This window comes from Nematostella vectensis, chromosome 8 (assembly GCF_932526225.1).
Source record: "Nematostella vectensis chromosome 8, jaNemVect1.1, whole genome shotgun sequence".
NCBI classification, from domain to species: domain Eukaryota; kingdom Metazoa; phylum Cnidaria; class Anthozoa; order Actiniaria; family Edwardsiidae; genus Nematostella; species Nematostella vectensis.
In genome coordinates this window covers 9,971,978-10,076,131 of record NC_064041.1, presented here as the reverse complement: position 1 = coordinate 10,076,131, position 104,154 = coordinate 9,971,978, and the positions used below count along the sequence as shown (strand labels likewise).

The window sequence follows — 104,154 nt, the reverse complement described above, 5'->3', positions numbered from 1 at the left end:
ACTATAATACACATCCTCTCTATCCTTTCTTTTTTTTGGAAAGTCAAATTTGTATTCATAACAGATCATAAATAAAAAGTATAATTTTTTTAGTTAAATGGAAATAGAAATTCAAAAAGACACAAATATCCAAATCGAGGTTGCCTTTCATGTAAGTATACTTTTACATGGATATTTCTTACAATTTTTTACCAGATCAGGACAGTGAGTGGGGGGGGGGGGGGGGGGGGGGGGGCGGGTTGTTTCAGTGAAACGGCCTGGGAGGCGCGAATCGCCCCTCCGGGCCTCCCAGCCCCGTCTCTATATATCAGGCAGATAATGCTTCACGTACATAAACAATCGGCAAAAGCTAATGTAGGCCAAATCGATTTCACGTACATAAGCTTTTGGCGATTGCTAATGTAGGTAAAATCGATTTCACGCATATAAGCTTTTGGCAATTGCTAATGTAGGCCAAATCGATTTCACGTACATGAATGATTAATTAGGGCTGTAGGCCGGGCGCGTTTCGGTACATGAATAATTAATTAGGGCTGCGTACATGAATGATTAATTAGGGCTGCGTACATGAATAATTAATTAGGGCAGTCGTAGGCCGGGCGCGTTTCGCGTACACGACTTTTTGGGGCAAATAGCTATGGCGTCGGGGAGGGCCGCGAAAACGAGGAGGGCTGCCGACCTACGGAGCGCGGAATGACCGTTTTTCGGCCGTAAATTCGAAGCCGCTGGCGTGGCGTTTAAACCTGAGCTTAACTCGAACACCTCGCTCCCGAACTCCTCGCGAATTTTTTCGCAGCCTCTTTTTCGCCTTTTCGCGTGCCTTTAGGGAGGGCCCTTTCCCGCTTTTTTTATCACGCGGTGCGGGGCCGTGTCGGGCTCTGATAGCGGCCTTGAGCGCGTTGTATCTCTCTTGTTCCTGAAGTATCAGCCGAAACTCTTCGTCTGAGATACGCCCGCCTTGCAGAGCCTTAGAGACCAGCTCGCTGATCGAGTTTTTCTTACTCTCCGCTAAAACCATCGTGTCTTCGTGTTTAGCCACCTTGCTCGTAAGACCCCTTGAGACCACCCCCGCGCCCGCGCCCACGACACCGAGCAGCCCAGCGACCCTGCCAGCGGAGCGCCGATCAGAACACCTATCCCACTCAAAGAGACTCCCAGCCCGGCGCTGGAAAGCGCCCCTACAGCGATGCCGGATGCCACAGACACAGCATGGGTAACGGCAAAGGCGTGCTTATACTTCTTCCGCACCAGTCGATAATGCGTTATCTCCTTGTCTAGAGCCGCCCGAGGGGGGGGACTGGGGGGTTTCAGTGAAACGGCCTGGGAGGCCCGGATCGCCCCTCCGGGCCTCCCAGCCCCCTCTATATGTCAGGCAGGTAATGTTTCGCGTACATAAACAATCGGCAAAAGCTAATGAAGGCCAAATCGATTTCACGTACATAAACAATCGGCAAAAGCTAATGTAGGTAAAATAGATTTCGCGTACACGAATAATCAATTAGGGCCGCAGGTGTTTCGCGTGCATGAATAATAATTAGGGCTGCAGGTGTTTCGCGTTCATGAATAATTAGGGTGTAGGCCGGGCGCGTGCAAGCCCAAGGACTTGCGCGTACACGACTTTTTGGGGCAAATGGCGGTGGGCCGCGAAAACGAGGAGGGCCGCCAACCTACGGAGGGTGGAATAACCATTTTTCGGCCGTGAGTTCAAAGCCGCCGGCGTGGCATTTAAACCTGAGTTCTACTCGAACACCTTGCTCCCGAACTCTTCGCGGATTTTTCGCAGTCTCTTTTTCATCCTTTCGCGTGCCACCAGGGAGGGCCCTTTCCCGCTTTTTTTTATCATGCGGTGCGAGGCCCTGTCGAGCTCTGATAGCGGCCTTGAGCGCGTTGTATCTCTCTTGTTCCTGAAGTATCAGCCGAAACTCTTCGTCTGAGATACGCCCGTCTTGCAGAGCCTTAGAGACCAGCTCGCTGATCGAGTTTTTCTTACTCTCCGTTAGAACCATCGTGTCTTCGTGTTTAGCCACCTTGGTCGTAAGACCCATAGAGACCACTCCCGCGCCCGCGCCCACGACACCGACCAGCCCAGCGACCCCTGCCAGCGGAGCGCCGATCAGAACCCCTATCCCACTCAAAGAGACCCCAAGCCCGGCGCCGGAAAGCGCCCCTGCAGCGATGCCGGATGCCACAGACACAGCATGGGTAACGGCAAAGGCGCGCTTATACTTCTTCCGCACCTGTCGATAATGCGTTATCTCATTGTCTAGAACCGCCTGAGTGTCACGTATTACCTGGAGTCGGAAACTTTGCGCGTCGCCGCCGGTCATTGCCGGAGCGGTAGGCGTTTGCAGGGGGTGGGCACTGGGGAGCGGGGGATATATGGATATGCCACCGCTGCTAACGTCGCTGTTCGTCATGCCTGCTATGTCGGGCCTAGGTTAGGTCTAATACGAGGCGAACATGCCTGCCCTTAAAGTGATCCCGTCTACCGCGGTCATCCCTGACCCATATTCGGATACTCGAGACAAACTCAGAGGAAGACGCTGCGACACAAATGGGGGTGTCGGTCCCATAGACGACTTTCTCGTGCGGCCTCCCGCGGGTTTCTAGGCAAGCGAGAACGTTTGAAGGCTCGTCTAAGGCGAGGCACTGCGAGCGGTCTACGATGTCGCAGAAGATGTAGATGGCCTCTATTTTCGACAAAGTCACCTCAATTGGGGGATCCCCCACGGGCAGTACGAGGCCCCGCCCCGCCATCTGACCGTCTTTAGACTCTAGGCCAAATAGTGCGCAAAGCTCGGCGTTTAGGAACGCAATGCCTGTGGACACGAGCACGATCTTCCCAGTGAGGGGATCCAGCTTCGCGGTCAGAATCTGGCTTTTAGCGTGGTTGATCGTTTCCATGGTGGACTCGGCCGTGTGGTGCCCGTCTGGCAGAGTAGCGATGGGCGGGAGGGAGTCTGTAGTCGTTATCTGCTGCTCCCGCTCGAGATTATACCAGCTGTTAAACAGCGAGCACTGCCGGAGCGCCACAAAGCGCGGGCGCCTTATCGGCTGCCCGAAGAAGAGCGTCAGTTCACCTCCGGTGAACTCAGCGTGTAGGACCACCATTTTGTTGAACATAGCCCGCCTTCGTGTTTAATAGGGCTGAGCATGGATTGGGAAGGCTGGCAGATGCTGAACGAGGTCCCCCGAAGGAAGGAGGAGGAGACGAAGAAGGCGGCAGTTGCGGCGGGAGCCTCTATAGCCGAACATATCAAACACGCTATAGCCGAACAAGCCAAAAAAACGGTTTCCCTAGGTTTCCCTAGGTCTCTGACCCTCGCGCAAAAGCTGCTCTACGCCGTACCCGCGACCCCCGTGGAGAGCACGGCCTCAGACATCACCCCACTACTCACGCAGCTGGAGATACACGTGGCTGAGGACAAATCATTCACGACTAGGGTCCGAGACATATTCAAAGAGACAGTAGTCACGCACAAGTCCGCCAAGGAGTCTCGCCGGTGGCTATCGGAGCCTTCCTATGGGTACTGGCCACAGCAACTCAACTTTGCGGTCTGGTGCGCAACCGCCGGATGTGGGGTGTCCCTAACTGACCCCACTTTCGCCACGCTCCCCTCTGTCATCAGGGGATTTCTAAGGTTTCACGTCTACTTTACCACCCGGAGGATACTCTACGAGCTCGGCGTCCCCCTGCCTGGCGACAACCCGTTCACGCACAAAGGTTACCCCTACAAGAAGGCCGCTTTCGAGCGTCTATGCATAGAGTTCGGTTTGCCGCGTAAGTCGGACTTCCGATGAAAAGGCGGGCGGAACCATGGGCTAGACGATGTGTTTGTGTTCTACCCGGGGGAGGGGTGTCGCAACGTGCACGTGATCCGTGGCTACGACACGGCGGCGGACGAGTACCCGAGCCACCTCAATCTGTTTAGCGACGAAGGTGGGACGTACAATAGTGGGAAGCAGGTGGGTTACATACCCAACGACGACCACGGGGGCGTGCAATATAGCTGGTTTGCGCCTCCCAAAGGCGAGGGGCTGACGAAAGCAGGGCTAGGGAGACTCGACCGCTCGGTCGAGGCGTTCGTCTACACAGTGCTTGGCGCGCAAGTAAACGTCCGTTCCTCTATCTCAGGGGCCGGTGGGCCGGCCATGGAGGCGCAGGCGGAGTTCACGGAGCTGCTCGAAGACGCGATCATAGAAAACGACATCGCTCAAAGCGTGCAAAGGTACCAGTTAGCCGTGCAGGAGGCCAAGGTGAGACTGAGTCTTGCGGTTGCACCAGGAGTGTGGCTGATGCCGAGCGATCTGGTGATAAACACGCAAAGGGTCGTGGGCTACAACAATAAGCTGCAGAAAGCCACGGACTCCATGAAGCTCGGCGCAAACGCGAACAACACCGAGACAAAGCCAGTTGGTGCTCATAACATGGCCGGTGGGCATCCTAGGGTGCAACACGCGACTGACCACGCGCCGCCCCGGCGGCAAAGCACCCCTGCGAAAGTGCACGCGGAGGGCGCGGCCCCTACCCTGTCGGGCGAGAAAAGTGACCACACCGCCCTCAAGGTGGGGTTGTCGGTGCTCGTGATGGCCGCGGCGTGTTACTTGTTCCGATGACTGCTTTGCATTCGACGAGCCAAGAACGCGGCTACGGCTAGAATGAGCAGCCACGCATTTTCGCCAAGGAATTTCACCGCTTCCCCTGCAGCCTTAAACACGAAGTTCGCGATGCTGCCTACTAGCCCGGGGAGAAGTTCGCCCAGCTTTTTACCGATGGCCTTAAGCTCGTTACCGACCCCTCTGGCCACGGAGGAGAGCGACTTGCCGAGCGACGTCACAATGGCCGCTACGGCCAACCCGATAGCGGTGACGGTAAAGCCGTTTTTTTTGAAGATGGCTTTGATGCGCTCTTTTAGCGGCTTTTGGTTCTCGAGCTCTCGGTTTTCGCGTTCTAGTTCGTCAATCTCGGACAGCCTCTCCTCGTTGCGCTCACGGGCCTCTTGGCGGCTACTCTCTGACGAGTTAGGGTCGTCGATGGTCTCCCTGTCTGTGGCTACCACCCCTTGCAGCTCTAGGATCCGTTCTGTGTTCTCCTGGATGACCGCGTCTACCTCTGCCGCGGACCCCATCGCCAGCTTGAAGCCTCTCAGATTTGTAACGTCCTGTCGGACGCCCCCGTCCTCGTTGAACAACTGTCTTGGTTTAGACCAACCTCCTTTGTCGAGGTTGCGAACCCGTATTAGCGTCTTCCCCCTCCGGTCTGACTGGAACCGTAGCAGATTCTCGTTAAGGTTTAGGTATTCCTCCCTGAGGAACTGGAGACCGAGTCTTGTCGCTGCACCCTCTGTGATGAACGAGGTTTCAGCGCTTGCCGTTCCGGCGGTTTGCGTTGCGCTTCGAGTAACCGTCCTATGCGCAGCATGCGTACGCGACGACGTGCTCGTCATTGGGATCGACTCCCCATCGTCGGGGTCGAACGGGATAAGGGGCGTCGTCTCGTCGTCCCCCACCCCGCGATCGGCGGATGCACCGGGCAATGTATCGTCAATGTCGACGTCAACATCACCCATGATGCGTGCGCATAACTCGTGCTATGCTATGTTAGACATGTCTAACAGCCCGCACCATAGCCACGCGACTTCTTACTTTATGTGCATACGCCTATACGATGTCAGTCAGCGATAAACTCGACCCCCACGAACACCCAGAATTCCCCTGGGGTTGAAAGCAGAGAGAACTGTTCACCGGGTCACTCTCAACCCGTCGACGGCCTCCCCAGGCGAGACGCTATATGTGGCGGTCCCAAAGCTATCAGAGGGCGTCACGCTCGTGCCTGGCTCCTTGAGGGTCGGTCTCGATCTCTCCGTCTAAGGCCATGCGAATAATACAGTCGTGAACAACGTCGGCCGAAATCTCGTGAGCCGCCTGAAAATCACGTTTGCAGGAGAAACGCTCCAGGACACCGACCGCTATGACGCCTTCAAGACGTATGAGGAGCTTTACCTGTCCAAGGTCGAGAGAGAGGACCGCCTGGAGCAGGGCATACAGTCAGAAAACATGCGCAAGCTTCGCTCCAAGGCTGGCGATAAAGCGACCAGTAACGCCAAGGAGAACGCTCTAAGCGCCGCCCACGGGGCGAGGTACACCATCCCGCTAGACCATTCTCTGCTGACGGACCACGGCGTGCTGTACCCAAGGGCGCTCCCCGAGGCGCTGCTCTTCGAGATCTTGTTCGCAGCGCCTGACCAGGTAGTAGTCGGAACCGATACCACCAAATTATCCTATGGCATCAAAAATCTAGAGCTGGAGTACGAAAGCCTGAGGGACGACAACCTCGCCCGGTCTGCAGCCGCCGCCTACCACAACGGCACAACGTTCTTCTACGAGCAAGTGAACCTTCACAAGACCTTCGTGATTAGCAAAGGGACGGACAGCATAATCAACGAGAGTGTCAACCTGCCGCGAAGGTCTATGAGTGGTCTGCTGCTCCACTTTGTGGAGCCATACACGGCAGGGACTCGCGACTCTGAGAAGTTCGTGTACCCCGACATCAAGAGCGTTCGCGTTACAATCGACGGCATGCCAAACAAAGTCTTCAACCAGGGCCTGCGCCCCATGGATTTCTGGAAGGAGGCAAAAAGGCGGTTCGTCCGCCCCTCCCCGGGGGGGGCACAGCAGAGCGCCCGCCGCCCCGGCAATCGGCCCCGAGTCGTTCAATGGCGATAACAAGTTTGCTCTTTGATTCGACCTCCGAACGACGGACGACAGCGCCATGCATGGGGGTGGTCTCCGATTGGTCAATACCCGCGACGGTGTGCACCTCGAGATAAAACGCACGGCAGGCGGCTTGGGTAGCGTAAACTGTCACGTGTTTGTGGTGGCCGACGCCCAAATGAACCTTCTGAACGGACAGCTAGAGTCCATACAATACTGAGCACATACGCCGGAGCGGTATGGACCCGAAGAACGTCCCATTTAACGCTCTCATCGTGGGCCCGACGTCATGCGGGAAGACCCAATTCGTAGTGGACCGACTGCGCGGCCCTTTCCGGGGCAAGTTTGACTACATCGTACTCATGTGCCCTACCTTTGTCTACAACAAAACATACGACGGCTTTGGCGAGGGCGACAATCGTCTGTTTGTCATAGCACCTGAGGCGGGTCAGATCGACGTACTGCTGAGGTTTGTCTCCACTCTCTTCGAAGACACTAATACGCTAATCATACTCGACGACTGTTTGGCCTCGAAAGACGTAAAGAGGCGCTCTGACCAGCTCGTCAACTTGGCATTCAGCGCGCGCCACGTGGGTATTAGCGTGTGGGTGATCACGCAGCAGCTCACCAGCATCACGAAGCCGTTCCGCGACTACATCGCGGCCCTGGTGGTCTTCTATACCCCGAGCAAGGCGGACATGAAAGCTATGCTGCATGACTACTGCGCGGAGCTCTCAGAAGAGAAGATGAAAGAGTACATGAAGGCCCTCAAGACGAAAAAGTTCTCGAAGTTAGAGTTTTGCTTGCGTCACCCTTATACCATCGCCCTAGTTGAACGGTAACCACCGCCCTAGGGCATAACGTATATGCACCTTAGCCACGGCATGATGAGCGACGAATACTTTGAGAGTCTTCTTGAGGGGGACGCCGCAGGCCTCCCGGCCGTCGAGTCGTTGGACTGTTCGACTCAACCTGCCGGGGCGGCAACCGGAGGTGAGCAAACTGAGATAGCAGACGCGAGAGAGGAACTCGCGATTCTCGTAGCCTCGGGGAAGTCGTGAAAAATGGTAGGCAAGGCCCTGACTCACGACGACGTCAAACGCATGAGCGCCGAGGAGGTGAGGAAGTACCAGAGGCGATACGAGACCGCTCTAGCCAACCGGACTACAGACGCCCTGGCAGACATCTTTCTGAAGCTTACGACCAAGCTGGTAGGCATGGCGCTGCCGATAGACAGTGTGGTCGATCTTCACAATGACCTAGTGTCCGACTACATCGTCAACAACGAGCTCCGCATATTGTGCGGAAGCCTGGCTCTACGACGCGGTCGTTTGATGGCTTTAGCCGCCGGGGCGTTACACATAGCGCGTCACGTGGACTGTCGTGCCGACACCGGAACAGCAAGCGCCGACGCGCGGAGCCAACACGAGGTAGCAGCCGCGGACAGTGTCGAGCCCGCCATCCCAGAGTAGACGCTCATTTGAAAGCTCGCCACTTCTCCTACCACTTGGTGCCAAGTACTTGGTTCCAAGTAGTTGACACCGCGTGTTCGCACGTCGACGCAGATGGAGGAACCTCAAGGGAGTACTAGTGCCCAGCCTGACGAACAACTTGCTCAAGAACTTGCCCAAGAACCTGGCAAACGGCATCAAGAACCTGCACGTGCGCCTGTGGCTGCCGTCCCGGCAGCGGCGCGCGACGCGCGAATCACGAGCCCCGAACCGCCCGCGACCCGACCTCACCCTGGACTAGTCGAAGCCGGAAGGCGCTTGGCAAAGTGGAACCGAATCAACAGAGCGAAGAAAGAGTCGCTTCGTGTCGCCTCTGCGCAGCAGCTGCCGGTGGCCCCGGGGCCAAGCGAGCCGCAGCCGGGTCGGCGCTTGCGCGCCGACGATGCCGCCTCCGGAACGGCAAGCGCTGGCATGCCTTCGGCACACACACCTGCCCCGGAGAGCAACTCTGCCTGGTCGGCCAGCTCGGTCATCGGGCTCGCTGGTCTTCTAGTGTCATTGATCGGCCTCTACACACCTAGGCGGGAGCTAGCTGCCGCGTTCACGCGCACACCAGCTGGTGGCCCCGGGGCCGAGCGAGCTACCGATCCGCACGCAGCGGCCGACGGCGGGACTCCGCCCGCAAGGCCGCCGCTGGCGGCCGCACAGCAGACCAAGGAGCGCGCTCCGATGACAGCGCTTCGCGCTCCCGGGTCTCGGCTGTTATCCATGGAGTAAGCAGACATTTATACACGAGGGCCCCACCCATATCCGCACTATGTCGACGACGCAGCAGAGCAAGATTACAAAGACCATTACCGACGCCGCAGTCATAACCGGCCTCGTCGCCGGTATTGGCTGGGTTGGGCGTAAGGTCTTACGCGAGGACTTCACCAAAGATCCCTCCGCGAACGCCATGAACTACGCAAAAATGACTGCCGCCGTCGCAGTTGCTGTCGCTTTGAAGGGTTACCTTGAGAACCAGAAGATCCTGCCCATGTAGTAGCGTGGGCCGTGTGTTAGACTCGTGCGCGCCTTGCGCATACACACAGCGCGTGGAGTGTGCTTCGCATAGACATGGGCTCTATCGCGATTTTGGTTGGCGGCGCCGTCCTAAACGCGACTGCATTCGTTGGTGGCAACTACCTCGCAAAGTTCCTGTAGAACGATGAGAGCCCCGCCTTAGCCGAGAAGGAGAGGCACGACAAGGCCCTAGAGAAATACCAACAAGACTATGGACGCTACCAACAGCGGCGACAAAAAATCCTCGATTGGCAAGCTCAAAGTCGCGAGAGAGGGTCCCTCGCAAAGCAGAACTTCACCGACACCGACTACGCGCTCAAACTCTACAACCAGACCTCCATGGAGTCGATGCGGGCCCCCGAGCTGTCCGACTACTACGTCCCCAGAAAAACTTGGGGAGTTGGCGTACATAGGCGCCGGCGCTCTCGCCATCGGCTACGCAGCTAGCCGCTTGCTGTGATGCAGCTGCCGTCGAAACGCGTATACGTACGTATGCGTCTAGGCGGCCTTTTTTCATGCTGCGCGTATACGTGTACGTATACGTACGCCGAAGGCTAAGCAGACGACATCCGCCTGTTGGAGACTGATTCCCCCGTCCCGATACGCACGTAATGGCCCGCCGGAACGGCAAGCGAATGTCCGACGAAGAGCTCGATGCGTTCCTTCGTCCTATATACTACGCCAGAGGTGGTTTCCAGGGAGTGACCGCCCTGCATGCCAAACTTCCCAAGGGCTCAGCCTCCATAGATCGAGCGCGCAGGTGGGTAAGCTCGCAGCCCGTCGGGGGCTACACACAGACGCCCCCTCCTCCGACTACCTACGCCCACTTCTCGGAGCAGATACCAAACCGTATCCACCAGTCGGACCTGCTATTCTTACCAACCGACCGCAAGTACAAGTATGTACAAGTAAGTACAAGTATGCCCTGACTGTCGTTGACGTTGCTTCACAATATAAAGCCGCCCGCCCATTGAGGACTAAGAGCGCGGCCGTCGTCTCCCGCGAACTCGCTGGCATCTACGAAGAGGGACCTCTCACATGGCCTAAAGTCCTCATGGTTGATGACGGCACGGAGTTCAAGGGTGCTACCACGAAGCTCCTAACAGACCACGGGGTGAAGGTCCGACGGGCTGAGCCTGGGCACCACAGGAGCCAAGCTTTCGCCGAGTCTTTCCATCGCTGGCTAGCGCAGCGCCTATTTCGTGCGCAGTACTCGAAGGAGCTTGCTTCCGGCAAGACAAACCGCGAGTGGGTTACTGCTCTGCCAATCGTCTTCTCGGACATAAACGCAACGAAGACTCGAATGACTGGCCTTGCGCCTGAGGACGCCATAAAGCTGAGGCGCGTGCCTCTCAAAGCCGAAAAACCCCCCTTAGAGGCCCCCTTGGAGGTCGGGACGGAGGTGTAAATCGCCGTAAACGAGGAAGACCTTCAGGACAAGGGCCGACGGCGGGAGACGGACCCGTGGTGGACAAGCAAGGCGTACCCAATACTAAAGAGGGTCATGGAGCCCGGACAGCCAGTGTTGTATTACACGGCGTACTCTAAGCACGGCTTCACGCGATCGCAGTTGCGTAGCGCGACGCCAGCGCCACCCTAGCGTGATCAGCGCTTGTGCCTTCTATTGCAGCTGAGGCACGTGAGTCTGTCATTCCACTTGTAGTGACCCTGACTGTCGTCCCGCCGGTCGATACTGAAGCATTGGGGATGACTCTTGGTGTACCCCTGAAGCAGAAGCTGAGTGCCACAGAGCGTGCACTTCTTTTCCGCTTCAGCAATCATGCCGAGTACGTGCTCTACCGTCAGAACGTGGTGCGGCCCCGTGTACTTCGTGCGACCCTTTTGCCTGTCGTCTATAGCGTATCGCTTGATTCGCGCTATAATGAGCTCTTCACTGGGCGTAGCCTGCAGTCCTGTGGGAACCAAAGCACCTGGGGTGTCATCGGGGGGGATCACGCGGACTATCTGGTGGGCGAGCCGCACGCGGGAGATGCCGGTGTACACAGCATTCGTGATCCAGCCCTCTAAGCTGTGGTCTATGATAAACAGACGTCTTGGGTTCTGGATGGTCTTGCCCTGCACCCGGTGGACTGTCCCCCAGCCCGCGTATTTCCACTCGAGGGGAAGCCCGTTAAGGACCACGCCGAGAGGGACCTCGACTACCGTGCCTTTGTACGCGTCGACCTTCTCGCCCCTTTTGTCTGGCACGGGCACCGGCCCTCCTTGCTTGCAATAACGATGCGCGACGCTAGGATCGGGGTCAAAGCGGATGGTTGCTGGCAGTCGGGGGTAGTTTTTCCTGTGTTGCTCTACCAATCGCTGCTGGACAAGGGCCCCCATCTTGTTGGTCGAGCACACCCACATATCGCTTGGGTGGGCCTGCTCGATCGCCGCGTCGAACGCCACCCCATCCCACTCCTCTCGAAACACCTCAAGCTGTTGGGAGTCTGGCTGACACCAAATCCGGCCCTTTATGTCGTGGAGCCTGGAGGAGGGGGCGGCAGAGCCGCAGTCGCATGTACTGTACGGCTTTCCGCAGTCTTCACACAGGCAGCGGTAGTCGGACCCGAACCAGCGGATGTTCCCTTGTGCCCACTCCTTGAGCATATCGTGAGGCCCCTCTTTATCTCCCCAGGGCGGGACCTGCCCATAGTCGCCACAACACACTACCTGACACGGCCGCGTGGCGAGATACCCTAGGATGGCGCGTAGCACTTTAGTCTGCACCTTACAGCACTCGTCAATGATGATTACTTCTGTAAGACGGTCGAGTTTGTGCCCCAGCTCGGAAGGTCTCCACTCCTCTATCGGCTTCTCCGCTGGTATGCAGAGGTTGTGGTGGTAGGTTTGAGCCTTCACCGCGAGGCGCGGGTTGTTGCGATGGTCGTGGGCGAGGTCGTTCTCGGGGGTGAGCACAACAGCGTTACGGCCACGGAACATGCTCACCGCCCACTCGGTCTTCCCCGATCCTTCCTGGCCGGCTAGATACATCCTCGCAGAGGTTGCGGCCACCAGATCGCACGGCAGACCCGGCGCAGTGCTTGGCTCCCTAGCCAAGCACCCCGACCTCTTCGGACCCCAAGCCGCCTCGGGCCGCCACTCGTACCCAGGCCTCTTGTGGCGCCACTCTCCATACCTCGGATTTCGCTCCACGAGCCTCACACCACTGGGCACCGCCTTTGCGTATATGGCATCTGTGCACACTCGGAGGACGTCTTCGCGAAGGATCCGCCTCAACATGCGTCGCAACGCTATGTTTGTGTACGCCAAGACGAAGGCCCTGATGTGGTACCATTGTGAGCGCCAGACTCCGTCTTTGTATTGGATCAGATGAGCCCCGTCGGCATGCTCGGAGTTAAGTAAGTGGTCGGTGCCCGCAAGGAGGTTTGTCAGATACGCGGCTTCCTCACGGTCGCGGACTACGATAGAGGACTCGTCGCCATGGCGAGCGCACTTGCCTACGAAACGGACAGCGAGATCTCGACCCTGCGAGTCTTCACCGCCGGGGCCGGAGTGGGGGAACTTGATGGAGTCCTTTTTTCCGACGCTATACAACACCTCCCTCGCCGCGGCCATGGCGAGGTCACCCAAGTCTAGCAGGTCCTTGAGCTCTGGCGTGGTGATCCAGCCCTCGTTTTGTTCCAAGTGCTGCCCTACCCTCCCGGAAGTGTAGGGGTGACAGGCCTCAGAGAACCCCCACTCGGTCAACTGAATGGCCCCGGTCAGTTGAAGAACCTCGCTCAATGACCGTCCCGCAACATCCGCGATACGATACACGTTCGTACTTCCCCGAGTCCCACAGGACGTTGCCCAGGGCGTCCACGGCTACCAGCTTTATCCCGATCTTCTTTTCCATCTCAAAGAGGTCTTCTTTGGTGCACCTCGTGCACCAAAGAAGACCTCGAGGATCTTGCCTCGTGTCTTGGTTAGACCAAGGGAGCGCGAGGTGCCGCGATTCCTCAAGAAGTCGGCAACATAGCTCACAACACAGTTAACGAAAGCGTCACTCCCATCTCGCTCAAACATTGGCCCAGGCTCACCATTTCGCTCAGGTAGAGGGCGAAGCTCGTATCTCACGTAGACGAGGTACTCTCGTCCTTTCTCCCAAATACCCGCATCGATGCCTTCCAGGGCACCGACTGCGATTTGGCCCCCTCTTTTGACTAACGACCCACCGATCTTGTGCTCCGAGCGCCCTTCCTCCTCTGTGATTGGCGCCAATGGCTCTGCGGGGGCCTTACCAACGACCGTAAAGAGTCTGTAACGCCGGTCGGGGTCTACCATCTCGAGCACCAGCGGAAGCACTGCGTTCGCCCGCAGAGACTCTCGCTTGTGCGAGACCCACCACACCGAGCCGTCGTCATTAATATCAGGCCCCCGCACAACCGGCTTTAGAGCAACGACACCTGTTCCACCAAGATCTCGTATCTCCTGGTAAACACCGGCGCTTATGTCTTGGCCCCGTAGAGTGGCATCCACGCTTGAGAACCGAAGATGGGCGCCGCCGACGAAGAGAGAATAGTACTCCTCGGGGTCTAAGCCCTCCGGGTCCTCTTGCCGCCGTTCCAGCAGCAGAGGGTCGTCTTCCTCCGTCCACACCTTCTCCGGTACGAGCGGCTTAAGCAGCCTGTGTTTGACATCGTCGGGGATGTCCTCGTCCAGGATGTTCTGGACCAGCCCTGCCAGTACGGCGGGCGCCTCTTTGTCACGCATGCTATCGAAAATCTCCTCTATATAAGCGTCCATGTTTGGGTATACCCTGTGCCACCCAATCTCCGACTGCCCGTATCACAACCGTTGGGACGAGTGTTCGGGTATGACCCGTGCCACCCAGTCTCTAATTTCCCGTACCGCAGCCGGCGGGACGAGCGTTTGGGTGTGCCTTGTGCCACCCAGCCCCTAATCGTCCGTACCTCGGGCCGCGGTGTCGGACAGGACGTTTGGGTATGCCTTGTGCCACCCAGTATCCATTGCCTGTGCCGCGGGCTGCGATGTCAGACAGGACGAGTGCGAACCATTTCCGAGCGCGCCTCTCGACGCCACGCATCCTCTGTCCTACACGATTCGCTCCGCAGGGGCGGCACAACCGCGTCTCCGACCGAGTCCCTATGCCGCAGATCCTGCACGGCACGGGGAGGGGGATGCCCTTACGGAGCCTTTGAAGTTGCACCTTGCAGTAGGTGTCCATGCACCTTCGGCCGCACGTGTTTGCGTGACCGACCTTTATCCACCCGCAATAATCCTTTCCGCACCTCATCCTTCGAACGCTCGGTATACCACAGGACAGACGGATGTCTAATTGCAAGTCCTTGGGGGCCCTAATTAATTATTCATGTACGCAGCCCTAATTAATTATTCATGCACGCGAAACGCCCACCGGCCTGCAGCCCTAATTAATTATCCATGCACGCGAAACGCCCACCGGGCTGCAGCCCTAATTAATTATTCATGTACGCGAAACGCGCCCGGCGTACATGAATAATTGCCAAAAGCATATGTACGTGAAATCGATTTGGCCTACATGGACGATTGCCCTAATTATCTATGTACGCGAAACCGATTTGGCCTACACCCTAATTATTCATGTACGCGAAACGCGCCCGGCCTACAGCCCTAATTAATTATTCGTGTACGCGAAACGCGCCCGCCCTACGATTGCCCTAATTAATCATTCATGCACGCAGCCCTAATTAATTATTCATGTACGCGAAACGCGCCCGGCCTACAGCCCTAATTAATCATTCATGTACGTGAAATCTATTTGGCCTACATTAGCAATTGCCAAAAGCTTATGTACGTGAAATCGATTTTGCCTACATTAGCAATCGCCAAAAGCGTACGTGAAATATATGAAATGGAGTGGGCCTACGGTTGAACAATTGGGAACCACGGCAAAGTTGACTGAGAATTACGCTTGCTCTGACTTTGAAAGCTAATAACTTAACAAAAGCGTACGTGAAATCGATTTGGCCTACATTAGCTTTTGCCGATTGTTTATGTACGTAAAGCATTATCTGCCTGATATATAGAGACGGGGCTGGGAGGCCCGGAGGGGCGATTCGCGCCTCCCAGGCCGTTTCACTGAAACCCCCCGGTACCCCCCGTGAGTCCAGGACAGGTCATGGCACAGGTAGCCCAGGCAATGGTTTTGAAGCTTGTTCGTAGCTTGGAATCGGCTGTTATTCTTAGAGGTAAAACGAGCGGATTGAAGTCGCGATTTTTTGTAAAACATTGCCAATAAAATTGCCTTAAAACTTAGAACATGCCTTGTTGTTGTCATATTTATGGGTAATATACGATTTTGGGGGGTTTTTGTAACGGAATATATGACTTCTCTCCCCCTACTAAGAAAAGAAACAAGGTTGGAGGCGCCATTTTCGGTAGCACTCAAATACCGTCGAAATTCGCGAGGAAAATACAACAAACGAAATATTTTTATCCCGCAGACCTATGCCAGGGTACACTTACATTCGATATGTGGCAAAACATCAGAGCTAAATCATTTTCCCTGGCCTCTAGCCATTTTTTAAAACGAGTAAGCAGCGATTTGAATCCTTGACCTGGCCGTTGGACAATTAGATACGCTCGGCTGAACACGGGAGCGAAGCAAACAACTTATAGCGCGAGGCTGTCACCGGCGCATCCGATACGGATTTCATAATTTTTCGTGGTCTAAAATTCAGAGCTATCAGTTTTCGAAGCAAGGTAAGTAATCTGTTATCTCTTATTTTTGTTTAATTTATATAACAGATTACTATACGCCGATGACAGCCTTTCCACCTCGCAGGCTAATAATAGTTTGCTTCGCTCCTTGTTCAGCCGAGCGTACCTAATTGTCCAACGGCGCCGGTCAAGAATTCAAATCGCATATGACGACGTTTTCCCTTTTCTCGGCCGCCATTTTGGATTCCTTGAGACAAAGTCAGTTTTTCCGCCCTGTAATCTGATTGGCTAATCCGCGCGTCTAAAAATAGCTTGATCCTAGGAAACGCCGTGACACTTATATAGTACCAGAATATGGGGAAGTTGATTGCCCTGCTTATGAGCCCCTGATTTAGGATAGCTAAGAATTGCTACGATTTTTCATCTTTGAATTTGTTTCAAACAAGTTTCGTTAATTTTACCCGCGCAAGAAAATAGCGTCATATCAAACGAGCGCCCGCTCTTTCTGAATTTTATTCTTAATCACACTTTTTGGGCGATTTTTGTTGTAGAAAACAAATCCCAAGCAATTCTCTGTAATTCCCTTGTGTACAAAACACTGTTTCCAACAGTCGATCTGCGGCTCTGCTTTTTCGATGTTTATTTTTAAGTTTGCGCTGCAAAATTTGCATTTAGCCGCAGACCAATCAATATGTAGAACGCAGTGGCCGATCCCAGGGCCATTTCGGGCCGACCCAAAAATGACAGGAAAGGGAGAGGACCCTGGGAACTAGGTAGAAAAGCCTCTCAAAAAATAAAGTGCGTTTTCTGGCTTGATTGAATAGTGATTTATCTTAACCCTTTCACTCCTGGGTACTTTTGAGCAAAATTGTAAGAAAAACAGACTGAAAACAGAAACCTCCCCCCTATCTCAAATCCAACACTATCAGTTAAAAGCTACCGCTGACCCAAGACGGTATGCCTCGAAGTTTCCAACAATGCACTGCAGTGCCTTTTCTTTCTAGCGACGGCACTGCTACAGCCTGTTGCTTACAACAGTTTTGCTTGTAATTTGCTTAAAAATTACAGCTTTTTCACATCTGGAGAGTGCCTTAGGAAACCATAAAGTCTATTTGGGCATAACTAATGCTGTGCTTATGGATGTTTGCACGCTGCGGTTGATTCAATGGGATAATTCCTTGTCTACGCTTCACCAAGTAAGAAAGAAATTTTTTTAGTGAATGGCCTTATACTCTCCAATGTTGGCCATCTTTGCTACCCAACCTTATTCAAAAATTGTTTTCAGGCTTATTCTGGGTTCCTTGGACCTGGAAATGTTTTGTTTGGCTTCGGAGCAAAGAGACTTATAAAAAAAACTGTTATGATTCTGGGGGAGGAGATTGCCCGCCTGTCTGTCAAGGTGTTTCCAAGACTCCCATGATGCAGTGCAGGCATGCAAAAAAGGCTAAACATGGTGACTGGCTTCTAATGTAGGTTCTAGCATTGCCTATTGTGGCTGATGGCTGTAAAATGGGACCTGACAGAGCGCAATAAAGGTATTTATTTCTGACTTGATCTGTGTTTGCTTGTCTCTAATTGTAGTTCGGAATTTTGGTAAGAAATGTTTCCAGGTTTAAGCATTTGTTTACAAATTGGTCAGAAATCAAGGTTGATATTTTGAAAATAGAGTCAATTCTATTACATTGCTTGGATGCGCTTTTAAAGGTCGTCTATGCCTTGGAGGAATCCAGGAGTATCCGGGTCTGGTGATGTTTGGTTTGCATTTCTGACTTTTTGGAGTTGGGCCTATATTTTACAGGCGCCTCAGGGCGTAATAGTAATGAAAGGGTTATTAACTGGGTCTAAATTGCAGCAAGCAGAGAGCCCTCCTAACGAGATAAAATGCAATAATTTTAAAGTTTCCAGTCATTATCTTCTTGTTGAATTTAGGAAGATCGCTTGTATTATTATAGAAATATAATTATTCTATAATTACAAGAGAGCATAAGATAAGAGAGGGACAATTACTAGGAGATTATTAGGACAATTAAATAGGGTATTACTAGCGCGCCATGTCGATTCCGAATCTGGCTATTTTTAGTGACCACCCCACCACTGCGCGTGAGAATTTTTACTCACCCTCCCCCAGCGCTTTGGCATTTACATCTTATTGTTTGCCGCTGTTTTGTGACTTGAATCCGAAAAAGAAAACACCCTATTTACACTAATAACATCGACCATTTCATTCTAGCATAAGGATACTGGCAGTTGCGGTTTATTAAAGGAATGTAGTACTTCGAGAATTGCAAGATTTCAAAAACGTGTAAAAAAAGACTTCAGAGACTTCATTCAAAATCAAGAGCGGAAAACTAGTGCTTCAAACACTGCTTCCGCTCTACTTGCTGCTTCTTCCTAATGGTCAAACAAAATCTGTAAGTTAGATATGATATTGATTTTTGTGAATATTCCGGTTAATTGAGAAGGAATCTAAGAAAAATACATAAAACCATCCTTGTAGCGAGGGAATGCATTTTTGTGATTTACAGAGGCCGCAAGCTGAAGTATCTGAACTTCTCTAATAGTGAGAAAATAAAGAGGGAGTTATTACTGTACTTCTTTGATGTTGTTTCTAGACATTTCTATAACTATTAAGTATATTATACAAGCTGGAGTGATTTGGAGGATTTGAATCAAACTCGGTATCACAGGCATTTTTTCGCTCGTCGCTATTTTCTTTCTTCTTGACTTAACTTCGCCAATCAGATAAACAAAACAGTCAAGTTATTCAGGGATTTAGCTTTCTGTGAGTATATTTGCCAATCTTGCTTACTTAAGTTAGACTTGTTTTCTTTTTCCGAGTTATTTTTCATGATCTCTTTTAATTCCTATCGAGTTGGCAAAACAACAACACGCAACCCGCGGGGGAGTAGGACAAAATAAAAGGAGCAAATCCTCACGTGCAGTGGTGGGGTGGTGGTTACTAAAAATAGCCAGATTCGGAATCGACATGGCGCGCTGCAGGGGCTCATAATTAGGGGCAATCAACTTCCCCATATTCATGTATGCTACATAAGCACAGAGCATAAGCGCAATTTAGCATTAAACTCATCGTCTGATAAGTTTGGGGTCAGGTATCGGTGACCTCCTAACCAAGCGCACCCAAGGAGCCGGGCCTCCGGGCCACAGCTCCCCGCCCAAACAGGTGCTTGAAAAGGAGGGACTGAGGACCGGGGAATGGTACCTCCTGACCCCAATTATAACCAAGCACCACCGGAGAACAAGCACTTGAAGACCACAGGTCCGGTCACCACGGGGAGCCCAGCAAAATAAAAAGCCAGCAGGTATGCATATCAACCAGGCACGCAAACCTGCCCTGTGGCCAACTGCCAGGCCCTACCCATCCGGTTTACCATCACCATACATTCCGTATGCCCGCTTGAGAAAACTTATTCACCTCGCCGTCTTGGTAGAACCAGGTGTGAATACTATGTATGGCCATTGGCCTAACAGCACGCTTCTACCAGCGCCTGAGTAACCAGCTGTCCTACGGACTAAATCGTTCCAAACCTGGGAATGTGCCGCTCCGTATCCGGGCACTACATATACTCGAACACGCCAAGTGGGGAGTAGCAGACAAGACCCCTTGCTTACCAGCCGGCGATGCCCGATCACCTACCGGTGAAATTTTCCGAAATAATAATAGCTTAGAGTGCAGGCACATGCCTCATAGGGTAGCTCATGCGTGTACTCTGAATGTATTGTAACCATATACCATTACAGAAAGAGTTCGATATCTGTGTAGCCGCCTATTACACTGCCTCGCACCCATATGCACGAACCCTTGCGTAATACGGGCACCTTACGTCGCGAGAGGGCCCGGGATTGAATGGGCATGGTCCTCGATTACCCATTCGCGATAGATTGGGCGAGGTTTTGATTGCCCGGCGTGAGAAAAAACGTGTAAAGGCCGCGGTGGCCCACCCTCTCATGCCTGGGCGTAGGGGCCAAACCGGCCCGTCCTCGTTTGTCTGGGCGTCCTCGTTGGCCCATACTCACTTGCATGGGCTAAGAGCTGCCCTGGCCCGCCCTCTTTCGCATCGGCTTAATGGCCGCCCTGGCCCACCCTCTCTCGCATGGGCTTAATGGCCGCCCTGGCCCGCCCTCACTCTCATCGGCTTAATGGCCGCACTGGCCCACCCTCTCTCGCATGAGCTTAATGGCCGCCCTGGCCCGCCCTCACTCTCATCGGCTTAATGGCCGCACTGGCACAACCCTCTCAAGCATGGGCTTAATGGCCGCCCTGGCCCGCCCTCACTCGACTGGGCTTAGTGGCTGCCCTGGCCTGTTCTCCCTCAAATCGGCTTAATGGCCGCCCTGGGCCACCCGCACTCGCATGGACTTAAGGGCCGCCCTGGCCCGCCCTCACTCGCATGGACTTGAGGGCCGCCCTGGCCCGCCCTCACTTAAAAACTTTCACCTATATCAATCGAGCCAAAACAAAGCATAGATAAACTTCCAAATTCTGAAAAGGGAATTAAATTTGATTGAAATTTGAATTCCCCACCATCTTGAAAATTTTCCTGGCCGCGCGAAAGGAATTTGAATCGAGTGAATAACTCCAAGCTTTGGCGGGAAGATCCCAAACAACGCATCCTCCCTAAACCCGCCAAAATTCAGAGACGGCAATACCACAAAATACCGGTGAAGTGCCCCCTATTGCAATGCTACCCACAATGAAGCGAAGAATAGTTTAAAGTCGAGAATTGTATGCGAAAAAAAATATTTAGTTGTATGTTTCAAAAACAGCGCGCGCTCGTAAGAACGTCATCATTCTTGATTGCGAATGCAGCGCGCGCGCACAATGCAAAAACAATGCAAACACTAAAAAATATCTGCTAAATTTGCAGATTTATTTGCTGAAGTTAAATAATCACCTGACTACCAGGTTGAGATATAAAGATGACTGTAAAAGTTGCAACCACACAACGTTCTTCAGCAATAACTAAGAAGAAATGAAGACGGGAACCGGTTTAGCGCGCGCATATGTTTTCTCCTGTGATTTGGCTGACATCTTGATCTACGTCACAATGGACTGGACCCGGGCCTTTCAGTTTACGGCCTTTTTTCCGAAGGTTGACCAAAATACCTCAATATTACAGATTTAAGTTATTCATGCAAACGCGTGTTTTATAGGGTCCATACGAACCACATACCATTTGGAAGATGAAAATATAAAGAATTGACAAAGTCTATCAACTCTGAAAGGTTATATGGCCGCCCTGGCCTGTCCTCCCTCAAATCGGCTTAATGGCCGCCCTGGCCCGCCCTCACTCTCATGGGCTTAAGAGCCGCCCTGGCCCTCCCTCTCTCGCATGGGCTTAATGGCCGCCCTGGCCCACCCTCACTCGACAGGCTTAGTAGCCGCCCTGGCCCGCCCTCACTCGACAGGCTTAGTGGCCGCCCAGGCCCGCCCTCACTCGCATAGGCTTAATGGCCGCCCTGGCCCGCCCTCACTCGCATGGGCTTAATGGCCGCCCTGGCCCGCCCTCACTCGCATGGGCTTAATGGCCGCCCTGGCCCGCCCTCTCTAGACTGGGCTTAGTGGCTGCCCTGGCCCGCCCTCTCTAGACTGGGCTTAAGGGCCGCCCTGGCCCGCCCTCTCTCGCATGGGCTAAATGACCGACCTGGCCCACCCCCTCTCGCATGTGCTTAATGGCCGCCCTGGCCCGCCCGCGCTCACTCGCATGCGCTTAGTGGCCGCCCTGGCCCACCCTCACTCGCATGCGCTTTGTGGCCGCCCTGGCCCACCCTCTTTCGAATGGGCTTAGTGGCCGCCCTGGCCCACACTCTTTCGCATGGGCTTAATTGACGCCCTGGCCCGCCCTCACTGGCATGGGCTTAATGGCCGCCCTGGCCCGCCCTCACTCGCATGGGCTCAATGGCCGACCGGGTCCGCACTTACTCGCATGGGCTTAAGGGCCACTCTGGCCCGCTCTCTCTCGCATGGGCTTAATGGCCGCCCTGGCCCGCCCTCACTCGCATGCTCTTAGTGGCCGCCCTGGCCCGGCATCCCTCGCATGGGCATAATGGCCGCCCTGGCCCGCCCTTACTCTTATGGACTTAAGGGCCACCCTGGCCCGTCCTCTCTCGCATGGGCTTAATGGCCGCCCTGGCCCGCCCTCACTCGCATGGGCTTAATGGCCGCCCTGGCCCGCCCTCTCTAGACTGGGCTTAGTGGCTGCCCTGGCCCGCCCTCTCTAGACTGGGCTTAAGGGCCGCCCTGGCCCGCCCTCTCTCGCATGGGCTAAATGACCGACCTGGCCCACCCCCTCTCGCATGTGCTTAATGGCCGCCCTGGCCCGCCCGCGCTCACTCGCATGCGCTTAGTGGCCGCCCTGGCCCACCCTCACTCGCATGCGCTTTGTGGCCGCCCTGGCCCACCCTCTTTCGAATGGGCTTAGTGGCCGCCCTGGCCCACACTCTTTCGCATGGGCTTAATTGACGCCCTGGCCCGCCCTCACTGGCATGGGCTTAATGGCCGCCCTGGCCCGCCCTCACTCGCATGGGCTCAATGGCCGACCGGGTCCGCACTTACTCGCATGGGCTTAAGGGCCACTCTGGCCCGCTCTCTCTCGCATGGGCTTAATGGCCGCCCTGGCCCGCCCTCACTCGCATGCTCTTAGTGGCCGCCCTGGCCCGGCATCCCTCGCATGGGCATAATGGCCGCCCTGGCCCGCCCTTACTCTTATGGACTTAAGGGCCACCCTGGCCCGTCCTCTCTCGCATGGGCTTAATGGCCGCCCTGGCCCGCCCTCACTCGCATGGGCTCAATGGCCGACCGGGCCCGCACTTACTCGTATGGGCTTAAGGGCCACCCTGGCCCGTCCTCTCTCGCATGGGCTTAATGGCCGCCCTGGCCCGCCCTCACTCGCATGCTGATAGTGGCCGCTCTGGCCCGGCATCCCTCGCATAGGCTTAATGGCCGCCCTGGCCCGCCCTTACTCGTATGGACTTAAGGGCCACCCTGGCCCGTCCTCTCTCGCATGGGATTAATGGCCGCCCTGGCCCGCCATCCCTCGCATGGGCTTAAGGGCCGCCCTGGCCCACCCTCACTCACATGGGCTTGGTGGCCGCCCTGGCCCTCCCTCACCCGCATGGTCTTAGTGGCCGCCCTGGCCCGCCCTCACTCGCATGGGCTTAAGGGCCGCCCTTGCCTACCCTCTCTCGAATGGGCTTAAGGCCGACCTGGCCCGCCCTCCCTCGCATGGGCTTAAGGGCCGCCCTGGCTTGCCCTCACTCGCATGGGCTTAGTGGCCGCCCTGGCCCGCCCTCACTCTGATAGGCTTAATGGCCGCTCTGGCCCGTCCTCCCATCTGTATAGGGGCTGGAGGGGAGGGGGGAGGCCAATCGACTCGCTTGTACTCACAGCCCGGCTAGGGCTTACGGGTGGACCTAATGCCCCCTCAGCCGCGCCTCGGGGCTTAAGGTTGACCTAACTAGCCTCATGGTCACCTCGCACAGTCTCGCTACCTATTGTAACGCCTTGATCTGTATGAGCATACTGGAAGGGAGGGGGATGTCCTATCACGGGCTAGCTGGATGGAATTGGAAATGGCAAACGAACTCTAAGATCGCTAGATAAGAACGCTGACGAGTCTTATGGCGACGCCTTGCATGAGCTTGATGGGTGGGGCTAGGGCGGACCTGAGGACCACTACAGCAACGCTGTTGAAGGTTAACTGGGGGAAGGGGGAGGGAACAAAGAACCGCCTAGCTCGCTCGGGATTGGGACTAGAACGAGCCAGCAGCATTGATTGTCTACGCCTAATAACACAAAATAACCTAGTAACACATACGCAAGAATCTGACTGTGACTTAAGTTTGTGTATCTAATTGGCTGTCCTAGCCTGGATCTAGTCGATCCAATAACGCATAATAGTACCCTGGCAGACAGTAAGGTAGATAACACGCACAGGCAGCCACCGCCACCTAATATAGGTAACATCGTGCTACACTGTACTGACAAGGCAACCTGCCCCTATAAACAGATCCAATGCCTCACCATATAATGGACTATACAACCGATGTCACCACCGTGTAATGCCATTGCTACAACAATAAAAAAAAACCAAGTTAGCTCTCCCTAAGACGGTCAATCACTGACTAGTTCCACGCGGTGCTGGTGTTGTTGACATGGTTGCTGTTATCCACGACACTCGGCTATTTGCTCGACTCTTTGCCAGCCTCAGTTACCTGCCCAAGCTAAGATATATATAGCATTCCACCAATTAATCAGCCGGAATCACCCGACATAAACGATAAAATAAGTTGAGCATATACTTCAGATATAGAAATCTGAAGTAAGTTACCTTACTTAAGTTAATACTCACGAATAGCCGTTCTCAAGAGGATCGAAGAACTCGATCAAATACACCTATAGTGTATAGCCGCCCCAACAAACCTTCCGTGTCAGTCTCAACAGAGCATGGGACAAATGGCTATCTCTGCAGATTGCTCCACTATTAGCACATGTGCCCTGCTGTTGATGGTTGATAGCTGTGGGTGAGATGTTTTTACCGACTTAGTCGCCTCCAACGCCGCTGAAATAGCTTTTAAAAAACCTCCAGGGATAGGAACATGAGCGGGACTAGTAAGCCTAGCGAAGATTTCTGTTTTGTACACCTCTTACACGGTAAAAACACGCCAAAATATCCCCGAATCCCGTGCTGAGTCATGAATTTGCAGGAATGCAAGAGAGAGTGCAAACGTGCCACGGCTTGAATGGAAATGGGCCCAGGCACCATTGGTCATCCTCGATTTTAACTTATGCTAAATTATGCTAATGTAGCATACATTAAGTTAAAATTGAGGATGACCGCGCGCTCCTGGGTCTAGTCCCTGCTGCGGTTTGGGTGCCCCCGGTTATTCAGGTTTTGGCACGTTTGCATCCTCTTTCAGAGTTCTGCAAATCTCGCTCGACTCAACACTGGATTCGCGGGTTTTTCGCCGTGTTTTCAATGTCAAAAAGTACTCAAGCAGGAATCTTCGGTAGGCCTACAAGTTCCAATCATGTTCGAACCGCCGGGAGCTGTTTTCAATGGTTGGAGGCGACCGCTTCGGTAAAAGCAAACAACTCAAGACCATTTAGTGTGACAGAGCTATAGCATCTCAACATCAGGGCACGTTTGCTAGTGGAGGAAAAGATGCAATTGCAGTTAGCATTGACGAACCTTCACTTCACGTCGGTGGTAGTGGTGAGTAATATATACTGTCAGTATATATGCAGTGTGCTGGCTTGTCGTTTTGTAGAATGCCACGATGTTAGCAGAGTCAGTGTGTCAAGCATGTACTTAACAGAAGCTGGTAGCAGTTGAGCTGGCTGAACGACAGAAACCTAACTATCAACAACATTTGCTGAATTGGCTCGGGTTACCTTACTATGGTTAGACGTATTTACTTGTAATAATCTTGCTGGGGAATACCAACCACACTGGTGGATCATATTGCTGTATATGACTTTGCATTTGGAGGAGAACAGCTGCAGCCAAGCCTCGCCCGGGGGATTTTGATATTGTGTTGGGGCGGCTAATCCACCTCTCTCTCAATGCCCTAGCAGTGTTGTGTTGGGGAGGGCAAAAGCTCCCCCCACCAGCCCCAGTGCTGTTGTATTGGGATGGGTAAACCCCATCTCCTCCCTCTTAGCCCCAGCAGTACGCCACCTGCAGTGGATCTAGGCCCTAGAATGCCATGAGGTGTGGCCTCACTCATAACTGCGTTGCCTGGAAAGATGATGGCGTCTCCTCGAGACTAGAGCTTTGTCATATATATATATATATATATCTAATCTAGCTAACCACCCTGTACGCAACTAATTTACTCAAGAACTATAGAACCGCCCCCTCCCCCCCACACCTCGTGACATTCCAGCTCCTCCCAGCCTCCTAAAGCGACTTAGCAACAACGACTAGCAATTTGTGTTTGTTAAGTATCTAAATGTGTAGTCTGCAAAACAGCGGTAAAACGTCTGCGCATGCGTCAGAATATAAAAAACAAAATGGCGGAAATGCAATGCCAGTTCTGGAACAAAACGAAACAATTCGGGATTTTTATACTATAACAATGGCTTAGTCACTCCAGATCTCTACAATATAGAATCCTCTATAATTGTGAATGTGGTTTTATGAGTTTTAATTGTTAGACATGGCCGCATTTTCCTGGAAAGTTTGGAAATAGATGTTTCCCCGGAACAAGCATGTACGAATTATGGTAAGACAAATGCGCAAAACAGAACAGAATGAAAGACGCCGTGGACCCGCATCTCCGTGACCAACAAGCCGGCTCCCGAAAGGAGAGATCGTGCACGGACCAGATCGCAACCCTGCGCATCATTCTGGAGCAGTCCCTGGAGTGGAACTCGCCCCTCTACGTCAACTTCATCGACTATGAGAAGGCGTTTGACAGCGTTGACAGGCAGACGCTCTGGAGACTACTGAGACACTACGGAGTGCCAGAGAAGATAAGATAATTTATTTTGCATGTATGTGCATTATTAGGGCACAAATAAACGATAAGTAATTAAATAATTATTTTAGGATATTGTTTGTCATAAAGGGCTTATTGTTTGTACGGAGGCGCTAACGTTTGTAAGAAGCACGCAAATGACTTTCACAAAATACTATTGTTTGCACTTGCTGTAATAAAATTGTTAATGAATATTTCGTTCACTGTATTGATTGCGAGCTCTCGTATTATTGATATTCTGTCTGTGCTATTGTTATGTTTCAACGCGCAAATGAAAATAGATTTTTCATTCCTGGTTGTCGAATAGTGTAAATGAATGTGAAGAAAATGCAATTGTGTGCACTCATTTATGTAAAGTTCGTTAATGTATTTCCTTTTAGTTCAAATGATTTTACTTTCGCTTAAATGACAGTACATCGGCGTAAATGTTTGTAAATTTTGGCTAAAATGAATGTGTATTTCTTGGTAATGAAAAGCAAAAGGGGGGGACTGTGGGGGGGGGGGGGGGGTTCATAGAAACGAGTGGGAGGCGCGAATCGCCCCTCCGGGCCTCCCAGCCCCGTCTTAGGCTTGGAAGGCGCGAATCCCCCCTCCGACCCCATTCCAGGCTGGGGGCTTTCAGTGGCACCGAAACGCGTTTCGCGTAGATTAATAATTGCCGATTGTTAATCTACGTCGGGACCACTTCGCGTAGATGGGTAAATCTACGCAAAACACACTCCGCGTAGATGGGTAATTAGCGATTGTTAGCAATCATTAATCTATGTCGGGGACGCCAGCGCCTTGTGCTAGGGCCTGAGGGCCGTGAAAACGAGGGACGCGGATCGGGCCGCCAACCTACGGAACGCGGAATGACCGTTTTTCGGCCGTAAATTCAAAGCCGCTGGCGTGGCGTTTAAACCTGAGTTTTACTCGAACATCTCGCTCCCGAACTCCTCGCGAATTTTTTGCAGCCTCTTTTTCATCTTTTCGCGGGTCTCCAGGGAGGGCCCTTTCCTGCTTTTTTTCTCACGCGGTGCGAGGCCGTGTCGAGCTCTAATAGCGGCCTTGAGCGTGTAGTATCTCTCTTGTTCCCGAAGTACTAGCCGAAACTCTTCGTCTGAGACATGCCCGTCTTGCAGAGCCTTAGAGACCAGCTCACTAATCGAGTTTTTCTTACTCTCCGCTAAAACCATCGTGTCTTCGTGTTTAGCCACCTTGCTCGTAAGACCCCTAGAGACTACCCCGCGCCCACGCCCACGACACCGACCAGCCCAGCGACCCCTGCCAGCGGACCGCCGATCAGAACCCCCATCCCACTCAAAGAGACCCCCACCCCGGCGCTGGAAAGTGCCCCTGCCGTGATGCCGGATGCCACAGACACAGCATGGGTAACGGCGAAGGCGCGCTTATACTTCTTCCGCACCTGTCGATGATGCGTTATCTCGTTGTCTAGAACCGCCCGAGTGTCACATATTTTCTGGAGTCGGAAGCTTTGCACGTCGCCGCCGATGCTTGCCGGAGCGGCAGGCGTCATGTGCGTACCCTTTGGTGGGCAGACGCTGGGAAGCGAGGGGTATATGGCACCGCTGCTAACGTCGCTGTCTGCCATGCTTGTTATGTCGGACCTAGGTTAGCTCTAATACGAGGCGAACAGGCTTGCCCTTAAAGTCCACAAGCTACCGCGGTCATCCCTGATCCATATTTGGATACTCGAGACAAACTCAGAAGAAGATGCTGCGGCACAAACGGGGATGTCGGGTCCATAGACGACTTTCTCGTGCGGCCTCCCGCGGGTTTCTAGGCAAGCGAGGACGTTTGAAAATTCGCCTAAGGAGAGGCATTGCGTGCGGTCTACGATATCGCAGCAGATTTAGAGGGCCTCTATTTTCGGCAAAGCCACCTTAAGTGGGGGCCCCCAAGGGCAGTGCGAGGCCCCGCTCCCCCAACTGATCGTCTTTAGCCTCTAGGCCAAATAGTGCGCAAAGCTCGGCATTCAGGAACGCAACGCCATTGGACATGAGCACGATCTTCCCGGTGAGGGGATCCAGCTTCGCGGTCAGAATCTCGTTTTCGGCGCCTTTGGTGAGCACAATATGTAGGACCACCATTGTGTTGAATATAGCCCGTCTTCGTGTTTAATAGGGCTGAGCATGGATTGGGAAGGCTGGCGGATGCTGAACGAGGAGGCGATTCCCCGAAGGGAGGTAGAAGAGACGAAGAAGGCGGCAACTGCGGCGGGAGCCTCTATAGCCGAACATACCAAACACGCTATAGCCGAACAAGTCAAACGCGCAAAACCCGGTTTCCCTAGGTCTCTGACCCTCGCGCAAAAGTTGCTCTACGCCGTGCCGGCGACCCCCGTGGAGAGCACGGCCTCAGACGTCACCCCACTACTCACCCAGCTAGAGATAAACGTGGCTGAGGACAAATCATTCACGACTAGGGTCCGAGACATATTCAAAGAGACAGTAGTCACGCACAAGTCCGCCAGGGAGTATCGCCGGTGGCTATCAGAGCCTTCCTATGGGTACTGGCCACAGCAACTCAACTTTGCGGTCTGGTGTGCAACCGCCGGATGTGGGGTGTCCCTAACCGACCCCGCTTTCGCCACGCTCCCCTCTTTCATCAGGGGATTTCTAAGGTTTCACGTCTACTTTACCACCCGGAGGATACTCTACGAGCTCGACGCCCCCCTGCCTGGCGACAGCCCGTTCACGCAAAAAGGTAACCCCTACAAGAAGGCCGCTTCCGAGCGTCTATGTATAGAGTCCGGTTTGGCGCGTAAGCCGGACTTCCGATGGAAAGGCGGGCGGAACCACGGGCTAGGCGATGTGTTTGTGTTCTACCCGGGGGAGGGGTATCGCAACGTGCACGTGATCCGTCGCTACGACACGGCGGCGGACGAGTACCCGAGCCACCTCAATCTGTTTAGCGACGAAGGTGGGACGTACAATAGTGGGAAGCAGGTGGGTGCAGGTGCAATATAGCTGGTTTGCGCCTCCCAAAGGTGAGGGGCTGACAAAGGCAGGGCTGGGAAGACCCGATCGCTTGGTCGAGGCGTTCGTGTACACAGTGCTTGGCGCGCAGGTAAACGTCCGTTCCTCTATCGCGGGGGCCGGTGGGCCGGCCATGGAGGCGCAGGCGGAGTTCACGAAGCTGCTTGAAGACGCGATCATAGAAAACGACATCGCTCAAAGCGTGCAAAGGTACCAGTTAGCCGTGCAGGAAGCCAAGGTGAGACTGAGTCTTGCGGTCGCACCAGGAGTGTGGCTGATGCCGAGCGATCTGGTGATAAACACGCAAAGCGTCGTGGGCTACAACAATAAGCTGCAGAAAGCCACAGACTCCATGACGCTCGGCGCGAACGCGATCAACACAAAGCCAGTAGGTGCTCATAACATGGCCGGTGGGCATCCTAGGGTGCAACACGTGACTGACCCTGGGATCGACCGCGAGGTGCGAAGCAAGGCTTCCGCCCCTGCGAAAGTGCACGCAGAGGGCGCAGCCCCTGCCCCCTCTCCACGTATGCACGCTGCGCATAGCATGACTGCCGCCGGAACGGCAAGCGCAAACGGACCGGGCGAAAAAAGTGACCACACCGCCCTCAAGGCGGGGTTGTCGGCACTCGCGTGCCATAAAATAAAGAATCATTTTATCGAGCGCTAACAATATCAATGAGGTTGACTTTAAAATGAAGTTCTTTATTCGGGATAATCAAATCAATCCTTTTCGCGGCTTTTAATCTGAAGTCCAACAAAAAACACACTATGGGCGCAGGGTGATACTTAACTATTCCCACGACCTCCTAGAAGCCCGAAAATCTAAAAGCAACGTAAATCGAAAAAATCGCATCAAGTCAGAAAAAAACCCCATACACATTAACAGGCATTCTTTCTTCCAGGCATTCGTGTAAACATTAGGACATTTTTGTTAAAGGAGCTATTGTTTTCATCTGACTTTCGTAACGCGGGTCTGTTCACTGTGCAGCCAACCCCGTTCATTTTAGCAACAATTATGAAAACAGCTTCGAAATAATGATACTTTTTGAAAGAACATTTGGATAAATAAGCTGGATTTACATCTCAGGAAAGGTTAATGGTTTTGTATCATTAGTTTTGGTATGTTTAAATCTACAATATTCGAGGCAAAAAGATAAAAACAAATGCTGATTGATACGGAACTAGGGCTGCTACGGAACTGGTTATCGTACTGTAATGAACCTCACTACAAAGGGTGGGTCTTAGGAAAGGGGCTCTGTACTGTACCTCACTACAAAGCGTGGGTCTTAGGGAAGGGGCTCTGTACTGTACCTTACTACAAAGGGTGAGTCTGGTGAAAGGGGCTCTGTACTCTACCTCACTACAAAGGGTGGGTCTTAGGGAAGGGGCTCTGTACTGAACATCACTAGAAAGGGTGGGTCTGGTGAAAGGGGCTCTGTACTGTACCTCACTACAAAGGGTGGGTATTAGGGAAGGGGCTCTGTACTGTACCTCACTACAAAGGGTGGGTCTGGTGAAAGGGGCTCTGTACTGTACCTGACTACAAAGGGTGGGTCTGGTGAAAGGGGCTCTGTACTGAACCTCACTACAAAGGGTGGGTCTGGTGTAACGGGCTCTGTACTGTACCTCACTACAAAGGGTGGGTCTTGGGGAAAGGGCTCTGTACTGTACCTCACTACAAAGGGTGGGTCTGGTGAAAGGGGCTCTGTACTGTACCTCACTACAAAGGGTGGGTCTGGTGAAAGGGGCTCTGTACTGTACCTCACTACAAAGGGTGGGTCTAGGGGAAGGGGCTCTGTACTGTACCTTACTACAAAGGGTGGGTCTTTTGGAAGGGGCTCTGTACTGTACCTCACTACTAAGGGTGGGTCTGGTGAAAATGGCTCTGTACTATACCTCACTACAAAGGGTGGGTCTTAGGGAAGGGGCTCTGTACTGCACCTCACTACAAAGGGTAGGTCTTAGGGAAGGGGCTCTGTACTGTACCTCACTACAAAGGGTGGTTCTTAGGGAAGGGGCTTTGTAGTATACCTCACTACAAAGGGTGGGTCTTAGGGAAGGGGCTCTGTACTGCACCTCACTACAAAGGGTAGGTCTTAGGGAAGGGGCTCTGTACTGTACCTCACTACAAAGGGTGGTTCTTAGGGAAGGGGCTTTGTAGTATACCTCACTACAAAGGGTGGGTCTTAGGGAAGGGGCTCTGTACTGTACCTCACTACAAAGGGTGGGTCTTAGGGAAGGGTTCTGTACTGTACCTCACTACAAATGGTGGGTCTGGGGGAAGGGGCTCAGTACTGTACCTCACTACAAATGGTGGGTCTTAGGGAAGGGGCTCTGTACTGTACCTCACTAAAAAGGGTGGGTCTTGCGGAAGGGGCTCTGTACTGTACCTGACTACAAAGGGTGGGTCTGGGGGAAGGGGCTCTGTACTGTACCTCACTACAAATGGTGGGTCTGGGTGAAGGTGCTCTGTACTGTACCTCACTAAAAAGGGTGGGTCTTAGGGAAGGTGCTCTGTACTGTACCTCACTACAAAGGGTGGGTCTGGGGGAAGGGGCTCTGTACTGTACCTCACTACAAGGGGTGGGTCTGGGGGAAGGGGCTCTGTACTGTACCTCACTACAAAGGGTGGGTCTGGGGGAAGGGGCTCTGTACTGTACCTCACTACGAAGGGTGGGTATTAGGGAAGGGGCTCTGTACTGTACCTCACTACAAAGGGTGGGTCTTGGGGAAGAGGCTCTGTACTGTACCTGACTCCAAAGGGTGGGTCTTGGGGAAGGGGCTCTGTACTGTACCTCACTACAAAGTGTGGGTCTGATAAAAGGGGCTCTGTACTGTACCTCACTACAATGGGTGGGTCTTAGGGAAGGCGCTCTGTGCTGTACCTCACTACAAAGGGTGGGTCTGGTGAAAGGGGCTCTGTACTGTACCTCACTACAAAGGGTGGGTCTGGTGAAAGGTGCTCTGTACCTCACTACAAAGGGTGAGTCTTAGGGAAGGGGCTCTGTACTGTACCTCACTACAAAGGGTGGGTCTGGGGGAAAAGTCTTTGTAATTACTTCAAAGGTTATGTTAGTGTGTACAGTTTTGTAGGAATTGCAAAAGAAATTTATTAACGTTTATATCTATAAAAAAAGAAAACCCTTGTACATGTGTCCTTTTTTTCTTTTCTTATCGTTTTAATGAACATTAATGTATTTCAGGTATTATGATTAAGGTCCTCTGGTGTCTTTGTTGCAAACCAATGCAGAAATTTGTTGTTATTGACATGTAAGACAACAGTAGCACATTTTTAATCAAAACTATCATACATCTCTACATGCACGAATTGCGCTCCTAATTCGTATACAAATTGTTGGCAATAAACATGGCCCTAAAATAAAACAAACACCAATAGAACACACAGCCCAGAGGCTGTAAACCGCTATTCAACATTGTGGATCCCAAGCAGCATGGTTTAAAAATTATAGGGTGGTTAAGTTTTATAATTGGTGTAATAAGAATTTCAACTTGTTTTTCCAGTCTCTGTCATCCTCCCAACAAACACGAACGACTGAGGATTTCCCAAAATGAAAATCTAGCTGAGGCTATGGACATCAAGCGCTGCGCCCTTGCTTCAGGGTAACCTTCCTACGTTGCCTATGGTTATTGCCCATCAAGTGGAGACCCGCCTGGGTCGCTCATTGTGACTCTCAACCAAGAATCCCATTTCTACGTTATATATGGTTATTGCCAACAAAGTGGTGCCTAGCCTACATTAGTTATGGCCAGTGCTAGCCAAGTGATGCCCTGCCTATGTTTCTCATGGTTACTGTCAATCAAGTGGTGCCCCGCCTACGTCGTTCATGGTTACTGTCACTTAGCCTGACCACAGTTCTCCAGAGGTGAACGATGTGCTTAAGCTGTACGTTCTGAGGAATGTTCTTGATTTCAGGTGTAGATCTGTCCTCAAGGATCCAAGGCATGACATCCTGCAGACTGTATCAAACAAGATTTACAGTTCGTTTTCAATAGCTCGAGTCTCCAAGAGAATCAGCTCGATGGGTAACGAGTCAATCACTGATGGTAGTTTATTCTCTTTAAAAAACTACCGAATTACTTATACCTGGTCAATATTGTTAAATTAACGCAGCATACCACAAAAGTTGTTGGGTATAACTAGAAAAACTACAGACAAGCTGTAGAAAAACTAGATGGTAGGCGCGGTGTAGACAAGCTATAAATCGACAAAATGTTAAAAAAAAGTATGTTTTACGCCTCTGTGAAACAGAGTATGTTGCGTCAGGCCTTCGTCAATTAACTCAGCAACTACTCTGTTTCACAGGGGCGTACAACACACTTTTTCAACCTTTTGTTGATTTATAACGCATAAAAGCTCTTAGGGCCCCGCGGCATATTTTTTGCCTCAAAGAAGGTTTTATAGAGAGAGAGGGAGGGAGTGTATTGAAATATTGTTGCTCTAGAGGGGAATTATTGATGAGAGGGAAACTGAATAGGACTTTTACGGTCAGACCAGTCTATTCCCAGGCCTTTTGACCGGGTTTTTTCTGATTAGTTAGATGTGTGACGTCACAGAAAGCCATTTCATCATGTCTGGGTTGTCGATTGTAGTCCCATTTTGCCTCACGGCCAACCACATCAATCCTGCACAAAACTCCTGGGACTAGGCTTATATAAAAGATATGACGGTATAATAAAACAAAACAGGTTGAAAAGTGAAACTGCAGTAAAGTTAGCCTTGTTACGAATATTGACCTTGATTCGTGATTGAACTTGTCTGATTGGTCGAGCCGTAAGATGATGATCTCTAGCAGTGTAGTGAGCAGAGAGTAGATGTTGGCTTCGTCCAGTTTTCTGAGCTCTTCATTCAGCCGCAATTCGTCAGTATCGCTCCTTAGTTTGTCCTTGAACTTATTCGGAAGATGTTCAAACGGGTCCTAAACGGTAAAGAAGACCAATAAAAAGTATTTTGATTTTTGAAAACTTCAGATTAAATACGTGTAGACAAGTGAAACGGGTCCTGCATAAAATAACAAACAAGCCAAAGAGGATTTGCCGTACGACGTTACGATTACGACAATAAACACGTCAAACAGGATTTGATACTTACGACAAGACGTTACGTTTACGAAAATACACAGGTCAAACAGGATTTGGCACTCACGACACGACGTTACGATTATGACATTAAACATGTCAAACATGATTTGATACTTACGACAAGACGATACGTTTACGACAACAAACAGGTCAAACAGGATTTGACACTTATGACACGAGTTTACGATTACGACATTAAACATGTCAAACAGGATTTGGCACTCACGACACGACTTTACGATTACGAAATGAAACAGGTCAAACAGGTTTTGATAAAATAGCTAACAGGGTCATTAGAATGACTAACAGGTCAAACAAGTCCACACCAGTCGAACAAAGATCAACAAAAAAGTCAAACAGGTTCTGACCAGTCATGCGTACCTGTCCACTGGCCATCAGGTGCTTGGCACGCTCGATATTCAAAAGAAACCACAGGGAAACCACATGTTGAAGCTGGCAAACTTCTTCTGCCTACAATTTTAACATGTTGATGAATAAGATAAATTGCCGGGCTACTGTTCTTTATGAGCAAAAAAACGAGTAAAACAGATACAAACATTGTAGGTATTTTTAATTCAAACGATGTTTGAAAGTTTAATGTTAATAAATATTAGGATCGGCAATTTGGCATTTGAAGAGTTTTAAAAACAGGCTTCTTTAACATCGTTACCTTTCGGTTACGAAGTCCTAAATCACTGGGCATGCTTAGGACATCTCTCATGAATCCGCTGACCGGCATATCTGGTTTCCCACCTCCTGAGCCCAGGAATGTGATAGCGATGGTGAGGGACGTCAGTGCTTCCGTGAGGTCCTGGAGCGAGCGATAAGAACTCGCGATCTGGTGCTGAATGGCTAGCGACAACGACTCCTGAAGAAAGGAGGGAAGAACGAGGAAGGTTTGTTTTGTTGGACGAATGACCTAAACCCTGTCATACCGCTACCCTAACCTTATCCCTTCCCTACCCTAACCTTACCAAACCAACTCACCTTTTCCCCATCCTAACCTTACCCATTCCCTACCCTAACCTTACCCTTTTCCTACCCTACCCTAACCTTACCCTTTCCCCATCCTAACCTTACCCTTTCCCTACCCTACCCTACCCTTTCCCTACCCTAACCTTTACCTACCCTACCCTAACCTTATCCTTCCCCTACCCTACCCTACCATTACCTTACCCTTTCCCTACCCTACCATTACCTTACCCTTTCCCTACCCTACCCTAGCCTTACCTTACCTTACCCTTTCCCTACCCTACCCTAACCTTACCCTTTCCCTAACCTAACCTTACCCTTTCCCTACCCTACCCTTACCTTATCCTAACCTTACCCTTTCCCTACCTTAACCTTACCCTACCCTAAAATTGTCCTTTCCCTACCATAACCTTACCCCACCCCACCCACCAATCCCTACCTTACCCTTTCCCCATCCTAACCTTACCATTTCCCTACCCTAACCTTACCATTTCCCTACCCTAACCTTACTCTTTCCCCATCCTAACCTCACTCTTTCCCTACCCTAACCTTACCCTTTCCTACCCTAACCTTACCCTTTCCCTACCCTTCCCTAACCTTACCCTTTCCCTACCCAAACCTTACCCTTTCTGTACCCTAACCTTACCCTTTCCCTACCCAAACCTTACCCTTTCCCTACCCTACCCTACCCTAACCTTACCCTACCCTTACCCTACCCTTACCCTACCCTTACCTTACCCTACCCTAACCTTATCCTATCCCTCCATAACCTTACCCCACCACCCATCCCTACCTTACCCCACCCCACCCTACCCCTTATACTTTCACTACCCTAACCTTACCCTTTCCCCATCCCTACCTTACCCTACCCTACCCTAACCTTACCATTTCCCTACCCTAACCTTACTCTTTCCCCATCCTAACCTTACTCTTTCCCTACTTAAACCTTACCCTTTCCCTACCCTAACCTTACCCTTTTCCTACCCTTTGCCTACCCTACTCTACCCTAACCTTACCCTTTCCGTACCCTAACCTTACCCTTTCCCTACCCTACCCTACCCTACCCTACCCTAACCTACCCTACCCTACCCTACCCTACCCAAACCTTACCCTTTCCCTACCCTACCCTACCCTACCCTTACCCTTTCCCTACCCTAACCTTACCATTTCCCTACCCTAACCTTATCCTTTCACTACCCAAACCTTACCCTTTCCCTACCCAAACCTTACTATTTCCCTACCCAAACCTTACCCTTTCCCTACCCTACCCTAACCTTACCCTTTCCCTACCCTACCCTAACCTTACCCTTTCCCTACCCTAACCATACCCTTTTCCTACCCTAATCTTACACTTTCCCTACCCAAACCTTACCCTTTCCCTACCCAAACCTTACCCTTTCCCTACCCTACCCTAACCCTTTCCCTACACTACCATTACCTTACCCTACCCTAACCTATATCTTTCCGTACCCAAACCTTCCCTTGCCCTACCCTAACCTGACCCTTTCCCTACCCTACCTTACCCTTTCCCTACCCTACCCTTGCCCTTTTCCTACCCAAACCTTGCCCTTGCCCTTTCCCTACCCAAACCTTACCCTTTCCCTAACCTAACCTTACCCTTTCCCTACACTACCATTACCTTACCCTACCCTAACCTTTATCTTTCCCTACCCAAACCTTTCCCTGCCCTACCCTAACCTTACCCTTTCCCTACCCTACCTTACCTGGGGTATTTTGTCGCGTAGTGACGTAAGCACCGAGTCTGCGCTGACGGTCGACATTTGGATGTAGCGATCCTCCTACCACGCATAATAAAATTACCACCACATAGCCACCATGCAATACGAGAAAAAGATAACTATCATTTAACACCATATAAGGGCATGTTGGCGAGAAAAAAAGTTTCGGACTTTTCATGTGATATCTTTTGCTAAAATGCTTTTTTTTTCAAAGAAATATTATTTTGACTCATAACACGTTAACCACTTAAAAAAACTCCAACTTGACTAAAACGGACAATAAACTGAGCGCTGTGGTAATGTTGACAACATTCTTACCCGTCCCATTACGAATCACAAAGTCATAAAAATAAATAGTACATATTTTACTGGGCAATTTTAGAGCTCACTCGAGCAGGGCCTGCCATCCCCTCACCTTGAAGTCAATGAGCGCCCTCCCACGTATAAACCTGTCAATCACTTGTCTTTCCATGCCAACCCAGTCGTACGTTACATGGGCTCCCTGTGCAACCTCGAACGAGTAGCGGCATTGCCCGAGCACCAGTGGCAAAAGGTCCCGGTCAGGGTTATAGGACACTAAGTGAGCCTCTCTCACTTTGGCCAGCGGTACGTGGGGCACATCGCTACAAAAGGAATTCCACGTCATTATTACAAACGAAGATAACCCTATCTTCGGAATAACAGCCTTTGTGTCTTGTCTTTGCGCTTATAACAAAGTTTCTAAGCAGTAAATGAGAAAGGAAAGAAAAAAGATGGAGAGAAAGGAGAAAGGAAAAAATCGAGTGTCTCATCTTGTGTAGTTAGTAAATACTGCCACTGGTCACTACCAGATGGTTTATTGTATATTGTTTATTTTTTTTATTAAATCCTTTCTATTCAGGTGAGTGTAGTGGAGCTTGAAGCGACGGGACCTCCGGTTTAGAGTCCTTATCCGAGAAGACTGGAAACACAGGAGAACTCACTTATGACACAATTCGAATCAAGGCATGAACTCGGTAGAATCCCAAATCAGAGTGTCAGGATTCGAACCTGGGCCACAGCGGTAAGAGGCCGACGCGCTAATACACAAGGCCCAAAAATCATACCAGAAGCGGATCCTCACAGCCTTGTTTTTGTAAAAAAATTCCCGATCATAATTTGCTGTTGTATGATTTGTGTGTTGCCTCGTTAAGGGTCGTAGCATTTTACTGTATGGAAGCGAAATTCCCCTTTTTAAACATGATTGTTAAATGTATGCAATATGTGTTTTTTAAATTTGTATCATAGTTTGAGTGGGAAACCTGAATTGGAAAAAAAAAACTAGTCGTTTTTCTTTAAGAAAAGAAAAATTCTGTTTAGTTAAAGTAAAAGTAATAAGGTTTTCTCGTAAACGCGTGGATAGCAAAGACGTTACTTGTACCTGCTGTGGATGTCCGCTGACCGATTGTACAGCTGCAGTAGCTCGTTGTGAGTATGCACCAGGAATCTGACTAGCACAAGTGAGCAGGTCCCAGGGCCACTATTGGACGGGAGGAATAGGGCAACCGGGCAGTCGTCTCCAACATCAGTCTCCAACAGTCGCCTCTCGGCTTCGGATGCGCCTGCGGGAAGAGGTCAGCAGTTGGGAACTTAAATACGTTGGTCCTTCATATATTGTTCACTATAGTAATGGTTGGGGTTAGGATTAGTAAAACCTACATTCTCACTTGCACTGCATCCATATTATAAGCAACAACAACGGCGAAGGCATTTAGTGTTTAGTGCTCAATTTGTATTTAGTTTCGATAAAAATAAATCATGTAAATAGTCCGTAATAAGCAAGGATGAGCCTAGGGCGGGCTATTTCGAACAATGATAGTCTACAGCGCGAACACCTCCTACAACTCCAAAGAAACTTGTTAAAGCTTGTTTTGTTTCCCTGCTAGCAGAAGTCTCTCGAGCACCAGGAATGAGAGAGGCTTTTTGCTGGCCCGTGACAAGTTCCCTACCGAGCACGTATCAGGCAACGAGTGATATTTCACGCGAAACGTGACAGCAAAGAACCGGTTTTCGTCGTTCACGGTCTTGCTATTCAAAAAACGACAATATCATCCAATCGTACACTACGCACAAATACACAATGAGCGAAAACACACACACACATAAAACATTGTTTGTGCGTTTCCCTAGGAACAAAAAAAACCGTATTTGAAAACCGGTTTGGTATCACCCAGAAAAAGTGAATGGTGGTAAAATCAAAGAATTCGTTGGGGCCCAACAAAGGTCTCTTCATTTTTGACACTGGAGAGACCTCTCCTAGCAGGAAAGGTATTTTTGGGTCGAAGGTTTGTCAATCCTCGTTACCTGGTATGTTTTCACTTTCTTTGAAAATCTTCCACGCGGACCGGAAACTTGGGACAAGCTTGCGGTACTCTTTGGCAGTGCCTGATCAAAGGAAGTCAACAGTTAAAGGGGCTACTTTCCAAGTTTTTCGTGGGCTACTTAACAAACCGCCATTACGGGGAATAAAGATCTGCTTATACATTTCAAGAATCACAAAATTTAAACCACTACAGTGGCACAAGGGGGGAAACCATTTCAGTGCTGGCCAATGAAACCCCTTAAAGGATTGTGACTGACGTAAGTCACAAGGGAATTTAGCAGTTGGAAATCGTCGTCGAGAGTTCGCAGAATATCAAAACCCGCAGTAACGGGGTTCCATGGCATGCTACATGTTAACATGTTACCGGGGCGAATTTGCTTGTAGAACTCCTTGAGTTTGAGTTTATCTGTCCGGCCACGGTCCAGTGTCCGGTGAAACCTTTCCATTAACAGCCTTTGTAGCCTCAAGACATCTGGGAGCAGCCGGATTGCACGCAACACACTTTCCTAAAGCAAAAATAACCAAACCAAAGTTTGCATACAATACAATCCCCATTAAAACATAACAAACAAGTGCACACAACACAGTCTGCTACAAAACAACAAGCATAAAGATTGCAGATAACACAAATCCCCCATGAAAATATTTAAATCAACACAATCTGCTACAAAACAACAAGCATAAAGATTGCAGATAACACAAATCCCCCATGAAAATATTTAAATCAACACAATCTGCTACAAAAACTAAAGTTTGGATGAAACAATCCCGTACAAAACACTAAACTGGCAGATTGTATGCAACCAACCGAATCAAATCATCAAAACAGAAAAATTGCATGTGACATTGCCCTCCTATAAAAACGAAAAAGAGCAGAAGTACACAAAGAAAAGTCTGTCACTCCCCTACGGCCGTGCAGTCAAAAACTATTATCTCTAACCTGCTCCAGGAACGCCTTTAGGACTGGGTACTGGTCTGTTTGCGACTCGTTAAAGGCTCGAGTCACGTGATCTAAACTGACGGGATTCCTGTGGCGCCAAAGGGCGGTGCATCCTGGGTTGATACCCTGGGTGAGATCTTCTGCGCCCGCGTCAAGCTCGTATAGCTGGCGGAGGAGTGGGTCCGAGCCTGCAACAGTGTTCGTAAAGTACATAGGGTGTCAAACTATCAAGCAGTAAAGTGAAAAGTCTACAATACCAAAACATGTTAAATAAGCATTACTCTCGCACAGTATACAATAACGAAACATGATAATTTTCCTGGCCGTAGATATCTGTAAGTTCTAAAATGTATATTTACAGACGTGACCCCCCTTTATAAGATACTTGCCTCCCCCCCCCCTCATTTGAACTTGTAGACCTACCCCCTGTAAAGGACAAATGCATACCGAATCTTGTGTCGTTTGCAATCAACTGCAGGCTTTGTTGAATTGACTCATTAACGTTCTGAAAGAAGAAGCGTCAAGATAATATGCTATGATTATTATTATTAATATTATATTATTATTATTTTGCCCCACTCAAAAGGGCGGTGCTAAATAAACAATAGACTCGATTCCCTTGCATGCATTTGCATTGAATACGGCTCATGGATAATACGATGTTTTAGCTTAGCATTAGGCTTATGGAAAGTACGACGTTTGTTCAACTTACAAAAGCTGATAGATTTATTTGATAATGAGGGAGTGATTTTAGCCTCAAAATAGAAAGGCTGGTTTAACTGCGCGGTACTGAAACTAGTCTTGCGTTTTTCAGCACTGACACTCCAAAGAGGTAACGAAGATGAAAAAATGAGAAAAATGAAGAAGGATACACAAAAAGCGGGTCGAGGAGAATAATTAACAATAAAGAAGAAAGCTCACCACGAGGGTCGGGGCCAGTACAACCTGATTGAACTGCTGTTCCCACAGAGCGCGGGCTTGCTTGGACTTCAGCATTCCATAATTACCTAAAAATAAAACCCTAATGAACACCGACAGCCGATGCGCAGGGGGTCTTTAACGTCACCACAGCAGCATTAACGTATCCATGGTAACACACCTGCATTCATCTGCGCATGTGTAGCGATGTTACGTATCAGCAAATGGACGCTGAGTATTGCATCATCCACGCTACGACCGCTGCTTTGCGTGAGAAGGCGCAAGTCGTTGGCCACGTGATTCCAGAGGAATTGCTGTACCGCGTTTGGTGTGACGTACGGGGTAATCATCTGAGCCACGTGCTGTAAGGAAACATACAGGTTATACACGTGATTTACACGTGCCGATCAGTCGGGACACCCATTTGGTGTTGGCCCGACTTTTAAAAAGACTTTTGGTGTCGGGACAATTTTAAACTTCACAGACCGGAGCAGAGGCCCGAGAGGTTTCAGCTGTGTTAATACTCTCTGTAAATCTGCTGGCCAACAATCCTCAATCTGTGCGAGAAGTGATAATGTAAATAGCTGACGGTCGTGGTAGCTTTTTAGTAACATTTTGGATTGCATTGGAAGCCAATAAAAATTGAGGGGATTTATTCAAAAAAGGTTTGAGGTTTTGAGCGCCTCTCCAATACAGAAAAGAATTTTCATCAACCCTGTGTTATACCAACTAGAACAGAGTAAATGCCCATTAGCATTGACCGTCACGTGACCTTTACCTGTGCATCTTGGAATGAGCCAATCAGCATCGAGCCGTGAACCAGAAGGCGGACAAAAGACACCGCGACAGATGACAAGCCTCTCTCTGGTGCGACAGACCGATTCGTTGCTGCGCCGATACAATGACCGGTGTTGGTCCGATCTCCACTGGATTAAAAGTTTTAAATTAAGAATCAAGATTTGTCACTGGCTTATTCTGTTTTTCTAAGATTAAAGGTGATTGAGTGAAATCCAGACATTTTGGTTACCTGCGAGACCTACCAAATCGAAACTGAATATGGCCATTTCTAAGCTCATCTGTGAGTGGTGGAGGGAGTCAGCCATTCGTTGTATTGGTATTTCTATATTATCAATATGTCCTTTGTAAAGTTCGGGGCCTTATGGCTAAGGAGCGTGGGGGTGGGGGTGGGGGTTTTTGGATAGTTGGCAGCTACCCCCCATCCCCTTGCTTGCTACGGCACTGGCATGGCTCGAACTTTTAACACTATACAGACTCCCATTGCTTGCTACGGCCCTGGCATGGCTCGAACTTTTAACACTATACAGACTCCCATTGCTTGCTACGGCCCTGGCATGGCTCGAACTTTTAACACTATACAGACTCCCATTGCTTGCTACGGCCCTGGCATGGCTCGAACTTTTAACACTATACAGACTCCCCTTGCTTGCTACGGCCCTGACATGGCTCGAACTTTTAACACTATACAGACTCGCCTTGCTTGCTACGGCCCTGGCATGGCTCGAACTTTTAACACTATACAGACTCCCATTGCTTGCTACGGCACTGGCATGGCTCGAACTTTTAACACTATACAGACTCCCATTGCTTGCTACGGCCCTGGCATGGCTCGAACTTTTAACACTATACAGACTCCCATTGCTTGCTACGGCCCTGGCATGGCTCGAACTTTTAACACTATACAGACTCCCATTGCTTGCTACGGCCCTGGCATGGCTCGAACTTTTAACACTATACAGACTCCCCTTGCTTGCTACGGCCCTGACATGGCTCGAACTTTTAACACTATACAGACTCGCCTTGCTTGCTACGGCCCTGGCATGGCTCGAACTTTTAACACTATACAGACTCCCATTGCTTGCTACGGCACTGGCATGGCTCGAACTTTTAACACTATACAGACTCCCATTGCTTGCTACGGCCTTGGCATGGCTCGAACTTTTAACACTATACAGACTCCCCTTGCTTGCTACGGCCCTGACATGGCTCGAACTTTTAACACTATACAGACTCCCATTGCTTGCTACGGCCCTGGCATGGCTCGAACTTTTAACACTATACAGACTCCCCTAGCTTGCTACGGCCCTGACATGGCTCGAACTTTTAACACTATACAGACTCCCATTGCTTGCTACGGCCCTGGCATGGCTCGAACTTTTAACAATATACAGACTCCCCTTATGCTTGCTACGGCCCTGGCATGGCTCGAACTTTTAACACTATACAGACTCCCATTGCTTGCTACGGCCCTGGAATGGCTCGAACTTTTAACACTATACAGACTCCCATTGCTTGCTACGGCCCTGGCATGGCTCGAACTTTTAACACTATACAGACTCCCCTTGCTTGCTACGGCCCTGGCATGGCTCGAACTTTTAACACTATACAGACTCCCCTTGCTTGCTACGGCCTTGGCATGGCTCGAACTTTTAACACTATACAGACTCCCCTTGCTTGCTACGGCCCTGGCATGGCTCGAACTTTATAACACTATACAGACTCTACATGGTTCTACCGTTTAACACGATACATTGTCATTTGGGGTTGGCACAGCAAGTAATTGCTCCTGTTCAAGCAATGGGTTTTTGTATTCTTGTGCTGAAGATCGGCTACCATTGTTTATGCGTAGGGCGTTTAGTCGTAAAACCTGTACATGTCAGTCCAGGAGACAAAACCTCATTGTAATTCATTTGGACTTACGTTTGAGCCGGCCTGTTTCCTGCTACAAGGTTGTGACTAATACCCCCAATTGGAGCTCTGCACTCCGTACAATTCAACTGCTGGGTTGGCCTGCCACACTACATGTCCCCAAAAAAATTAGACGTTACTTATCGAAACACAAGTCAGTACAAACGACGCAAATAGCAGGTGCTTATTGGTACTATTCAAAGGTTATATATAAAGTTATGCAATGCAAGAGCCAGACATTGATGGACTTGAATGGGTTATCGCATGAAAGTTCGATATTATCCTGCTTCGGTAGAAATATAATGATCCATTGTACCTTTAGATCGTAATACTAAGACCATTTCCGTTTTTATTGGCGAGCGCAGACTGGTGCCAATGTTCGGTATGAAAGCGAGGCTCTGTACATTGGTCTTCAAAATGGCGGGAAATTCTGGAAGTTGCTGGTCTCTCCCTTTTTTAGCTTTTTTTCCACTACTTCAATTTGTTATCGATGCGTAGAAAAAACCTTAAACCATTAACAACTAATGCAAAAATGTTCTAGATCTGTGCGGATATGATTGCTATTTTCACATTTCTTTACAATACACTAGACCATTTTTAAATACAAAGTTTTGTGTCAAAGCATAAGACGGCGCCAGGCGCGTACACAGGGGGGGGGGGGGGGGGGTGCGTAGGGTGCGCGAGCATCCCTCTTGGCGGCCATAAAGTGGGTCATTTCTTATTAGTGAATCTTCAAATACTAGGCTTTTTCGATTTTTCGATATGATACCTATGACTGCGCATCCCCCCCCCCACTCAGGCAATGGGTACACGCGCCTAGGCGCGGATGCAATATCCTCGTTTTCGTGCATTATTTCGGTATTAGTCCGCGCCCGGCAGCTAGCGATAGCGCAAATGGGCTATTGACAATTTTGCGATTATCCACTTTCTTAAATAGAAATTTCTGCGATTATCCATTTTCTTAAATAGGTCATTCATTCTAGTCAAAACCATGAGAAAATAACCCTGGTAGTACTGGTAGCAATGGTAGTACAGAAACATCTCTATAGACTTACTTCAGTGATAACATAGGGATGTCCGTTTGGGCATTCTGTTGAATTGAATAAGAAAAAAAGCTCTGATTATATGGAATTAAATAATGGAATTAAATAATTCTTGTTGAAACAACAAAAACAAAAAAACATCAAACCACGATTTTTAATACATATACTATTCTCCACCATATTAATAATCATATTAATACATTACCATATAACTGCCCTGTTCCCGAAAATGCGGATCTCACTTCAGGGATGATGTCCTCTGGCATCGTTGGTAAAAATGAACGCTGTTGAATAGGACATTATATGTACTCAGAGGCGAGACCTTTTCAAGTACACGACAAAGAACTTTTCAAACCGCTAAATGTACATACATGGACAAGGCCAGTTGTAAAGAGAAAGGGTTTTTTATAGCGGGCACTCTTTATTGCGATTTGGTTGCGTGCGAGTATTCACTTACTGCCATTATGTTGGGGTTGCGTACGAGTGTTCACTTACCGCCATTGTGTTGGGGTTGCGTGCGAGTGTTCATTTACCGCCATTACGGTGGGGTCGCGTACGAGTGTTCACTTACCGCCATTGTGTTGGGGTTGCGTGCGAGTGTTCATTTACCGCCATTACGGTGGGGTCGCGTACGAGTGTTCACTTACCGCCATTGTGTTGGGGTTGCGTGCGAGTGTTCATTTACCGCCATTACGGTGGGGTCGCGTACGAGTGTTCACCTACCGCCATTGCGATGGGGTTGCGTGCGAGTGTTCATTTACCGCCATTACGGTGGGGTCGCGTACGAGTGTTCACTTACCGCCATTGTGTTGGGGTTGCGTGCGAGTGTTCATTTACCGCCATTACGGTGGGGTCGCGTACGAGTGTTCACCTACCGCCATTGCGATGGGGTCGCGTACGAGTGTTCACTTACCGCCATTATGTTGGGGTTGCGTGCGAGTGTTCATTTACCACCATTACGGTGGGGTCGCGTACGAGTGTTCACTTACCGCCATTATGTTGGGGTTGCGTGCGAGTGTTCATTTACCGCCATTACGGTGGGGTTGCGTACGATTGTTCACTTACCGCCATTGCGATGGGGTCGCGTACGAGTGTTCACTTACCGCCATTGCGTCGGGGTTGCGTGCTAGGGCGACCAATGGGTGAGCAAGAGTCTGTTCATCATGAGCTGAAAGCACGGCTGCGAGATGTAACACAATCTCTGCAATCGACCTGTCACGCGGAGTACTTCCACTCATAACCATCAGGGAGACGACACTGTGACTTTCTTGCGTGACGTCTGAGACCAGTTCTAGCGCTAAACGGCGAGGCTGCAACAGCAAAGAGATCGATAGTGATAACACTCATGTTGATGACGATCCTGCTATTATTATTATTATTATTATTATTATTATTATTATTATTATTATTATTATTATTATTATTATTATTATTATTATTATTATTATTATTATTATTATTATTATTATTATTATTATTATTATTATAACTTGATGTGATAACTTAAAATTGATAAAGATAGAGGAAATTGGAAGATTGTAGACATACGTATGATTATCGTAATAACGATGTCGTCGTTGGTGACAATACTTCTTACCTGTTCCCGGATTTGTCGTGACGCCAAGATAAAATCATTCAGGACTTGCATACTCTTCAAAGATGGAAGCATTAGATTAGCTCACACTATTGTAGTCATTATTTTGCTATAAACATCCTCCCAGTCAGCAAATCGATGTACTAAAACGTACATCTCGTATATATTTTATTGCGGCACAAATAAGTCGCAGAGACTTTCTACTAACTACCGATGCTTATTTTAAGCATGATGATTATCACATTATGCTTGACAGCGGTATGCTTTTACGCCAACAAATAGTACTTACAAAAAGCAAACAATTTAATGTACTAACATTTGGCGAAATACGTTGCTGGTCAGCGGTAACAGCCTGTAGTAATGCTAGCGACATCATGACTTCGGTAAAAGGGTCACCTTGAGTAACCAGGCCCTGTAGGGAATAGGAAAAAAATAAAAACGAGCTCATTAACCTCGAGCACAAATTGGCCGCCGCATATAACTTATAGGTCCGACTTATTATAGATACAGCAACTGTTAGTGGGAGAGCTAAACCGCTGGCATCGTACCTGCAGGCTCTGAGCGACTTCAGTGACGTCACTAGATACCGCTGCACGTGCTATAGCTTCTCGAAGACCCTGGTAGTTGTGTCCATATACCAGAAAGCGGTCTGGTGTAGCCTGAAAAACGGGATATAAAAAAGGGAGCCGGATAGAACCTAACGCAAATCCTGTCATAACGTATATAAAATCACGAAGCGGTGAATATTCAGAGCTTGATAGACCTGTATAACGGGAAAAAAACATGAAACATGTATCATTCGAGAAACACAAAGGTTGACAATTTACCGTGTTATTTTCGTATATTGAGAGCTGTCGACATTTATTGTAACAGATTGTAGCAAATACCTAAGTATCACCAAACTTTTTAAACATTTTATAGTGTACACAGACAACGGAAAAAATTCAATCCCGACAACAAAATTCAATTCAGAGTCGATTGCCCTGTCTCGAGAAATATAAGATGCTTTTGACTTACTGGGCTATTTGATTCAATTAAAAGGGGCGGGTATTTAGTCAAATCGGCGGGACCTTTCCCGAAAGTGGAGCATTTAGCCACTGCGAAATAAACAATTGTCTCCCACCCTTACCTCACGCGGAGCCGCAGTATCCCGAGGAGGCAGAATCCACCCAAGCCCACCAGTACTCGCTAACTCCTTCAAGGCGTCCACACCAAACCGGTTAGCGAGCTGCTTCAGTAGAAACAGGCGCGGGGTCTGGTATACGCCGTTCATGCAGACCTTCTTGACCTCTTTAAGCAGACCATTTAGGGCGTTCACTACTCCAGCAGTCTCCCACTCTCGCGTCCCACATGTGTGGCGCTGGTGGATGAACTCCGCTGTTTGTGTCAGCGCGAATCGGGTCACCGCAATGGCTTGGAGTGTAGGGACGTTCACATTGGGGTGGCCAGGTGCTGGTTCGCTAAAAGGCTTGACGGGCATCTGACAAAGGGCACGCTCCGTCAAGCCGATCTTGTTCTCAAGAGGGAACTCTGCGGTGCGTCGGACGAAGTCACTGTACCGTGCGTCCTGAGACGAAAAGGGCGTTACTCTTGGAGACAAAAAGAGCGATTATTGATTCTAGAGGATGCTCTATAGGGAGTTTACTGTAACGATCACCCAAGACACTGGATCACCTGAAAGCAAAGTGCGACTTCTTTCTAAAGGCACTAGTTAGGATTGCGTGACAGCAGTGTGGATTATTTACTGAAGGCACTATTTAAGGTAGCGTGACAGCAAAGTATGATTATTTACTGAAGGCAATAGTAAGGGTAGCGTGACAGCAAAGTGTGACAACTTACTAAAGGCGCTATTTAGGGTAGAGTGACAGCAAAGTGTGACTATTTACTAAAGGCACTATTTAAGGTAGCGTGACAGCAAAGTGTGACTAATTACTAAAGGCACTATTTAGGGTAGCGTGACAGCAAAGTGTGACTATTTACTAAAGGCGCTATTTAGGGTAGCGTGACAACAAAGTGTGACTAATTACTAAAGGCAATAGTAAGGGTAGCGTGACAACAAAGTGTGACTAATTACTAAAGGCACATGATATAATGACAATGATACGGGTAGAATGCGTTACCTCGATACACTGGATGCATAGCACAAACACCTCCATCACATTCTCCAGACCGACTCGCTCTTCGGCACTGGAGACGAACTCTGCCAATAACTCCTTCGCCTTTGTGTCACTATATAAACAGGAACCGGAAGTAAGTACACCAGAAAAAGAAAGCATCACAGGAACCGGAAGTATCACAGGGTTCTGAAGTATCGCAGGATTTGGAAGTATTTCAGGAACCGGATGTAAGTATCACAGGAACCGGAAGTAAGTATCAAGGGAACCGGAAGTAAGTATCACAGGGTTTGCAAGCAAGTATCGCAGATTTTGGAAGAATCACAGGAACCGGATGTCAGTATAAAATGACTCAAGTGTCAGAAAAACGTAAAGTAAATGTGGGGACTGGGAAATAACCTTAGAAAACCATTACATTAATGCACACTTCAGGGTGTTCACTGGATTTGGTCCCACCCAGGACGTCGGTAAGGTCGGGTTTTTGCGACCAATAAGAAGAAAGTCGATAAAAAAATCAGTGTATAGGTATTGTAGTAACGCTGCAATGTAGATTCTGTTCGAGTATTCACCTAGTTATTTCAGTACCAGCAAGATGGGATTATTACCTTGACTTGAGAAGTTGTTGGAGTAAAAATGATCGCACCACAGGGTTGATATCGATGCCGTAATCAGGGAATGGAGAGAAACTCTTTGTTGAACGCTCACTAGTTGCATAACCCATCAGCGTCTGGAACGCGCCTTGTTGAAGTGTTCCGCATGGCGAATAACCAAAACAGAACATCGACACGACATCCATGAAGAACGAGTTGCAAGAGTGACGAAATTCCTTGACGAGTGCCAAAATCTCCCTGTAAAAAGGTCCCGCAAAAAGAAACTGGTCACTAATATCCAAGACTTACAAACGCAACGTGAGTCTGCAAACATACAAACTCTTTTTAAGCGATCACTATAATAAACCCCAAAATATTCGCTTTGCACTGAAATGCTTTATTCAACCAACCTCCATTCAGCAGCTCCATCACGCAGCAAGCACACGGTCATTTCACCTTTTTAAATGCTTACATAGTGTGATAACTGTGTTTTATAGGTGTTACATACGTATACTACACGGCTTGTTAACACATGTGGCTTATGCCACAAACGGTCATTTCACCTTTTTGCATTCTTACACAGTGTGATAATTGAGTGTTTTATAGGTGTTACATTCATATACTACACGGCTTGTTAACACATGTGTCTTGAGCCACATGCTTGCATAGTGTGATAATTGAATGTCTTACATAGGTGTTACATTGATATACTACTATACACGGCTTGTTTAACACATCCGACTGTCACACACGGTCATTATACCTTCTCTTCGCTACTTTCCGTTTGCATGTACAATATATGTGCTACATACATTCTCTCCTGGTCTTCCGCTGGTTCATAGCCATCCGGGACATGCTGTCTGCACACAGGGCACCCGCTCTGTTCATTGAACCATCTCCGAGCACATTCGAGGCACGTGAGGTGATGACATGGCGTAGAGGACGGAACGCGGCATTCACGCAAACAGATGGGGCAGGTCAACTCTTCAGCCCTACTCGGCAACAGACAACAGTTACCGGGGCGTTAGGAAAGGATAGCCTCCTTCGCAGGCGTCTCGAGTGATTTGGGAAAAAAAGACGTTTTTTTCGATTTCGGGCTTCCTGTGGTGAGTTTAAGAAAGAGTGGGGTCCTGGGCTAGTGCAAAAAAAGCACCCCTTAGCTCTTACGGCTTCCGGTTGCGGTTCAACTCGCCACAGGAACCCCAATTCATAAAAACACTGAAAAATTACAAAAAACACTCGAGATGCCTACGGAAGGAACTTAACAACAGTGGCGCATCTAGTTGACCTATGTTTCTCGTGGGCTACGCTTAGGTGAGAAAATCTATGATTCTTTCAATATAATAAAGCAGACTATTAGGGAAACTATAAAGGTTCATATCGGATTCTTTAGGATAGCTTTCTCCTCTGTAATGACGGAGGGTTGAGTAAACTGTGGCCCACGGAAATTTGAAACAAAAAAAGCGTTGCCCCTTTACACCAGTGCTTTAGTTTTAATAATAAGTCGAGGAAAGGCACAAGGAAGGCTGAGTACTGAAACAAAAAGCTAACACTGCATGATATGCGATAAAACAAGGAGCAGAAAATCAACTATGAAGAATGACATACAGGATTTTATTCTTTCTGTTTCGTGTGGCATTTTAAAGCCTTTTTTTAAAAGCTTACCAATTATGTCGATGACAAAATTCCTGGCTGCAATCCTTCAGGAACCTCTCGAGTGCCTCAAGAGCCTCGTTTGCCATCATATCTGTCTCATCGCCGAGAATCTAGAAGCAAACCCTCGTTAAAAGCCTTTCAGCATGCGCCCATTGGTGTTATTTTAGATTCAGAATGATCTCCCTCACCCTCTTCCACGCGCAACCAGCAAGTCCCACTTACCTTGGATTCCCCTCGTTTATTATCCATAAATCATCCTAGTTATTCCCAGTAACCATGGGTCCCTTTTTTTTCTCTATATAGCAAAAGCAGGACGCTTTTGCGCTTGGACAAAGGCATTCGCATAAAGATTCTCCTGACTCTTCTCGATCATTAAGTTTTGGTGGCGGTTTGTGGAGCATTCCCCGATTGTACCAAGATTATTGTTAGGAGGTAGGAGAGGAGGTTAATCATAATATTTCATAGTTAATATATGGGGAAACAAAATTTACGTTTTCGTATTTTGTCCGTGAAGACTTAAACGCCGTGGAGACTTCAACGGTATACCCAATTCAACGTCATGAACGTTTCATGAAATAAACGCACCTTCCACAACTTTTGCAAGTTAGCTGAGTTGACGGCGTGGTCATCGGGACTAGTCACGTGCTCAACAAATAGCCGGACGATTGAGGCCCTCTGCCACAATGACCTGCAAAGTAATAATCAAATATTGTCCGTTACTCAACCATGTTGTCAAGACTATAGATTAGAGAACATCTCAACGACGACAACGACAAGGAGAACGTGACCGAGAGTATGCCTTTTGATTAGTTCAATACACCAAAAACTGGAAATCGACTCTGCCAAATTTTCGTCTTTAATAAGACTTCTTCAGGGCAGACTCACCAGTCAGTCTGCCCTGAAGAAGTCTTATTAAAGACGAAAATTTGGCAGAGTCGATTTCCAGTTTTTGGTGTATTGTATTCATTGTTCTGGTACGAGATCGCGACAGTTTGGGCTTTTTGATTCTATTCCTTTTGATTAGTTCAATACAGTTAACTAAGATTTTATAAGAATACGGTCTTATTTTTGTCATAAACATACGTTGTCGTGAAACCCTAACACTTCACGTTGTAGTTTGGAGAAAAGCGGCTAAAAAGTATCAGACACAATGGACATGTTGCTGTTAATGTTGCACATGTTTTCCATTTTTTTTCTGTCGTTATCGTACTGGAGGCCACCTCAAGTTACAGTCGTTTGACAAAACGTTGTCGTGAACCGGCTTCGCGACTACGCGAAAAACGACTGTATACGTAATTCTCACCAGCAGTGTTTAATGATGTTTTGAGTCCTTTCCCCGTAGCCTCCACTTTTCTCGTCTGTCTTGTCAAAGTTTTCCTTGCTCGTCATGGTTTCCACAGTTTGTCTGAGGCAAGTTACCCTGGCGCACCAGCGAGAAACACCGTCATGGTCTTGGAGGTCCTGGACACTAGGCACGAGGCCTTCCAGGCACGTCTGCAGCGCGACCGCATCCAGCATCTGAAATAGAACGCTTCACTGGTTGGTAACATCCACTACCGTGGTAACTCTATTAATTGACCACCTTCGAGATCGACAGCAACATTGACCTGTGTAACCTGTATAAAGTCACCACTCTCGAGAGCGAAACAGGTGGCCGCTCAATAAAGGTTGACGCCTTAACAGTGTCACCTAAGTACAGGAGTTTAGTGCCGAAAAGCAAATAGTTTAGGACTTTATACAGAAGCTGTTAAAAAAAGGTATCACTGCATGAAAAAAGGCAGAACAAATGACAAATGCCAGCCGTCAAATAACAGTTCGCGATCGAAAGTACATGGGATAGTCGTAAACACATAAAAACGTTGCCAGTGAAAAGACAAGACACATTTCACGTACCGACCGCTAGTGCAAGGTATCATTTGCAAGAATAAAAATAATAAGTAAACTAGATGCATGATTTACACATGTTTTCCTTCTTTTCAGTAGAAATATGATGATATAATGGCCTTTTTCGATAGTTGATCTGTCATTTGACAATTGGGTTTTGCCATTTGACATTTTCTTTTACAACAGTTGTATATGAGACAACAACACACCACTAACCATCTCCGCGCCCTCATCTGCTCGCTGAAGATTTCTCAGGACACCCGGTTGTATGTGCAGCAACTCGCTTAAGTTGTCCAGTCTCCGTTGAATATGTCTGTACGCAACATGAACTGTCGCTAGGTCCAGAGTCTCTGCTTCTGCCTCACGAATCCTTGCTTGCTTCTCGATCGCATTGCAAACAATCTGAACGAACCCAATTTGGTATCTTTTAACATTTACGCCCCTGCAATATATGATCGATACAACCATTGGGAGCCCACGAATTGTCCACAACTATCCATTTGACACTATATGAATCGCTAACAAAAGCCAGTTTGATACTCGCGTCCATTTAAGAATAAAAGAAGCAGAATCCGACTTGGGTGAGACTTGGATCTAATTCAAATGAACTTGTCATGACTATGGTTATCCATGTATAGCTTATGCTCTTAGCAGCCGTTTTCGTTGTAGGGTGGATGGACTCTCAGAGGCATTCAAGCGTATTATTTCCATACTAAAACATACATCACATTTGTTTAGATTTTTATGACTACCTGGATTTCCTGGTCATGTTGATCTGTGGACGGCCTATACACCATGTGCACCAAGTCGTGCAGGTAGCGAGCAATTGCTTTCCTCTCCATCCCCTCCCTTCTGAAATCTGCAATCACGTAACCGAGCTCTGTACTGTCAATCAACCTGCGTAACCTCTTCTCCTCTGTGGTATCGGACCTTGTCCATTGAGAAGCTACGAAACGTGTGCAGGAAACTATTAGCGACCGCACCATGTTTAACTTTGTCTGATTTCACCTGTTTGAAGTATGTAGTCGATGAAGTTGAATAAATAAAATAAATAAAATAAATAAAATAAATAAAATAAATAAAATAAATAAAATAAATAAAATAAATAAAATAAATAAAATAAATAAAATAAATAAAATAAATAAAATAAATAAAATAAATAAAATAAATAAAATAAATAAAATAAATAAAATAAATAAAATAAATAAAATAAATAAAATAAATAAAATAAATAAAATAAATAAAATAAATAAAATAAATAAAATAAATAAAATAAATAAAATAAATAAAATAAATAAAATAAATAAAATAAATAAAATAATTAAAATAAATAAAATAAATAAAATAAATAAAATAATTAAAATAAATAAAATAAATAAAATAAATAAAATAAATAAAATAAAATAAATAAAATAAATAAAATAAATAAAATAAATAAAATAAATAAAATAAATAAAATAAATAAATAAATAACCTGATGAATCCGAGGTTCCGCGTTCCAGGTCTTCCACAAAGTCCCGGATGAGCCAGGAGAAAGGGAAGCGACAGCGGAAGTGATGGCCTCCCCGTCCGGAGACTGGGACGGGCTCACGCGCGGTACCGGAATAGGAGATGGTGGAGACGTCACAATACAGTTCGCTGACGTGCTCATTGCCAAATATAGCCAGCCATAGTCTGTACAAGAAATATAAGACACAAAATGATTGGACATAAGCAAAGATAGCCAGCCATAGTCTGTACAAGAAATATAAGACACAAAATGATTGGACATAAGCAAAGATAGCCAGCCATAGTCTGTACAAGAAATATAAGACACAAAATGATTGGACATAAGCAAATATAGCCAGCCATAGTCTGTACAGGAAATATAAGACACAAAATGATTGGACATCAGCAAAGATAGCCAGCCATAGTCTGTACAAGAAATATACGACACAAAATGATTGGACCTAACCAAATATAGCCAGCCATAGTCTGTACAAGAAATATAAGAAACAAAATGATTGGACATCAGCAAAGATAGCCAGCCATAGTCTGTACAAGAAATATAAGACACAAAATGATTGGACATAAGCAAATATAGCCAGCCATAGTCTGTACAGGAAATATAAGACACAAAATGATTGGACATAAGCAAAGATAGCCAGCCATAGTCTGTACAAGAAATATAAGACACAACATGATTGGACATAAGCAAAGATAGCCAGCCATAGTCTGTACAAGAAATATACGACACAAAATGATTGGACATAAGCAAATATAGCCAGCCATAGTCTGTACAAGAAATATAAGACACAAAATGATTGGACATAAGCAAAGATAGCCAGCCATAGTCTGTACAAGAAATATAAGACACAAAATGATTGGACATAAGCAAATATAGCCAGCCATAGTCTGTACAGGAAATATAAGACACAAAATGATTGGACATAAGCAAAGATAGCCAGCCATAGTCTGTACAAGAAATATAAGACACAACATGATTGGACATAAGCAAAGATAGCCAGCCATAGTCTGTACAAGAAATATACGACACAAAATGATTGGACATAAGCAAATATAGCCAGCCATAGTCTGTACAAGAAATATAAGACACAAAATGATTGGACATAAGCAAAGATAGCCAGCCATAGTCTGTACAAGAAATATAAGACACAACATGATTGGACATAAGCAAAGATAGCCAGCCATAGTCTGTACAAGAAATATAAGACACAAAATGATTGGACATAAGCAAAGATAGCCAGCCATAGTCTGTACAAGAAATATAAGAAACAAAATGATTGGACATAAGCAAATATAGCCAGCCAGAGTCTGTACAAGAAATATAAGAAACAAAATGATTGGACATAAGCAAAGATAGCCAACCATAGTCTGTACAAGAAATATAAGACACAAAATGATTGGACATAAGCAAAGATAGCCAGCCATAGTCTGTACAAGAAATATAAGAAACAAAATGATTGGACATAAGCAAAGATAGCCAGCCATAGTCTGTACAAGAAATATAAGACACAAAATGATTGGACATCAGCAAAGATAGCCAGCCATAGTCTGTACAAGAAATATAAGACACAACATGATTGGACATAAGCAAAGATAGCCAGCCATAGTCTGTACAAGAAATATAAGACACAAAATGACTGGACATAAGCAAAGATAGCCAGCCATAGTCTGTACAAGAAATATAAGACACAAAATGATTGGACATAAGCAAAGATAGCCAGCCATAGTCTGTACAAGAAATATAAGACACAAAATGATTGGACATAAGCAAAGATAGCCAGCCATAGTCTGTACAAGAAATATAAGAAACAAAATGATTGGACATAAGCAAATATAGCCAGCCAGAGTCTGTACAAGAAATATAAGAAACAAAATGATTGGACATAAGCAAAGATAGCCAACCATAGTCTGTACAAGAAATATAAGACACAAAATGATTGGACATAAGCAAAGATAACCAGCCATAGTCTGTACAAGAAATATAAGACACAAAATGATTGGACATAAGCAAAGATAGCCAGCCATAGTCTGTACAAGAAATATAAGACACAAAATGATTGGACATCAGCAAAGATAGCCAGCCATAGTCTGTACAAGAAATATAAGACACAACATGATTGGACATAAGCAAAGATAGCCAGCCATAGTCTGTACAAGAAATATAAGACACAAAATGACTGGACATAAGCAAAGATAGCCAGCCATAGTCTGTACAAGAAATATAAGACACAAAATGATTGGACATAAGCAAAGATAGCCAGCCATAGTCTGTACAAGAAATATAAGACACAAAATGATTGGACATAAGCAAAGATAGCCAGCCATAGTCTGTACAAGAAATATAAGAAACAAAATGATTGGACCTAATCAAATATAGCCAGCCAGAGTCTGTACAAGAAATATAAGAAACAAAATGATTGGACATAATCAAATATAGCCAGCCATGCGGTTTCACACATTCATCTCGGTAATCCTCTTGATATACTAAAAGAATCTTAGAGCTCTTTAAGGGTGATTCACGGGAAACTTAGAACGCTATGCGTAAACTAGACGACGTAACTAATGACGTAACTAGATGACGTAACCTATTAATGCACCTTTTGATCCACGCTTCACTGTCCACCAAAAGATCCAAGTTGCAGTCTCTGTCGGCGTAAGCAAGGACCTTGGACAGGTAAGGGACCACCTCGCTAGAGACCCTGTGCTGTAGCGCTTTACGGAAAGTGCCCCTCTCGTGCATATTTGTCCCCGACAGGGCCACTCTTTGCATCCAGGTCTTCGCAAAGTGCGCCTGCCGTTTAGTCTCGCGCTCTAAAACCAGCTTGTAGATCTTCTCATTGAGCGCACGGGCAAACATCAAGGAATCTGCCAGGGAAGCAAGGGAGTTAAGATTGAACTGGCACGCTCACAAGAGACGTAAAGAACTGGTGAACACATATACATTCACGCTCACACATGTGCACACCTGGAAAACACGAATACATGTCGCTCACGCGACACGTACACACCTGGTGACACATACAAGGACGTTCACACGAAACGCACACACCTGGTGAACACTCGGCGAAGTCGTCTGGTAGCAGTCTAAGCATAATTTCAACTCGATGTGTGCCTCGACTAGACATCACGTGACTGTCGTCAAGGCGACCAGCAGCAGCGTGCACACTTCTGCGAAGTAACGCCACCGCTTGTGAATTTACGCACTTGGGTTGTGATGGCGTCTGCATTTGGGGTGAGGTTGTCTTGTTAGGTGTTACCATGGCAACTGCTTGTGGACTTGTGGTTGCAGTTATTTCTTCGGCTACATCAGTTTCCATGGAGATTTCTACGGACGACACAGAAAGTGGTTCTTTTGTTTCATCAGTTTCCATAGGGAGTTCCCCAAGGTTTGAAGCTTTTGCCTCTTCTGGAGAGGTGACGGTGAGTGCCTGTGTTGTTTCGTCGGTCTCCATTGGAACTCCGTCGTCTTGTTGAGAGACATCTGTAAAAAATATCAAACTCAGTGCAAGTAAAAACTCCTTCACGAGCGACGAGGACAGCGAGGGTAAAATTTTGGGGGGTACTCGCTATATCCATCGGACGGGGTTTATCGTCGTATCTTTTAGGGTGTAAATTTGGAGCTTTTGTTATCTTCTAGGGGTGTGAAAATGAGAATGCCCAGATTTTAACTCGGTATCTTTTAGGATGCTTTTTTAGCCAATGCCCATCTAGCCTGTAACTCATGAAAGAGGGTTAAAACGTGTCTATCTTCTATTAAAGTCAGTTTTAAATGGACGTTTTTATAACAAATTATTTTACGTTTGCTTGAGGTATCTTTCAGGGGGTAAATTCATGCATAACCACTTTAGTATCTTTTAGGGTTAAAATATAACCAGACCACGCCCACTTTTAGGGTTGTTTAAAAAAAATTCCGACGATGATTCCTTTCCGTTTGATATCGGAGTATCCTCCAGGAATAAAATAGGGTGATTTAGATTCACGACGCCGGCAAGAGGACTCCGCCTCGCGCACGTTCGATTGCGCGCGCACGCTAATTTTTACCGGCGTCCTGTCCTGGGGCTGGTTTTCAAAACACCCGAGAATTCTCGGGCCCGAAAACGATTTATTCCTTAAATTTGAAAAGCTTATCATCGTATTTACCACAAAGATTCATGTAAAGGATGATTCTCTTTATAGATTAAAAGATTTTGATCTTTCCCGAACTTCTCGGGCCTGAAATTCACATGGCTTAAATATTAAGAAAGTTCTCGGGACTTCGCAGTCACCGAGACTTTTCGGGTAACTTTCTGGCTCCAACAAAACTTCGAAAATATTGAGCGTAATCATTTGGAATATGAACCAAGAGAAAGTTCAAACTGTTCTAAAACATGAAAGCGGTTATCAAAAAGGAAAACGTGCGAAATTTTGGGCAAAAATGCAAAATAAAGTTTTCGGGCCCGAGAATTGTCGGGTGTTTCGAGAAACGGGCGCCTGAAGAGGACGTGAAAAAGCATGAAATGCCGTCCTGAACAGGACGCGACGCCGGCAAGAATAGCGTGCGCGAGGCGGCGTCTTCGCGTAAAAAATACTACATTCTACAGAAGTTTATGGACTTTTCTGTTTTACTAGTCTACAATTGAGATATGATATCCATATCTCTACATATCTATTTGTATATCCCATATCTCTATATCTATACTGAAATTGTTCGCATGTGAAGATGATGATTTGAGTTGTTCACTCGTTTTCAGTCACACGTGCTTACTGTGCCTTTCGTTTTCGAGTCACAGCTATGTTTTGGTGAACGTCAATCATGACTTTTGACTTTTTCCAATTCTGCATCTGTCACAGATCGATCACAGCCAAATGATCATCAAAGAGGATCGCCTTCTTAGCTACGAGAAAATACCGATAAACACAAAGTCAGCAATTGATAAAAATTCGAATTGTTTCTTAGCTCTGCGTTGTTGTTGATTTAGTGCGTATGTGCATATCTTGTTTGCTTCCGTCGGCTGCGAAATGGCTTCCGTCACCATAAACCAGTCGCGACTCGGAAAGGAAAAACACATGGTTACGCAAATACGAAACATGTGAAGCGTGTTTATAATTGAATTTATGCCTGGTGCACACTAGAGACATAACGATATGGCGCGCACACTCTAATGTTCATATGTTCAAGTGTGAATGGTTCAACATAAAGACATAAGCCCGACATAACGACGAGACGTGTTTTTTTCTTTTATGTCATGTAATGTCGGGCTTAATATACGAACATATACGAGTGCGCGCGCCCATGTCGTTATGTCGTTATGTCACTAGTGTGCACCACGCATTACAATCATACCAGGCCTCAGAAGGTCGCTTATGCAGGTGTCAATCAAACGTTCAATTGGCGGAATCTCATTGGTCGGCGGACGAAGGTCGTCCACGTGGTAGGACTGCCACTTGCCTCCCGGGAACCCAACAAAGTGTTTGCATCCACCGGAAACACGTGACAGCTGAGCAACGATCACAAGATGAAGAGGAGCGATCTTATCAGGGGCGATCTATAGAAAACAGAACGTGTGAAACATATACGAATGTAAGAAGAACTAGTATTTATATTGTATTGCCAGCTCCTCTTAATATTCCCCCTTTATCTTACTCCTTTACTTTTTGACACTGTACATTTTTTCTCTCCTCTTCTTCCTTGCTTCACTCAACATTCTACCCCTCTCTTCTAATTATCCTTCTTCAACTTCCTTCTTTTTTACGCCAGCTCGTCCTCCACTATTTACTAGACTTCCTTAATTTTTTCCCCTTATCTTTATCCCTTACTTCTTTCATCCTTTTCAACATTCCACCTCTCATTTTTAACTATCCTCTCCACTTTCTCCTCCTCCTTTTTACGCCAGCTCGTCCTCCATCATTTACTAGACTTCCTTAATTTTTCCCCCTTATCTTTATCCCTTACTTCTTTCACCTTTTTCGACATTCTACCTCTCATTTTTAACTATCCTCTCCACTTTCTCCTCCTCCTTTTTACACCAGGTCAGCCACCACTTATTTCCAGACTTCCTATAAATTTTCCCCTTATCTTTCTCCTTTACGTATTTTATCCTTTTCTCTTTTTTTTTCTCCTCTTCTTCCTTGCCACACTCAACTCAGCATTCTACCTCTCTTTTCTCCACTTCCTTCTCCTCCTTTTTACACCAGGTCAACATATCAAGCCATTTATTTTCCTTGTTTTCTTCATATACGCCGCTCAGCGTCACCAAACATTTACACGTAACTTTCCACTTGCCTTTAGTTTCTCCTGGAGCATCTCTGTGCGCTTGAACCGCTGATCCATCACGACATGGCGGGCGCAGGCAATCAGGTTAAAATTCTCATCGCCAGAGTCGCACTGGACGATAAGCATCCCTTCATAGTTACCAAGGTGAACAAAGAACTCCCTGCAAGGTATTATACGTTATAGAACAACTACCTTGGATATCTGGAATTAACACTAAACACAAAAAGTTATAGAACAAAATGCAGGATTTGTGATAGACCTCTAGTTGGTGTTTTCTAATGCTTTTTAGTACCGAATAAACTACGTATTCCTACTTCAACTGGTTGTATTTGCCTTGGTTTCGCTCCTCCAGCGAGCTCTGTCCCTACGCGCTAACGACCTTTAAAACGACGACGACGTAAATGAGAAACACGACCCCCAGCGGCGCGCTTTTTATCTGGGAAGATAAAAAAAAACACCCCACTGGGGGTCGTGTTACCCATTTGCCAGGCGGTGGTTACATAGCTCGTCGTTTGGTTGTAATCGCGTAGGGACAGAGCTCGCAGGAGCGAAAGCAAGGTAAATACACCCAGTTGAAGTAGTAATAGCTTTTAGGATTTTAATTGGGAGCCATTATTTAAAAGACAGCAAAACATGATAAAAACACGAATATTGTTGGAGATAAACGTACCCAAGTACCTCCAATGCTGCAAAACAAAAGGACAAAAAAAATAGAAGGTGGTTCTGAGTTTAAAGAAACAGTTTCATTTGGTCTGATCGGCAAACACAAACAGAGTTGAATCGTGTTTTTGCTTCGTATCACTGAAGCCCTCCAACTAAAGAATCCAGTCATTACACGGAAAGTTTTGTCAGAGAAGTTTTGCCAGCAAAGCCAAATTAGAATATGCTCTAGGGGGCTATTCAAGAACTTACATTGGCGCTTATGAAGTGTGAGTAACAGGACAGAAAAAGCGTAAATACAATACGCTTGCGTTGAGATAGATTTAGTTATTTGTGCGCCCAAGGAAATACAATCAGAATGCAATGAAGCCGTTTGCTACAAAAATATATTTACAACTAGCACCAGTGTCTTTCCTTCACCTGATTCGTTTTGAGAACTGCTGCTCGGTCTGGAACTGCTGCAGCGTGAGGTACTCCAAATCCCGTCTCTTCAGCTGCACCGCGTCACAGACGGCGGGGAGATCGTGCTCCGAGAGGAGCCTGGAATGAGTAGATACCTGGAACACAGGGTAACCAATATGTGATTAGGTAGGGCTGCGGTATTTGAACCTGGGCATTTGCTCTTGTAAATATGGGTTGTTTTAAAGAGGATGAAATTTGAGAATGAAAGCGATGCTTTTTTTTTTGGTCGGGGTTTATTTGCAGCAGCTTAGCGATGTTTTTAAATGTTCTGTCCGTTTTACAATAGACCCCGAGGCTAAACACCAGGTTAAATAAGGCAGTAAAAATGCAGTAATTGGTAAAAACTAAATGAAAATGGTACCAAGATGGATGTAAACAAACTCCAAAATGCCAAAATTCTCGCTTTCGAGCTTAAATCAAATCGTCTGGAAAGCAGCCCATTTGAACGCAAGATAACCAAAACTAATTAGCTAGGTTTGAACTTTAACCTTAGTATTCACACTAAGAATTGGGGAAAAAAGATTTCCCAACACGTTACATGGTAGGGTTGAACTTTAACATCAGTATTCAAACTAAGAACTGGAGCAAACGATGACCCAACGCCTTATATGGTAGGGTTGAACTTCAACATCAGTATTCAAACTAAGAACTGGAGCAAACGATGATCCAACGCCTTGTATTGAGTAACCACCCTTGTACTGAGTAACCACCCTTGTACTGAGTAACCACCCTTTAAGAGTCACTGTGTCCGCTGGACTAACGGATTAAGGGCGCAAAAATACAAAAGGGGGCCTACGATTGAGCTAGACTTCAAGCTGGACCATAGGAGCGCACAACTAATAACCACGCTCATTACTCTTACCTGCACAAGCATCCCATTAGATGACGTCACATCCGGTCCACTTGCCATAAGGTGGGCCAGCAGTTTGGACAGACATGTGTGCGGTTGCTCGCTAAAGTACTCCAACCACAGCTTATCAGCTTCGTTTCGGAGATTTGTCCGGAACAACCGGGCCAGGGCGTCCGGAGTGGCACACTGCAGAAGCACAGATTTGCACCTGTCAAGGACCTGTCAATCAAAGACGAAGATGTCAATCACAGATTTCTGTATATTTCTGTACCTTAAACACCTGAGTATAATATTTTTCAAGGGTTCTTTTAGGTTCTTAGTTGGTTCTTAATATTTTTTCATATACACCGAACATTTGTCAGAAATGTTTGCCGACTATTACAATCAAAGCTGAACACAACATAAAAGCTCATGCTGTAATTACAGTATTCAATGCACCAAACCTTTATAAAAAGCATCTTTTCTTTCTTGTTATCAACCGCAAATTATGTTTAAAATTGTCTTCACATGTTCTATTTTGAAGGTTTCAAATAAGTAATAATTGTCTTCACATGTTCTATTTTAAAGGTTTCAAATAAGTAATAATTTTGATATCTTACGGCATTTGCCACCGCGTTGTCCTCGTCTTCGCTCTGTGCGCATGCGTCCTCGTCGCCAAGCTTCGTACACACTTGCAGCACCACCGAGGCTACAGTGTCGTCATGGAAACCAACGAACACGTCACCGACCTTAAACGTCCTAAAATTAAAAAATCCAAATTTTAAACATATTTAAAATCCTTAAAGGAATTACATTTTCTACTTTTGCATTGTTTGAAGTCTTATAATTAGCAGGCATGATATATTAAATGCAATGTAGTTTAAACTTAAACAATTTTGATTAATCAAATAATGTAGGTTGTCGATTATAATTTATGAAAAGTCTCGGAGCAAAATACAACGAAGGTACTCGACCAAATGCGCCTTTCAGGTACAGCTCCGAATCCACCAATCTCTCCTTAACGATTTTTATGATACCTCCCCATTCTGAATTATTATTGGTATCACCCCAGATGCATAATGCCTGTTGCACACTAGGGACATCACAACATGGGTGCGCGCACTCTTATGTTCGTATTTTCAAGTGTGAATGGTTCGACATTTTGACATAAGCCCTACATAACGACATGGACATAACCACATAAGAAAAAACATGTTTTTTTCTTTTATTTAATTATGTCCATGCCGTTATGTCGGGCTAAATATGTGCGCGCGCCCATGTCGTTATGTCACTAGTGTGCACCAGGCATTAGGGATGCTAATGCTCCTCCTTTCTTCAACGGCATCGCTTTTCCCCCACCACTTCCTCCTGAGTTATTGCTTTTACAGAACTCTTCACTTAACTCCACCCCTCCCTCCTTAGGTATCACTTTTGCTCAACTACGTCCTTCCATGTTTTCTTGTTTGCTCCACCCATCCCCCCAAGGCATCATCCATCCTGAATGACGACTTTGCATAATCCCTCCGCGCTAAGTCCCCCGCGAGACACTCTAAAGAGTTGACCCTTACAGTTTGTTCTGCTCGTGGCGCTGGTATTGCACGGTCGCAAAATCCTCAACCCAGGCTTTTAGTCTGGTTGCCAGCGCGGTCTGTTTCGCAGACAGACTTTTAGATGTGACGAGATAGTGCTTCTCGAGTCGGTTAATGAGAGGAATAGGAAACTTCTCGTAGACGACGTCTTTCTCGGCGATGACAATCAACCTAACGAGACAAAAGTTTACACATGAGAAAGTGAAACTTTTTCCATTTCTCGTGACACAGGATATAACTATAATTTTGTTGCTTTTGAAAAGTGTGTTTTGATGACGATGACGTTGGTTATGCAGCTGATAAAAGAAATATTTAATATACAAGGAAGAGACTGTTTTCACCTGAACGTGTCATCCACCCTGCACTTGACGCGATGGCTTCCGAGTCCCAAGTCCACGTACTTTTGATCCGCGCAGTACACGTAGTACTGAAACAATTAAAATTGGGTTGGGTAAGAATTTAAATTATACCACGTTCTAGCCAGTTTCATGGTTATCGTATATAGTGTTATCCTCGAATTGTCGTCGGTCTGTTGTCGTGGTGTTATCGCGGTTTTGTCGTACCTTGCCGACAAGCTCTCATAAAGACTGGTAACGCGTAATGAGGTTGTAGTGTCTCCGTGATTTTATCGTAGTGTCTCCGTGATTTTATCGTAGTGTCTCCGTGATTTTATCGGAGTGTTTCCATGCTATGGTAGTGCTTTCGTGGTGTAATCGCCGTATTGTCGGAGTGTCGCCGGGTAGTTGTCGTAGTGTTACCGTACCAGACTTAGCCGTGCAAACACTCGTACAAACTTTTGTTACTTTCGTTGCGTCGTGGCGTTTTCATATTGTTGTCGTGGTGCTATCGTAGTGCTGTCGTGGAATTATTGGAGTGTCTTCGGGCTGTTGTCTTGGTATTATCGTACCTGATTTAGTGCATCGTACAGGCTCTCGTAAAGACTCTCCAGGTTTAGGAGGATCACGGTGCGGCCGGTCTCCATGCACACCTTGATCTGATTGATATTTCGACAAATCTACAACACAAAAATAGGCCCGTAAGAACTGCATGTAGCTGCTGTAATAATAAATTATAACGGTTAAAGTAATTCAAACGTTTTTAAAATACAATACTATCATACACAAAAATAAGCAAAACAAAATAAAAACAGTGGAATTTTTCATAAATATCCTTGTTTCCGGGACCGCTTAATTAAATGTAAGGGTTGAATAACGAGGACTGAGGCAGTTCGCCCCTGACAAGGAGAGATGACTGCATTGTGAGCTAACCTGACAAGGAGAGATGACTGCATTGTGAGCTAACCTGCGTGTACTCCTGGTCCTTGGGGAAGCTGCTGCCGAATATGACCACGTACTCCTCGTCCTTGAGCTCACTCTCCACGATGGGCAGGGCGGAGTAGTTCTCAGTCAGCACAAGAAGGTAGCGTGTCTCACTGGGAACAAACAAATGTTGATTAACATGATGACGACAATGGTGAGAATAGTTATTATGATGGTGATGATAATGATAATGGTGGTGATTATGATGGTGATGACTTATCATGATGGTAATGGTGACGATAGTGGTCATGGTGGCGATGACGAAGATGGTGATGATGACGATGATGATGATAGTGGCGGTGGTGATGATTATGATACTGATGAAAATGATTGCGGCTATGGTTATTTTATTGACTCTAGTTATTACGATGGTGATGATGATGACGATAATGACCCTGGTTTTGGTAATTGTGGTTATGATCATTTTGATTATGGAAGTAATGGCAGAGATGATGGTGGCGATGATGATGAAAAAATGATTGGAGCGATGATTATTTTGACGATGACCACGATGATTGCGTTGATGATATAAACTTAAAGCCGCATTGTCACCAGTTTACTTCCGGTCGATTACGTAACAATCTTTAACGGAAAACGCGAAAAATATTTCAAAATATTAAAAGCAGTGTGTTTATTGAAAGTTTTTTTGAGGATATGATTGATAATTTAGAGCGGATGGCCTGTTTAATATCTCGGATTTTAATAGATTCTTTTGTCTTCTAACGCTTGAGGTTTCCGTCGGACCTCCGGAAGTAAACTGTTGACAATGCAACTTTAGGAGAATGTGGATCAATCGGCAACTTTAGCTTACTGCCAGTCTTCTACGAGCACTCACCCAATGGCATTTCTTCTGTCCAGACTCGCCTTGATTAAATCTATCGGATTCACCGGCGAGGCCTCCTAAGAATCCAATCAACAAAACAGCGAGGTAGTCAATTGTATTGGGATAATGTAAACATCAGCCTGCCCGCACACCCGCAGGCATTTACACCGAGTGTGGGAATGGTAAAAGGGCTTAATTGCACATTTAAAGTTTGAGTTAACTTACATCTGTCGTGATATCAAGGACTGAATTTCGCAATTGTTCTTGGAATATCTTGACAGCATCGATCTCGTCCAAGCCGCCAAAGTTTCTAAGAATCGCATGCTTGATGTCGTTCCAGGATGGTTCAGCTCTGCTCTGCTCGGCCATCTTGTAAATCATCTTCACCAGGCTGTAAGTGGAGCATAGAAGTGAGCGCGCATGGGGAGTGACCCTTTTTTGTGTGGACATTCAATGTGTGACCATACTACTATCGTGAAATGCAATGTAGTTTTCGTAAACTCTTTATAATGCTCGTTGAAACCATGATGCCTTACACGATGAAGCGTCAGTGCAATTAATAGTTTACGAACTCAAAATAGATAAAACGCAATTTATTCAAAACATTAATTTACCTGTAAAAGTCACGCAGGCCAAAAAACTCGTCTCTCTTGGACTCAAGCAGCGACTTAAAGCCTTTCTGGTGTCGGTACAGCTTAGAGTATCCGGCAGCCAGATCTTCAAGCAGTGGAGCGATGAGTCTTTGCACGGTCGGGTCTTCGGCACAAATTCCCCTGTTTAATAAACATTATCATACTCAAAGAACTTGCATCTTGGAATATAAAAGAACATTCAGGGCTCTTTCCAGTTTTCATGAATGTTTTTTTAGTAAATGATTTTTTTAGTGAATGAATGTTTTTTTTTTTCAATTTCCAATTTATGTAGGTACGTGTGGCTTTCGTCAATAAAAATGCAGCAACGTGACTTACTAAGGGAGCGGGGGTGCGGAAGCAAAGAAAGAGCGCTTTTGAGTGGTCGGGGGGCATGCTCAAAGATCCAGCATACTTTGCGGGCATTCGGGCCCCGCGAAAGAGCCGCTGGAAAAGTTTCCTAGTAAGACTAGTTCTGGTCGGGGGGTGGGGATACGCGTGCCCCTCACCACCACACCTTGTTAGACGCCTGTAATTACACAACTGTTACGAGGACATGAAAAGGTTCGAAACGAGAAAACGGGTTTAAGAGTGCCGCGTGTCTGTGTGAGGGAAAGTTAGTGGACCGGAAAATGCGATTTGACACGTGACCTAACACGCTGACCTGTACTATGGGCTTACCTGGCGCTGTCCACAAGTTCCTCCTCGCTCGGTTCACCCCTCAGCAGCATGAGCCCGCGGTTCATTTTGGCTGGGTCTAGCGACCAATTGGAAATACCGACAAACGCCACGCGCGTCGGCGTCTCGTCAGCGTCGATTACGTCATCAGATGACGTCACACCATCTTCAAGCAGGGGGTGCAGAGTCTTGAGGGGCATCAGGGGGGAGTCTTCCGCCAGCCCAACCTCATCTAGAACCACTACGGAGGCAAACTGTCCCCCTGGATTGTTCTCCTGGAGACGGCGACATTGACGAAACGTGGCGACGATCCCGTCAGGGGTGGAGAGAGGACTGCACTGGTAGGAGACCATATGAGCCTGAAAAAGCGAGAATATCATGAATCCCGTCAGGGGGGCGGGAGTTTATAAGGGGACGATATGAGATATGATTGTGCCAAGGGTGGAATATAATTGCAGCACTCACAACGCTATAAATTAGCATGAAATGTTTTGAAATTTCTACATTTAAGAAACCCAACTTAAGAACGTTATAACAAAATTAAATTCCAAAAATACATACTCGCTTGAAATTCTTGAATAGACTTGACCTGGATGATTCCCCTTGCATGTTGTCGGCAACCACTGTCTTGGCCAGGGATTTCGAGCTTCCTGGCTTCCCTACCAGGAAGAGAGGAATCCTCAGGTCGATGCACACCACCATCATGAACACGTTCTCGGTCAGCGCTTTGTTCCGCGCGATGTTCGGGCCGAGGGAGAGTTCCCTGATCATGACACGCTGGCACCTAGACAAAAGCGAAGTTCTTAGAAAGAGTTTACTTTCTAGGAATTTATTTGTTACACAAGGTACGATCAATGATGATATAGCAGCATGCGAGAATGCGTTCTGTCTGGTACACATCGACCGTTTTCTATTTAACCACAACGTGAAAACCCCTTTTTCACCCCAAATGACCTACGGCATATAATAGACACAATTGATTTACTTGAAGGGATACAGGCACCCTTAAATACCTAAAAGCTCTACCAGCAATGCACTCCTATCTCTGAACATTATGCTTCGGTAATTTATTGCTACTACTTTGAAATGAGCGTCAAGGTTGAACGCAGTTTATTACCCATCCTACCCTTCGTCGTCGTCTTTTACTGCACGAAAATAAAAGCACAGCTGCATGTACCGTACAAATAATACAAAACATTCAAGGAAGTAATATATATGCGCGCGAAAATTTCATCCTAAAATTCAACAAACGTTGTCAGTGCAAACGGCAATGGGCGAATGCGTTAATGTGTACTAATTATTCACAAACTTGGATGACCTCAAATGGATTATCGTATGATTGATCTACATTGTCCTGCACACGGAAGAAATGTGACCCATGGAATCCTTTTTTTAAATAAGTGTGTACATATAAATATATATCTTGGATGACGTCTTCTCGGTTAAGTCTTACTTTCTAATTGCTTTATCCATCTGTCTTTCTCCTTTGAGGTTTAGCGGCACAGAACAGTTCCGCACCACGTGACAGCGGTATGGCTTGCGTGACTGTAGCTTAGCGTGGTAACACACACAAAGACTCATGACCAGCAACCACGTGTTCAAGTCCATCTCGTCCTCATCATCCTCGTCATCGGAATCAGAATCAGATTCTGATTGGTCACTATAATCATCATCATCATCGCTGTCATCCTCATCATCATCATCATCATCTTTTTGGGGCTCCCTCTGTGGCCGCAAGGCTTGATGGTGCCGACAGAACCAAAGCATCACGGTCATGGCTCGCTCAATGTCACGAAGACTCACAAAACTACATTCGTCCTGAAATGTTCAGAGAGATTATGAGCAAAAAGCACCATCAAGATCAAAGTTAAAGTCAGACAGACTATGGTTAAATGAAAGATTTCTGAAGAGCCGGAGTGAATACGGTTAAACGATAGGGGAAAAAGTTAGAAACATTAATACGACCTTATTATCTCAAAAGTATGACATCTTATAGGCTCTCATATACAGCGATTAGAAATGGGCTAATTTCCTACCCGCTATACTACTGACATACTACAATCCGCGCCAAAACTAGTTGACCCATTCACCGATTAAGCTAAACATTCACAAAATCCCATGTCTGGCAATCACGTGTGCCACACAAATAAATGATCCCCCCAACCCCCCGTGCCAATTTTGAGCGCCTATCGTTAGTATGCGGTGGCTGAGTTCCAGGCCTAAGTGAGCAACACTGGTATGGGGGGAGGGACGAAATGGATGTGCTTGACAAGTGGTTAACAGGTATGCAACCATTCGGGGCACCGATTTTGCGAAATGGGTCAAATGTTTTGGCGGGGATTGTAGTCTTAGTTTTTCCCGTGATACAATTCATGCATTTATATGTTTATCACCTTCTGGTCCCTCATGTACTGCTGTGATGCCGCCAACACCTTGGAGATCGCATCCACCAGGGGGTGACTTACAATCTGTGCCCAAAACATCATGGGTACGGTTAGATTTTTCATTTTAGATAATCTTAAAGTACAAGAATCCATCACGTGACATTAAAGTTGTGAGCCTCACTATCATGCTAGCATTTTACTACTCACGTAACGCTTAACAATCTGCCGGATGTACATTTCCTCAATTTCCGGTTTCAGCTGACCGAAGTCCCACACCAGCGGGCGCATGCTCGCCGGGAGTGCGTGCACGCGATAGACCAGGTGACGGAGAGGAATTTTACCTGAAAATAAAAAAACGCATATTAAGGGAAATCCCCGGGGTGTATGTGTGTGTGGGGGGTGTCTTTTTTTAACTGCACATCTGTCAATCTGAGAAGTATTTACCTAGCTTCTCCTTCGTTTCTTGAGAGGTCACGTGATAGCCTAGGCCGGCTGACTCGAGTTTGTGAATCATTTGGTCGGTGTGTCTAGGAATAGAAAACATGCACATTAGGGGCGCTAAAACGTCACAAAACTATAACACAGCACACACAATTTATCAAAAACTAAATCGCAGGAAAAACTGGGCCATAACAAAAAATACGATTATTAGAAAAAGTCGAAAGGACACCAGAAACACAAGATCAAAAGAACTTCAAAATAATATTAACAATGCCTTATCAAACACAGTATGCAGGATTATTAGAACAGAGGCTAAAAGATAATAGGGACCTTAAGAAACGACAACGGCAACGCGAGCGCCTATTTCCTTCAAACGACGGTCTAGCGAGGACGGGAACGTGTGCGCTGAAAACTAGACTATCCTTGTTCGCTATGTTAGAAATAAAATTCTAGGGTTTACTATAGTTTTTTGGAAATACATGAACGAGTGAATTGTATCAAAACTTGTTTAAAATTGAGCGCAAAGTATAAAAGCTGGTTTGGGGATCACGTTCTCACCTTAGTCGCCGTCGTCGTTGCTTAAGGTCCCTAATAACAGCTCCACAAAACAATCATATATTGGCGAATCCAAGACACCCTGCGCCGTTGGTTGCCAAGGATAAAGATATATCATCCCTTAACACACACACACTCGAAATAGGATATACACAACTAACAAGTCCCCAACTACAAGTCACCGCTATGTTTTTGCCAACAGGGTGTGGAGTGGAATTCGAACAAACTAAAGGAATATCATACTTGCGATATGGGTTGCACGCCGCTATAAAGTGTAGGCGACGAATTCCCTCCCCCACGGGACGGCCGTTCACTCTCTTATCCACCATCACCTCCTTGATCAGCCCAAGCGCATGCGTGGTGTTGGCCTCGTCAAAAAACAGCACAGTATCAACACCTAAAGTCTCGTTTTCACGTGCCATCTTTTCGGCTTGTTCAACCTTCCTGCTGATATCCTCGTAAGACGTCCCTCCGTGAACCTGATAAACCGGAACAAACAGGTTTAAAACAGGTCTTGATAAAATTAGAAAGATTTATGAACATTTACAAGCAATATCAGGCCGGCATTTACAAGCAATATCAAGCTGGCTTTTGTCTTTAGAAAACAAACACCAGAAAGGAAACGCAAAAGACAACACGCGTGCAAATGAATGTGAGTGAAGGGAGCGGATATAGAAAATTAATAAAAAAAGAACCATTCTGTTCCTTCCTTTTTGTCAGCTGTAACCACTTGCGGTGACCCCTAGATTATGGGCCTGTACCTTCATCAGTAACAAGTTCTGTCAGGTGCAACCGCTAGAGTGATCACTCCCTAGATTATGGGCCTGTACCTTCATCAGTAGCAAGTTCTGTCAGGTGTTACCGCTTGAGTGATCCCTCCCTAGATTATGGGCTTGTACCTTCATCAGTAACAAGTTCTGTCAGGTGCAACCGCTAGAGTGATCACTCCCTAGATTATGGGCTTGTACCTTCATCAGTAGCAAGTTCTGTCAGGTGTTACCGCTAGAGTGATCACTCCCTAGATTATGGCCTGTACCTTCATCAGTAACAAGTTCTGTCAGGTGTAACCGCTAGAGTGATCCCTCCCTAGATTATGGGCCTGTACCTTCATCAGTAACAAGTTCTGTCAGGTGCAACCGCTAAAGTGACCACTCCCTAGATTATGGGCCTGTACCTTCATCAGTAACAAGTTCTGTCAGGTGCAACCGCTAGAGTGATCACTCCCTAGATTATGGGCTTGTACCTTCATCAGTAGCAAGTTCTGTCAGGTGTTACCGCTAGAGTGATCACTCCCTAGATTATGGGCCTGTACCTTCATCAGTAACAAGTTCTGTCAGGTGTAACCGCTAGAGTGATCACTCCCTAGATTATGGGACTGTACCTTCATCAGTAGCAAGTTCTGTCAGGTGTAACCACTAGAAAGACCACTTCCTAGATTATGGGCCTGTACCTTCATCAGTAACAAGTTCTGTCAGGTGTAACCGCTAGAAAGACCACTCCCAAGATTATGGGCCTGTACCTTCATCAGTAGCAAGTTCTGTCAGGTGCAACCGCTAGAGTGACCCCTCCCTAGATTATGGGCCTGTACCTTCATCAGTAACAAGTTCTGTCAGGTGTAACCGCTAGAGTGATCATTCCCTAGATTATGGGAATGTACCTTCATCAGTAACAAGTTCTGTCAGGTGTTACCGCTAGAGTGATCACTCCCTAGATTATGGGCCTGTACCTTCATCAGTAACAAGTACTGTCAGGTGCAACCGCTAAAGTGATCCCTCCCTAGATTATGGGCCTGTACCTTCATCAGTAGCAAGTTCTGTCAGGTGTAACCACTAGAAAGACCACTTCCTAGATTATGGGCCTGTACCTTCATCAGTAACAAGTTCTGTCAGGTGTAACCGCTAGAAAGACCACTCCCAAGATTATGGGCCTGTACCTTCATCAGTAGCAAGTTCTGTCAGGTGCAACCGCTAGAGTGACCCCTCCCTAGATTATGGGCCTGTACCTTCATCAGTAACAAGTTCTGTCAGGTGTAACCGCTAGAAAGACCACTCCCTAGATTATGGGCCTGTACCTTCATCAGTAACAAGTTCTGTCAGATGCAACCGCTAGAGTGACCCCTCCCTAGATTATGGGCCTGTACCTTCATCAGTAACAAGTTCTGTCAGGTGCAACCGCTAGAGTGATCCCTCCCTAGATTATGGGCCTGTACCTTCATCAGTAACAAGTTCTGTCAGGTTTAACCGCTAAAGTGATCACTCCCTAGATTATGGGCCTGTACCTTCATCAGTAACATGTTCTGTCTGGCCTCTCCGCTGGAATGGCAAGCTTGTAACGCACACATGTAACGGATTAACCGAGTCTTCCCACAACCAGTCTCACCCATGATGACCACAGGTATACCGCATCTGTAACAGATAATTAGAGTCATTTGATAAACTAGCGTGGATATTTTGGTGATTCCATGTGATTTTGCGTGCATCCGAGCTTTTCAAAATAACACAGAAGACACTCGTAAAACCGCTGATCATTTAGCTACCTGAAGCGCATGTGAATAGCTAATATCTTCTTCATGTTATCGATGGTCAGCTCATAGTTGGGGTCTGGGTCCAGCATGCCCACTCTCCATGTGATGCCCATGACGTCACACAACTTCCGAATTTTCATTTCCCTGAAAACAGTTATAACAGTATAACCTTAACATGTAGCTCACAAAAGACACATTTTAAACTGTGTGTGCTGCGTTAAGGAACACTATGGAATGTCAACATCGAGTTAAACTAACTGAAGCAATTGCTGTTTCTTTATGATACAAAAATACCCACCACATCAGATCGTAATTCGTTGTGCCCGGTGTTTACTTTGAAAACGTTTTTGTTTGTAAAAGAACTCTTCCTGGATTAAAGGTAATGCCTTTACACCTATAGTTGCTAGGAGAGGCAAACACCCCCAGTGTTTTCTAAAATTATAAGGAAATGACAAGAAGGTAGTAGCTATCCCTCCCCCCATCCCAGTTTTTTTTAATGACCCTTGTATCGTGCTTTTCAGTTTTTCGATGTCTGTTACGGCCCTGAAAGGCGGTATATGTGAGTGTTTGTATACCAAGACTTATCCAAAACACCAAAGCTGTGAGTAAAAGTTATATTACCGTAATGATACGAAGCAACTATTGTTAAGTAATGAAATAAAAAATCGGCAATCCGGATACAGTGCCATATTTTGTTTTCCATATTTACATACTTAGACCAGGCCTTGTATTTTGGTGCAAAGTCGACTTTCTGCGCGTCCAGACCAGTCTTCAGTTGTCTTGACATTAGAGTATTCTGAAGTACTGTAAGTCTGTCAGGATCGATAAGGTCGCCATCTTTGTTAATGTGGAAACCCATGAACGTCATCGTGACGCGGTCCTGGTTGAAAAATATGTACGGATGCGGGCTGGGGAGAGAAACGAAGGTTGTGACCGTCATCCTTCCTTCCTCTTTTATATGATTACCACCATTATCATCATCAGATCGTCATCTAACTAAGCCCTCTACACTACCAAGTCCTGACCTGTTCTCCCATCGCCGCCGGATTTGAAGTGGCCTGATGTCCTCGTCTTCCTCTTCGGCACCAGATGCGCCCACTGTGCATGTGACAGCGTCATCAAGAGAAGGCGTGGCAAAGTCCTATAAAAAAGAAAACATGTTGTTGAACAGCGCACCAATCAGCGTACAACTACATTGAACAGAACTCTCTTACATCATACACTAGATATAAAATACATAATAAAATAGATAAATCGGAGTAGCTAATCACTCTCATTGCAGCTACATGCTGAATTACAAGAGCGAAGATTGTTGGTAATGTGGAGGAAAGAAAACCGGAGAACCCGGAGATAAACCCTCGGAGCAAAGGCAAGACAAACTAACTCAGGTCGCGTCGGAACCGAGAATTGAACCCTGAACCCAGTGGTGAGAAGCACAGGCACTACAGAGCGACGCTCTGCAACTACGCCACCTAGGCTCCTGTAGGTGTACATGTGAGCTTCCGTGACCTTACCCGAGACATGTGAATCATGAACTGCACAACAAACGTCTTAAATCCACTGAGAGTGTTCTGCATCCAGCTGTCACCGACGATTGCCGGGTCACAGTACACTGATCCCTCACAATCCTGAAGCTGACAACTAAGAAAGTCCACGAAGTGCCTCAACTCCGACCACGAGGGGTTTAGGATACCACAGTACCTAGCGAGACATAAACGAGAGGTTATCGATTTGGAAGTACCAAACATGACATAAAAGGGGTTAAGGATCCCACAGTACCTAGAGAGACATACACGAAATCTTATCGACCCCGCAGTAACTAGCGAGACATATACGTGAGGTTATCGATTTCGCAGTACCTAGCGCAGTACCTAGATTTCTCAGTATCGAATATGATATACGAGGGGTTATCGATCCCGCAGAACTTAGCAAGAAATACACGAGATACGTTCGATTCCGCAGGACTCAGCGAGACATGCACAAACGGTAAGCGATCCCTTATACGGTAGTATCTTTCGAGATCTGTTTTCCCTTTTGTTCCCTTACTTGATGAGCAGGGCGAGGCAGTCCGCGGGAGGACTACAGCGTGTAGCGCTAAACTTGAAATGGTCCAGGTTCATGTTCTTGTCCCGACCGTTGAGGTACTGGTAAGCACGTTTCACCGGTTCGCTGGAGAGCTCAATAGCGTCAAACAAAGGACTTGAGCCTGCTAAAATAACCGACAAATTCGTAAATGAAGAAAGTGGCTGGATACAGGAAAACCATTTGCCACTGCAACACAGTTACAAAGAGGAAATACACATAAAAATGGGCACTTTATTCTGAGGTGGATGCATTTTCCAATGTTTCAAGTCAAAATCTATGGTGAACAAGCATGGACTGCACGCTAGATTTCAGGAGCTAGCGCGCCCTACACATGATGCATTTGGTTGCCGCAAACGTATTATATTTTCTATCCGAAAATAGAAAGAAGTAAACAAGTAAAAAAAAAAGTATGAGTCTGAAAATAATAAGGGATGACTTTTCTCCGAGAAAGACAAAAACAATGCATTTCAGGAAGGATGGCTTGGCCAACCTTTATTCCTTACTGTGCGTTATTGTTAACTCTTAAAAGAGATTACCGTTTGGTGACTCCGACTTGAGAATCTTGAGAGTTTCACGTGGTGTAATGCACGTGATTGCTGGTAGTAGAGAGAACATCACGGCGGTAGGTTGACTTCCAGGAAGCTGAAGTGTGTAACAAAAAAGGGTGACTATTTGAAATAAGGTATCATTGATAAGGAATAAGCTCTTGTATCACGTAAACAAATGCTTGAGTAACTGTTTAAATGTTTTCTTGTTACTAAGGTGCTAGTAATGATGTCGATACTGACGGTGACCATGATTATGTTGGTAAAAAATGGTGATGATGATGACTACGATAATGATAATCATAGTTACGATGATGGTTGGTTATGGTTGTGATGATGATGATGATGATAACGATATCATGGTAGTGGTGGTGATGATGATCGTAGTGGACATGATGGTAATGATGACGACGATCATGATAAAGATGATGATGGTAGTGGTGATGATCATGTTTTACGATGATAACGGTAGTGGTGATTATGGTAATGTTGACAATGACGATGATGATGATGGTGATGATTGTGGTGAGGATGATGGTGATGATGGTAGTGGTGATTATGGAAATGTTGACGATGATAACAGTAGTGAGGATGATTGTGGTGATGATGACGATGATGATGATAGTAGTGGTGATGATGGTAAAGTAAATGATGATTGTAGTAGTCATGATGATGATAGTACGTACCTTGTTGGAAGAGCTGGCGGTGGTAACTTCGATGACATAAAGGTCGGTTTTCCTTCGCCTCCATACACGACCTTGTCTGTCACTCATTACTCCTAGCACCAGCAGGTTGAATAGCACAGTATCCAAGCCCTCAACTACCTGTGGACAAACATAATGAAAACACTCAGAATATTCGTTGGAATTCGAAGAACTCAAATTCTCCATGAATCCCAACTAAGTGAAGTTACATTTGTACTGTATAATTAGAAATCCTAGGAAACTGATCAAAATTTTTATCTAAAAAAGGTGAGCCAAGTGTGTTGTAAGAATACAGCTAGACCGCAAATCGGTGACACGTTTTCCTGAATGCCATAGCCTTGTGCACTTACGAAAGGCGAGACGTCGAGATGAATAATCCTTGAAATTGGCAGTTCCCCTGCAACTGGACTCTTCCAGAGCGCATCTAACAGGGAGGAGGTGTCAACCGCCGTCCCGTGAAGAGGTACGGTCAGAACGAATTGCTGTCGTCCCTTGAGCTCCTTTGCCATTTTCTTGTTGTTTTCAAGCTTGGCCAGTTTTTCCGAGAGTCTGCTGACCAGTAGCGATTTGCCAACGCCGGCGCGCTCTGACGTCACAACTCGAACGCATAGGCTGTTGGATATTCGATAAGTCCTTAGTTTTAGCTTAGTCATCCGATGTTACATTTAAAAAACAAAAAACAAAAGAACTGAAACTGTGCACATTCATAGCAGGGTTTACTGGAGTGTGTTGTGAAAATGGCAAAATAAACATTCAAAGGTAAACAACAAATCAGCTATATCGAAACAAATGGATACAGTAAATATACAGTAAAGGGTTTCCTGGAATCACTTTTGCACATCATCTTACAGCGCATCCAGTAAAACCGTGAACATCTAAAATATGTGTGGAATGTTTATTGTCTTCTGACGAATCAGACGCGAGAATTCAGACACTAAGACTTGTTGAGACATGTTTCTAGTTGACTGTCTGAATATCTCGCGGGTGATTGGTCAGAAGAAACATTCCATACATATTTCCGGTGTTTGCGGTTTACTGGTCGCGCTGTAACCTGGGCTTTAAATCCAAACACTTTTTCTTAAAAAGAATGATTTATGAAAGGCAAAACACTAGCTAAAACTCCAACGCACTTGTCGTTATCAAGGGTCGCGGCTGGTGTCCAGGATACCATCTGGTCATTGTAGTACCCGTGTTGTGCTTCTCTACAAGTGAACTGCTTTGTGAAGTACTGAGTCAGCCTGGCCCTGGACGCACAACCTGGTGCTGCCTTCATGCGATGAGCGTCCAGCGCAGCGATCAAATGTGAGCAATCCTCATTTTCCGTGCTGCAGATTATCACTAGTTTCAAATCTATAAAATAATAAGGTAAATAAATTGGAGTAGCTAATCACTCTCCTTACAGCTAGATGCTGAATTAATAGAGCGTAGATTCAGACGTGGTCGAGTTGAAGGCATGGGAAGGCGCCTCAGCCTCCAAAATACACATGTCTGACTACGAACCACAGCTAAGATCGACATTGTGGAGAGACGAAAACCGGAGAACCCGGAGAAAAAATCGGAGCAAAGGCGAGACCAACAAATTCAACTCACGTCGGAACCGGGAATCGAACCCGGAACCCAGTGGTGAGAGGCAGAGGCACTACAGAGCGATCGGGAAACCTGTGGTGAGAGGCACAGGCACTATAGAGCGACCGGGAAACCTGTGGTGAGAAGCACAGGCACTACAGAGCGACCGGGAAACCTGTGGTGAGAGGCAGAGGCACTACAGAGCGACCGGGAAACCTGTGGTAAGAGGCACAGGCGCTACAGAGCGACGCTCTGCCAACTGTGCCACCATAAAATATGAGCAGCGATAGTTAGGTGGTATGGCCAGCTTGAGATGTTTTCACAGATGCGAAATCACGGCTATTTGCGGGCATCTATAGAACATTGTCATGTCTTGATAAAGAAGATGTGTAGTACCATCTCTAAAGAACCGCTTGGGCAGTCTACATCTAAATCGACGGTATGTAGGTCTTACCTAAAGCACCAATTAACGCTAGTTTTGCATTGATGGTATTCTGTAAAATATTCACATTTTTCAACATTGAAATTAAATAAGGGCTAACTAGGATCAGTTGTGAAACTGACACATCCTAAAAATAGGAACAAGTCTGCCAAAAATGTGCAAAAATATGCGCTTACAGAGTTGGACCTAAGTGCGTCCCTTGTGAAACTGGTATGCAAAGTCTCCGTAATTTATGTAGTCAAAGAAATACACTGTGATTACCCTCTCTGTGGAGATTCTCCAGCATGTGACTGAGGTTTTTGACAGCCGCCTGGCTGACGTTATACGGGAGAAGATCCGCGTTCAGGAGGCAAAACATCTGCTCCTGGTTGTCACCAAACGCCCGCCACCAAAACAGCTCTACCTACAAGTTGAAATTGGGAATTAAGAGTGCCAAAATATAGAAGTGGCAGTAAGGTGCTAGTAATAACACGATTTCAAACTAAGTGTGTTGGCAGAAATGATCAGGTAGAAATAGTGCAGAAAAATACATAAAAGTGGAACTCAAAAATCACACATGGTAGATGAAAGTAAATTATAGTTTTATGCAGATTACGAGCTATCGCTAACGGGTTAAAAAGGACAAGTAGACAGAATAGAAACAACCGTAAAAGCGCCTCACTTCTTCAGCAGTTGTATCCGGTGTACAGGCGAGTACTTCAGCGGCACTTGGGAGAGGGCTGTTACCATCACCCATATACAGAGTCAGTACTGTTGGAAGAATTTCGGCTAAAAAGAGTATAAAGAGTTAGATATAATAAGCCATTAAGCAATTCAGAAGTGTTAACATTGAGAAAAATAGAAAAGTAGACTATAGGTTTATAACTCCTAGAGGGGGAGGGGTGGAAGGAATTTAACTGCAAGGAGAATAAAGAGCTGTGTGCAAAAACTCCTTAAGCTATTCAGAAGAGTTAAAATTGAGAAAACAGATAAGTGGATTATAAGTTGGATCTACTCCTAGGGGGGTAGGGGGGGGGGGGCGGAAAAACAGTGTGTGTAACTCACCTTGTGGCACCAACAACAGGTTTGGCTGGTCCCGTTTCAGATACTCAGGGAAAGGTCGAGCCGTCGGCGTAATTTCAGCTATGAGGCAGAAAGGAATCATATACACGGGTGAATTCTACAACTAATAGCAAAGATGCAAGTAATAGATTAGGCAAATATGGGCTCCGGGGTACTTACAACGGATTGTAAGGGCGCGCAACAGGGTTCCCAGTTCATCCAGTGTTAAGTATAGCCCTTCTTTAGTGTCCTCCTGAAAATCCTCTTCTTCATGCTCACAAGGTTGCTCCTCAAGCTCGCTATATCAAAATTGTTAACGTACGTTAAAATACGTATACAGTTGTAACTCTATGGGAATGATGTTTCAAAGTTTGCTTGTTAGTTTGTACTGTAAAACAATTACCGTAAAAGGTCTAATAAGCCACGGGGAAAAGAGAGGATAGGAGAGGGGGCAATTTCAAAAGGATTTTTTCCAACTAGGTAATTTGCGTATATTACGTTGGTCTCTATATTAACGATGATACTTAATGTCCAATTTACATTTGAAATGTATTGTAAATGTGTTGTTATACTTTTAGAGAGGGGGGTTATTTGATAATTTTGGCTCTAGATGGGGGAATTCAAGAGGGAGGCTTAAAAGAGAAAAGTATACCGTATTCCTCTTAATATACCCAACCTATTATGTGTATATATTTTGAAAGCTTTCAACACTTGATATATGCTAAACCTGTCTGGTGGTAGTAGTCGTATGAAGAGGCAACCCACCTGTCCTGGACTTCTGTGGCTTCCTGGCCATTATCCATTTCCTGGTCATCGAAGAATTCAGCAAAAGCTCGGTCCTGCTTTGCCTCGTCCGTCCAGATATCTATTATTTCATCATCATCTCCATGCTTGAAACACCAGTCCAAAAGGTCAACCTCCAGGACATCATTGCATTTCAGTGTACCACTTGCTTTTAGGCATGCAACTGCGACTCTTTCTGGGTCATCAAAACTCATACTCTCGACTTTTTCAAAGAAGGACGCGTATTGTTCGCGTACGCTCGCATGACGGAAGCTAGCGTTTACTTGCGCACTGCTTCTTAACTCATGTTGATGTACGCCGAGGTTGCTCACGGCATTGATGCCAAAACATTCTATCAAAGCCTCGTTAAGGCGCTTTGAGCTGATCCCCGGAAGAACACTTTCCAAGAGACATAGCACGTGAAGAGGGAGACCTTTTGCGCCTTCGCCTTCACGTCTCACAGCGCCGATCTTTTCCCTCATTATAAAGATCTGACGAGTCGTGAAGTGGCTGAACTCGTGGTACTTTGTACGCTTTCTGTTCATATACTCACGCCATACCTCTAGTTCATCTTCCATCTCCTTACACAGGCAATCCAGCTTGTTCCGAATTGATTGGCCGGTTAGGTAGTTGTCATGGCAATCGAAGTTTTGCCTCCAACCCAGGAATCTCGCGTTTCCAGCCTCACATAGCGCGATGTAGACTTTGCCTAAGCGCATGATGCCTTCGAATACCTGATATGACATATTCGAAATCAATTAGGAGTGCTAGTCTACTCTACTCTCAACTTCAAACTTTGACTTCAATTGACAGACAGACTGATTGACTAACTGGCTAATTGAATGATGTATTGGTTGGTCGCATGCGTTGTTTTTACCTCTACAAAAGCGTTGATCTCTTCAGCACTCTCTATTTCTTTGTTCTGAAGCTGAGCTGTTTTGCCAGCTATAAGCATCAACTTGCTCTGCAGATCTTTCAGGTCGTTGAGATACATCGTCTTTTTCTCGCTTTCGTCCTCTTCTCTTGCATTTCTATCAACAAAAACAGTCCAGAATTAGGGATTTGAGACAAGAAAATTTGCCGTCCAGTCAAGATCACGTTAAGACATCAGATAGAAGATGTACCCCTGTCAACAAATTGGCATTAAAGGGACGTTTAACGAGCGTTTCACTTGCTTACCTTCGTTTAATGGAAGGTAGAGATTGGAGGCAGGTAAAGGCCCTCTCACACCTTTTTTTCTCTTGCAACATGTCTCGCAAACAAATAATTGCAAATCGCACGCGCGCTTTCTTACGTGTGACCTCCCTTGCAACAAGAACTTACTTCCACTTTCCGCGAAAAAATTCGCAGAAACACTTCACGTGTGAGTTTTAGCTAGACAAGTTTCAACTGAAAAGTGTACGTGACAGGGCCTTAAGGCGAACCCGGCAAAAGTACAGTAAAAGGTAGGATGGGTTGCTCATAAAACATTTGCGAAATACGGTGAAATGGCATGGGATCAAACAAAAAGGGAAAGGTTTTGCGTACGGCAAGGTTAGACATGGCCAGGAAAACATGGTTATGGTAAGTCAAATCTGGTACGTACAAAATCACTTGAAGACATCAAAGTTAGGAAAATTAGAAAAAAAAACATAGAAAAAGGCGGTAATTACGTAGTTGAACACTGACCTACTGACATAGTCTACAGGCACAGTCAAAGTGATCACTTGATCAAGGGTGGTCTGTCCCTCGGACAGCGGTACTTGGTTCCTGTTAAAGTCTACTCCGGTGTCAAGGAATCCCACTGAGTAAACTCCGCCCTGGTTTATGGTTTTCGCCAGCATGATCGATGACATTTCTACTGATCCGTGAGAATTCTTCACTCCCTTTAACCACTCGAGATGTCGGTTGGTCTCTCTCTGAAGAGTACAGCGAAAAAAATTAACCTTTATCCTTTTTGTTTAAAATCTATGTACTGGATGTATATCGCTTATTGCCTTCGGTCTCGTTCATTTACTCTTACATTCATTTTGGCCGAGTGCACGTACAAAACGACATAATAATACAAAAAAAACATTTTGTTTTCTTAATGTTATAATGTCCATGTCTTTATGTCGGGCTTAACATAAGAATAAAAGAGTGTGCGCGCCTGTGTCGATATGTCGCTAGTGTGCATCAGGCATAATCAACCAATGAGAACGCGCGTAGCACTGTAGCTATATTAACCAATGAGAACGCGCGTAGCACTGTAGCTATATCAACCAATGAGAGCGCGCGTAGCACCGTATCTGGAAATTATTACCAGTTTGTTTGGCAGTTCCTTGTCTTGCTGGAAAGCTTTCCAAACAGGTTCACAAATCATCATCAGCTCCTTAAACCCGCGTTCTTCACTCAGGTTGAAGATTAGGGGCGCAAAGCTGAGGCAGCTGGTGTGGAAGTGGAAAATACGATCTACTTCCATGTCATTCTCGCCAGCGGAAATCATCGCCAAATCGACAAGTGTGCTCAGCGCGGATGTGTCTAGACAATAAAGATATCAAAGTAGCATACACCAAAAGATCTCTACCTGTCTCACTAGGAAGTCATAGCGACTTAAATCATAGCGCAACTGAGAGCAAAGCAAGTCAAGGGCCGGTCGCACAAAGCTTGGATAAGTCCTATCAACCGGTTAAAACCTATACATTTGGCGAAGTCCGAATAAAAGTTATCCGGTTGAGTGCGGTCCAACAAAATTTTATCCACCGAAAAAAAGTGAAGAGAAAATCAAATGACCTATTGTCTTCTTAGTTATTGCCAGAATTGAGACGAATTCAGACACAGTGGAAATTGGAACACACCAGAAACACACATTTCATAGTTGGCAACCACGAACTACGAACTTACATACACATCTGGTAGGACTGGGTCCATTATTGCTTGCTTTGTCGAGAGATGTGACTTCCCGAGACAGAAAGAAGCTAAACACTATCCCCTTTGATCATTTCATAGCTTACGTGCCTCAATAAACAGTTACTGTTTGTTTTCTAACATATTTAGTACCTCTTGCCATTTTGTTATGGTTTGCATATTAGATTGGTATATTTACAATAGCAAAGGGGAGCCACTTAGTGGCAAATGATGGTAAGCCAGCGGATAATAATCGAACCTTCTATCCACGCTTTGTGCAACGCTATTTTAACCGGCAGATAGCAATACCCTGAATAGAGGATTAATCTAGTGGATAGCGGCTATTCAGCTGATAACTTATTCAGGCTTTGTTCAACTGGCCCCGGAAGTGTAAGTCTGCAAAAAGAGATATTACCCTAAACTACCTATGGTAAAGGTAGGTAGCCTGTGTTTTTGGCGGGAACATATTTGATCAGTAGTTTTAGGCGGAAACATGCGGCAACATGTTGTTTTGATAGGGCCTGGCTTACCTCTGATTGTCTCTTTCAGCCACTTGACCAATGCCTCACAGTCCGCGATGGCCTGGAAGCAACTGGAATATTCTGGGGATATCTTCTCAAGGCTTCCAGTCGCACTAGTCAAGCGATCATCGATACTCTCCAGTCGCTTTGACTTAAACTCAGAGGACGTCTAAAAACAGTAAAGACATCAGTGTAGAAAGTGGTTAGTCCCAAAGTGGTTAAAAAATGACAGATAAACATATAAATAAATATTCAAAATAATATTTCTATACTTTATTCGATCACTCGATTGCCATGTGTGATGGACTCGGTTTCAGTTGAAGTTGGCTTATTTCGCTACTGACATGTACATCTTATTTGCTTAAATGTTTGCTGACGTAGGGCAGGATGTGCTAAAATGTGGAGGGTACAATCTTGTGACATTCAATTATCTTAATTATTAATTATTGAATGGCCCACCTGGTTGCGCAAATCGTCCAAGACAGAGAAGTCTCCAGTTAGGCCCACAGCGTCCTTGAACCTCCAAATAGTGTCAGCCGCCCTAGCATAACCCTGCAGACTGAAGTATTGTCTGATCTGTGTCAAGCGCTCCCTCACCAGCTTTTCATTATCACTTCGCCCGGTCACATTTGTGAAGAGAATTCTAAGTTCTCTCTCCACATCATCAGCCTTCAATTGATCTCTGAAAAATTTGTCTATCTGTCGAAGAGTGCTCGACCCATCGAGCAGTCCCCGACCTGTACTCTGCCACTCTGAGTATGAGGGCGACCAGACATGACCATAGACATCTTCCAGTGTCAGGCGCCCACTTAGCATTTCGTTCTTCTCCCTCTTTTGATTGGTCGCCTTCTTGCAATGTTTAACCCAGAAAACTTGGAACAATTGGCTCTCAAAGGCAACCGTCAGAAGAGGCAGCATTTCTAGAAAGTTCGGTGATAGGCCAAAGAATTCCAAGAATATGTTTTTGGATGGAGTAGTGCTCGTCTCTGGGTATGTAAACAAGTCTGACATGGATCGCTCTAAAATGTCTTCAGATGTTTTTGCTTTTAGAGACTTCAGTTCGAAAGTTTCTACGGGAGAAACAAGTTAGTATAATCTTTAAAAAGTGGCCTCCAAGACATACATTTTTAGAATGTTCGGCGACAAGCCAAAGAATAACAAGAAAATTTTTTTTGATAGTTTGATAGTGGCACTCGTTTCTGTGTTAATACCTCCGCAGGCGTCTCAAGTGATTTGGGAAAAAGGCTTTTTTTTCGACTTTGGGCTTCCTGTGGCGTGTTCATGAAAGGGGTTGGGGCCTGGGTTAGAGGGAAAGATGTATTTTGAGGGATTTTTTTTGTCCCCCTTCACTTTTCCGGCTTCCGGTTTCGGTTCAACTCGCCACAAGAACACCAATTCATAAAAATACGGAAAAATTACAAAAACACTCGAGATGCCTGCGGAGGCGGCTAGGCACGGCCAAAGATGTCTTCGTTTGTCTTTTTTAACAAGAAATCAAGGTCAAGATATTTTTGTTAACAAAAAACAAAAATCAAGTTATGAAACCTTTTGAAAGCAGAAGTCCTAACAAATGAGAAACAAACTTCACCTTTCTCCTTTCCAGAAGAACAGAGCTTGATGTAGGTCGAAATCTCTTTCCTGAGTTCATCAAATATCCCGAGTTCTGTCGTCCGCTGTCGTAGGTTATCTTTTACAGACCTCGCAGAGGGCAGCTTGTCATCATTTTTAGACACAAGGCAATAAAGGTGGATGAAGTCGTCTGAGTGTTGCTGGACCAACTTCAGGGTCTTCACAGTAATCGACCCATCGAAGATACACTCTTGAACTCGTCCAATACTCGAAATGGCTCTCTCCATAATTCTACACGCCTCATCTGACCACATTTCTCTACTTGCAGCCGCTCCTGGTAAATAATGTGAAATAAATAATGTAAATAATATAAATAAAAAATGTAAATAATGGGATACAGCAATATCAACATCCCTGTAAGATCCCTATTATATGATGCAATGCGAAACAACAATCTTTTATTCACACTTCCTCCTAGCAAATAAACGGTTTTCATTTTTTATATTTATTTTCTCTTTTTTTATAACAGACTAACAATACTTAGAAGTACCTTAGGCCTAGTTTAAACGCCGCTTTTTTTTCATGTGCCGCTTTAAATGCACGTTTTGCACGGTCGAAATAGACAAGAGAATGCCTGGCAATTTAGACGCCGTTTTTTAGGCGTGCATTTAGTTATAATTGTTTTAAACAAATTAAAATTTGTTATTTAAAACCGCACTACTTTTTAAGCTTGACATGCTCGAAAGTCTTTTGCATGCAATTCAAGAGAATCAAATTCAAGATGGCAAATGCTACAAGAATTAAGACCAATATTAGTATGATAGAATTAATGTTGAGTAGGAGACGTATTGCAGCAATAGTGCGCAGGGGCGGGTCCAAGATTTTCTTTAAATGGCGGCTTAATTTTTTTGTAGTAATGTAATGAATAAAATCGTCAAAGCCTATAGTTGAGGTGAAGAAAAAAGAAAAGAAAGAATACGGGGGAAAACAGTAGAACGGGACTACAATAAAACAATGAGGTAATCCAGCCAATTACGTTAGGCCTCACGAGCGGGCTGCTACATCTCCGAATTACTAAATGAAGATGGATAATCATATTCTTATTAGATCATCTTAAACAAATCTAAAAAGAATATTAAAAGCTTAAGCAAAACATGGTAGTTAGGTCGGTCCAAGGGCATTTATAAGGGACAACCCTGAGGCTAATGTTTAAAAAGTGCTGATTGCATGGAAACCGTTATCATTTTTGGTTGTTGTTTCTAAAAAAAATATTTTACAAAGCCTTATATTCCTTCTCATATTCCTACTCACAATAAATTTTGAAAATATTAAAAAGACGCGAGTAGCAAGCTTACCATAAAAATCCAGAAATCCTTCCCACGATTTCCAGGTGAATAGATGATGCAGAAAATCATACTCGATGACTTTGGACTTTCCATTGGTGGCTTTACGCCAGGCATCCTCGAGCATGTGAGAGAGGAGTTCTCGCACCTTAGTTCGTTGTCTACCTTCAGAACTTCTTTGCAATAGCTCGAACGACATTTTTCCACCCCTTCCTTTCTATAAAGAAAGCATAGAAAAGAGGCCGACATTATCGAGAGTTCCGGTCTGACGTGGTCTTTATATGTATGTACTTTTGTTTTACCATGCAGTATAATCATACATGTAAGATGGGTATGTAAGTCACCGCTAACATCTGCACCATCCCTCTGTAATGAGAAGCTAGAGAAAAAAGATCTAGATTGAACAGACATACCTCAACAATGCGCTTAATTGCCTCAAAGAGCTCGATAGTGACAGCTCCAACAATGACAGGAGTAACATCATCTGGTAGTTGGTCACCAAACAGCTCAATAATCTTGTCATCAGAAAGCTTTGAGAAATGGAAATAGTATAAAACGTGGCTGTCCTTATAGCCAGGGCATCTCAGACTTTCAAGGCAGATCTGTTCGACAACAATGTTACTAATTTCCCTGTTATCTAGACAAGCAATCTTTCAAAGTAATTCCCGTTTTGCTCAAGAACTGAGGTTATACTGGAGGACCTCAAAATATCGGTAGAGGTCGCTTTGGGGGACAAAAGGGGTTGTTCGTAGCTTCACTATTCTTCACAGATACAAAATAAGATGAGTTAACCATGAACTAACTGTATCTATGCACGGGAATAATGATTAAACCAACCTGTTAATGATTAAACCAACCTGTTTAACCCGAGAAATAAATATCGCCAGCAAGCTGTCATCCCAGTAGCGCTTGTCTTCTTCGTCCATTGACGCGACGGCGATAAGTTTGGACCAAGTCTATACACAAACACAATTAAAATGATACATATATAAAGTGCATTTATACTAGAGTATACTAAATATGATATGATCAAGGATGGCATTTCTCCACCACCCAGAATTCAGGATTCTTATGAGTAGCCAATCTAAACCATCTAAACCAATCGACAAAAACTTTCATGTTTACTACTGTCGCGCAGAAACACCATTGAATACCAAAACTGACAAGTGAAGGTCATGACTCACAACGCGATATTTCCACACAAGAAATAGATTTTTAAGGTGGTCGCATAACCATGAATGAATGGCTGTTGCTCAGACTTTGAGGATGCATCGAATTGCAATAGCCAATTTCAAGTTAAAGGTTTTTAATTACAAATTATTCACCTTTATTTCGACTTTTTGTTTTCCTAAATAAGGTTCAATCTTTTTGTAATACTCCTTCTCTATGGTATCTTTTATGGCTTTGACTGCTTCATCCATTAGTTGCCTGTGCCCATTCTTTCCTTCCGAACTTTTTGATGTCTTGTTCATTGTCTTGATACAGGCGGCGAAAAGCTTGATGGCAGTCAAGTACAAAACAGGTTCACCTGAGGCGGGAACATTGAAAGATTGTTTTTCCAACACAGCCACAAGAAGAAGGTGTGCCGAGCGAGCTGTCACCCCTGCCGTTATGTCATTCCTAAAAAGATGGTTAAATAATACATGAATTTGACTTGGATGGGTAGTATACAAAGGCGACATGCTATAGATCTCTGAAAAAGGCTAAGAAAATGCTCCCAACATAGGCGCAATATTCATGTCTTCCCAAAACTGGAGTTCTTACTACACTCGCTGCATTTAACTATATGGAGGGGAGACCGTTGGTCCATTTTACCATTTTCCATGGCAGTAGTTATAAAAGGTTATTTAGGGTACAAAGAGCCCTGCTTAAACTAGGTGGCAAGAAATTTGGTTATTTGTCGACAATGTAATTACATTTTAAGATGGTTTGAAATACGCGAATTTGGTCTTTGGTCATGTCTAATCGAAATAATTTATAAGATCCTGTACTTGGCGTACATACGAAGACAGCAATTTAGCTTCCATTGGGCTAAAAACAACAAAAGGTGTATCAGCTTTCTCTAAACGGAAGGATAAAGGAACGTGGTCCAAAACAGAGGTATAAATAAAGTCTGAGTTTATTCTTACAGTTTATGTTATTGTAGTCATCAAGACAGGTATTTCATAGATAAAAGCGTTCCAGACTTGGTAATCATCTAAAAACATCGTAAATCAAAGAAAAAATAAAGCCTTTTCTGTATTAAAATACAGGATATATTCTCTAAAACGGGAAAAAAACTTCCAGGGTTGTCATCATTGGTCATCTCTTGGTCGAAGGGGTAAATGGCAAATACCATACAAGCAAGGTGCTAGAAACGCTGAGCTCACATATTTAATACTTCATGTTCTTAGGAAAATTCGAGTCGAGTAAGAATGTCTCCCTCAAAATAACTCATAAGTTATTTATTACAAAACAAAACAAACAAAAGTTATTTATAACAAAACATTTCAATATAAAAGATCCTATACTATAGGATAGGATTAGTAAGTTGAACTTACTCAAATGTACATCACAGAAGGAAGAGAGCCAAACGAGAAAAAGAAAATGAAGATACCCATAAAACACACACGAATACGTCACTTACGATGCAATTTTGGACGAATCTGTCATGGCGATTTTTTTTGCGCGCGAGAGAAAAATCAACGTTACAAGCGTGTTTGAAACCGGTCTTTACAAAGCGTCGCACGTTTTCATGATCGCTCCTTCACCAGTTTAGCGAAGCGAAACAGAGAGGATCCGCTATACTCACATAGAGGAAACGCGGGAGCTTAGGTTTTCCAAGCTTGCATGGATTTGAGGAATCTAGAGTGAAAAAAAAAACGCTATTATGATTTTTCAAAAGTACTTTAGTAAATAGGCCCGCAGCCAGGATTTTTGGCGGGGGAGTTCGTTTACCCATTTAGCGGACCATTTTCTCTGTAGCTTGTCCTAGCTCGAAGTGATTTTCCTTCATCAGAGCGGACCTTCCAGTCGAGTGCAGGGGGGGGGGGGGGGGGGGGGTCAGGGTTCAAAATAGCGGCCGGCTGTTTTTTTTGGTCTTTGCCGGCTTTTTTTTTTCGGTATCCCCTTCTCATATTTTTAGTATGCAGGCTTTTTATCCCCACCTAAATCCACAAAACCGCAAAATCTAGCACATTTAAAAAAACTTTTTTGAGCCCTGGGGGTTTTTCGAACCCGTGAACCCCCCTAGCGATGTGCATGGTAAATTGATTAATGTATATTATCCCATTTCATCCCACAACAGCTTTAACACCCCAGTTGTTAAACTCTACATTATGGGTGAGTATATACCCAAATAAAAACAATGGTGGATACATGCAAATTAATACAACAATACATATCGTTCGGATATATGGCTTGCAAATAGCAGAAAGAGCCATTTCAGGATATTCAATTAATCTCAGTGTTCTTGGCATAAAAGCGTGCCTTCCTAAATCAATAGATAGAGCTTATACCATACTCACATTGCTGTATATGTGTCGACATCGCTTAAGACAATCAGCCAGGACATTACAGACTTCGTGAACAGGGAATGCCTCGTCTGAGCTGATTACAGCTAAGTCTTCAATGATAGTAATTGAGCACAAAAACAGTCGGCGAAGTAGCGGGTCCACGGGAAACATCTCCTTGATTTCACCACCACAGAGATCGAAGGGCCTAGAAAAAACACAGGAAATGAGTGAGATGACCACTTTATCAAGCGTCGATAACAGGGATGCATTTCGGATGTCATGACATGGATCTGCATAGGTAAGGATGTTTGGCGTAACCATGCCTCGTTTGTTCGTTGGTTTGTTTTTAATTTTGTATCAAAATCAAGCTGGCCAAGCACACACTGAGCCAGAACCAGTACTGCTTTAACCAGTGCCTGCATCTTTGAACTAATTCTCGACTTTTTACGCTTAACCCAACCTTGAGTATTTTGGACATCGCAAAACCTCGCCCATAACTGTTTATCAAGACGAATCCCACTAACCGCCAAATAACCTCCGGTATCTTAGATGAGAAGCACCATTTCTCTTTGCTTTCTAGCAAACTTGGGGAAAGCTCTTTGAATGGGGTACAGTCCCCTCTCAGCAGATGGATGACGGGAACCATTAGAAGAATCATAGATGGTTGAATAAGCAACTCATGTACGCAGTTCGATATGTAAAGAACTGCTTCGACCAGTTCCCTGCAAGACATACATGTAGATTAAATGGCAGGAAGCATTCTCTAGATATTCATCAAAAACACAATGGTAAGCTCAATATGCATCCCACTCATGGCCAAGTAAGAAAAGTAGGGCATGAGAAGGCTTTTACGTTTAGTCAAACATACAATCAATGGCCTTCATGATGATGACTTGTAAGTTAGTAGGGATGATAGACGATATTTTACCAAAACCAACTTACAAAGAAAAGACTGCGCCATACAACAATTCAAACTCGCCCATGACATTAACCACGTAAAATTGGCATATCAAATGAAATTATCATCCTACCCCCACATTTCTTTCGGTGTATCCTTCTCAATGTCATCGAAATCACACCCTCCTTGCCCATCAGGAAGAACCCTCAGACAGAGGACAAGCTTTGAGAGTGTTGCTTTGTCAAACTTAACGTTATGTCTGCGTGCAGTACAAGCAATACCAAGGCTGGACACAAGGCGATCCACACGCTCTACTTTACTGCCTGGTGTGTTGCAGGTGTTTGAATGGATCTTTCTAGTGAGGAATTCACGAAGCACCTTGGCAAAAAAGAATGGTGTGAGTTAAACACCTTATCTTTTGACTTCAGTCAGCCGGGGACTAGAAAAATACCTCATTCGCAAATATTATCTAGTCTTTAATATGATAATGTTGTATTTGTAAAACAATTATAAGAAAGAAAACACCAACCTTATTAAAGTCGAGCTTGGGCCTTCTATCTCGGCGGCCATGTCCTGAATTTGTGCAAACCAATGACATGCAATATTTGTTCATTAGTATCTGATCCAGCGCCTGACTCAAAGTAATGTCCTCTACTTTGTCTTGCTCCATGCCAGCAGCCACAAACCCCTTCCATTTCGGGAGAAATTCGACAGCAGCACACTCTCTGCCTTTGACAAACTCGTCAGTGTTTTTGAAAAAACTAGAAAGCCATTCTCTGAAGCTTGTCTTAGAGGGCGGATATACGAATCCGTCATACTGGTGCCAAATGCCTACAACGAAAAATGTACATGTAAAACAGAATACATGTCTAAAACTCAAATAGCTTCAGCCGCATTTTAACTTATAACCGAAGTCCTAAAGAAGGCGGTTAAACTCCACATTGACAGTAGATTCCCCCTCCTGTGAAAGGGACCACAGTGGTATCTCTATTACACCGGTACACCTGTTTGTAACTTCACTCACTTTTCTACTACTCAAGACAAATGCAACTGAGGCACAAACTTGAACCCTCAAGACCACTATCTATCTGAACAATAAGAAAATCTTACCGTCTTTCTTGATGCTGCCCTTTCCTGGCACAAGCTCACGATTAATTATTTCACCGGCATATGCTTCAAATTCCAGATGCTCAAAATTAATGTCTTTCTTGTCGCATGTGGCCACAATGTACTTGTAAGAAAACGAGCGGGATGGGGGAACAAAAAATCGGACTGGTAATCTTGCCTCTCCATGTAGACGAAGTAAATCTTTATGACCACTGGAAACCAGCGAAAAATACTTATATAAAAGACATCACCATCAACAGAATCATCATTAATGTATCGTACACCCTCCCTCCTACCGCCCTACCATAAAGCCCCTCCCACTTCCAGTACTTCAAGGCCCGTTACGTCCAAGTATCATGGTCATGATCATCATTTTAACGGACTTGTCTGTACAGGAGGCTAGTGGAGGATGGTTAGCAAATTAATGCCCACACTCGGCACATAAATATATGTAAGAAATAAAGACTACTAAAGCCCTGTGCCAGTACCCGCCAGCATTGCTGATAAAGTGCTAAGCCGGAGTTAGTTGGAAATAAGTTCGCGAGTGACTGGCGTTTGTTGCTTGAAGGGACCAAAGGCAACCATGGATTCCACCATTTTACTTGTGTTGTTAAAGACGGCGACGAAAAATAATGAATTTAATCTAATAATTAGAAAGTTGCATGTGGGACAAAGGAGATGCTGGGGAAGTGCTGGCAAAAGTTTGAACTCAATCAAAGTTTCGCCAACACCTCGCTAGGACTTCCCAAAACGGTGTTCAAACTGCACCAACATTGCTAGGCCAACTTCTGCAAAGTCTGCACAAGGCTTAATGTCAGTCAAGCTGATTTTTAATCCCGATTAGATGCTTTCCTAAAACTGTCATGGTGGCCATGGCAATGTGTGTCGCATTATAAAATGATAACTGATCAATCATCTTATAGGGTATAGTAAGTAAGATCTTATGAAGAGGGCTGCTTACCACCTTAATACACTAACATCCACCCAATTGTATTTAAAATTGCCAAGCTCTTGGGGACCAAATCTCAGGTGAACCGAATCTTTCTTTGGATCAAATGGAAACTTGGGAGACAATATGGCATGGAAAACAACAGTAAGACAGTCTTCATCAAAATCTCGTGGTGGCGGTGGGGGAATTGTTGCATTTTCTTTAGAGACCGCTTCATCTTCCATCTTTTGATCTTCAACGAAGTTTTGTTGTCTAGTATTACAAACAAAATATAATCTAAGAAATAAACACTATAAACACTATAATCTACAGTAAGAAAATAATCACAAAAATCAAATGATAGTGTTTTTTTTATATTTCTCTACATGCACAGGATGATTGTGCTAAAAGCAGAATGAAAACATTCACTGTTTACTCACAGATTAGAAGCTTTCTGTTCCTCATTACTTGCTCCTTTTTCCTGTTTTGCTTTTATTTTAGCAGCATTCTTCTGACGCTTTGCTTCTTGATTCTCACGTTTTTTCTGTGCCCGTTTGGCCTTCTTTTTCTCGTGTTTAGTCATTCCCTTTTTCGATGATGCGCCACTCTCACCATCTTCCAGTTGTATGTTAACCTACAAAAGAGAATACAAGCCTATAAATTCTTTAACTGGGGAGCTATAAACTATGATAACAACTCCAGTAAGGTTAAGATAATACATTAAAGCAAGAAAAAATCAAAACATCCCATTCAAAAATTATGCCTGCACTATAACTTACATCAGATTTTACATCGGCAAGTGCTGTGTCAGATGATACTTGGTCAGATTTTTCATGGCTATGAGATGCATCCCCTGTGGCTGTTGCCTTTACTACCTCAGAGTCTTTCTGATTGTCTTGCAAGGGAATACTTGACTTTTTTTGGTGGTTTTTAAGTATGGAGTTGTCGGGTTTTTGTCCAGGAGATGTGGTGTTCTCTAGCTCAAGTGAAAGAGTTACAGTTTTATTGGTGAGACTTTGAGGAACATTCTCTTGATCATGTCTAGGGGATGTGTTCTTCTCTTGCTTATTTCCTAATGATTCTGTGATCTCTTGCCCATGTTTCGGAAATGCAGTGTTCTCTTGCTTATCAGATGATTCTGTGATCTCTTGCTCATGTTTAGGAAATGCAGTATTCTCTTTCTTACCAGATGATTCTTTGATCTCTTGCTCATGTTTAGGAAATGTTGTGTCACCCTGCTTACCAGATGATTCTATGATCTCTTGTTCACTGTTAGGAAATTTGGTGCTCTCTTGGTCATTTCTTAGATCTGGGATGTTCTCTTGAAGATTTCCTGAAGTAAGAGTGTATTCTTTGTTCCCTACATTGTACCCTGGTGGAGTTTTAATTTCTCTTCCCAACATGACAGTTCCATCTGCAGAATAAACAGATGCTGCTTGATGAGATTGCACAAGAAGTTTTTCTGATTCCTGTATCTTAGGGGCTGCAAATGTCTTCTCCTTTTCACTTGACTTGGAAACACTGACACAAGTCGTTTCTTTCTCAAGTTCTTTGTATGGCTCTTCATCATGTTCAGTAGGAACCTTCTGATAGACTTCACCCTGGTTCTCTTGAAACTTCTCATGAACAAAGGCCTTGGGCCCTTGCTTGTCAGCAACCACATGGTCATGTGAAGCCAAAGCCTCTCCTTTCAAGCTACCCTCTTTCAGTCTTTGAGCTTCATTGTTTCCAGTGCAAGGCAACACCTCTGCAGAACTCTGCCCTATTTCTGCCAGATGCTGAGATTCTGGTGACAAAGGATGCAATGAAGAATTGTTGTAGCCGTGTGAGGAAACTCCAAGAAGGGCAGGTGTGATGGGTATTGGGGTCTGTAATTCAGCGGTTTTGGTTACAGTCACATGTACAGTTACATGCGATGATTGGGTAGACTGGCTAGGGGTTGGACTGTCTGGACCAGGTGCATACCGGGCCTCAGTTGCTATATGAATAAAAAGAGAATAAGTCTGAAAGGAAATGATGATGGCCATCTTATATCTTATGCTTATTTCCATTTTACCCCTCCCCTCATCTATGGAGTGAAATATTAAGATAGTCACTAAATACACCTACAGCCATCAGGGTTGTAGCAGGGAAGAAGAGATCGCCTACACAGAGAGATAAAGAATGAAATGGGGACTGCCCCCTTCACCCCACCCTATCACCACCCCCTAGTTCATACAACGACTAAGGCTTTTGGTTACATCCATGTTCTTGTAAAACTCTGTGAGCCCTTCCTCTCTTTCATCATAACCTGCCAACACCTTTAAACCCCCCCCCCCCCCCCCCCCCCACATTGGGCAGCCAAAAAAAGTTGTACGAATGTGAAAAAAACCAGCATGTTCACAGATTTACATTAAAACAAGAGGAGAGCCGTATAATAAAGTGCTGCTAACTTTTCTAAAATCAGCAAATCCCATACTCATACCCATACTCATAAACATACAACTAGATACAAATGTTTGATACAATGAAACTTTTACCATATTTACTCATGTTTATATAATACACACTTTTCTGACGCGAAAATTACCTCCAAGATCGGGGTGTTTATTACATATGAAACTTCTTGTTTGAGAGGTCAAATTTGCATAATGGCTGCACCCAAAGTACCCCTTCCCCTGCTATGGTTCTATAAATGGACAGGGGGAGAGGGGTGGGCAATCAGATTGCTTGTATGATAGCATGTGGTAAATATGGAAGAATTTGGGTGAAAAAGAGTTTATGACAAGGGTTTCTGGGCACCACCCTCTAGGGATGTCTTGAATCCCATCTCCCCAACACACACACACACACACACACACACTTTTAGGCTAGCTCGACTGCACCAGTGTGGTCTCTATAATGGTATTCAGGGGCATGTTAGAGAATAATACAGGGTGTGCTACAACTGTAACCCGCCGACCTTTTAATGGTTCGAAAATGATTTTCTTACATCCTAAGTAATTCATGAACTCCAGTAAAAATAGTTAATAAGAACCGTCTAGACCTAAATACACAGAAAACTCATTAATCGATCACCTATCATAAATCAAGTTACTTCCCTTCTAGCACTCAGTCAACGAAGTTATTGTCAAAGTCAAATAAAAGTGCAACATGTTTTAGGTGAGGCAATTATTTGGGAGAGGTGCTTATTAATATTTTTCTTCTAAGATGAGGTACTTATTGGTGGAGGCAATTATTTGAGGGGGGTGTTTATTCCCGGCCCTACCAATCGATAAAAATCGATAATTGGAAACTAATCGAATTAATCAATATTAATCCATATAAATCAGTTGATTATTATTGATTTAGATTGGAAATCGATAATAATCAATACTTACAGACAAGAGCACTCAATCATATTGATTATTATTGACTCATATCGGGTTTTATCGATTTCTTATATTTAAAACTGACCGCTGGAAAATTGAATCTGTTATCAACCGTTACCGCATAAACAGGGAATGATACTTTTAGCATCTGGGCCTGTGTGCATCCGTAAATGTTATTTCATCACAAGTACTTTCAATATGATGGTAATGATACAACATTTGAAGTTGTCATGAAGGGATTCCACGACATTCCAGTTTCAGAATTTCACAATTACGGCCGGCAGGCAGAAACAGTATGAACAGGGAGTTATACATGGTATTATACGTACTTCGTACTTATACATCATCAGCTAAACGGCTAAGCAGTGTTCAAAAATATTTTATCAAGAATTATATGGAATGTTTTTGTTATCTTGTATATGGAGAATGTGGTTTGCAAATGGTAAAGTTTAGCCCTTTTGATAAAAAGGGCTAAATTATCGATAAAAATCGATAATAATTGATACTCACAGTTTCACGTTATCGATTTCTATCAAATTTCCGATATTAATCGATTGATTGATATTGATTTTTTTCGATTACTATCGATTATTATTGATCATCAGAATTATCGATTGGTAGGGCCGGGGCTTATTGAAACAATTACGGTAGTCATTTTGGTCTATTCAATTGTCACCAAAATGTAATTTCTCGTTCATGCAAATGAGCATGGTTGCTGGTCTTCCTCTTTGTTATATAAACTGTAAATAATTTGAATTGTGAAATAATGAAAATACAAACACATGTAGCCTATATCAATCTGAGGTGAACTTTTAAATACACTAGGAGAATTAAATAAAAAATGCTGGTTGCACGCTTGAGCGAGCGCTGTGAATATGCGAGCATTCATGCAGAATTGAATAGTTATCATTTGTTCTTGAAAGATTGTTTCAATACCATTTCTCATACCGGAGCACCATCAAGAAAATGCAAAAATGATACAATGGCTGTTGAAATGAGTAAAATGATTTCATATTGCCCCATGTCTATAAAGCACTCAGTGAATTACATGAATACATGATAAGGGTATACCCCCAGAAGCCCCTGCGAGCTGTTGTTGTAGAACTACGAACTGCTCACTTCCTACTTTCACTTTCTCTCTCCCAAAGAAACACTTTAAAATTTCAGAAAAGAAGACATTTGAGCTACGAATTACTCTATGAAAACCCTCACACATACTATCTAGGTCGATTCTGTGAGCATACACTCTAGAAAGTTGATGTAGATTTATTGAGCTTGAGATCGCTACGATTGATTAAATAGGCAAAATGCACCATCATCATAAAGAAACTCATGGCCAGAGATTAATGGATATAAAACTTACTTTGCTTAGGGGGCAACTGGTCGTTTGGGGACACTGTGGTAGAGGCATTAGTTAATTCTGTTTCCGATTTGCTGCATTGATCTTTGAGAGGAACGCCACACGCGGGACAGAAATAGAGTCCGACTCCTGCTTCAAACAGAGATTTGACAAACTCCGGTGGGTCACAAATAGGATTCGGGCATTTCATCTCGACGATTTTGTCTTATGTAGATCAGCGTAAGCTTTCCATGTCTTTAGTCAAAAGGCTCTACGACTCAAATGCAATGACTTCTATTTCCAACCTCAAAAGCTAGCTATTTCCAAGAAATTGCAAAAAATGCCCCTACCGGAAATGCTCGCGCTCTGGAACGCCAAACGAGCCTCTCGACGTCGTTCCCAGGGCCCTCTCCATTTCCTGTCATTTGGGTCGGGAAAAAGGTAAAGGGCCTGGGATCGGCCGGTCACGTGACTCCTCCTACACCCAGGATTTCAGCATAAATTATCCAATGTTTATTTTCAAACAAGATGGCGGCAGAGTCGGAAGTACCGGCCGTTTTCACTCGATTTAGGCAGGGGCTTATAAGTAGGGGCAATCATCTGTATTATAGAAGTGTCACGGCGTTCCCTAGGATCATGCTATTTTTAGACGCACGGATTAGCCAATCAGATGACAGGGCGGAAAAATTGACTTTGTCTCAAGGAATCCAAAATGGCGGCCGAGAAGGGGGAAAACGGCACTTGCTTTTCAAAGTCTTCCTACATCGTCATATGCCTCCTAATTTCTGAACCCTTTTAGCCACAAAGAAAGAAACATTTTCTTACTAGCCTTGGACTATTTATTTCTCCATAAGTGGACTCAAACTTTGTTACGAGGACATTTTTTCTTACTCTTGCAAAAAATTCGGAAATAAGTGATCATTTGTTTCGATATCGACATTCTCTCGCTGAGAGGCCATATTATCATTCATAAGGTGTTTGATACTTCTAGTTAACTAACAATAGTGTAAGAAGTAAAATACGGAGGTTTATGTCTTGTTTTTTGTTTTACATTTATATTAAACTTATATATAACTTATATAAGAAATAATTTAGTCATGATACGCATAAATATTAACACTCATGACCTGCCCTGGACTCAACTTGCCCTGATCTGGTAAGAAATTGTAAAAAATAACCATGTAAAAGTATGATACTTGTTTCTTACTCATTTAACTTATGATCTGTTATGAATACAGTACTTAAAGTATTACATACTTACAGTACCTTAATTTTTTCAAATTTTACTTTCTTTTGTCTGACCTCTTTGCTGTCCAGAATCATAATAAGATTTAAAATCTATGCAAAAAAGGCCAGGAGTGTATAAAAGCATGCATATCTGTCATCCTGGCTTGTAATAAGGCTTGCCATCATTATAGTAATGGCCCTTGTAAAATATTTAAAAAAAAGTTCTTGATGGACAGATGATGCTGTCACTCAAACAGTTTCAGGCTCTTGAAATATTGTGGATCACATGGGGAAATGAACTCCTGGTCCATTTACCACCTGGTGCTTGGACCCCTTATCAATTATAAGATTTTTTCACAGACTGATATTCAGAGGAAGGATATAGAAATGACATGATCAATGTAGATGGGGCTAATAAAGTTACAATATAAAATATTCAATTGTTTTAGGACATCTATTTTGGTTTGAATGGGTCAAATAACATTTGACAAAGAGCTCGGCAAAGCTCTCCCATAACATTTGGTTAACATATTCACCCTATATAGCTACCAACTACCTTGCCTTAGCTTCAAAATACCCAGTTTGTGGCTATTATTTCCTGGTTTGATAAAATGTTGAGAATCAAGGCAAATAGGTCAATAGCTTGGACATATAAACCACTTGACAACGTCTATCCTGCTGGATGTCAACAGTTAGGGACAAGACCTTAAAGGAAAAAGGTTGACACCATTCAGAGGTACTTTTTAATACACTATATTTTGGCAGGCCAATACCTGCAGTTAGTATTTAATAGTAAGAGTAGCATGTTTACAGCTAATATGAACAACTTCAATAATCATTAAGTAAAAAAAAATGATCATCATAATAGGGAAATGTGTAAACTAAGTTATTTTACAGTCAACAATAAAGCTTTTTGAGTTGCAAAACTCAATGCAGCAGATTATTTCCTTAAAAGAAAAACTTCAGGATATTTTCCTTATCGTTACATATAATTATCTATTACAGCGAAATAACAGGCTGTTATTATTACAGGGAAATAACAGACTGTTTGAGTGGCAGCATAATCTTACCCACAAGAGCTTTTCTGAAAGATTTAACAAGGACTTAAAGTGCATTACTATAATGGTGGCAAGTCTTACATTATATGCATGCTCTTATACCTTTCTTGCCTTTTTTGCAATTATTATAAAACGTATTATAGTTTCTGGTCAGCCAAGAGGTCACATTAGAAACGACTTCAGTGGATAGTCACTATAATACACATCCTCTCTATCCTTTCTTTTTTTTGGAAAGTCAAATTTGAACAAAGTATTCATAACAGATCATAAATAAAAAGTATAATTTTTTTAGTTAAATGGAAATAGAAATTCAAAAAGACACAAATATCCAAATCGAGGTTGCCTTTCATGTAAGTATACTTTTACATGGATATTTCTTACAATTTTTTACCAGATCAGGACAGTGAGTGGGGGGGGGGGGGGGCCCGGGGGGTTTCAGTGAAACGGCCTGGGAGGCGCGAATCGCCCCTCCGGGCCTCCTAGCCCCGTCTCTATATATATGGCAGATAATGCTTCACGTACATAAACAATCGGCAAAAGCTAATGTAGGCCAAATCGATTTCACGTACATAAGCTTTTGGCGATTGCTAATGTAGGTAAAATCGATTTCACGTACATAAGCTTTTGGCAATTGCTAATGTAGGCCAAATCGATTTCACGTACATGAATGATTAATTAGGGCTGTAGGCCGGGCGCGTTTCGCGTACATGAATAATTAATTAGGGCTGCGTACATGAATAATTAATTAGGGCAGTCGTAGGCCGGGCGCGTTTCGCGTACACGACTTTTTGGGCAAATAGCGATGGCGTCGGGGAGGGCTGCGAAAACGAGGAGGGCCGTCGTAAATTCGAAGCCGCTGGCGTGGCGTTTAAACCTGAGCTTTACTCGAACACCTCGCTCCCGAACTCCTCGCGAATTTTTCGCAGCCTCTTTTTCGCCTTTTCGCGTGCCTTTAGGGAGGGCCCTTTCCCGCTTTTTTTATCACGCGGTGCGGGGCCGTGTCGGGCTCTGATAGCGGCCTTGAGCGCGTTGTATCTCTCTTGTTCCTGAAGTATCAGCCGAAACTCTTCGTCTGAGATAGCCCGCCTTGCAGAGCCTTAGAGACCAGCTCGCTGATCGAGTTTTTCTTACTCTCCGCTAAAACCATCGTGTCTTCGTGTTTAGCCACCTTGCTCGTAAGACCCCTAGAGACCACCCCCCCGCCCGCGCCCACGACACCGACCAGCCCAGCGACCCCTGCCAGCGGAGCGCCGATCAGAACCCCTATCCCACTCAAAGAGACTCCCAGCCCGGCGCTGGAAAGCGCCCCTGCAGCGATGCCGGATGCCACAGACACAGCATGGGTAACGGCAAAGGCGCGCTTATACTTCTTCCGCACCAGTCGATAATGCGTTATCTCCTTGTCTAGAGCCGCCCGAGGGGGGGGACTGGGGGGTTTCAGTGAAACGGCCTGGGAGGCCCCGATCGCCCCTCCGGGCCTCCCAGCCCCGTCTCTATATGTCAGGCAGGTAATGTTTCGCGTACATAAACAATCGGCAAAAGCTAATGAAGGCCAAATCGATTTCACGTACATAAACAATCGGCAAAAGTTAATGTAGGCAAAATAGATTTCGCGTACACGAATAATCAATTAGGGCCGCAGGTGTTTCGCATGCATGAATAATAATTAGGGCTGCAGGTGTTTCGCGTTCATGAATAATTAGGGTGTAGGCCGGGCGCGTGCAAGCCCAAGGACTTGCGCGTACACGACTTTTTGGGGCAAATGGCGGTGGGCCGCGAAAACGAGGAGGGCCGCCAACCTACGGAGGGTGGAATAACCATTTTTCGGCCGTGAGTTCAAAGCCGCCGGCGTGGCATTTAAACCTGAGTTCTACTCGAACACCTCGCTCCCGAACTCCTCGCGGATTCTTCGCAGTCTCTTTTTCATCCTTTCGCGTGCCACCAGGGAGGGCCCTTTCCCGCTTTTTTTTATCATGCGGTGCGAGGCCGTGTCGAGCTCTGATAGCGGCCTTGAGCGCGTTGTATCTCTCTTGTTCCTGAAGTATCAGCCGAAACTCTTCGTCTGAGATACGCCCGTCTTGCAGAGCCTTAGAGACCAGCTCGCTGATCGAGTTTTTCTTACTCTCCGTTAGAACCATCGTGTCTTCGTGTTTAGCCACCTTGCTCGTAAGACCCCTAGAGACCACTCCCGCGCCCGCGCCAACGATACCGACCAGCCCAGCGACCCCTGCCAGCGGAGCGCCGATCAGAACCCCTATCCCACTCAAAGAGACTCCAAGCCCGGCGCCGGAAAGCGCCCCTGCAGCGATGCCGGATGCCACAGACACAGCATGGGTAACGGCGAAGGCGCGCTTATACTTCTTCCGCACCTGTCGATAATGCGTTATCTCATTGTCTAGAACCGCCTGAGTGTCACGTATTACCTGGAGTCGGAAACTTTGCGCGTCGCCGCCGGTGCTTGCCGGAGCGGTAGGCGTTTGCGGGGGGTGGGCACTGGGGAGCGGGGGATATATGGATATGCCACCGCTGCTAAAGTCGCTGTTCGCCATGCTTGTTATGTCGGACCTAGGTTAGCTCTAATACAAGGCGAACGGGCCTGCCCTGAAAGTCCACCCGTCTACCGCGGTCCTCCCTGATCCATATTCGGATACTCGAGACAAACTCAGAGAAAGACGCTGCGACACAAATGGGGGTGTCGGGCCCATAGACGACTTTCTCGTGCGGCCTCCTGCGGGTTTCTAGGCAAGCGAGAACGTTTGAAGGCTCGTCTAAGGCGAGGCACTGCGAGCGGTCTACGATGTCGCAGAAGATGTAGATGGCCTCTATTTTCGGCAAAGTCACCTTAAGTGTGGGGGGGAGGGGGAGCACGGGCAGTACGAGGCCCCACATACCCATCTGATCGTCTTTAGAGTCCAGGCCAAATAGTGCGCAAAGCTCGGCGTTCAGGAACACAATGCCACCGGACACGAGCACGATCTTCCCGGTGAGGGGATCCAGCTTCGCGGTCAGAATATCGCTCCTAGCGCGGTTGATCGTCTTCACGATGGACTCGGCCGTGTGGTGCCCGGCTGGCATAGTAGCGATGGGCGGTAGGGGGGCTATAGTCGTTATCTGATGCTCCCGCTCGAGATTATACCAGCTGTTAAACAGCGAGCACTGCCGGAGCGCCACGAAGCGTGGGCGCCTTATCGGCTGCTCGAAGAAGAGCGTCAGTTCGCCTACGGTGAGCACAGCGTGTAGGACCACCATTGTGTTGAACATAGCCCGCCTTCATGTTTAATAGGGCTGGGCATGGATTGGGAAGGCTGGCAGATGCTAAACGAGGTTCCCCGAAGGAAGGAGGAGGAAACGAGGAAGGCGGCAGTTGCGGCGGGAGCCTCTATAGCCGAGCATGTCAAACACGCTATAGCCGAACAAGTCAAAAAAACGGTTTCCCTAGGTTTCCCTAGGTCTCTGACCCTCGCGCAAAAGCTGCTCTACGCCGTGCCCGCGACCCCCGTGGAGAGCACGGCCTCAGACATCACCCCACTACTCACGCAGCTAGAGATACACGTGGCTGAGGACAAATCATTCACGACTAGGGTCCGAGACATATTCAAAGAGACGGTAGTCACGCACAAGTCCGCCAAGGAGTCTCGCCGGTGGCTATCGGAGCCTTCCTATGGGTAC

At 45.9% G+C, this 104,154-nt stretch overlaps 1 protein-coding gene across 1 annotated transcript; it reads right to left on the bottom strand.

Annotated features, from left to right (window-relative positions):
• Positions 1 to 32,461: 32,461 nt before the first annotated feature.
• LOC116611693 (E3 ubiquitin-protein ligase rnf213-alpha-like) lies at positions 32,462 to 98,569 on the bottom strand. Its single transcript, XM_048731856.1, has 87 exons — positions 98,225 to 98,569; positions 94,291 to 95,489; positions 93,952 to 94,145; positions 93,545 to 93,784; positions 92,587 to 92,795; positions 92,006 to 92,307; positions 91,610 to 91,854; positions 91,103 to 91,300; positions 90,591 to 90,783; positions 89,876 to 89,928; positions 88,410 to 88,704; positions 87,942 to 88,040; positions 87,498 to 87,614; positions 87,097 to 87,301; positions 85,761 to 86,075; positions 84,632 to 85,242; positions 84,182 to 84,341; positions 83,068 to 83,285; positions 82,455 to 82,684; positions 81,664 to 81,817; positions 80,769 to 81,520; positions 80,184 to 80,302; positions 80,007 to 80,084; positions 79,624 to 79,730; positions 79,224 to 79,365; positions 78,085 to 78,304; positions 77,305 to 77,566; positions 76,937 to 77,074; positions 76,242 to 76,347; positions 75,667 to 75,829; positions 75,135 to 75,321; positions 74,646 to 74,761; positions 74,334 to 74,528; positions 73,633 to 73,764; positions 73,375 to 73,501; positions 71,340 to 71,575; positions 70,545 to 70,627; positions 70,290 to 70,441; positions 70,110 to 70,259; positions 69,170 to 69,534; positions 68,278 to 68,500; positions 67,720 to 68,075; positions 67,024 to 67,182; positions 66,635 to 66,800; positions 66,422 to 66,486; positions 65,570 to 65,699; positions 65,175 to 65,282; positions 64,609 to 64,694; positions 64,247 to 64,438; positions 63,299 to 63,437; positions 62,712 to 62,918; positions 61,808 to 61,944; positions 60,737 to 60,887; positions 59,798 to 59,999; positions 57,524 to 57,955; positions 57,072 to 57,339; positions 54,443 to 54,642; positions 53,721 to 53,914; positions 53,185 to 53,370; positions 52,388 to 52,602; positions 51,670 to 51,772; positions 51,094 to 51,194; positions 50,241 to 50,420; positions 49,444 to 49,686; positions 48,845 to 48,953; positions 47,854 to 48,291; positions 47,273 to 47,383; positions 47,041 to 47,136; positions 46,728 to 46,781; positions 46,234 to 46,440; positions 45,336 to 45,414; positions 45,143 to 45,177; positions 44,100 to 44,197; positions 42,160 to 42,307; positions 41,563 to 41,743; positions 41,385 to 41,470; positions 40,887 to 40,968; positions 40,464 to 40,651; positions 39,888 to 40,029; positions 39,505 to 39,585; positions 38,582 to 38,762; positions 37,598 to 37,805; positions 37,168 to 37,242; positions 35,142 to 35,339; positions 34,853 to 34,942; positions 34,127 to 34,308; positions 32,462 to 33,349 (listed from the first exon to the last, which is right to left on the bottom strand). Exons 1-87 carry the CDS (start codon positions 98,409 to 98,411, stop codon positions 33,190 to 33,192), a joined length of 16,926 nt encoding a protein of 5,641 aa, XP_048587813.1. The 5' UTR covers positions 98,412 to 98,569; the 3' UTR covers positions 32,462 to 33,189.
• Between the last annotated feature and the right edge of the window lie 5,585 nt (positions 98,570 to 104,154).

Excerpts from the sequence above, each read along its gene's own strand:
- LOC116611693 (XM_048731856.1), bottom strand. The coding sequence starts at position 98,411 with ATGAAATGCCCGAATCCTATTTGTGACCCACCGGAGTTTGTCAAATCT. Across the intron at positions 77,567-78,084 it reads GCGACCCTTGATAACGACAA|CCTATGCGTTCGAGTTGTGA; the intron begins GTGCGTTGGAGT and ends AATATCCAACAG. Across the intron at positions 46,782-47,040 it reads AGCAACGTATTTCGCCAAAT|AGTATGCAAGTCCTGAATGA; the intron begins GTTAGTACATTA and ends CCATCTTTGAAG.